This window comes from Labeo rohita, chromosome 6 (genome assembly GCF_022985175.1).
Source record: "Labeo rohita strain BAU-BD-2019 chromosome 6, IGBB_LRoh.1.0, whole genome shotgun sequence".
In the NCBI taxonomy this organism is placed as follows: Eukaryota; Metazoa; Chordata; class Actinopteri; order Cypriniformes; family Cyprinidae; genus Labeo; species Labeo rohita.
In genome coordinates, this window is record NC_066874.1 from 23,444,618 (window position 1) to 23,588,796 (window position 144,179).

Genomic DNA, 144,179 nt, shown 5'->3' on the forward strand with positions numbered 1-144,179 from the left:
TTTTGTCTGAGAAGCTTTCCGGACATGTGACCAGATACACGTATACACGAGATAGTCCCCGGGTGTCACATTTCTCTTGGGGTTATTCACAGAGACTATTTACTAATCTCGTTCTTACTCTCTAGCCATACACACTGGCCAAAAAACTGTCACGCAGGACTATGACCAAAACACCATTTAGAGACATTAACCTCACAGACCTTAACTGGAAATTGTATGACTTTATCTGAGAAATAACATTCACATGACCTTCACTGATTTCTGCTGTATTCTAGGTGAACAAAAGATGTTCAGTCTGTTTGCTTGAAGCCTTGTGACGACTGTTAAAATTCATTAAATGCATTCGATGAAATTGCTGTAGAAAAACAGCTGCACGTCTGTCTGCTGTCCTGAGTATTGATAGAGTTTCATCAAAACCGTCTTTCTTAACAAACCATAGAGGATTTAAAAGCAAGTAAATAACATTATTGTATAAATGCAAGTCAAGTGTGCTGTAAAAACTAAGATTTAATTTAAAAACATGAGTTTCTGAGGTTGTTAGTAGAGTAAGAGTAAGAGTGTCTATTTTTTGCTGAAATAAGGAGGTGTTTCCTGGAAAACTCCACTGCACCTCTAGAGGCCAGTTTATCAACACCTGGCAGATGTCTGAGCACTGTCAGAGTGCCAAATCATGACTGAGGAAATGTAATGAAACTTTTTACTTCACTTGCCAACTGCCACCGCAGTGATTTGACAAAACAAACAATCAAAATAAACAAGAAAACTTTAACTGCATGGTAAATTCACAACAACCATGCTTTATCATGCCAAAATAACAATAAACATTTTAAGGTAAAACGTAGTGCTAGAATTAAAAATGCTGTTATTTATGTGTCAAGAAAGTATCTGTCACAGGATGAACGAGACGAGAGGCGAGCGGATCCATATGCAAGCTTTTTATTGGGCGAGACAAAGACATGGTCGTACAGGCAAGGTCGAGACGGGAGCAAACAGGAATAACACAGGCAGTAGGAAAGAATAGTCCAGGAAACGAGAGCGATAATCCACAAGGCAGGCGGCTAGACAGACGTAAACGAAAATGCAGGCGAGAAGTCAAAAACCACGGGAACTAGGAACTTGGAAACAGGAAAACGCTAGCAAACAACAATACAACAATCCGTGGTTAGCACGGCGAAATACAGGGGCTTTTATAGCGCCGCTGATTGGTCGTGGGTCAAGTGTAATGGCTGATGGGAAATGTAGTCCGGGGTGTGGTGCAACAGTCTGTGTGTGAAAGGGCGAGAGTGACATCTGGTGGTGAGCGGACAGCGGGACACCGACCAGATTCGTGACATAGCCCCCCCCAAGGAGCGGCTTCCAGACGCTCCAACAGAGTAACAGTCCAGGGAGCGGTGGGGCGGGAGTGAGACAGGGCGAGGGCTGGAGGACCAGGTCCCTGCGGAGGACCCGGTGATTGAGGCAGAACCGACAGAGCAGGTACCCTCCAGGGAGGGGCTGGAGGCGGAGCAGGAAGCGCAGGAGCCCTCCAGGGCGGAGCAGGAGGCGCAGGAGCCCTCCAGGGCGGAGCCGGAGGCAGAGCAGGAGGCGCAGGAGCCCTCCAGGGCGGAGCCGGAGGCAGAGCAGGAGGCAGAGCAGAAGGCGCAGGAGCCCTCCAGGGCGGAGCCGGAGGCAGAGCAGGGGTGCAGGAGCCCTCCAGGGCGGAGCCGGAGGCGCAGGAGCCCTCCAGGGCGGAGCCGGAGGGAGAGCAGGAGGCGCAGGAGCCCTCCAGGGCGGAACCGGAGGCGGGACAGGCGACGCCCGAGCCCTCCGAGGTGGAACAGGAGGCGGGCGATCCTCCAGGGCGGAACAGGAGGCAGAGCAGCCCTCCGGGGGCGGAACAGGAGGCGGCCGCCCTCCGGGGGCGGAACAGGAGGCGGAGCCGCCCTCCGGGCGGAACAGGAGGCGGAGCGGCCCTCCGGGCGGAACAGGAGGCGGAGCGGGCCCTCCGGGGCGGAACAGGAGGCGGAGCGGCCCCCTCCGGGGCGGAACAGGACCCCGCTTTACGATCTGGGACCTGGGGAAAGCAGAGACAGAGGAGACAAACAGAGAAGGGAGAGAAGCAGAGAGCTTGTAGGGGGACGCCACCTCCAAGGGAGGATCCACAGCCATGGCTGACACCTCTGGAGGTATTGGCGCAGCTTCTCCGACCAAGTGGCACTCTGGAACAGGCTTGTGACCAGGCGAAAACTCTGGGGCTGGCTTGTGACTAGGCGGGAGCTCTGGAGCAGGCTTGTGACCAGACGGGAGCTCTGGAACAGGCTTGTGACCAGGCGAGCACTCTGGAGCTGGCTTGTGACCCAGCGGGAGCTCTGGAGCAGGCTTGTGACCGGACGGGAGCTCTGGAGCAGGCTTGTGACCGGACGGGAGCTCTGGAACAGGCTTGTGACCGGACGGGAGCTCTGGAACAGGCTTGTGACCGGACGGGAGCTCTGGAACAGGCTTGTGACCGGACGGGAGCTCTGGAACAGGCTTGTGACCAGACGGGAGCTGGGGCGGAGCAGGAAACCGCGTTATGGCCTGGGACCTGGAAACAGCAGAGACAGAGGAGGTAGAGAGAATATGGGGAGAGGCAGAGAGTCTGTAGGGGACGCCGCCTCCACGGGAGGATCCACAGCCGACTGACACCTCAGGAGGCATTGGCGCGGCCTCTCCAACTGGCGGGGGCTCTGGAGTAGGCTTGTGCTTGGACAGGAGTTCTGGAGCAGGCTTGGGAGCAGACGTGACCCCAGAAGCACAATGTGCAGCCCACACACACCAGATGGCAATAGCCATTAAGGGTAGAGCAGCAGCGGGAGGTTGTGGTGGGTCCAGGGCGCTGGCTATCCCGATAGGCTGTGGTCTTGGGATGTCAGACGAGATGTGACTTGACTTGGGGTCTGGTGTGACTTGACTTGGGGACTGGGCATGACCTGACTCTGGGCCGTCAGACGGGTCATGGTAAGGCTCTGGGTGGCCAGACGAGACGTGGCTTGAGTCTGGGCCGTCAGGCGGGGCGTGGCTTGAGTCTGGGCCGTCAGGCGGGGCGTGGCTTGAGTCTGGGCCGTCAGGCGGGGCGTGGCGGGGCGTTGACTCTGGGCCGTCAGGCGGGGCGTGGCTTGACTCTGGAACAGCCGCCTTGACATTGCTCGACTTGGAAGCTTGACTGGACTTGGAAGCTTGACTGGACTTGGAACTTGGCTTGACTGGACTTGGAAGCTTGACTGGACGCTGAAGCTTGACTGGACGCTGAAGCTTGACTGGGCGCTGAAGCTTGACGGGACTTGGAAGCTTGACGGGACTTGGAAGCTTGACTGGGCGCTGAAGCTTGACTGGGCGCTGAAGCTTGACTGGGCGCTGAAGCTTGACTGGAGACGGAAGCTGCATTATGACAGGACCTGACAACTAGGCTTGACTCACGAGGATCTGCAGAGGCCTGGCTTGCTTCAGGAATAACAGCTGTAACGTGACTTGGCTCAGGGACGACAGCTGTGACGTGACTTAACTCATGAGGAACAGCTGTGACTTGGCTTGACTCGTGGAGAACAAGAGCTTTGGTTTGACTTGACTCTGTTGTTTGACCGGACTTGGAAGCTTGACTTGACCCTGGGGTAGCAGCCGCGACGTGAAGGAGCGCCATTTTAGCTGCCCGTACAGCCATCAGGGGTGAATCCAGCACATGTGCCATCATGATAGGCCGCGATCTTGGGATGTCAGGCGGGGCGTGACTTGACTCAGGAACCACGGCTGTGACTTTGCTTGACTCGGGAACCGCTTCAGGAAGGCCGGCCCTGATGGGTGCAGACTCAGGAGCAGAAAACACAACGTGAACAGGCTGTGGCTTGACTGAGATGGCCTGAGCAGGCTGTGGCTTGGCTGACATGGCGTTAGCTGGCACTGGCTTGGCAGCCATCTTGTGCAGTGGCTCTGGCGTGGCAGCCATCTTGTGCAGTAGCTCTGGCGTGGCAGCCATCTTGTGCAGTGGCTCTGATGTGGCAGCCATCTTGTGCAGTGGCTCTGACGTGGCAGCCATCTTGTGCTGTGGCTCTGGCGTGGCGGCCATCTTGTGCAGTGGCTCTGGCGTGGCGGCCATCTTGACAGTGCTTGGCTCGGGAATGATGGCTGTAACTTGACTTGACACAGGAACCACAGTAGTAGCTTGACTTGACATAACAACTTGACTTGACTCGGGGAAAACAGCTGCAGCTTGACTTAACTTGGAGACTTGACTTGACTCAGGAAACACAGCTGCAACTTGACTCGACTTGGAAACTTGACTTGACTCGGGAAACACAGCTGCAACTTGACTTGACTCAGGAAAGGCAGCTGTGAAATGACGGAGCTCCGTTATCGCCGCCATCTGGTGAGCGCGCACTGGCGCCGCCGCCATCTTGCGAACGGGCATCGCAGTCGCCGCCATTTTGCGCACGGGCTCCGTTGTCGCCGCCAGGGTATGAACGCGCTCCGGCGCGGCCGCCATCTTGTGAACGGGCGCCGGCGCTGGCGCGATATCGCGTTGCTTCTCCGCAACATCCACAGTAAGTGAAGAACCGCTAATATGTAGTGCAATGTTTAGATATTGGCTTATAGTCCAATGGGGCTGATGTGTTGGCATTAAGGAGACGAACGGTTCAGAGAGCCCTCCACGGAAAAAGATCATTAAACACAGATCACTCATAGAAGTCTGGTGTGTTAATGTATGAAAGTCCATAACGTACTCCTCAACCGATCGCTCACCTTGCTTGAGGAGCATGATCTGTATCGCAGGGTCCTGAGCCGCTGGATCCTTGTTGACGGATTGTTCTGTCACAGGATGAACGAGACGAGAGGCGAGCGGATCCATATGCAAGCTTTTTATTGGGCGAGACAAAGACATGGTCGTACAGGCAAGGTCGAGACGGGAGCAAACAGGAATAACACAGGCAGTAGGAAAGAATAGTCCAGGAAACGAGAGCGATAATCCACAAGGCAGGCGGCTAGACAGACGTAAACGAAAATGCAGGCGAGAAGTCAAAAACCACGGGAACTAGGAACTTGGAAACAGGAAAACGCTAGCAAACAACAATACAACAATCCGTGGTTAGCACGGCGAAATACAGGGGCTTTTATAGCGCCGCTGATTGGTCGTGGGTCAAGTGTAATGGCTGATGGGAAATGTAGTCCGGGGTGTGGTGCAACAGTCTGTGTGTGAAAGGGCGAGAGTGACATCTGGTGGTGAGCGGACAGCGGGACACCGACCAGATTCGTGACAGTATCTTTCAGCATCTAGCTTTCAGATGTCAGGCCTTAATTTATCACTTTTTAATTCATGACTAATCATGGCAGATTCACTTAATCTCCGTTTACTGTCATTGAGGTCATATTATTTATTTAATAGATATGCTGGATGTCTCCAGAGAGATACATTCGGAACAAACAACTTCTAAAAAAAGCACATGAAATTAAATAAACACTGCATAAAATGAACAGCAAGGTTTTTATAGCCTTAAGAACCACAATGTAGTTTGAGTGGGTTGTGATCTATAAAATACAAATGTAATCTTCTGACCCCAAAAAAATTGTTTGGTTAAAATCATTCGTTTATTCATTTGTTTGCTTGTTTGTTCATTCATTCGTTTCCTGTGGCTAATAGTGCTACAGAAATAACCAGATGTTCCTCTGTTGCTATGGTTACTTTGCTGAGATAGCTTGCTCTGAAGGCCACTTGTAAGCTTTGAAAGTGGAAGTTGGGAAAAACTAAAAACCTTAATCATAACCTCTAAAAAATCTGTATACTGTTATATGTAAATGTAATCATTTATTATAAAATATATACACATATAAATAAAAGTCATTAAGGGCACAAAATAAAGTTTGTGTAGAAATCATGAATAAGTTATTAATAGTTAATTGAACCTGTGGACTCTTCATCAATGTGTAACAGTGATTCATGTCAGTCTGTCTGAATTATAAATGTAAGTGCATTAGAGGCACACTGCAATTTGGAGTCAGTGGAGCTCAAATAAAGATGTGGAATACAATGGAAAAACTAAAATAAAGAAAGAATGATGTTAATTTTACAAGCACCCTTTTAATTAATTAAATTAGTTGTAATATACACAGGTAATATACACATTAAAAAAAAAAAAAAACATTTCAGTTTACTGTTTGGGATTTTGCAGAAGCGTGACAGGGCGCTGAGTTTTTTTTTTTTCTCGTCACCGTGAGCTGAAGAATGTTCAACTGTCATTTTTTAATCAGCCGTCCAATCACAGTGGAGGAGGGGTGGGACAAATTCTACACCAACCAACCGCCACATCCTACATCGGGGTGTCAAACTCAGTTCCTGGAGGGCCGCAGCCCTGCAGAGTTTTGTTCCAACCTTGCTTCAACACACATACTATGCAGCCTGAAGGACTTGATTAGTTTGGATCAGGTGTGTTTAATTAGAGTTCCTTTTAAACTCTGCAGTTTGACATCCCTGTCCTACATGTACAATAGTAACAGACGACCAGGAACACAACAACAGAACAAAATTGTTTAAAACAAATGGCCAGAGAAAGTACTTTATTTTGTAACAACATTTTTATATTCATAAATAATCTGATCAGATACTATTAACACTGATTATATGTGTCATAGCCAAAGCGGCTTAACTGAACAATACACTGCGCCTCAGAACTGCTCTCAAATATGGAAGCCTGTGTCTGCAACTGAATAAAAAATAAAAAAGGTAACTGCAACTTTTTATATCTTTATATCTCATATCTGAGTTTATATCTCACAATTCTGACTTTTTTTCTCATAATTCCGAGTTTACAACTTGTAATTCTGACTTTTTTCTCAGAATTGTGAGATATAAACTCGCAAATGACCCTCGAAAACCAGCTTGATTGACAGGCGATCTTACCAATCATAATGCCGAATTCACCATTCTGTCGAGAAACAAATCTGACTGGAGAGTAGATTAACTTTGGTGGACTTAAACTTGAAAATTTGTGTGTATTGATGTCTTTCCACAAAAAGACAAATGGTTCACATGTCCATTGATCTAATAAGGCAATACAGTGATCTGTGATCTGAACATTTTAAAGCTGAGACCTTGTTTCATACCAGAAGTAACCTGCTCTCTCTTGTCTGATGATGTGCTGTCAGGTTCCATGATGTATTTTTCACTGCGTGAAAAAATGATAAGTAGTGTGAGAGCGGCTGTCGGACATAGCAACAGTAATTAAGGAGAGTGGGTTTTTGCGAAGGGTCAGTTACAAGCTGTAATTGTGAGATATAAATTGGCAAGTTATAAAGTCAGAACCATGTGATATATACTTGCAACTGCGAGTTAAGTCAGAATTGTGAGATATAAACTCACTACAGTCTTTAGTGAGTACTGGGCAGAGAGAGGGAAACGGAATTGGCAAGGGACCTCAAGATGCAAGCTGTGCTATATGTCGGCGCATTAACAACAAGGCTATTGGTGCTGACACAATAACCCTTTTTAAAAATGTATTGAGTTGCAGAAACGGCTTCCAAACTCAAGCACTTACAATTGGGCTGCCTAAAAATGCCTTAAATAAATTAAGAGATCAAATATAACTTTAAAACAGAGAATCAAGAGTATCAGTTATTCTACCACTGGGATGTGCATTGATTTTTTTAAAACCAGTATTAAATACATGTCCACAGCATCATGTATCATGTGGCAACCAGAATGACCAGCAGCAAGGTTTCTTTATGTCACTGCAGAAGCAGGAACAATGAACCAGCCGTGGCCATTTAATTAGGCTGTCAGATCTGTTCAAAGTCAATTTAGTGTCCATATGTGAATCTCAGCTCGAACAAAAAGATCCATGAATCTAATATAGGCTGGTTTCTGGATCTAAGTGGATCTGTTCAGGTCTTTACAGAATATAAACAATAGCACCTGTTCAGGAGTACCACCACCTTCAGATTACTTTCACTTAAATCATGCAGCTCGATGCATGATCAATAATTGCCCTGACATTTTTTAAATGCAATAGAGCAATATGTCACAAGGTTGAACTCAAAGCACAGAGATCAAAAGTTAATCTAAAAATCATTTACTGGTTATGCCACCAATAATTCTATTAGATATAGGATGATGCATGATGCAATACAGAGAAGAAAAAAGCAATACACATCTCTTCAGATGTCAGCTGTTTTCAAAAGAAAGCTGTTGTATAGACCCTTAGAAGTGAACTGAATCCAAATGAGTCAGTATATAGATGTCTAGACTCATCATATGCAACTGAAAGTCCAGAGCATTACAAGAAAAGACTCACTGGAAAAATGGCTGAGGTCCACCAGGGTCTGAACGCAAGCCATCTTCCCAATCTAACTTGCATTAAATCCTGGCAGGTTATCAAAATTACTCTAATCGAGGCGGAACTCGGTCATTTGCATCTAAGAGCCACGAATCAACTGCATACCGATTTAGCAGGCAGACTGGGTTTTGGCATTGGTTTTGTTTCATTATACCCTGTATTATATAAATACTGTCACAATAATTATCACTTAAGATGTTTAAAAAGACCATATGGTTTGTTAATTGCTGATTATTCAGACCAGTTGGTAGTTGTCACACACGTATCTGCATTTTACAAAATCCAGCAGTGATTATGCTTCCTCTCCAGCTCTAGAGACAGATTGAGCTGATGTTACCAGGAGCTCAGGGCTCTGCATAAATAAATTAGTGCTTGAGGAAACCTTCAGGATCCACCGTTGATGGCCTTCACTGCAACAGAAGCGATCACAGAATAATTTATATAAATGTTATAGTAGCAGGATGAGCCACAAATTCACCAGATGGTTGAAGTAATGTTGAACTCGAGTGCGACAAGTGTTATTTAGCAAACTAATAGGATAAACAGTCATATTTCTAACATTACGCAAGGGTCCAGTACTACGCCGTCAGTATGAATATTCAAAGTGCCATATTAAACATCACTTTTACAAAACATCATAACTGCATAAGAGATGGAACCCACTGTGTCTGAAAAGGCTGATGTGTAATGGGCAGAAAATATAGCGCTGGCCATAATTGAATCGAACATAATCACAATGAAACAAACAGTAGTCCAATATGATTGCAGCGAGCTGCTCGTGCTGCTATCGAGCTGTTTAGATCCAGTCTGCTGACTTCATAAATAATTCATTAGGACATTCAGCACAAATTAATCTACTGAGATTTAAATAGAAAGACATAAGCTCGATTTAAAACACAGTCCCTCAGTAGAAGATTATGTACTCTTATTTAGCCCACTCACTTGGAGAAATCATCTTGAAATAACTTTATGACAGTTTGATTATCTGTGTTTATTCTTTTGCTAAAACAGTCTATTGCAGTGTTTATATAACTAACATATGACATTTTATTTGTGTATATTGTAGATTTTTTTGGGAAGTGTTGTGAAACAATTAGAAAAAAAGAGTGAAAAAGTGCTGTTGTTTAACGCCTTCACTCTTACCATATTTGGTTGACAAAAACTTCTGTGACAGAATACTCTGGCTCTGCTAACACACATCGTCATCTGTTTATTTTCAGCAGAGCAGTTTATTAATAGCGTGATATCTAGACACCATAAGTATTTATTGTTAGCTGTATCTCATTCAGATTCTGTTATAGGCCTGTCAAAGCCCTGATGTCTAAGTAAGATTAGTATTCACAGCCTGGTTTATTAAGAGATATAAGACTAGTGAGCTTGTCAGAAGAACTGTTCTCAAGAGAAAGTCTTCATCTTTGCAGAGTGTCAAAATTAATTTAATCTCATCTTTCATCAGATGCAGTCAATACTGCTTCCTTATTATTTTTTTATTACTAGGAAAATGTTTTTCTCTCACCCCACATTTTCTCACACAGTCGAAAACATAGATGTGTATATATGTATGTCTGTATATATGCAGTGCCTTTCAAAAGTATTCATACACCTTTTTTTAAGTTGCAGCCATAGGTTAAACTGCTTTAAACATTTGCAAAATTTGCAAATTTATTAAAAATAAAACACTGAAATAAGTACATTGCATAAGTAGTCTAAGTGGTACTTAGTTAAGCACCTTTACAGCCTCAAGTCTTTTTGGTATGATGCGACAAGCTTTGCAAATCTGCAATTATCTGCCATTCTTCTTCTCACCTCTTCACCTATCAAGCTCTGTCAGCTTGGATGGAGGATGGCAGACATTTTCAGGTTTCTCCAGAAATGTTTGATTGGGTTTAAGCCCAGGCTGTGGCTGGGCCACTCAAGGACATTCACAGAGTTGTCTATAAGCCACTCTTGCTGTGAGCTTAGAGTCACTGTCCTGTTGGAAGGTGAACCTTCTGCCCAATCTGAGGTTCTGAATGCTCCGGACTAAGACTATCTCTATATTTTGCTTTGTTGAGCTTTTCTTCTACTCTGACGAGAACCTCAGTCCCTGCCACTGAAAAACAGCCCCACAGCATGAGGCTACTACCACCACACTTTACTGTTAGGATGATACTGTACAGGTGATGATCAGTGCCTGCTTTTTTCCATACACGTTGCTTGGAATTGAGGTTCATCAGACCAGAGAATCTTGTTTCTCACAATCTGAGAATTCTTTAGGTGCTTTGTTGCAAATTCTAAGCGTGTTTTCATGTGACTTCACTGAGGAAAGGATTGAGTTTGGACACAATGCCATAAAGACCAGATTGGTGGAGTGTTGCAGTGATGTTCGTCCTTCTGTAAGTTTCTCCCTTCTGCATATATGATCATGGAACTCAAAAAGAGTGACCATCAGCTTCTTGGTCACCAGTCTAACCAAGACCCTTCTACATCAATTGCTCAGACTAGGAGGCCAGCTCTAGGAGGAGTCCTAGTTGCTCCAAACTTCTTCCATTATAGGTAATAGAGGCTACATGCTTCTGTGAACCTTCAATACAGCAGAGTTTTTTTCTGAACTCTTCCAGATCTGTGCCTTGACGCAATTCTGTCTCTCAGCTCCACAGGCAGTTTTTTTTACCTTTTTTACCTCCTTTTATTGAGAGGTGTGTGCCTTTCCAAATCATACTCATTCAAATGAATTTGCCACTGTTTAATTCCACTCAAAATCTAGTAAAATCTACAAGCAATATGAGTGCTCCCGAGCTAAATTTTAAGTGTCCCAGAAAAGGGTATGAATACTTATGCAATGCACTTTCAGTTTTTTAATTCTAATAAATTTGCAAAGTTGTTACAAACCTTTTTTTTTTTTTGCTTTGTCCTTATGGTGTATGGAGTGTAAACTGTTATTTAAAGCAGTAACAACGTAACAAAACATGAAAAACATGAAAGGGTATGAACACTTTCGCAAGGCCCTGTACGTGTATGTTGGTTTGGATCAGATAAAGACAAACCTTTTTAAAGCATATTGTACATTTTTTTAATACTGCTCCTTTGTGGGTTACATTTAAAAAAAAGAGAGCCTGTGTAAGCTTCAGGTTGCTTACAGTGACTGTTTGAGGATCCTGCTGAAAAAGCTGTTGTAGAAATGTATTGGTCGGTTGGATGATTTACAGAATGCTATTATTGCTGGCAAAATCTTACTGTGATGCGATACCAGTCACTTATAAGAAAATATTGATATAATTTTTGTATTGTCTATTTTAAGGATTTGCTAATGGACCTTGAGTCTGGAAATAAAGCTGAATGAATGAATTTTTGTCTCCTTTGTGATAATGTTTTCATGTGTGGGTTCATTAGTCTAACTTACAGAATGTAAGACCATATATAAACTGTGTATCATCTAAAGGTTTTACACTCAATCACTGTTTAGCTCCCATCGGTTTTGTGGTGCATTTAGACTTGTTGTCCAATAATTAACATTTGACGGATGAGCTTGCATCGATGTTTTGGATGCGGCAATTGTTTACATTTACTTTAGTCATTGTCATTGTGGTTACACGTGATGTTTGCAGCTATCGCAAGTGTAGGAAAGCAGATTCATATCAATTATTCATGCATGGAGTAGCAACTCGAATGCTGTACACAAGCTGTTTTATGAATTGGACAATACGAGAATTACATTTGTCCAAACACTTTGCAAATGTAGCATAATAATACACTAATGCTTGAGTCTCTGGAGCATTAATTGAATGGATTTTCTGGATAACATTACTAGGCCATCATCCTAAAGGCTGACTGCCAATCTCAATGTCAGTTTTTAGATGTGATAAAGGTCACAGAGAAATGCCATTAGCTGTTAGCCGATTCTACTTTAATGTGTCCTTTCTGGAAAGATACAGTAGAATTAGGCCTATATCAACTACACACATCTCAAAAAGCATTATAAGTAAAAACCTTGATAAAAGCTATAAAAATTAAAAGGAATTACTCATCCATAATTAAAATGTATTCGCTATGATCATCTACACATGCTGATGTAATATCAAACTCTTCAGTGACTTTCACTGAAGGTGAATATCATACAGCTGCCTTTTTTATTATATTGAAAAGATGGCAGAGTGATACTCTCAAGCTTTAAAAGTAAATAAAAGCACCATAAAAGTTACATAAAACTACATCTTCTATAGCCATATGATAAGTTGGTATGAAAAACAGATGAAAATCAAATGTCAGGTTTGACATCAAGGACAATGACGAATCTGACATAATGCATCATATTGGCATTTCAAATAAATCAGTTTTCATTTGTGGTATACATGATAGTTTTATTTATTCTGGACCACCACAGTGAAAGATACTTCCATAAGCAAATCCAGCAGCACTGTATAAAAGACGTTTTACATTAGAATGGCACTTGAATACACTATTATTGAAATACGGTATTTCACAGGCAGTCAAGATCTCCTTCTTAGCAATAGTTAACTGCACATTCTACTGAATTACCATATGGCCTCAAGACTGAGCTACTGAGTTATGAATAGTTCATACAGTTTCTGCAAAGCTAACAATCTTTTTATGTATTTCATCAAGTCCTTTTATTTCTCACTCTGCAGTGGAAAGTTGAATGAATGATCATCATTAATATTTATGTCTTCACTTAAAGAGGAACATTATGTATGTAATGTCCTCTAGGACAATGTATTATCTCATTTTTCCTATATCAATCAGCACTGTAATTTCTAGTATAGAAAGAAATTAGAAAAATCATATGCGTATGCTCACACAGTGTTGCTATGATGCATGGCTCCTTCTCTTGTATTGGATAAAGGGCTGAATTTAATGAAACTGCTTATGTAAACATGGATCTGTTAATGCTCATGGAAGTGACTTCAATATACGGATGTCTTTTAGAATCTAAGTTTTAAGTACCATCATGTAGCAATCCATAATGACAAAGTATCCTAGAACTGCAAAAAAACATAATTGTAATTCTATACATAACTGAGGAATGTTAAAGTGTTTCATAACTGCAAGGAACATAACTTCATAGAGAGATCTTTTACCTTTGGCTCTCATTGGCTCTTTGAGGTGAGGCTGTATCTAATCAGCTCCAGGAATAATTACACAGTGAAACCAATTACTACAAATTGGTATTTGTGTAAATCATGTCTCTAGAAAGTTTTTTTTTTTTTTTTTCATTTGCACATCACAGCACCCAGCTCTTCAAAGGTTGAGATTGTTTCCGTGGCAAATTAGTTCCTCAGCATGTATTCCAAAAAACTGTGCTTTAAAAGCTGGAACATCTGGGAATTTCACAGTAGAATTCTGCACAGATGCAGCGGAATTCAAATCCTTTCAAAACTATGTTAGAATTCATGCGAATCCACTTTCTTTGTTGTGTAAAAACGTTTTCTATTATCTCTCAGTGCACTCTGTGGCATCATTATTTCTCTCAGCTTTGGTCTTTTGAGGAAAACAGAGTATCAAAGAAATTGATTTAATGTCAGGAAGCATAGAGATCTTGATCCCTGGAATAAGTGCTGGTCAGTTTCATCCTGACGCTGTGGGAAATCATGTAGTTGATTAATGGGAATGTAAACGGTCAGATGGTCTCTCCATATTTGCTTCACAATTTCATTCAGGAGTCATTATGATGTGCTCAAAACAATTAAGCCAAAGGTAAAGTCCTCATAAAATCAAAATTGAAGTTTGTTGGCTTTTAGTATGAATATGTTACCCGTAAGGTTATCTATAAGCTAGTGTGCTCCAAAAAAAACAAAATTTGCAACTTACAGTCTCTAAATTCCAAATTTCAAATTTTGTATTTTTTCTTAAAGGAGTCATCGGATGCAAAGTTCACTTTTTCATGTTGTTTGAACATTAATGTGTGTTGGCAGTGTATGTACAAATCTACCCTATAATGATAAAAATCCATGCAGTGGTTTTTAGTTAATCTGTAAAAATAATATCTATCATGTCAGGTTTGACGTCAAGGACAATGACAAATCTGACATAATGCATCATATTGGCATTTCAAGTAAATCAGTTTTCATTTGTGGTATACATGATCGTTTTATTTATTCTGGACCACCACAGTGAAAGATACTTCCATAAGCAAATCCAGCAGCACTGTATAAAAGACGTTTTACATTAGAATAGCACACCAAAGTTCATCTGCTCTCGTTTCTGGTTTGTTTGTTTGGACACGGTGGCAGATTCTGTGTTATGATTGGTCAGATCGACTGTCAATCAAACTTTATGCAAAGGCTGGATTACAGATGGAAGAGTGTTTAATATACGTTTTCAGCTAAATTGCTCACAATTGCATTTGTGAACACTAGTAGTAGTGTACACTAGTGCAGAAATCATACAGCATTATTATGAAAGGCGAATAAAGGACAAAGTGCTTACTCTGTGTGCAGAGCAACATTTATTCCATAGTTTATGTTGCCTATATTAAGAGTTATAAATCTGTATAGGCCTATTTTATCCCCACTTGTACACTAAGATAAGAGACCCATATTATAGTGTTTTGTAAACACCTCACATTTTCACTGGCTGTTTTGACCTCTGCAGAGGTGAAATATAGGCTGAACAACCACAGCAGAGAGCTAAGCACTCCTGCGGCTGTGGTTGTAGAGTATAGTACATTAAATCTGTTTTATAAGGGCTTTAAATAACTGGCTGCGTTGGCCAGAATACTGCTCTAAAAGCATATTCAGAATTGATTAGGTTGTAGCGCTTTGCATAATTATAAAGTGGTCTGTATTGTAAAATAAATATCAGATTGCACATAAAACTGACAATGTGAGAATTCATCAAACTGAGCAGTATAAAAGCAGTATAAGATCTTAATGTTAAGTAATTTATAGGACTTCAGGTATGTTCCAATTCATTTTGAAGGGTGTATCTGTAAACCCGTCTAACATGGATCTGGGAGTCATTTCTCATCAGTTTTCTTTTGCATTGATCCATGCAAACGGGCACACCCCACCGTAATCAATTCTACATTTGTTTACTAAGCATCTGGATTGGCTCACCATATTCTCTTGCTACCACTAAATCAATTTTAAACAAATACAAATGCCAGAGAAAACTAGACTGTTTTACTTTTTCAAGATTCATCTACAGTTTTTCAAACATATACAAACAGATGATTGATTTTCACTGAGGGCAGCGTAAATGCGGTTTGTTCATTCATCATGTGCCGTCATGTTTCTTCCATCACAATTAAGCCAGTGTAATGAAATTTATTCAGTACATACTCAATAAACATTTGTCTGGAAAATAAAGTCTTGGAGGACTAATTATGGTTTTTGGTTTGTTTATTTTTTATTTTTATTTTTTTAGAAAGAGGGGAAGAAAAGTCTACATAAAAGAGGAAGATCTTTTATGTTAAGCTACTTAAGTGCATTTTCGCCTGACCTGTGGCGATGCTGTCTAAATGAGTGAAGATCCTATAACTCAGACTGGACAGCCTTTTGCTCAGGCAAATTCGCAGCATGTTGCTGAGTCAAAGTCTGTGGATAAAAGCTGCCATGATTTGGTGCTGCATGCAGCTTTTTGATTTATGACCGTGCACTGAAAGTGCTGCTTATGGGTTTCCCCTGGATACTGAGAAAGCTATTAACTTGTTTTAGAACTATCTCCAGTAATTGTACCACTGAATCTTGTACATATACAAAGGGAGTCAGAAATTGTGCCCTCAGTTCCACATGTATTATACACAAGCAAATTATACTGTGCACTCTTACTCGCAGGGGTCATATCATGAAAAATTGGATTTCCCTTAACTGATATTTTTAAAAGTGTTTAATAGTTGATGTAATGTGAAAACATACTGTAACACAGTACACACAGGGAACACACTGGGATAATACCGACAACATACACCAAAATAACACTCTCTCTCTGTCAAAAGTTTGGAATAATAAAGAATTTTTAATGTTTTTAAAGTCTTCTAAGCTCACCAAAACTGAATTTATTTGATATATATTATATTGATATAATATTTGTTATTTCATATACATTTTTTACTTGACCAAAATTTAATTAATGAATCCTGAAAAAAGGTATCATCATTTCTAGAAAAATATTAAGCACCACGACTGTTTTAAAAAGTTATTTTATTTTATTTTTTTTATTTTTTTTGAACAAACAAATTCAGCCTTGGTGAGCATAAAAGACTTCTTTAAAAAAAAAAATAATAATAAAAATTGATTATTCAAAATTTTTGACTGCCACTGTATATACAGTTGCAATCAAAGTTATTCAATGCCCTTGACCTGCTGCAGAGAACAAAATTTTGCGAAAACATTTCAACAGACATCAGTACACTATTGGAGAAACTTTATTAATACACATTTGAGTAATTCTGAGAATGTAAGTTGATGAATAATGAAAAAAAAAAAAACACATTGGCTCTAAACGATCATGTTCAAAATTATTCAAACCCAAAAATCAAATTTGGTGGAGAATCTTTTATTCTTTATAACCACCAATAAACGCTCCTTGGAAGTGCTTAGAAGCTACTGTTTGGATGTATACTTTGGGATCATTGTCCTGCAGGAAAGTCCACTGATCATTAGCTTCAGTCTTTGCACCAAAGGCATCACAATTCTTGCCAAAATGGCCTGAGACTTCAAAGAATCCATGATATCCTTCATGCACTCATGTTTTACATCTGCTGCTACGGTAAAACAACCCCATTACAGGACTGGCCCACCTCCGTGTTTGATCATGGAGATGGTGTTCTTCTGCTTATAAGCTTTGCCTTTTTGCACAAGATATACTCCTGATCCATAAGCCCAAAAAGTTCCAGTTTGGTCATATTACTCCATAAAACGTTCCTCCAGAACTCCACAGGTCTATCCAAATGAATTTTAGCATCTTCAAGTCGGCTTTTTTGTTCTTCTTGGTCAAGAGTGGTGTCTTGACTAATGCTTGTCTTGTGTTCATCTTATACTCTGCATTAAAATGTTTGTCCTCCTTTCGTCGGGTCATCTTGCAAGACTTTGGCTGTACATTGTAGGTTTTTCTCAGTTGCTCTGATCAAACATATTATGATATTGTGCTTTTTTAGTTCAACACCTTCAAAGGTTTTCTGTTACAACACACTTTAACCTAGGTAATAAGGCTGCCAGCTGTGTCTCTACAAACTTTTAATGTCTTAGAAATCTTCATGTAGCCTTAGACTTTCTAATACAGTAAAACAATTTCTTCTCTATAGCTTTTGTGAGAGCTCTATTGAGTTTACCATATTTACTACTCACCTTAAGCACATGCATGGGCTAAATGCATGTATAACACCCCAAGCTAATTCAGTTTTTTTTAAATAGAGTTTTCTAAAAGCTTAATTGTGTTCCCTACCATAAAAATAAGTGACTTAAAATGGCAATATTGAATAGAGGATGAATAATTATGACAAGTCTGTGTTATTAAAAAATCCTGTAACTCAAAAACATGACATTGTATATTGACATTTTCACTTTTAATATGCCAGTAAACTGTTGTAGATGCAATTTTTATAAAGTCCTGGATCTTCAGAAAGTTGTGAAGTATTGCAATCTCTGGGGGGTTGAATAATTTCAATAGCAACTGTATGAAATTAAATTTCAAGAAGACTGAGCCTTGAATTGTCATTTGGTAAATTAACCGTCTCATTCATTAAACACAACATGAGTTTGTGACAGGAATCCTCAGACAGAGTTAGATAATAACTAGAGAGGGTTTGCAATTATATCTCAGCGGGAACAGAGGACAATATCCTATTAAGGCTTTCAAAGAGAGGCCATTTTCACCAGATGGAGGTCAAAGGTCATTCCATATTGAGCCGGCCCAACCTCTGCTTTGTGGTGCACTGTGTGTTTTGGTCATGATGTTTTTAGGAAGCACATCAACACATCAACATTTTACCAGTGCATTACATTCCATTTTGTTTCAGCAACAAATAGAAAAACTATTATTGTTGTTGTTTTTGTGACTATTTCATTATTATCATTTGCCTTGCATCATAATCTGTACCACACCTAGTTCCACTTTCATACAGGAGAACCATAACTTTTTGGTCTTGCAAAAATGTCTACTGACATATGAATCACAGCTGGTGAAATGATTATTTGAGAGAACTCCATGTTCCACGGGAGCCCTATCTAGATGTTTGTTATGTTCTCCGACTGAGTCACCTCCTACATGGGCAGATAATAGACCACTGCCTGTCTCAGGACATGAAAGAGGCTCCATAAATTATACAGATCTCAAAAGAAAGGATCAATAACCTAAAAACATAAGGAAATAAAGGAGACATTTTGCAGCAAGCCTAATTAACAGGAAATATACAAACTAGAATTTACAGTTAGCAGACGGTGGAGAATGTAAATGTGTGTGTGTATGCGTGTGGCTGTAAATGATTATTTTAAGACCATGTCATGCATAAATGTGATGTGTCATATATTGTTATTGATAATTCTGTACAAAAATAACAGTAATACAGAATACACTGTGTTGTTTTTGTTTCTAAAATAGTGTAATCCATCTCAGAAAGAAAGAAAATATGACAAAATGCATACTCTTTATGTCTGAGTGCTATTACACAATGATAAATTTCAGCTTCTAGTGTACAGGTAAGTGGTCCATCTTCCTGCAGTGATGCATTTGACAATACTGTCCCTCACAAAGAAAAACAAAGTAATTTAGCATTCTGTTCCACTGAATAACCAGTAATCTTCATTCTAGTGTGCATCTGAGCAAAACACTGTCGAAGTGAATGCTGTTCCTGTCAGAACTAAATGTTACGTAGATGAACCTTCAGTCTGTGATTCAGCTGATGCTTCTGTGTGCTGTGTGATACAGGCGACTGATTTCTCTGTTGAACAGCACAACGTGTTCCTCCCAGAGTGAGGAATTACAGAGCTGAGTCTAGAGTGCTATTGTATTATCTTATTATTGAATAACATAATTGAGGGATTAGAAAGAAAGGTTAGCACATAAACAGAGATGAAGGTTGCATCTTTTCATTGGAAGAATAAAGGAGGATTACTATAATTACTCTGTATAGTTTTATAAGATATCAGCTTTAATGTAGTTGTAATTACGTAGTTTATGCATCCCTGATATTTCGAAGAACGCAGACGAATTGGAAAGGAACCATTTCCAGTTGGCAAGCATAACATCACAAGAGCCAAAACAATTACCTTGACTGTCTATTAGATGCTGATAATTAAAGGTTCAATGTATGCAACAGGATCTTATTGATTGTGAAGCTCTGAGCTGTTTTTGTCCATTGGAAATATAGTTTAGCATAATTTGGCAGACATGCACTTGAACACTATTTTGATTGGAGCGCTTAAAATTTAATAAAAATGAGGAAAGATTAGCTTTGACGTTGACGAGGACAAACTGAGCTGACCTGAGTAACCTTTTCCTAAAAATGTACTCAACAGCCCTAGTTTGGGTGGATCTTTTACGTTACTAGTGGCTTTGGGTGAAGTCCAAGGTAAACAAAAAAAATAGCATCTTTAAGTGATCAAAATGAACAAAGCTTATTCATAGCTATATTGCGTTTATCTGTGCGCCGTAATGGATTATGAAAAAAAGGTTATGGGAAAGAGAAAAAATTACTCATACAGGGTTTAAATAAACAGATGAACTGCAGTGAAACTAGACTGGAATAAACCTGCAACAAAAAACACTCACAAACCATACCTTTTTCCTTATATGGCCATAATTAAAATCATTTACTATTTAGACTTTTTAAAAATGTCTAATCTTTAAATCCAACTGCTTTCTTAAATCAAATGAATGGCTCAAAGTTTAACGAAGTAATTTTCCGCTCAATCTGTCTGAATGACCCTAAGGGCCAGAGCTGGAAATGAAATGGCACATCTTCACAAAGACACTCTGAGGAACAAAATGCCATCATCCAGTAATTACACACATAAAATTTCCAATATGACACAGAATACCAGCCAAAGTCACTTTTCATTATTTTGCACCTGCACCTACTAATGGAAAGAGACTGTTATTATCCATTTAAGTCAAAAGAATCTTTGTAAAACCAAAGAAAGCACAATAAATCTCTGGAGATGGAAAGGCTGTCTGTCCTGTAGTACCATGAATTTTAAATTCTCAAAGGTAAGAGCAGAAAAATTGTGACACTTCTGAGTAAAACTAAGAAAAAAAAATCTTGATTCAATCCATTGGTTGATGACTGGATGGAGACAGATCTGAATGTGTTTCAGGTGTATGCAAACTTTTGAACTTCATTTGTATAAAATCCGGTATTACATGTCCACTTCTGTTACGGAAACACTAAAAACAAAATATAACTTTTAAAATCAAAAGACTATCAAAAGTAGCCATTCCACTGAGAATACATAAAGCCTTAAAATTAACACCAAGGACGTTGTATTTGAATTTGCTGAATTACATTACATTAATTAGGATTGAAATGTGAGTAGTGACAAGGTTTTTTTTTTTTTTTCATTTTCTTTCTGTCTTTTTGTATTAAGTAATTTAGTAAATATGGCAGTGTTTTAGTGCTGTAATATTGTTAGAATATAGTCAAAATTACAAAGTCAATCATTGAGAAAATTCACTTACTCTAAAAAAAGGTCTGTGGTAGTTAACTGGCTGATTTATGAAAACAATAAAACAATTTTGGCAAAATTGTATTGTTGGCGTTTCTGAGGTTATGTTGTACGATTAGGTCGTATGATTACATGAGATGTTCATTTTATTAAGTTGTTCTGATTTTTTCCAACATGTCTTTTGATATTTATTCCTGTTTATTTCATGCTGTAATATGAATGTAACATGAATGCTGTAAAAAAATGATTGATTCATATATTGCTTGAACTGAGGCAAATACAGTGCTCTTATGCCACATTAAAGAGTGCAAAAACACATTTATTGTTTGAGCAGGGATGTAATTTAGACAAGAATATCTCCGATTGAGCGATTGAGGTGTTGTGTTGCTGGATGTAACAATGAATGTAGTGGTCGTCATTTACTCCCGACATCTGAGCCGCTGACGATGCGGTGGATTACCTTTGTTTGTGAAGGGAATGTGGCTCCCAATCTACATAAATGCGTCTATGCTCATGCAAATCATACGTGATCCAGCTTCACTTACAGCAGAAGTGAGTATAAGGGGTTTTTTTATGAATCAAGCAATCACCTTTCCTTATAACATGCTAGTTAGCAAGTTTCGCGGCTAAATGTGCTAAATGCAGCTAAAATAAACTCTCTCTCACAGCACAGCTCGTCACTCCACAGAGAGAAGAGAGGGCCGGGGCGAACAGAGCTTATTTGCATTTAAAGGAACAATCCATCAGAATGGGTTGATTTTTGCAGAGCTCATTCTGACAAGGTAAAAAGGTTGTTGTTTTACACAACCATTGAGAATTTTTAACCTAAGTATATTATAGACTTTTCATTAAGAGCCTAAAGAATCATATCAACTTGTGGAAAATGGGCATCCGATGAACCCTTTAAAAGTAACAAACACTTATTGCAATTATTCAGCCACTGGCACATTACAAACATCCTAATGAATAGACTTGAAAAGGTTAAATATTATTTCCAAGAATTTTTTATTACCATCAGTAAAACAGCTTGTGAAAAGCCATGTACTGTAACAATAAAAAGTGTTGGAGCCCACGTTAACCTATTACATTTGTATTCAGTCTACTGTATTATCAAGTTCATGTAAACATGCACTGAAGTCTTTGGATGTTGCATCACATCTTGCTAGATTTGAATCAAGACAACAACACAAGAATCATTCAGTGTATGTCTTTAATGAGTTTATTGCATTTCATTGAATATCATTTAATGTATTTTGCTAGTTCCTACTACTTTGTGTACACTTAGTGTGTATTTGATTTCTATCTACTCACAAATAAGGTTTATAGCAGGTGTTGACAGTGATTAACAACTATTACTGATGAAGGACGGGGTCGGGTGGGGTTGCTATAAACCATTAATCTCTAAAGCTCATTTGGTTAGAGAGAATAACCACCCCGCTCTCCCGTTGTCAATCACTGTGTCACACCCCCCACCACACACAACGCACTACACCACACCGGGCATTTACAACTCTACCCGGCCCCCCCTGCACACCTACAGACCACCACAGCCCGGCAGGGGGGGCAACTATACCGATTTCACGAGCTTTTTACATACCACAAAAGGGTCTGCACGTAAAGCTTAGTGTAAAGTACGACGGAGTTACAACAGAGTCAGTAATCCCGCGAGGAGAACAGGTACATAATGCGCTGAACTACAGCTTTGAACTTACCAAGAGTCATTTAGAACGCTTCTTTCCAGATCGCTTTATGACGTCATACTAAGTCGTCTCGGATGGCCGATTTTTTTTTTTTTAATAAATAGGTAATGTCTCCTGTTTTAAGGACTCACTGTCACTGCTGACATATTAGGCTATAGATACCAACATAAATACCAAGAACACTTGCACACACAGTGTTATGGGGGATGTTTTATCTATAAGAATGTGGGCTCTCCGAAATTTATTTTTAGGCTATTTAAAGTATTTTTTAAATGTTTTATGATAAACATTTTTACTACATCTTTTACCACATTTGTTACTTTTTAAATGCCATTTATGCATACTGTAGATTTTATTATTCTACACTATATAAGCCAAACTATTATTAACATTAGAAAGTTTAAAATGATGATCTAAAAAAAGGATAAAATACGTATTCTGTATTTATTATTTGAAAGTGATTTACATACATTTTTTCGAAAATGTCCTGAAGATGTGGTGTTACTGCACCACAGCTATTTGAATTTTTTTTTTTTTTTTTTTTTTTTTTTCTTCTCTGAATTATTGAGTGGCTGGCGCGCTACAAATAGTGAATAGACTTTAAAACGTTAAATATTTTTTCCAAGCACGTATACCGTCAGTAAAACAGCTTGTGAATAGTCATGTAATGTGGTTTACCTAAGGAAAAAACAACGATCTTTGGAGCCTACATTAACTGACTTGCTACGCACTAGATCCCGGCAGCTCTTAAAGGGGCAGCAGTCTAATATTCCTGCTGTCATTAAGTTAATCAAACAACAAAATAGAGAAAATCTCTCACTGCTCTTGACTAAATCAATTTCGTAACTTTAGTAAGAAGAAATTACTCATATCGTTAAAAAATGGTTGTGCAACCAATAACTGACTAAAAAAATATTTAGATACAAGCACCAACTTTCTAAACAGCATTTTATATTAAAAGAAAAATCATGCTAAGGTCATGACATTGTTAATATTCGCCCATCATTCTTGCAACAGGCTTGTGGGTGCGAATCAAGCAATATCTTCTCTTTTAGATATGTGAAAATTGGAAAACACAGCATGAAAGGAGCCTGACAAGCTCAAACATGTATTTTGATGAAGGCTAAGAACATTGGGTCACATAAGAGGTGCAACCTCAGCTCTGCTCATGTTCCAATTCATTCTATTACTAGCCTGTAATACATGCACACATTGCTTCTAAACTGTATGAACATCAAACAAGGTTCAACACAGTATATACTTATAAATAAACATTACAGAATGAACTTTACACCCCTGACCCTGACATTTTGCATGCATTATGTCTGGCTTAAATGAAAACGTCAGTTGCTCTTATACTGGAGATATATGGAGGTAGAGGTAATAGTTCTGAGCAGAACCTTTGTCACAGCATACCTTGGTTAATGGTGTTGTGCTTCCTGTGTGTACAGTTTTCTAAATGGACATCCCTTGAGTCGGCAAATAACATAAATGAGGTGTTTTTCACTGAATACAGAACAGATGTTTTGTGGAAAGATTATGGAAAACAGGCACTGAAATATATTGGCAAACAAAAAGGCATTCTGACAGATTTATACCTTGTTGAGCTTGAAATGACTCCCACTAATACGTCATTTATTAGTAAAACTGCATATAAAGGCAGAATGACTTGTCAGGAATTAAAAAATATTTGACATCCTGATTAAACATTTTTTTTTACATGAAATGTTCCTCATTATTTAGTTTCTAGCAGCGCATCCTAAAAATCTTACATTGCTCAGGAAATTAGAAGACAAAAAATTAGCCTCGTCAGGACTAGAGAAGTAATTATCATGTCATGCCCGTCAGAAATAAATTCAAGCCTGATAAATGCTGTTGAAAAATAATTACTTCTCAGTTCAAGCTGCCCTTGTAGCATTATTGATGGTGTTGTTAGATCGCCTCGTTAGATATGTCTTTTACTATTCATCTTCCAATTACATGTGTGGTGCTTGCTGACTTCAAAGTGATAACTTATAGTGAACCACCATCAAAGACGTTCAGGAAGAAGACAAAACAGAGGGGGAGATTACAAATGGCTTTTAATGGATCTGGTAGCACAGACAAAGATCAGATGATCCCTTTAGAATTGAAAACGCTCAAGCCTCTTACCAATATCTAGTATTTAAAATACAAACTGATCAATGAAGAGTGATTTGAAACATTATGAAGTGACTGTGCAGAAAATAAAGACTGATTGTGTGAACGGTGTCTTTTGTGTTGTTTGCTGAATTAACTTGAATCAGAGTTCTTATAAAAAAAAGATAAAAATCTTTATTTGCATTGTATTGAATTTCCCTTGCAGTCCTGGCTTTTTCCTGTATTAAAAGTTTTAATACTGAAGCCTGTTCGAAACCCAGCTACCTCATTAAATTATAATTACAAAAAGTAGAAACACAAAAGCAGCAAATCTCCTGTACTTTGAATGAAAAGATGGCAAATGAGTTTCTTGAGAATAGTTCTTCCCTGACAAATGCAATTCAAGTTTAACCATAACTGTCATATACCAAGGTAAATTATAAATGTGTGTCCTTGTCTCGTCCAGATGTGGCAACGCTGCTCTTGATCAAGCTTGATCAGCCTCTTACTTTTTTGGATGCTGTTTAAAAAAAAAGAAACAGGTTGTACAGCATTAGATTAATCAAATACTGAACAGAAACGTAACTCCTTCGTTTTAACATGGTAACTTAATATTTAGCTTAGTAAGATTTACAGTTGAGGTCAAAAGTTTACATACACCTTGCAGAATCTGCAAAATGGTAAGTATTTTACCAAAATAAGTGGGATCATACAAAATGCATGTTATTTTTTTTATTCAGTACTGACCTGAATAAGATATTTCACATATAAGAAGTTTACATATAGTTGAATTTATAAAAATGACCCAGTTCAAAAGTTTACATACACTTTTTTTACACACATTTGTAGTGATAGTTGTTCATGACTCCCTTGTTTGTCCTGAATAGTTAAACTGCCCACTGTTGTTCAGAAAAATCCTTCAGGTCCCAACAGAGTCTTTGGATTTCCAGCATTTTCATGTATTTGAACCCTTTCCAACAATGACTGTATGATTTTGAGGGCTTCTTTTCACACTGAGGGACTCAAATGCAACTATTACAGAAGGTTCAAATGCTCACTGATGCTCCAGAAGGAAAAGCAAGTGTATTAAGAGACGGGGTGTAAACTTTTGAACATAATGAAGATGTGGACATTTCTCTTATTTTGCCTAAATATCATATTTCCTTCATTTAGTACTGCCCTTCAGAAGCTACAGAAGATACATGTTTCCCAGAAGACAAAATAAGTTTCATTTACCCTGATATTCAAATTTAAAAAAGGTGAATTTCAGGGTATATTTAATACATATCAGGATATATTCAATACAGTCCATACAGTCATCGTTGCAAAGGGTTTAAATACACAAAAATGCCGAAAAACCAAAGAATTTGTGCGACCTGAAGGATCTCTCTGAGGAAAAGCAGGCAGTTTAACTGTTCAGGACAAACAAGAGACTCATGAACAACTATCACTAAACAACAGCTGTGGATCATTCAGGTAACATAGCATTAAGAATCAAGTGTATGTAAACTTTTGAACAGGGTCATTTTTATAAATTCAACTATTATTTTCTCTTGTGAACTAGTGGACTACATGTAAACATCTTATTCAGGTCAGTACTGATGATAAAAGTCTTAACTTTACATTGTATACAGTCAAACCATGAACAAATAAATGAAATATGAATAGTTTGTGAAGTGCTTAACATTACATAACATAACATAACATAACATAAGTAAACTTTGTCACAACAGTTGTAAATGTAGAAAAGAGCATTAGGTAATATATGATCTGAAGTTTGAAGACATTTGTTAGCATTCATAAGTACAATTAAGCTTTTAATCATTGTATAATTTCTGCTAAAATCACTTTTTAAAAGTGCATGACCATATGAACAAAGTTTAATAACATTTGTAAGCACTAATTATCCATTCAACATTATATAATATTTGTAAATGATTTAATAATGAAGTTTTTAATCATTGCAAACCATCTGTCAAAATAGTGCGTGATCATATGATTTGAAAGTTTAATGACGTTTGTAAGCGTTTATAAAAATTTGAAATTGAAATAATGACCTGTTAATCATTAGGTAATGCTTAGTAAGTACATTAGTAGACATTAACAAGCACATTATGCTCTCATATTTCTAGCTATTTGAATATATTAACTAATGATCTATTACACATTATATAATGTTTGTTAATAATTTATTACTAAAAGTTTATATATAAAACATTTGTAAGATTTGTCCTCAGTTCACTAGCTAACGCCCCAGTCTCAGCCAACTGGTTGAAACAGCACCGAGCCCCGAGAGACAGTAATCTGAATCTTACCGCAGAGAGTGGTTCAATAAATGCTGTTAACATTAGCATATTCAGCCATTTCTTTTTTTAAATGACAGCTCTTAACCTCACAAAAGTGCAGATAATTAACCTACGGTTTTCAGAAAGAATGGAGTAGACTGAAGATCTATAACTCTCAAAGGAAAACTGCGTGCCAGGACCTAATGGAATTCACCCCCTCAGAACGTATGTCATCAAATTAAAACACACCACTAATCACAAAAGCTCTTTTTGTAATGATCTCAGAGGGGTATTGAATATCAATTGGATACAAGTCATATTTTCATTTCCATTCTTTTCAGATGAGCAGCAAAGCACATCTAAACGGATCAGATATGGAACCGCTGACAGAGGAAAAGGGCTCTCACCTCAAAAACACGATCACTAGACCTTCACAATAATAGGGTGAATGGTGTAGCCATGTACAAATCTTATCAAGCTACAGCGCCGCACCTTTGCTTTCTAATAAGCATCTACTGGCACGTCTGCACCGCTGCGATACCACGCTCAAAGACTCCGACCAATACAGCGACCAGGCTTCTCAAGAGACCGTACAGCCCACAAACCCCAGGCTTTCACCTCACAAATACGTTTCTATGGGAATAATTCTCAGACTTTGACCTGAGATCATTTGTCTTTATTTCCTGGAATCGTATTTTGCAGTGCAATTTAGAGAGAGGGGAAATGGCCTGCGCTCTCAAAGATGGCTCGCTGAACATTATGGGCCGAAATGAACTCCGTGTTGACACAAGCTTAAAAAAACGCCATATTTTAGGGAATAAAATCAATTTACATGAAGATGCACCATTAAATGCATGAAAGCACCTTTGGTCCAAAAATGAGGCTCTACAAACAGAAATGCACATGATTATGTATAAATGGTTTTTAGCATTGAGATAATAACATCGTTATCATATACACATAATGCACTGGCCATCTGTAGATCTATTTGAAGCTAGTAAAACTGAAAGGGTTTGTTTGGATTGTTATGTTCACAAACATCATTCAAAAGTTCGGGGTCATTCATCTATGGAAATTAAGATATATTTGTTATGATTCTCCAAAGTTTGAAAGAACAGCGTTTATTTGAAATAAAAACCTTTGTGATATTATGAACATCTTTACTGTCATTTCTGAGCAAATTAATGCATCCTTGCTGAATAAAAGCAAAAATTGCACTCATAAAATTATACTGACCCTGAATGTATGTGTGTTTATTTATTTATTTTCAGTTGTGTTCTGAAATACTTACTGCAGCAGCGAGAGCTTGGTCAAGGTCTGCAATAATATCTTCCTCATCCTCCAGGCCCACAGACAGACGAATGAGCGTATCACTGATGCCCAGCACTTTCCTCTCATCCTCACACACTGAAGCATGAGTCATAATCGCTCTGGAAAAGAAAAGGTGCACCATGGGAAATGGAGGTGGATGAAATGTTCCCTGATTAATTTTGATTTGATTTTCAAGGATAAATCATGGTAACATCGGACAAGGTATGACATCAAAAAGACTTAGACTAAGAAATAATTCAGTGATGTTATCTGCCATTATAGAAACATAAATACCATAAAAATTATGTTTCAAAAGCCATCTGGTGTCTAACCTTAGATGTGTTTTTATATTGAAAGTTGACTAGTATAGCCTAAAGAAATGTTCTATTAATTCCTTTTTTTAAATAATCTACAATGAGGCAAACCGTTCAGACAAAAGGGTTGTTTCTGCAATTTCTTTTTAGATTTTACAGCAACATTAGAGCTCTCACGCCCTCTTGTGGCAATACAAAATAAGCATCTCAAGACTTTTAGTGGGTTAAAGGAGTTCACTTCCAGAATGAAAATTTCCTGATAATTTATTCACTCGTATGTCAAAGATGTTCATGTCTTTCTTTCTTCAGTCGCAAAGAAATTAAGGTTTTTGAGGAAAACATTCCAGGATTTTTCTCCATATAGTGGACTTCAAAGGTTGCCAATGGGTTAAAGGTCCAAATTGCAGTTTTATTGCAGCTTTAAAGGACTCTACACAATCCCAGATGAGGAATAAGCGCCTTATCTAGTAAAACGATTGGTCATTTTCTTAAAATAAATAAATAAATTTATATACTTTATATACCTTTATATGTACTTTGGTTTAAAAAGGTAAGGTAGGGTGAAAAAACATCTTAGTTTCTTTTCCAACTTCAAAATTGTCCGACGTTTTACCTGTTTTTTGTAAAGGGCATTTTTTTTGCACGCTCGCTTTGTAAACACTGGGTCGGTACTTCCACTTACATCACGTGTGCGTGATTACATAACGTGTGAGGTCGAGCTAGTGCAAGATAAGCATTTGTGGTTAAAAAGTATATAAATGTTTATTTTTAGTTTTTAGTAAATGACTAATCGTTTCACTAAATAAGAATCTTATTCCTCGGCTGGGATCGCGTAGAGCCCTTGAAGATGCATTGAAACTGCAATCTGAACCTTCAACCCATTGGCTTCCACTGAAGTCCACAAATTATCAGGAAATTTTCATTCTAAAAGCGAACTTCTTTCACATACATGCACACTTATTACATATTTAACAAACATATTTTATAAATGAAAAAAGCGATGATACTGTTTTTTTTTACTGCATGCTCTGGATTTAAAGGCATGATATGTAAGCTTTCACCACTAGAGGGTGCATACTCAAAACAAACAAGAAACAAAGGCGTAGTTTCATGATGCTGTGATTGAGTGTGGAATCATGGGAGTTGTTATCTTCATCCCAACAGCCAATGCAATCCGAACTCGGGCTGAAATGATGTTCATGGAGGAGCTAATGTATTAAAGACTTATTAAGGTCACTGTAGTATGAAGCAGGGTGGGGCTGAAAGTCGTAGAAGCAAAACAAGGATGCTGGAGTGGTTGCTAACGAGAGACGAGCGCAATAAATGGCTCGACAGTAGCGGAGCTTTTATTATGCCACAGTCCGCTTCTTCCGGTCATGCGTATGTAGGAAAAAGCAACTCTGTTTTATCATACTAGATAGATTTGAGTGTTTTGAAGTGTTGTTATAATGCTACTCTGTGCGTTCGTCACCTGTCTAATAAAATACAAAACACATTAAAATAAAAATAAAACCGGAAAAATCGAGGGTGTATGACGTCATTGGTAGGCGATGCAATCACATGGTCTGTTACACTAGTTAAAATTGCTTATTTCTCTAGATTTAAACATTCTTCAAAACATTTGGGATAATGTAAGTAAACAAGTTAGCAAACTATGTAACGCTGTTCTAGTGGTTCTTGGATATTTCATTAAAAAAATCGTACATATTGTGCCTTTAAGTCAGATTTTCCCTTAGAACAGTCACTGAATTTGAATATACTTACGGGTGCTCTGCCAGACTCTCATAACCACCAAGACTTTCAGCCAGTGCAAACAACTGAAACGCAAAACACAATATAATTTATTTAAAAATGTAAGATGTAAAAGATTTTCAAACAGTATGAGGCTTCAAAGCACCTTTAGACTGCTGAGGAAAGTTGAGGCGTGCTCCAGTTTTCCTTTGATGTAGAAAGTGATCATCCCAGGACAGCCTGTGCACTGTCTCCTAGTCAGCTCATACTGAGGGTGGGATGGAAGACCTGAGGGAAAAGAGATGCTTGAGAGTCAACCAAGTCTGACTGGAAAAACAGTTAAGTTTGCCCCATAGATGGTGTTATACCAATGAAGCACCTACACTACAATTCAAAAATCTGGGAAATGTAACTTTTATTCAGCAATGAAAGACTTTTACACTCTTTAAAAAATTTCAAAAGCATTACAGTAATATTACCAACCCTAAACTATGTTTGGTATTGTATATAAATTCACAAAATCACACCAACACAGTATTATTATCGACTCGTCTATATATTTACTATTGTATTTATTTAATGCCAAATTCACCCAACATAACTTCTATACAAACTGACAATAATATCATAGACACCTGGGAAGACGACTTTGTCCACTCTTGGATCGGCTTCCAGAAACTGTGCCGCAGCCAACGCGTTCTTAAAGTGCTGCTTCATTCTCAGGTGGAGTGTCTTCAGACCCCGATTGCACATATAACAGTCAAATGGAGAGGGCACAGCCCCAAGAGCTGAAGAAAATGGAGAAGAGGACTCCATTAAAAACCTTAACCTTAAAAGTTCTACTTCTGCTATGCAGTTGACTCATTTTTAATGTTACAATTAGGGATAAATCTGTAATCTGATATAATTGCTATAAGAAACTAACAGAAAGCACAGGGTTCAATTATCACATCAGGACTGTAACAATGTGACAGGTGGGAGGTATGGGAAGAAGTTAAAATTATAACTTTCTCAAATGACACATACAGTGATCAGTGAAACTCACAAATTAAAATGAAGGATATAGCAATAATATGCAAAGAAAGCTTCTGAGCTATGTTCCTCGAAATCCAAAGGGAGTAAAAAAAACCTTTCCTTTTTTTTTTACATTTTATATAACTGCTTAGCAACAAGACTACATGCAATAACAAAAGGGAAACACTGCCAGGAGATATTAATATAGGATATTACTTTGACCTGAAGACAAGTAACTTTCTTTTCAAGTAAATGAAGTACATTTTTCTTGTACCTTACAAAAGACCCCCTATAGTGTAGATAAAAATTCATTGTTCACAGAGTCATATCTAAATATTACACCTGGTGCTTCTCTCTGGCATGTTAAAGTACATCTTCTGCATATTTATGCATGTTATAACATTGAGATGAACCTTTAACACTCTTCGGTGATAAGCTCAGTGGCCTATGATTCTTTGGCCTTATGATTATCTGATTTAAAAAAAAATTAAAGCTTATAGTACAACATCAATTACATTTAGCACATCATAAATGGATGTTCTTATGTGCACATTATGGTTTATTAAGATTATCAGCATCATATCATATATTGGTAAAACCTGACAACAATGAAATTGATAAAGATGCATCTGTGCACATAAATATTGTCTATTGCAAATATGCATATATGCATGTGTGCCATCAGTTTTCTATTGATAAGTACTGTCTAGTAAATTGGCTTAATTTCAAATGGTCAAAAAAAAACTGATTGTGAAATACATATTACATAATCGCACAGCCCTTTTGATCTTGGGCCACAAAGTCATGCAATAAAGATAGAAGCAGTTAGAAGAAAATAAGAATATTATCAGCTAGATCTTCACAATTAAATCTTAAAGATTTCCGTTTAGATTAGCAGAGCCTTACCATTCTGCAAAAACTTCAGTCGTTCATAGAGGTCATCACGGCTGAGAGAAATCAGTCCCATCACAACATCGCTGTGTCCTGGAATTACACAGATAATATTAACTTTGAACAACAAACTTTCAGTTATATAAAAGGTTAATCTAATTTTTTTATTAGTTTTTTACCATTCATGTATTTTGTTGCAGAGTACATGCAGATGTCTGCTCCAAGTGCAAGGGGGCGCTGTTGTGGGAATAAGAAAATGGTGAAATACTTAAATCAAGATCTAGTTTCTGTATACGGAAACTCTATCCCAGCACTGGAAACTTGTGAAACAAGTCATTTGTACTCAGTGTGCGGTCTCTGGACATGGTAATGTTGCTTTATATACTCAGATTACATTCATACATTAAACACCAGCAGCACTGGGTTATGTATTCAAATAAAGTAAATGTTCGCACCTGGAAGTAGGCTGACATGAAAGTGTTGTCCACAACAACAATTATGTCCTTGTTGTACTCATGGACAATATCTGCACAGGCTTGGATGTCCACAACCTTCATTGTAGGGTTTGTGGGCGTTTCAATCCATACCATCTGTAGAAATTAAAATATTTAATAAGCCATTTTAGTTAGAGTGGTACTTCTCAAAGCTAATTAATCATGAGAGCAAATAATTACTCATCCACCCACTTTTCCCAAAGTAATTTTCTAATGCTTTTTCTGTCAGGTGTACCTTTGTATTCGGTTTTAGAGCTGCTTTGATCTCCTCTAGCTTCGTGAGGTCAGCAAAAGAGATTTCAAAGCCAACTTCCGCAGCTATTTTTCTGAAATACCGGTTAGTTCCTGGAGGGAAAAAAAAATGCCAGACTCTCAGTTAAGTCAGCTCTCTTTAAGCTCAATAGCTCAGTCGCTTTATTTATTATTAGGAGCAGTTACTCACCTCCATAAACATCATTCATGCACACAATTCCATCTCCAGCTTTAAAAAGATGTGTGATGGTCAAAGTTGCAGCCAATCCAGAGGCAAGAGCGAGACCTGTTAGCAGACAGACAGAGTTTTAGGTTTATGGCAATGTCATATAACACATAATATATAAGACTTTGTGTTGGTGATGGACTCACAGTATTTTCCACCATCCAAAGCAGCAACTGCTCTCTCAAGACAGTTTCTTGTGGGATTTCCACTCCTGCTGTACTCAAATCCCTGGAAGAGAAAATATTAGAAAGTGAAATTCAAAATGCATTACATAACTTAGGGCTGCACGATAATGACAAAAATCGTAACTGTCGATCATTACCTTGAAATTGTAATTTGCTATTATTAATTGTGATTATCACAATTTACATTGAATGATGTTTTGAATAGCTTCATACCATTGTTTGAAGCACTGCATATCACAATTTTATATATAGTTTCTTTTTTAAATATTAAAAAAAGTAAAAATTAAAAAATTAAAACAATGGGGGGGAAAAAAACAAAAAACCTTAAGATAACCTGTAGGAAAACACCCCTCCCCCCCCACACACACCCACATCTTAAGCAAGCAGAGGTGCATTTTTTTTAATAATTGCGCCTTCGAATGATTACATAATTGTGGCATCTGTGATCACGATTACAAATTCGATTAATTGTGCAGCCCTACATGAACTAGAATTGTGCAACTAAAATGTAAAATCAGTAGTAAGAAAAGAAAAAAGGATGCAAGATGTAAATCCACAAAAAAAAATAGTTTTTGGTTTAACTCCTTTACGAAGACACAGATAACATGCATTTACTTCAACCACCTGGCTGTTCTCATGACATATGTCATTAAGTAAATATACAGTCAACTTGCAACTTTTGCTGATGCAATCTGCAACCACATTTTTAAAAAGGTATCCTATATATTATTATCTTTTGACTGGTTCCAGAGGGGTTTAGGGCTGAGAGACCACTTTAACCCACATGGAAAGAACCTATATGAGGATATATGCGCATATATGAAACCTATATGCAGTATATATGCACATATATGATAATATATATGCTGCATATATGCGTATATATGCCACATATAGGCAAAATTGAGGTGCATATATGTGCATATACAGGCCATATAGGTCTCCTGTATTGCTTCTTTATATCCACAAAAAAGCCCTATACATACATACAAGATATGTCTCCTATATAGCTCATGGCAGGATCTGGTCATTTTAGCTCATATCTCACTTTGGCAACTGTCATACATGATGCCTAGCTCATATTTTCTATTATCAAGGCAATAACTAAGAACTAAAAAAAAAAAAAATGCAAAAAACTTATGTGCAAACACGTGAAATTGGTATCACATGTAATTGGCATGTTATGGAATTTACCCACACGGAAATAACCTATATAAACATATATGTTTTAATATAGGTTTTGATATAGGTTATTAATATATGTGACATATATAAAATTGGCCGTTTTCCTATATTGTATGTACATATATGTACATATATGCACATATATGTACATATAATATAGGAAAACTGCCAATTTTATATATGTCACATATATTAATAACCTATATCAAAACCTATATGAAAACATATATGTTTATATAGGTTATTTCCGTGTGGGAAATCACCTAAGACCAGCTTAAAACACCCAAAACAGCTAATTCAATTCTTTCAGCAGGACAGTTGAGCGTAATAAATAAATACTTGACCTTAACATGTGGTGTTGGTTTACACATATTTACACATTACCGAATGTAAATATACTTCACTTACTGAATTAGATATATAGGAGTGGCTTGTGTTTGAAATCTCCCCAAAAAGTCGACAGGTTCTACATAAAACACTTACTGTAAGCCAGCCTTAATAGTTTAAGTGTGTTTTTCAGCCTGGACAGCCTGAAAAGTGCCAAAGTTCCCTTAAAACCAGCCAGCAAACTGGTAAATCATTTAAAACCAGTAAGCCAGTTCAGACTGGATATTCAGCAGGATTTGAGATGCTTTGTGCTTAGTCATTGTGATATGCAATTATACAGATTAGTCATTGTGATATGCAATTATACAGATTTAACTTAAAACCTTCAAGTCTTTAAAGTAGTTTAGGTATATTAGTTGATATTTATAAATACATTTAAGGTTATATTAATATATTCCTTTCACACTGAAAGTCCTGCTATTGTCCATTTCACGTCAAATCCATTTAAACAGAAGCTGCCCAAGTTCAAATCCCACACCAATTGCTTTCATAACAACAAATCACAATTTACATACTCAAAATATCGCGCTAATATGAAACAACCATTTATATATTCTCATTATTAAGCCCATACAAAACAACTAGGAAATTACTTACCGCATGTTTTCCCGGCTCCTGTTGTTTAAAGGTTGTAGACAATGAAATAGGAGGCACTACTGCCATCGAGTTCCACTGCTCTGGCTCTGAACCAACGTGGATCGCATCTGTAGCGAATGATTTGAAGACCGGCAGGTAACCGGCTGAGCTGTCGTTCTGCATGTGTGAAGCCATGCGTACTCCGGATATGACCGACGATGAGACAGATACCAGGTCCCTGAGATTGCAGAAGAGTGAACAACTCTCTCTTGCAGTAAATGGTTTACATTGAACCAGAGGGTTGGTAGCAACAAAACCTTTCTACGCCAATCACTGTATGTGTAGTATAAGGAAATGAAGTGGATTGGTCATCACAGGGCGTGCTGAGTCATGTGATCAGCGTTAGCGTTCGACGCAATGATAGTAGCCTGATGATGCAACGATTACATGAGTGCGGGAGAAAAAAGATTAACGTTACATGAGTGCGTCTATCTATCTGACAATCAGCAATAAAGAGTAACTTAAGTTATATGGGTACCTTATTACACTGAAAAATAAAGGTTAGCCTGAAATGTTAATATCTAGATTAGTTTATTCAAGTTAGGCTATTATTTAATATCACTGAATCAACCTAAGTACATTATTGTACACCAACAAAATTTTTTTATGTGTTATATTAGGTCAAAATAGCTCTTTAAGGTAACAAGCAGGTCACTTTTTACAATGCACAAGTCTATAAAGGTGTAATTAATTTTATATTTTAATATTTATTTTGTTAAGGAAGTGTATTTAGTTACAGTTCCTAAAATTATTATTAAGTTAAATTCATTTGATTATACTCTTGCCACACTAAACCGTACAGGTCTTTGCATGCCGGCATTGTGGATTTCATTGTGGAAGTATGATCTAACAACGAACTGACGTTACTGCAGTTTGAAAGCAGTTTGCTGTACCTGTCTTCTTATCTGAGCTTCGCTTTAGACTAGGTTAAGTGTTTTGCTGTTTAGCATCACAAGTGTTGTCTCAGGACAAGGTAAGTCCTGTTCCAGGCCAGCGGATCCTTTCGCTTGTTACATACACTGCATACACACTGTAAAATGTGCAGTGTTATAGGCTCCAGGAACGTGGTTGGGAACCACTGCTGTAGGCTACACTTGTGTAATTTCAAAATTTACATTTTATCTCATACCAGTTAACTGATGATTGCGTAGTAGGAGTGATTGGGGAGCGTGCCTCTATTCCCTACGTTTAGTGGAAGCCTATGGGTCAGACTTTACAAATAGCCATGCCCACTCTTACAGGAAGAATAAGGTGGATAATAGGGTGAAAAAACTGGCCCTTGAAAACAGCCTGCTGCTGAACAAAACTTTAACAGCAACTAGCTATAAGTAGCTTGTCAGTTACAGTAATGTATGCTTTTTGCATACATCAGATAATATGTAATGTCCTGTAACGTGAACAATTCAGCAATCAGAAAATGGGACCAAGATGGAAAAAAAAAGCAACACAGATGTGGAGGTACCACGTATTTGATGATCTTTGACCTTTGTGTTGCAAATGGTGCAAACTTCATTCAAGGCCAATGCTTTTTTTTCATTGAATATCCATCTTTTTTCATACATGTGACTATATGCCAACAGAGCTGGGTAGTAACTGATTACATGTAATCTGGATTACATAATCAGATTACAAAAATTAAGTACTTGTAATTAGAGCAAGTTACATTTGAAAATACTTATAATCAGACTACAGTTACTTTTTTATTGATTACATGATTACATATTATTCACACAATAGCAATAAATTATTCATCATTTATTGATTCTCTCTAATTCTTCTTTTTTATCTTTTTAATTTTTCTTTCTAAAATAGTCTACCGCTTATATACACTCTGAAAGTCCAGTTTTGTGGACATTCAAACATCGACTCATTAGTCAGGTGGTGACAGGTGATCAATGGATTTACAAAAATCATTTCAGGTTTAAGAAGTCTTTCAAAACTGCATCAACTACTGATAAACACATTCATTTTTATTTGTATTATCACTAGGTTATTTAACCATGTATTACTATTATTAAAAAGGCTTTTGTCTTTCAAACTCAATAAAATGCACAAATTCTCATTATTTCTCATTTGCAAACATTTTCAAACCCCTTCGAACCTCTTTCACCAAATATATTTACTTTAAAGCGGTGGTCAATCAGCAATTCTGTAAAAGACAATCTCCCATCGCATTATACTTTAAGCATTGTAACTTTGCAGATGTTGTTTATGCTCAAAGAGCAACACACTAACTAAAGTTAAAAAAGTGAAATCATAATCAATGACCCCTAAAGTACCCCTGAGTTTTTAAAATAAAATGTTTTAATAATTAAGTATCACGTTTGCATGTTCACGGTTTTCCGACATTAGTTAATGGTCATATGGCTTTAAGGTAAACATAAAATATTTCATTTTTTTAGTAAGTGTATTATTTTGATTCTTATTTTAAAATGATTTATTTTAATTTTACGTTTTTATAATAAATTACTTGTTAGCCTTTCATTAAATTCACAAATCCCCCTGTAGTTCTTTTACAAACCCCAGTTTGGGAAACCTTGATGTCATACAATGTTAAATGCACTTCATGTTGTTAATCACAAAGAAAAGGAATATATTTTCTCAGTCACATCTTTATGGTACAAGAGTATCCTGTTTAAATCAATGTGATAAACGAGTTAGGTCAAAAGTAATCTAAAAGTAGTCTGATTATATTACCTAAAATGTGTAACGTAATGGATTACGTTACTGACTACAATTTTTGTCATGTAATTTGGAATCAGTAACGGGTTATAATTTGTAAGTAATCTACCCAGCGCCGTATGCCAAATATAAACAGGGAAGCTCAACAAAATATATTTTTGAAATAGAAAATTTTGTTTTCAGCCCTCATATATCAAAATATATTTCAAAATGTATGGCAAGAAAATACATTTGAAATCTTATAGTAACCTACATTTAGGCTAAATGCAAATCTGGTCAAAACTAGAGGAGTCTAAACTACATCAATCATGCTATGTTGTTTGGAAAGAACTCAAAACAATTTTTACAACTTTATCTGTTTAACCTCAGGTTAAACGGGCTGGAACAAATGTAGATGCGTAAGTGTATAAGTCATACATTCCACTATCATGTCATTATCTCTGTTATCTGTTAAGGGGTGTTGTTGAGACTGAATATAATTACAAATATATTCATAAGCCAAGAAAGAAAGACTGTATTCCACACACAAGATTTATTTAAGTACAAACTCTGAGGCACTTCATCCTGTCAATAATACAGATGTCTTTGCTCTGTGGTAACCCACACCTACTGCTTTCAGTTACCCCAACTGATCACTTAAGTGAAGTACTTAAGCTTTTGAGCTTTTAGTGTTATTACTATTTTAATATGCTGAATTGATGTGATTACGCTTCATTAGTGTTTGTTTATCTTGTTTGGTTACATGAACATGTATGTCTTCTGCTGTTGTCTGTAGTACAATAAATGAATGTAATTAAAAAATACATTAAACCAAAACATGACCACATAATATTAGAAGCCTACTGAACAGCATTTTGTGCACAGCTGTTTAAACATCCTCCACAGCTTTTACTTTTAATGATCTAAATGCAACTGTTACCAAACTCACCTATGTCAGCATATACAGAAGCCTCCTCTGACCCAGCTTTTGTCAACTTCACCCCTGCATGAAAAGAGGGCACAGTTACCATGCCAACCCATACAACTGTTCACGAAACCTGTGTCACTGAGCCAAAAAAAACAGAGAAAACCACAGAGATGCGGTATAATCCTACACTGCACATGAAATTAAAGGATTAAACTCCACTTCCATAACAACAATTTACAAATAATGTTCTCACCCCCTTCTCATCCACGATGTTCATGTCTTTCTTTCTTCAGTCGTAAAGAAATTATGTTTTTTGAGGAAAACATTTCAGCATTTTTCCCCATATAATGGACTGGTGCCCCGATTTTGAACTTCCAAAATGCAGTTTAAATGCAGCTTCAAACGATCCCAAATGCAGTTGTAAATGATTCCAGCCGAAGAAGAAGGGTCTTCTCTAGCGTAACGATCAGTTATTTACATTAAAAAAAATACTATTCAAATACTTTTTATTCTCAAACGCTTGTCTTGCCTTGCAGTCCTTGAACTCTGTGTATTCTGGCTCAAGACAGTTAGGGTATGTCGAAAAACTCAGACTGTATTTTCTCCCTCAACTTCAAAATCATTTCAAAATCATCCTACATCATTGCAGAAGTCCCGACCCAGTCTTTGCAAAGTGAACATGCAAAAAAGATCAAACAAAAAGTTAAAACAGCGATATAGAGCGATTTTGAAGTTGAGGGAGAACATACGATGGGAGTTTTTCAACATACCCTAACTGTCATGAACCGGAACAAAAACAGTCCAGGCAGAGTAGGACAAGACGAGCGATTGGCATTAAAAAGTATATAAATTGTGTTATTGCCCTTCTTCCTCAGCTTTTTGGAAATTCAAAATCGGGGCACCATAGCAGTCCATTATATGGGGAAAAATGCTGAAATGTTTTCCTCAAAAAACAATTTCTTTATGACTGAAGAAAGAAAGACATGAATATCGTGGATGACAAGGGGGTGAGTAAATTATTTGTAAATTGTTGTTTAGGAAGTGGACTTCTCCTTTAAATCAGCTTTGTACAACGCTTCAGTACACTTGCCAAGCAATTATCATGCCATGTCAAACCTTGCCATTAAATTCAACCTTGATAAATGTTTCTCAATCAAAGAATAACATTTATTTGAATTAGAAATCTCCCGTAATGTTATAAATGTATTTACTGTCACGTACTTTCCTATGTTTGACAAGCAGCTTTCCATCAGTTCCAAAAAACAGTTCCATAAGAAGAGTTGAAGCATTCCTACAAACAAACATGGATAATGGATTATTAAAGGACATATTTTTATATAAACCAATGTTAATATAGTAACCAAACACATACATATTGCAACACTGGTGAATAATATATAACATAAGATATAGAATGCAATACTTACAGGTAACACTACAACTTTTGCACCTTGTCCTGCAGCCTCCTTCACAAGTTTTTGTGCTCTTCCTAAGTTGTCCGCCTTGATCTTTGACACATGTAACTGCACCACAGCGAGACAAAACTCTAGGGGGCAGAAGATCAATAGTTAGTTTATTCACTGCTACAAGATCAATGATTCACAACTCTTTCAACTTTCAACCAGCAGTCTCCTTTACTGGATTTTGTTTTGGGACTCTCTGCACTTTTGTACTTTTGTCAAAGGAGATGCAGTTAAAACAAAAACATGTTTTTAGTTCCATTGTAGTTTTGGGTGATTGAAGTTAAATGCACAGTCAAAACATGATCTATATGAACCACATCTGCAGCCAAAACATTAAAGTATTTTTATGTTGTAAAACATCATGTAATGTATTACTGTGATGACAAAGCTTAACATTCAGCAGTCATTACTTCAGACTTCAGTGTCACAGGATCTAGTAATGGATTACAGTATTTTCATCTTATGTTCACTGTTAAGACTGGACTCAGTTCGAATATGGGCAGAGACAGTTGACTCTAGTAACATGATTTTCTCTGAAACATGTTTTGGAAAACATCTCTTTGATCATTTTATATGATACATATACAGGATTATAATGTGCTTAGAAAAGATTTTGCAAAAAAGAGGAACTGCAGTTCATATTAAATCTAAATCAAAGTACACTTGTATTCAGCTCATTAGTAAACCAAACTGCTTTGAACTTTAAGAACTTTTTAAATTCTCCAACCCTGTTACATGAAAAACATAAATCTACTCGATGCTATTCAAGCAAATGTACAACATGGTTTCTCTGTGTTTCTGAATGTCAGTGATCACCGTGAAATAGCTTATTTGATAAATTTTAAACTTGTATGAGGGTAGACCTTATTTTATATATAGACATTTTAATGAACAACATTTTTTCCACAATGTGTGAAACAGTCATTCACATATTACGGATGATGTGATGTAGAAGCAGCCTGGGAATATTTTAAATCCACCTTCTTAGCTATTAGTGATAAACATGCTCCTTTCAAGAAAATTCAGGATAAGTGGCAGAAGCAACCCTTGGTTTAATGAATCCATTTCAGCCTTTATTAGACAAAGGAATCATGCATAACTAATAAGCATAAGCAAAGAAAACAAATAGTCAGTTAGACTGCACACATTGTAGAACATTAATAAACAAATGCATAAAATAGATGACAAAATTCTAAATGAGATTATTATCTTAATTTGATAAATATAATATAATAAAAAGCACTTTTGAAAAAAAAAAAATTAGCAGATATCATTTCAGAACCTACTGCTTTGGTTTTTAATTTAAGTTTAACCTCCTGTGTTATTTCACACACTCTGGCTATTACGCTCCTGCCATTAAAGGGTGGAGACGCATCTGAATTAAATAACAATCATATACTGTTAAAAAGGGTGTAATGCAAGAGTCTATTTTAGCTCCAGTTTAATTTTCTATGTTTATAGAAGTAATACATCTGGCTAAGTTATTTTTTTATGCAGATGACAATATTACAGCTGAGGTCAAAAGTTTACATACACCTCCCAGAATCTGCAAAATGTTAATTATTTTACCAGAATAAGAGGGACCTCTTGCATGTTATTTTTTTTTTAGTACTGACCTGAATAAGATATTTCACATAAAAGACGTTTACATATAGTCCATAAGAGAAAATAACAGTTGAATTTATAAAAATGACCCCATTCAAAAGTTTACATGCACTTGATTTTTAAAACTTTGTTGTTACCTGAATGAACCACAGCTGTGTTTTTGTGTGTGTGTAGTGATTGTTGTTCATGAGTGCCTTGTTTGTTCTGAACAGTTAAACTGCCTGCTCTTCTTCAAAAAAAAAATCCTTCAGGTCCACAAATTCTTTGGTTTTTCAGCATTTTTGTGTATTTATACCCTTTCCAACAATGACTGTATGATTTTGAGATCCATATTTTCATGCTGAGGACAACTGAGGAACTCATATGCAACTATTACGGAAGGTTCAAACGCTCACTGATGCTCCAGAAGGAAAAACGATGCATTAAGAGCAGGGGGTGTAAACTTTTGAACATGTGTACATTTTTTTTCTTATTTTCTCTAAATATATATATATTTTTTTTAATTTAGTACTGCCCTTCAGAAGCTACACAAGATAATTACATGTTTCCCAAAAGACAAAATAAGTTAAATTTAGCCTGCTCTTTAAATTCAAAAAGTTTTCACCCCCGGCTCTTAATGCATTGTGTTTCCTTCTGAAGCATGAATGAGCATTTGAATCTTCTGTAATAGTTTCATATGAATCCCTCAGTTGTCCTCAGTGTCAAAAGATGGATCTCAAAAATCAATTGTTGGAAAGGGTTTAAATACACAAAAATTTGTGGTATCTGAAGGATTTTTCTGAAGAACAGTTGAACTGTTCAGGACAAACAAGGGACATGAACAATTAGCACCAAAAAAAAAAAAAAAAAAAAAAAACGCTGCTGTGGATCATTTAGGTAACAACACAGTATTAAGAATCAACCGTATGTAAACTTTTGAACAGGGTCATTTTTATAAATTCAACTATTATTTTCTCTTGTGGACTATATGTAAACATCTTTTATGTGATATATATTCAGGTCAGTACTAAATATAAAATAACATGCATTTTGTATGGTCCCTCTTATTTTGGTAAAATAATTAACATTTTGCAGATTCTGCAAGGTGTATGTAAACTTTTGACCTCAACTGTATTTATACAGTTGCACTGTTTTTGAATCAAGACAAAGAATGTCTACAGGATTCTTTTTATTCACAGCTTTCACTGTTAAAATTCAAACTGGACTTAAACAGCAAAAATGTAAATCTACATTTTTTTCTCCCAGTCGTACTAAGACATCTGTCTCTTCTATTTCTACCATATAAGGTATTAGTATAGAAAAAGTCATGTCTTACAAAGTTGGCTTCTAATGTACAAAAATTGGTAGCTTGGCCTCCCATATGAAGCCAGGAAAGATGATTGTACAAAGCTTGTTTTTGTGGGATTATCAGATTATAGTAATATGTTGTACATAAATGCACATTCATCCTTACTGAAAAAGTTTGATTGCACTATATTTTGTAACAAATGACTCCGTAGGTTGGTCCTACTTATATCAAAGAAGGAAAATGTATATGCTGTTATTTGTTGCGAAGGCACTGTTAGGCAAACTTCCTACTTACATTTCTAGTCTTTTATCATCACTCCAACAAGTAAATATTTTCTAGACCAGCTACTGTTATTCTTTTGAGTTATAGGGTTTATTCAGGGCATGCTAAAACCCTTTTTCTTTTTATGCACCCTAGTTATAGAATAATATGCAAGCTACCATTTCATTCTAATTAATTCCATGTACTACAGGCTGCACTGAAGAATCATGTTGCTGTTTTCATTAACGTTTTATATACCTAATTGTATTTGTTGTTTATATTGTGTGTTGTGTTCTTTATGTGAAACTTTATGTAGCCATCTTGACCAGGACTGCCTGGAAGAAGAGATTCTATATCTCAGTGGGACTTTCCTGGTAAAAGAAAGGATAAATAGAATAAATAAATATCACTTAGAAATAATTCTAATACGCTAATTAGCTGCTAAAAACACACATTTCTTAATATTACAAAAGTTGAAAACAGTATACTGTTTAATATTTGTAGAAACTGTGATACATTTTTTAGAATTCTTCAAAGAAAAAGAACAAGAGTTTCTTATCAAGTAAGATGAGAGAAAGTGCAACAGTGTGTTCTGAAATACTCACTGCAGCACGGAGGGCTTGGTCGAGGTCTGCGATAATATTTTCCTCATCCTCCAGGCCCACAGACAGACGAATAAGAGTATCAGTGATGCCCACCTCTTTTCTCTCATTTTCAGGCACTGAAGCATGACTCATGCTTGCACTGGAAAATGGACATGAGATGGATGAAATGTCCCCTCAAATGAAGTTTTTAACTGATTTTCCCACATAAATCATGGTATGTTGCACAAGATGTATCAAGAAGACTTAGCGAGAGATAATTCAGTGACATTATCACTGCCATTCTAGTTAATACTTGTGAACCATAAATATTGTAAAGACTCAGTGATGTTTCAAACAGACAAAAGTGTTGTTTCTGCAATTTGTTTTTACTACAACATTAAAGAAGTCCACTTCCAAAACAAAGATTCACATATAATGTTCTCACCCCCTTGTCATCCAAGATGTTTTTCTTTCTTCAGTCGTTATTGTGTTTTTTGAGGAAAATATTTCTGCATTTTTCTCCATATAATGGACTGCTATGGTGCCCCAATTTTGAACTTTCAAAATGCTGTTTAAATGCGGCTTCAAACAATTCCAAATGCAGTTGTAAAAGATTCCAGCCGAGGAAGAAGGATCTTATGTAGCGTAATGATCAGTTATTTTAATTTTAAAAAAATACAATTTAAATACTTTTTAATGTCAAATGCTCGTCTTGCCTTTCTCTCCCTGAGCTCTGTGTATTCTGACTCAAGACAGTTAGGGTATGTTGAAAAACTACAATCATATTTTCTCCCTCAATTTCAAAAATCATTTAAAAATCATCCTACATCGCTGCAGAAGTTCCGAACCAGTCTTTGCAAAGTGAACATGTAAAGAAGATCAAACATCTTTAACAAAAAAGGTAAAACAGCAATATAGGACGATTTTGAAATTAAGGGAGAACATGAGATGGGAGTTTTTCAACATACCCTAACTGTCACGAACCGGAACAAAAACAGTCCAAGCAGAATAAGACAAGATGAGCATTTGGCATTAAAAAATATATAAACTGTATTCTTTTTATTAAAATAACCAATTGTTACGCTAGATAAGACCCTTCTTCCTCAGGCTGTGATCATTTACAACCACATTTGGGATCGTTTGAAGCCGCATTTAAACTGCATTTTGGAAGTTCAAAATCAGGGCACCATATCAGTCCATTATATGGAGAAAAATGCTGAAATGTTTTCCTCAAAAAACATAATTTCTTTATGACTGAAGAAAGAAAGACATGAACATTGTGGATGACAAGGGGGTGAGTAAATTATTTGTGAATTGTTGTTCTGGAAGTGGACTTCTCCTTTAAAGCTTTCACGCCCCCTTGTGGTAATACAACATTATTTTAGGACTTACACATACACTTATTACAACCAATTATGCTTGCATAAGCATTTCACAAAAACAGAGAACATACTTTGTTTTTTGTTCTATATGCTCTAGAATTAAATAAAAACATTTCAGTGGATTTGAATATACTTACGGGTGCTCTGCTAGACTGTTAATACCACCAAGACTACCAGCAAGTGCACACAACTGAAATGTACAACACAATATACAGTTCTTTAAAAATGTAAGATGTAAAAGATTTTCAAGCAGTATGAAGCTTCAAAGCACCTTCAGATTGCTGAGGAAAGTTGCGGCATGCTCTAATTTTCCTTTGATGTAGAAAGCGATCATGCCAGGACAGCCTGTGCACTGTCTCTTAGTCAGCTCATATTGAGGGTGAGATGGAAGACCTGAAGGTAAAAAGTTGATCAAGAGTCAATCATATCTGACTGGAATATCGGGTAATTTTGAACAATTTAGTTCAAGGTTGCCCAAAGGTGGTGTTATATCAAAGAAACACCTACACTACTATTCAAAAGTTTGATATCAGTAGAATTCAACACCTAAAAACTTTATTTTTTTAATACTTTATCCACCTTATTTTTCCTGTAAGAGCAGACGCGGTCAATTGTACATTTTATGGTTCTTCCTATCTCACCCGTGCCCAGCTATTTTTAGCTGTACAAAACAGCACGCTTTGCTGTGTGATATTGCAAATTAGTGTGTCTTACCATATTATCTTAATGCATTTTCTTAATTATGAACACACTGGTTTGCAGTGCAAACAGTTTTACCGTTTACTTATTCTTCTCATTATTTTTCCTACAGCAGCTAATGAACCGGAAGTCTCACCCATAGGCTTACTTCCGCATTGAAGAATAAGGTGGATATTTTTTATACTTTAAACTTTTATTCAGCAAGCACACCTTAACCTAATCCAGTAAAGTCTTTTGTATTCTAAATTAATTTGTATATTTTAAATAAATGCTATTCTTTTGAACTTTATCAAAAAATACTGAAAACAAATGATCAAACTAAGTAATAATATCAATTAGAATAAAATCAAGGAATATGTGGTAAGAAATGTTTTGTGAGCACCAACTCATCATATTAGAATGGTGTCTAATGGATCATGTGACTGGAGTAATGGCTCCTGAATATTCTGATTTGCCATCACTAGAATAAATTGTTAATATTATATTCAGTTAGGTTATTTGAGCAACATACATTAAAATCACCCAACATTTCTATATAAAGTTATAATAATATCATAGCCACCTGGGAAGATGACTTTGTCCACTCTTGGATCAGCCTCCAGAAACTGTGCCACGGCCAACGCATTTTTAAAGTGCTGCCTCATTCTCAGGTGGAGTGTCTTCAGACCCCGGTGGCACAAATAACAGTCAAATGGAGAGGGAACATTTCCAAGAGCTGAAGAAAATGGAGAAGAAGAGAGATGAAAATAAACCTTTTACTTCTGCCAAGCAGTTGACTCATTTTCAATGTTACAATCAGGGATAAATCTGCAATGTAATATGACTGCTATAAGAACCTAACAAGAAGCACAAGGTTTAATCATCACATCAGGACTGTAACAGCGTGACAGGTGGAAGGTAGGATGAAGTTCATAAAATTATAACTTGCTCAAATTATACACACAGTGATTAGACAAAGATTTTACATACTGTAACTGCCTAGCAATGAGACTATGTGTAATAACAAAAGGAAAATATAGCCAGCAGATATTAAAACAGGATATTACTTTCACCTGTTGACAAGTAACAGGTGAAAGTAATTTTTCAGTAATTAAAAAAAAAAATACTAAATAGAGTCAAATATAACAGAACAGCGTAAAATATTAACACCAAATTAAGCAAAATTAACTCTGGAAAAACAACTCTATCAAAATAGTAAATTTTACTCTTTTCAGAGAGGAACCAAATGTTATCTGGCACAGAGTAAAATTTTCTTCAATTTGACTAAATTTTACTCAAGAAAATTTACTGTGTAGATAGACAGATAGGTTAGTAGAGCCTTACCACTCTGCAAAAACTTCAGTCGTTCATAAAGATCCTCACGGTTGACAGAAATCAGTCCCATCACGACATCACTGTGACCTGGAATTGCATGGATAATTTTAGTTTTGATCAACAAACATTCAGTTATATAAAAGATTAATCTATTTTTCATTTGTTTTTACCATTCATGTATTTTGATGCAGAGTACATGCAGATGTCTGCTCCAAGTGCAAGGGGCGCTGTTACAGGAATGATAAAATTGTGAAATATTTAAATGAAGGAAACTCTATCCCTGCAATATTATAAATTATAAAAATATTGTATTCAATGTTGTACAGTATTGTACTTTGTAATATGTACCTTTTACGTTAATTTTTTAAATATTAGTATAGTGTAAAACATTAAAACTTTGTGTTTTCAGATTATATTTGTACCTGTAGCACTGGGTTGTGTGTTATAAAATAATGTCAGTGCTCATACCTGGAAGTAGGCTGACATGAAAGTGTTGTCCACAACAACAATTATGTCCTTGTTGTACTCATGGACAATATCTGCACAGGCCTGGATGTCCACAACCTTCAGTGTAGGGTTTGTGGGTGTTTCAATCCACAACATCTGTAAAAAAAAAAAAAAAAAATTGTGTTGTAGTGGGGTTTTTTTTTTTTTTTTTTTTTTTCTAATGCTTTCTCTGCCAAGTGTACCTTTGTATTTGGTTTTAGAGCTGCTTTTAGCTTCTCCAACTTCCTGAGGTCAGCAAAAGAGATATCAAGGCAAAATTCCACTGATATTTTTGTGAAATACTCATTTGTTCCTGGTGGAAAAACAACATGATAGACTCAGTAAGACTCTAAATATCAGCTCTGTTTAATCATTTTATTTATTAGGAGCTGTAACTTACCTCCATAAACATCATTCATGCACACAATTCCATCTCCAGCCTTACAAAGATGTGTGACAGTCATAGTTGCAGCCAATACCAGAGGCAAGAGCGAGACCTATAAACCAATGGTCCCATATATTAAGTGGCCTTCACTACTATGAACTTACATCAAAAAATAAGTACAATGTACTTAATGTGGTCATATTGTATTGCAAAACACTTTGGCTGCTATTGAGGTGGGATATGGGTAAGGTTAGGGAGAGGTTTGGTGGTATGGGTAGGTTTAAGGGTGGGTTAAGGTGTAAGGGATGGTTCAACAGTGCAATTATAAATGTGATTACAGAAATTAATTACAGATGCAATTACATGTGGGTATTTGTAAATTTAAATACAATGTAAATACATGCATGTACACAATAAGTGCATTGTATCACATGATTAATTTCAATGTAAGTACATAGTAGTTAAGGCCACTTAATATAAAGTGGGACCTATCCCACAATTCTGGCTTTTTTTTTCCCCTCAGAATTGACAAACTCACTATTTTTAAGTTAAATCGAGTTATAAAGTACGAATTCTGAGATATAAACTTGCATTTGCAAGAAAAAAGTCAGAATTGTGAGATAAAAATAAAGAAATGTGATGTAAAAATGTTAATAGCAATAGATTTAAATAATCTCATGCTGTAACTGTAAGGCTAATACAAGGATTGAGATGGACTCACAGTATTTTGCACCATCTAGAGCAGCAACTGCTTTCTCAAGACAGTTTCTTGTGGGATTTCCACTCCTGCTGTACTCAAAACCCTGGCAAAGAAAATGTTAGGGAAAAAAATGGAATTCAAAATACATATGTATAAACTGTACAATCTGTGAATGACGAATTAAGAACCAAAATCACATTTAAGATGCAAAATCATAGTAAACCCATGAAAAGCAAAAGTACAGTTACTGCTGTTAGTTGTGATGTAACTTATTCATCAGGAGACTTTTTTTATTGATACCACCTGGCTGTTCTCATGACTCCTGTTATAATAATCAGTCAGCTCTCAGTCCATGCAGCATCTTTGCTGATGCAATCTGTAACCACTCTTCTGTAAAGGTATCCTATATATTATAATCTGTTGACTGGTTCCAGAAAGGTCTGGGTAACAAGTTAAACCAGCCAAAACCAGCTAGTTATAAGTTTGTAAGTAGGGAATGGAGCATTTTAATTATTTCACCCCAAATTACTGTGTTGTTTAAATGACAAATGCTATTTTGTACAGTCGTATAGTGTTTACACAAATCGGCCTGGCTTGTGGTTTGCATCTTCCACCAAAGTAAAGCCTGCTGAAAACAACAAATCACTATCTATATCAGACTAATACGATACAACAATTAATATATTCTCAATATTATGCCTTTAAAAATATCTTAAATAACTTACAGCATGTTTTCCCAGAGAGTGTCGTTTAAACATTGTAGACAATGAAATAGGAGGCACGACGGCCCTAGATTTCCACTGCTCCGGTTCTGAACCAACATGGACCGCATTTGTACCGAATGATTTGAAGACGGGCTGGTAGCCTGCTGAGTTGTCGTCCGGCATGTGTGAAGCCATGTGTGCTCCGGATATGACTGACGATGAGATACCGGGTCCCTGAAATCACAGAAAAGTGGTCGGCTCTCTCTTACACTAGTCTTCTGAACTGGACACTTGTTGCAACAAAAACGTTGTACGCCAGTCACTTTCTGTGGAGTGTAACGGAATGGACTGGATTGGCGATGACGCAAGTCAAGTGCGTACAGCGTTCACCGTGTATTTGTTGTAGTTTTGTAGTTTTTGTTTTGTTTTAGTTTTAATTCGAACAAAGGGTGTAATGATTTTTTAAATACAAGCCAAAATTCTTGTACAAGTTCACTGGAAGTATGTTACACCGTTTTAAGATCTTTCTCACAGAACCCACATGAAATCTTTTTCTAATTAAATCTTTGTTTTATCACAATATTTATTCATTCCTGCAGATTACTTTCGTCTCCTCTAAACTCAAACTTATTAAACTTTATTGAACTTTCTCTAATGTTGTATTTTCCCAATTATTACAAAAACTTCAGTGTCACATATTGGTTTTTTATCTTTGTAAAACATTACTTATTTTGGTAAAACTTTAGTTTAGGAACCAGTTCTTGCTAGTTGTCTATTAGCAAGCATGCATATTACCAGCATATTGGCTGTTTAGTAGTAGTTATAAAGCACATATTAATCCCTTATTCTGCATGACTATATTTTAGATGAAGCAAGAGTTGTAGCTAGTTAATAGTTAGAATTGGTCCCCAAGCTAATATGTAACCCTTATTTTATAACAGACCTGAATTAAATTTCCAGTAACATTTAGTGTTGATCATTGTAATGTGTCTTAAATAATCTAATACTCTTTTACCTTTGCCATGTTTAGGATTATGTATTATTAGGTCTTGCTTCATGCTTGTTAATAACTCCTTCCTCTCTATGCATTCTTGAATTGCTTTGAACAACAAATGGCTAATATGTATCATGAAAATGTTTCAGTGGTTCTAACATCTTTGCACTCCACTCCATTTATCAGTAAACTTGACATAGCCTTATTTTTCCTGTCTTCTCTTCCATATATTGCTGAAATATTAGGTATTTATTTCTCCTTCCTCTATCTCCTTTGCTTACAATCTCACAAATGCAACTTGGAATCTTTTAAAGTACATATCATTTAATTTGGATGGCAAATTGTTTATCTTCACTATTTAATTCTGCAATATCACATTATTTACTAACTTCCTGGAAAAGTCCACTAGATGGAACCATTTCTGTTTTTTTTAAACCTAGTATTTATTTATACATTTTGTATTTAGGACATACTTTGTAGTAGTTACATAATTTCAGACAGCATCAGGAATCTTTAAAAAGAAACCACATAAACCTACAATACAACCATTTTTTCATCATATATATGCAAAATGATTTTTATTTTATTTTTATGTTTTTTATTTTGGCAACTTTTTCTTTTTAGTTGTCAGAACTATTTTATTTATTTTCTTTTATTCATTTTGTTTTATTTTATTTTTAATTGTATTTTTTTTTTTTTTATTCATTCATTGTATTTTTTATTTTATTATAATTTTTGTATTTTATTTTTTTTTGTTATTTTATTCATTCATTTATTTTATTTTATTTTATTTTATTTTATTTTTATTTTATTTTATGAACCTACATTACAATCATTTTTTTCATCATATATAAAAAATGAGTATATGATCTATGTGGCACATGAGCCTTTGGTGACTTTTGAGGAGATTTAACAAGTTGTCAGATTTGTTCTGACAGTGTTTAATTGAAAATTAAACAATAAAACCATGCAAGATAATGTGAAAATGATTTTATTTTTATTATTTAATTTAATTTTGTTTTATTTTTCTTTATTTTTTTTTTATTTATTTTATTTTTTTTATTTTATTTTTCATTTTGTTTTATTATTTTTTCTATTCTATTCTATTCTATTCTTGGCAAGTGCATTTCCTAAAATCACCAGGAAGTTAAATTCATTTGACTATACTCACGCTATAGTCGAAGGTAACTAGACAGGTCTTTGCATGCAGGCAATTTGACAGGTCATTTTGGTTTTGGGCACAACCCAAAATAAAACGATCTAAAGATAATGAACTGACGCGATTTGGTTTTTATTTTATATTTATATTTTATATTTGTTTGTTTGTTTTATGTAGACAAATAACATGAATATCTTTTCAAGCAATGACAGAGACTTGGTTTGGTGTTTTGTTGCTTATCGTCACAAGTGTTTTCTCAGTACAAGGTAAGTCCTGTGGGTGTGTTTGAATTAGTTTCAGCTCAATTGACTCTCCTTATTCTAGCTTGAAACATTAGTTATGTTGTGTACACTGTAGGCTATACTTTAGATTCAAGAATTCCTTTTGATCTCTTACCATCTAGCTGATGAATGCATAGTAGGAGTGATTGGGGAGCCTGCCATCCTTCCTTGTGTTTATAATGGACTGAAAAATGTGACCTCCCTCCAAATCTCATCTGAGTGGAGAAGAGGAATGGAAATAATCCACACTGCAGACTGGATGATGGGACAAGTGGAGATGCAAAATGTGTCCCACAGTATCCGGACTGCTGTGTCAACTTTAGCCCCAAACACTGGAGATTTCTCACTGGAGTTACATGATGTGCATTTATCAGATGCACACAATTACAGTTTTCATGTTAAGCTTCATGGTCAAAATAGAAGCTCTCTGGTTTGCACTGTCTGCCTCAACATAGCAGGTAAGGATACAACATTTAATGCATCCAGACTAGCGCAGTATTCTGGTGCTTATTTTGGTTTCAAGCATTCATTTTTTTACATGCAGGTCATTTCAGTCCCCCTACTTTATTTAGAGAGAATGGAGTGGATGGTGAAGAAACCAGATTGTTTTGCAACTCTCAAGGAGGATTTCCTGCTCCTTCCGTTTACTGGCTTGTGAACCACACACAACATGCTCTAGAAACATCAGTCACAACATATATCAATACTCTACCTCAGTCTGAACTGTTCAACATCACAAGTGTCCTATCTATCAACATATCAGCAGACACCGCCATATCCTGTGTCATAGAAAACAACCTGTTGAACGAAACTTTAACAGCAACGGAGTGTGAGTATCTTGTCAGTTGCAGTAACATTGGTGGGTTTTATTTTTGCATACATCAGATAAAATGTAAAACAAGTAGATGTCCTGTAACATGATGAATACGGTAGTCAAAACTTATTAAGCTAAAAATGTACAGCAAACACATCCACACAATGATTAAAAATATGAATACTATGTATTTTTTTTGCATGTGGCAGTTGTTGTTTTGTCAAGTACATCAGAGAGACGTCTGTCAGAGTACATATGGGTCTTCAGCGCTGTTCTGTGTGTGATTGTTTTCTTTCTGGTGGCTACATCTCTGCGTTACCAGAAGAAATGGGACATAAAAGAACAAAAAAGAAAGCAACACAGATGTGGAGGTACTGAAGTCCTTTTTATTTAATGATCTAACTGTGTGAATTTATTATATGACAATCATTCCTTTGTGTTGCAGATGAAGCATGTAGCGAGGACACTGATATGATCGTGTTCGATTGGGAGAAATTGGCTTCCCTTCCTGAGAGTGATGTGTAACGTGGTTTGGAAAGGAATTCTGGGTTGATACAACTAACTTACATAATGGTTATTAACTGTGAAGTGATTCACAGTTTCATTTCAGAGGATGAATCAGCTTGAGATGATGCAAACTTTATTCAAGTGCATTGCTTTATGCCTTTCTTTCTTTGAATATCCTCCTTTTTCCATACAATCAGCTAACAAAGACCTGCAACTGAGTACAATAGAATAAAGCAGAAAGAATATGAATGTATCCATGTATTAAAAATACAGAGATAAACAACTTAAGCACTCTTTCTTATTAAGTATATAGACATACTCTTGCTGTGCCATTTTAAATTAGGTTTGGATGAAACATCTACATGTTTAGAAAATGACAATATTCACAACAAGCTGTTGTTGGGAAAGAGCTAAAAACAACTTTCATAACTCTACCTGTTTAACCTGAAGTAGTTAGACAGCCTGGAGCACAAATGCTGTATTAGTCATATATTATTACACCGTCAAGCCATTCTCTCTATTATCTGTTTAGGGGTGCTGTGGAGACTACGTTTAAATTAAAATACATTCAGCGGTGCTGAATGTGGCAGAAAGACAATTTTTAACACCACATCTTCTTATATAAACATACTTGCGTTTTAAAAGCTGAGTAATAGTTTCACTATTGTATCAAAGTCATTGTAAATAAAAGACCTAAGGGGGGGCAGAATTCAACTGTATTGTACATACAATTGTATAGAAGCACTTGTTCTTGTCAGTAATTAAAATGTCTTTGCTCTGTGGTAACCCACATTACTTCCTAATTATTCCTAATAGTTCATACTTATTAAAATAAGTTAAGCACTGGTATTCTGGAATTGTTTTCTGCTGGGAAATGTCTTATATAACATTTTGTGTATAACATACAAGTAAGGGCATCTGGAATTTTGTCGATAACGATAATTAGATGATATTTTGCTCAACAAGTTATTGTGCTGTTTTATTCATTAGTGATATTTGAAATGTTTTGGGGAAAGGGGGGGAAATACATACTGAAAATATAAACCTAAAATTACCAGTAGGTGGCGGCAAATTACTGCATGAGTGAGTCATTAGGCGCGTTTCCATTACCCAACCCTTCAAATTGCGCAAATTGAAATTGCGAATTGAAAATACGCCTAATGGAAACGCGTCAATTTCGCAAAAACTCCCATATATCGCTAATGGAAACAGCTTTTTCCGCATTTACAGGTCACATGACATATGTAAAAAGTCATATGATCATTCTTCAATGTACAATAAACTCAAAGAAGCACTTCATACGTAGCCGCTCTCAAGTATAAGGGGCGTAAGGGCTCCGACAAGGTCAACGGAGCTTGTTTATACCAGCAGCGTCGCACACGTTTCTGACGCAGCTCTCCGTGCTGCTTGTGTAAAGATACAGGCATACACCTCTTTCGATTAAATAAAGCCAAAATATGTCCCAGTCCCACCAAAATCCGTTGCCATGACTTATAGCGAGAGGAACAAATTAAGTTTTAGTCGCATAACATCGGTTAATGGAAACGTTGTCATTTCGCAATATTTTTTTATCGACATTTATATAATATCGCCAAACTTCCGCGCAAATCTGTAATGGAAACGCACCTACTGAGTCATTCAACCGATTCGTTCAAATGGCTGAATGATTCACTTGTGGCTTTGCTTTAAACTATTGACGAAGTAGAGTGTTTTGACCTCGCGTCATCAGTCGGCCATATTGGCGGCACTTAACGAAATTGATGCCACTGAACCGAACCGAATTTGAAAATTTTACTGATTGCTGCTGAAAACGGTCAATTATTATCATGTTTTGGGCTGCACTAATCGGCAGAGCCGGAAAAAACATTTTGAGTACTATAGACAGCCAAAAGTTATAAAAAAAATCAAGGTGAGAGCACACTGTCTGAGGAACAAAAGGCGTTTGTGGTTGGCCAAACTGAACTAGGATTTCCAGGGCAAGAATCTTGACAACATTTGTGTTTGTTCTTATAATTACCGGTTAGGTAGGTGAAATATTAGGCTAAAATGTTAATTAACACTGCTTGTAATATGTGTACCATCTGTTGACTTTAGTTTGTCAAAATATTTCGCCCTTTCCTGCTTACTGTGTCCTTCTCTATATGATTTAACAGTTTCCAAACATTTTTTCCCGTGGTTTAGACAGCAAAAAATTTACAGAACAGTGTATTCAGTAGTACATCAACCATGCAATCAGTGCTGTGGTTTACAATCGAGTATGGCCAATATGGCCGTGCATCCGGGTAACTTACCAAACAGTTCCATAGGCACTAACCCTCTATAGAGCAAAAACAGGAACTTGTGTCTAAAAAGTCAATATATTTTAACTTATTGTTTATTGGACTGCTTTAGAAAATCAATATCACATTTGCAACCGTACTGATATTTGGAGAAAAAGAAACTACTCTTTGTGTGATATTAACTATATCAGATGATAAATATAAAAGTAAATATGAAAGTCATTAATTTAGAGGCAATTCTAAATGTGTTTTAATAGAATTAATCACAAAGTGTAAGCATGAATTCTAAATATGCGGTGTATGCGTGCATTCTCTGGGTTTTTGTTTAGTTTTTGTGATATAGTCGATAATGTCAAATCGCATATTGTTTAAACAATTACAATATTATCGTAGGCGAAACATTGCACACCCTAATCAGCAGAAAAAACAAGAGCTACTTTATATGAAGTAAACATTTTCCAGATAATTTTTTAATCTCTTTTTTATTTAATACAATGACAATGAGAATAAAATTATTCTGATTTAGAAACCACTTATTATCAACATCTTAATATCATGCTTAATATTTTTCTCACTCTGATGCAGCACTTTACCTGCCCAGGCATAACTGTCCATTGTTCTCACCACTTCTTTTACCTATTCCAATATATAATTTCCATTGTAAGAGAATAATCAAAAAAATGCAAATTGTGAGGCACTTGTTCATAATAATTAAGCCATCTTTGTTGTGCGATACCCCACATTACACTGATGAAGACTTGTGTCTAACACAAAGTGCTGACTTAGTCTGTTTTAAATCGAGACTTAATGTCCACTGTTTAGCTCTCCTGAACACTGTTAACACTATACAGATCATTCCGTCGCTGTGTGGTGATCGGGATCTGCTGGCGCACATCAGCCAAGTACTGCAGGTCTACAAGGAGAAGAGGTAGAGGATGTTTGCATTATGCCCAACTGCCTCTATAGCTCACATTTTAAACAAATGTAAAACAATGAAATATACCTATGTCAGCATATACAACTGATTCTTCTGACCCAGCTTTGCCAATTACCTCCCCCCTGTATGGAAAAGAGGTCACAGTTATTATAGTAATCCACGCAAACGTATGCATAACCTGTCATTAATGAGACAGAAAGCACTGACCAAGGGTTAACCACCGAACTGTGACCCCAGGCCACATAGCTGGCGCTCTCATCTCTTGCTGGTGAAGCAGTGGCCACATAAACCTGATTATCTACTGCCCTGTGAAAAGGACACAAACTGTCATGGGGAACTGAATAGTTCAGTGATTTTAAGTGGTGTAGGATACTGACCTCCCCCTCTGCAGCAGCTCCCAGTGAGCTGGACCTGTGGTCATATTGAAGGCACCAGGATATACCAAAAGCTGGCAACCTACATAGATATATGAGGAAATCATTTTGAGTATACCTACATCATTACATTTTAACAAAAATCTGCATCATAATTCTTACCTTTCTTAGCGTAGATCTGTGCAAGCTCCGCAAACCTGATGTCATAACATATTCCCACACCTACTTTACAAAATGCTGCAAAGAAAGACATAAACTGTATGATTTCACATAAAGGAACAGCAAAAATATAAAGGTAACATTGGGGATGCACCAATATTTATATTCTGGTCAATTCTGATTAGGCAATAGTTATGTTCATGTTATGGTTGATAATCATATCTAGATCAATTAAAAATACAACGTTAAAAATTTAAATAAATTGTTTTAAAAGCTACAAGTGAATTTAGGCATCACAACATTACAATGTGCAATGTATGGAGAATTGATATTCAGTTTCAGTTTGCTAAAGATTTTAACAGATATTATATCATTAGTGTTTTTACAGATCGTTACCCCAGTGAAAAATAAATACACTAAAATGTTTTTTAAAATACATTTATTTCATGCTAAGCATTTATATATTATGTACTTAATAAAATACCCTACAATTGTACTTTTAGTATACTAAACTGGTATATTGAAAGTCTGCTAAATTGGAACAGCTAATTTTGTACTTAATGCATTTTAATTCTGCGGAAGTAGTGCTTAAGACCAACTAAAGATATACTTAAGTATATTTGATTGTGGTAAAGTGGAACTATTGTATTAAAGACCTATATTATGTAAAGATCATTCAATCCTCATCAATAGTGACATTAAAACATAATTTAGGCTTAATATTAAGAAATGTGCATTGTGCACAAGTAGTACTCCCAAATAAAGTTTAATTACAATTCTTATATCAGTAAGTCTCGAGCAAATACGTCAATAACTATGTTAATAGACTTGAACTATACTTAATATAAAATAAATGCATTTTAAATCTATTACTTTTTTTTTTTACTAGAGTACCAAATGTAAAAATAAAGCGAAACGTGCATGCAGAGAAAAATTGGCTAATATATACCCAACATTGATTCTGATAAAAAAAAAAAAAAAAAAAAAAAGAAACTCTAATATTGTCCAATAAGTAATATAATACTAATATACTGTGTATTCCTTGAATACATGAACAAGATTTCTATAATACACACTCACGGGTTTTAAACACAGATAAACTGTTTCCCGGACTTAGTGTTTCAGACTCCTGAAACCGTATTTTCCCCCGGTACATCAATATCAAAGAGATGAATCTGAAGGGAAATGAAGATAAAAGGGTATAAATGCAGAAATGTTTGAGTCATTTATTCTACTGTTTAAATGTTTAAAAAGTCTCATAAGTCCACCAAGGCTGTATTTATTTGATCAAAAATACAGTAAAAAACCCTAATATTATTAAAGTTACTACAACTGTTTTCAGCACCCACTACTCTAGTCTTCAGTGACACATGATACTTAGAAATCATTATAATATGTGGAGCTCAAGAGACACATTTCAATATTAAAAACAGTTTTGCTTATTAATACTTTTGTTGAAACAGTGATACATTTTTCAAAAATCTTTGATGAATTGAAAGTTGAAATCTGTGTAACAAAAAATTTCTTTACTGTCACTCACTTTCCTGTGTTTGACAAGCAGCTTTCCATCAGGTCCAAAAACTGAGCAGGTGTTATAGAACTTTCCTTCATCCTCCTCAGGAATGGAACCTACAATGAAGACAGTCATTTAAGGCACATAGAAATGAAAGGCATCAACCAAACCAACATGCTGGTTTATGTCTTAAGAGTCTCACCGCCCACTAAATAAATCCCACACTGCTTGGCTGCCTCTGACAACACCTGTGTAGACTCTCCTGGGATCTTCTCAGCATACTCAGCAAAGAACCCGGTTCCATAAGGGGAGTTGAAGCACTCCTGCAAAAAAACAAGGATTTAATAGATCATTAAATGCCATATTTTTTAAATAACATCTTAAAACAGTAGCCAAACACATACGTGACCCTGGACCACAAAGCCAGTCATAAGTGTACATTTCATTGAGCTTTCCATTGATGTATGGTTTGTTAGGAAAGGACAATATTTGGCCGAAATACAAAAATATAAATATTGAGAAAATCACCTTTAAAGTTGTCCAAATGAAGTTCATAGCAATGCATATTACTAATCAAAAATGAAGTTTTGATATATTTACGGAACATGATTTTTACTTAATATCCTAATGATTTTTGGCATAAAAGAAAAATCAATAAATTTGACCCATCTGATGTATTTTTGGCTATTGCTATAAATATGCCCGTGCAACATAAGACTTATAACCTAAAGTAGAGAATGTAATACTCACAGGCAGCACTACAACTTTTGCACCTTGTTCTGCAGCCTCCTTCACAAGTTTTTGTGCTCTTCCCAAGTTGTCTGCTTTGATCTTTGACACATGTAACTGCACTAAAGCCAAACGAAACTCTAGGGGTCAGAAGATCAATTGTTTGTTTATTAGCCCCTGCAGGATCAATGATTCACAAATCTTTTAACATTCAACCAGAAAACAAAACAAAATCTTTACTGGATTTTGTTTTGGGACTCTGTACTTTTGTCAAAGGAGATGCAGTCAAAACAAAAAACATGTTTTAGTTCTATCGTAGTTTTGGGTGATTGAAGTTAAACGCACAGTCAAAACATGATCTATATGAACCACATCTGCAGTCAAAACATTAACAAAATTATATATGTTTTTAGGTTCATACATTTCCATATTTAATTCATCCATAACATCAGTGCAAAGTGAAACCGACATGCTACGTTTAGATAATCACTAAATAAAATATATCAAATAGCACAATCCAAACATTGTACTACTCTGAATATAAAACAACATATATACTCACTCGACATTGCTTTAAGGATACCAGACATTGATAACACTGCTCAGAAAACACAGAAACAGTACAGTAACATTAATAATAATGTGGGACAATCTCCGCCCACTAAAATACATTCAAAATAAAAGTCCTCGGTCGTTTATATATATATATATTTTTTCTTTGTGGAGTGGATTATGTTTAACCATTCTACAAAGCATACATAGCTACAATTCTTCTCATTTTTCTTGTAATATTATATAAAAAAAAAAATACATGGAGTTTATGTACCTTTATGTAATACTGCATCTATCCTACCGGTGGCGCAGTTGAACAATCGTCGCTCTTAAACACAAAAGAGGAAGTCGTACCAAAACATGCATGTTTAAACTGAAATGCAGAGTTAGCTGTACAGTAAAATAAATGTATTTCTTGCAAATTTCGTTCTAGATGTTCTTAGCGTTTCTTTTGATGAAACCGTTCAATGTTGCTTGATTTGGACGTTAATTATAGTATTGTGATCTAAACCTGAGCAAATGAATCTCAACAAGATCAGTGTCTTGGCAAACCATGTGTTTCTGTGCAGATGGAGAGAATTATGCAAAGAACATGTCCTTGGTAGGAGGTACTTGACTTTTGCTAAATGTAAACCAGTTAGATTTTCTCAATGTAGCTCAGAATTAGTTGTTACCATGTTACCAAGACAAAGCTTAAGGACTGGGGTTGCAGTTCCAGTCCTGCCAGCAAGGACCTTGTCTTTGACAGCTTCCATGTTTAAGAGTAAAAGTCAAAACACAGATAACAACCGCCTAGAGGATGAAGAAGATGAACTTGATGAGGCAGAAATAGAGGAGCTGTTCCAGCAGCAGATCCCCACAAGTATTGGTGAAGAAGAACACAAGGTCTTCATCGTTCATCCCGATGTGAAATGGGGCAGCAGAAAGCAATTTCTGACCACAGGTACACATATACACTGATTAACATATACACTGATTTATCAGTGGATAAATGTGACATATTGCATAATACAGAGTTGTTTTCTTTAACAGCGGCACTTCAGATGGAAGAAGCTGTGGGTCTGGTGAACACTTTGTACAACTGGAGTGTTGTTGATAAGATCATCCTCTCCACCAAGACACCAGAGAAGAAAAGAATTTTCGGCAAGGGAAACTTTCAGGCTCTTACAGGTATATAGCTTACTGGTTTTGAGTAAATAAGATATTTTAAACACAAATTGACATCTTTTCTCTCTTCTGATGCATTTCTAAGAAAAGGTCAGAGCTACACCTGGGGTGACAGCTGTTTTTGTGAATGTGGAACGTCTTTCACCCTCCTCGGAAGTGAGTATACAAAGCATGATATGGTGACTGCATAAATTCACATCAAGGGCTTCTAAATCTTGTGCACAAAAGACTACGAAAATCTATTTTGCTAATTATGACGCATGAGGAATATGTATACTTTAGATTCAAGAAGTTCTACTTTAAGAACTGTTGTATCTGGAGTGTTAGTAATTTGTTCTAAGAAACATGCAATGTTTTATACCTGTGTTTCAGAAAGAATTGCAGGAAGCCTGGGGAGTAAAGGTACTTGATAGATACTCGCTTGTTCTGCACATTTTCCGCTGTAACGCTAGAACAAAAGAGGCCAAACTGCAGATCTCCTTGGCAGAGATTCCCTTGCTCAGGTAAATTATGTAAGTTATACACTATCTTTATAATCTATGCTGTTTTCTGATGAACTCAGCAATCCTTTTCTAGCAATCACTTCCTTTCGAAATTTGGTCTTGATTTTTAAAAATCTTTCCATCAGAAATCATTCTAATATGATGATTTGGTACTCCTTTCTCATTTATATGTATGTATACAGTATGTATTAAAGTTCAGAAGAACAGCATTATTTGAACTAGAAATCTTTTGTAACATTATATGTGTCTTTACAGTCTTTTTTATCAATATAATGCACCCTTACCGAATAAAAGTATTAATTACTTCTGGAAAAATGATACTTCCCGAAACTTTTGAACAATGGTGTACTTGCAGCACAACGAAAAAAATGGAAGCCCATTTCTGCCACTGAATAAAAAAAAAATAAAAAATTGTAAATGTGCAGTTGCAAGTTATAAAGTCAGAACTGCGTGATAAAAACTTGTAATTCTGACTTTTTTCTCCCAGTTGCAAGTTTGTATCTTGCAATTCTAACTTTTCTCTCGCAATTAAAAGTTCTGAAAATAAAAAAGGTAATTGCAACTTTTTATCTATCTTATGAAGTCCAGTTTTGAGGGGGCAAAAGACTGATATGTTCTCAGAATTGTGAGCTTATGTCACAATTAATAACTCAGTTAATAATGACTTAATAACTTGCAATTGCATGTCAGAATCAGATATAAAGTCACAATTCTGATTAAAAAAAAAAGTCACAATTGTGTTTATAGAATTTACTTTATTTTTCAGAATTGCAAGTTTATATATTACAATTATAACTTATAATTCACAATTGCGAGTTTATATCTCATAATTCTGAGAAAAAAGTCAGAATTGTAAGTTTGTATCACACAGTTCTGAGAAAAAAGTCAGAATTGCTAGATGTAAACTTGCAATTGTGAGGAAAAAGTCAGAATTGTGAGATTATAAAGTCGCAGTTACCTTTTTTTTTTTTATTCAATTTTTTTTAATTTGACTTTTTTTTTAAAAAAAAATTTTAATTTGACTCTTATTAGTGTGGTATAATTGCTTTTACATTTTACTATTAAGTAAACACTAATTAGTGTAAAAACAGACTTACCAACATATTTTTACTCTTTTAACACGTAAGATCACGTCTGAGAAATGAAGCTGCTAAGCTAGACCAGCAAGGTGGCGGCTCAAGGTACATTATGGGCTCAGGTAATGACTAAAATTGTCTTATTGCACTTGGCACTTTTAATCCACAGTCATTTTTAACCCCATTGTTAATGTGTTTAACTAAAGCTAAAATATCTTTACAGGCGAAACCCTGTATGAAGTACAGCAGAGATTGTTGAAGGAGCGAGAGCTAAAGATCCGATCGGCCCTGGAGCGACTTAGGAGGAAGAGGCACCTTCTGCGCTCCCAGCGCAAACACAGAGACTTTCCCATCGTCTCTGTCATGGGCTACACTAACTGTGGTGAGATTTGGATAAATATTAACCTGTTAATCTGTTATGTAAGATCGTAAGAAACACATTAACAGTCTTTGTTTCTAAAGGTAAAACAACTCTGATTAAAGCGCTGACTGGAGATGCTGGTCTCCAGCCAAAAGACCAGCTCTTTGCCACCCTGGATGTTACAGTACATGCAGGACAGCTGCCAAGTCATATGACTGTATTGTATGTAGACACCATTGGCTTCTTGTCCCAACTCCCTCATCAGCTTATTGACTCTTTCTCTGCCACACTGGAGGATGTAACACATTCTGTATGTACCCAAGTCACAACATTAAAAAGCTTTTTATTTTTAGCAGCGTTATAGAAAGTTTTAACACCCTCTTCTTTTGCAGGACCTCATAATTCATGTGAGAGACATCAGTCATCCAGAAACTGTGAATCAAAAGGTCAACGTACTGAATGTACTAAAGAATCTACAGATTCCAGAAAGACTGTTGAACTCTATAATAGAGGTGCACAATAAGATTGACCTCATTGAAGGGTGAGGCATCTTTTTCCTGATTTGTGTATTAATTTAATTTATTAAAAGGACAGTTCACTCAAAAATGAAAATTACCTCATGATTTATTCACCCTCAAGCCATCCTAGGTGTATATGACTTTCTTCTTTCAGACAAACACAATCGGAGTTACATCAAAAAATGTCCTGTCTCTTCCAAGCTTTATAATGGCAGTGAATGGGTGTTGAGATTTTGAAGTCCAATAAAGTGCATCCATCCATGATAAAAGTGCTCCATGTGGCTCCACGTTCTACGTCCTCCGTCATCCGCTGGAATGCCACTCTCTCGTGAACGCACGTACAACAGTTACTGGAAACTAGAGATTAAGGTTTATAAAGTTTTAAATATGGATATTTTTCTTACACAAACGCTTTGATTTACTTCAGAAGGCCTTTATTAAAACCCAGAGCCGTGTGGAGCACTTCTTATGATGGATGAATGCACTTTATTGGACTTCTATTGAACTATTGAATTTCAACAGCCATTCACTGCCATTATTAAGCTTGTAAGAGCCAGGATATTTTTTAATATAACTCAGATTGTATTCGTCTGAAAGATGAAAGTCATAAACACCTAGGATGGCTTGAGGGTGAGTAAATCATAAAACATAACTCAAGCACCAATTTTTTTTTTTTTTAGAAAAATAAATATGTTTTATATACGCTTCATAGATATGAGGTCGGTGATGCTGAGGTTATTCCCATATCCGCTCTGAAACAGCATGGCCTGGAAGTATTAAAAGAAAAGATTGAAGAAGCTGTTGTGAAGTATACCGGCAAACAAACAATGACCCTCAAAGTGCAGCTCAACAGCTCTCAATTAGCGTAAGACTTATGTAAAAATAAAGGATTATATTATTTTATCCACAGAATTTTTTTAATATGGTGCCCATTTCCCATTACAGTTGGCTGTATAAGGAGGCGACGGTTCAGGCGGTAGATGATGTGGGAGATGACTGCACTGCCAACGTCAAGGTCATCATTAGCCAAGCTGCATATGGCCGCTACAGGAAGCTGTTTCAGGTCACCTAGTAACAAACGGCTCCTGTTTCAAAGCCAGGGCGACATTGTCCAAAATAATTCACACACTCAGTGCAATAATGTTGTTTAAATATTTATTTGCTTAATAAACAGTGCATTTCAAATATCTCAAAATCTATATTTTAATACAATAAAACCAGGCATTAAGAAACCAAGTCGATTAGTGTTAATATATAAACAGTATGGGTAGAAAATACAAATTTTAACTCTCAAAGCTTGATTCAGATTTTTAAAAGCCTGCTGAGTTCATCAAGCAGAATAACACAGTAAAAGGCACATGTAAACATACTGAGGATTAAATATTGCACAGTCTCATTTAGTCTGAATACACTTTAGAGCCCTAGAAAATGTTTTAAGTTTGTAAATCTTGGGATTGTGACTCAGATGATTCCCTAAACAACGCCTTCACATGTAACAATGGCTTCACATGTGATTGTGCTTCAACAACTCCTTAATTAAAGCAGTTTTTTGTTGAGAGCAATAACAAGTGAACAAAATGGTACAGGACCAATGAAATCCCCTGCTATTATGTTTAGACATGTGGATTCAGCTCCTGGTTTCTGATCTTCTAGCCATTCCTTCACTCGGTTCCAGTTCTCCATGGTCAGAGTTCGGAGAGATACCCGAGGGTGCGAGGTGATGAAGCATCGATCTGTCGTTAAATTCAGGCCTGCTACAAAAAACCCATCTGTGCAACAGAAATATGCTGATCAGACACCAGATATTTAAGACCTGAGGTATTTTTCCCAATTATAACCAAAGAAATGCTTTTCTCACCAGGTCGACCAAGCCGTTTCTGGCATTCGAGATAGTGGATCAGCTCTTCTGCACTAGGCTTATTGGCCCAAAGATATGGGATAGGAGGCCACAATTCCTTATGGCGTGATGCTGACTGGTCTTCATATGACAGCACCACTTGATAGCCTGATGTCCACAGGCTCCGTAAGGTCAATATGGCCTCCTTTAAGAATATGTATGACACAAAACAAACCAGAAACATATTTCAAGCCTATTGTAAATGTAAGTTCAAATGAGTGCAAACCTCATAATGTTCTCATATACACTGCTGGTCAAAAGATTGGAATAAATATAGCTGCAAGCAGCGATTACCGGGGTGCTTTAAGGCATTTAAGCAAATATGGAAAAAGTCAAAGTGTTTAGCAAGTCTGTAACCACCTAAATAAATGATTGACAAAAAGCATTTTTGGCAAATACAGGACGTTTATGACTGTTACAGCATCAGCTGTGGTCCGATCCCCTTAAAACTTTGCATGCTTGTTTAGAATCACATGCTCAGCAGGTTTTGTGAAGTTTTGAGTTTTTCTTTAGGCTTTATAGGATTTTGGGTAAATTTGGACAGGCCCCTTTTCTAAACAACTACGTTATAGCTTTCCAAAGGGTAAATTTCAACATTTTTGTGGTAATTCTTGGCCTAGAGAGTCTAGAGAATTAGTTTGTCCTTGTAGACACTTGTGGCACATTAGACCAAGACCGTGCACACCAATTTTCATGTTGAGAGGACAAATGGTAGCACAGTTATAGCCATTTTTATGTTTTTGCCCTCTTATAGTACCACCAGTTGGCCAAGCGCCACGATTCAGATTGAGCTCCTCCATAAGTGTTCTGTTTTTGGCGGAGATATCTCATTCCGTTCCGGAGTTACAGGCATTTTACTAAAAGTGGCCCTGCCCCTTTCAAATGTTTTGGCGGCTATTTGCAACGGTGAGTCAAAAGTTCAACTTTTTTTTTGATAATTATTGATATTCACTCTCCAGAGATTCTTTCTGCACTGGTTTGGTTCTGATTGGGCGAAAAATCTAGGACTAGTTCGAAAAAGTATGCATTTCAAAAAAATGCTAAATACCCAAAAATTCTGATGCATGCTTTTTGTCCGGCATGAGCCAAGGATATCAACCACATAAGACACTTGAGCCTGCAACTGACAGTTTAGGAGTTATGAGCGATTTTGTACTTTTGTTTGCTCTAGCGCCCCCGTCAGGTAGATTGGGGTCAGCCTTGGTCACATTGTAGGTGCTTGAACCCCTTATTAGATATATTTCTTATGCTCACCAAAGCTGCATTTAGTTAAACACAAACACTGTAAAAACTAACATTGTGAAAAATAATTACAATTTAAAATATCTGTAATATATGTTAAAATGTCATTTATTCCTGTGACGGTAAAGCTGAATTTTTAGCAGCCATTACTCCAGTCTTGGAGTATGGAGTATATATGTAAAATAACCAAAAATTATCCCAAACTTTTGACTGGTGGTGTATTAATGATATTAAGGAAAAATTTTAGGATGTTTAAAAATTCCAAATGGTTTCTTACGTTGTGAGGGCACAGCTTAGAGCCAAGGATTTTCTTTAGAGAATAGATGAATTCCTCATGCCGTTTAAAATCCATTCCTTCGAAGTGACTACAAGCCAGAATGATGATTTCTTTGGGATGAGATTCAAGCCATGAAGCAACTGTCTGTAGGGTTTCCTACAAAACAAAATGTTTAGAAATCATAAAATGCACAAAATTAAGAATGTCAAACTTAAATATCTAATCCATCTCGACACTGTACTTACAACGACCGTCGCATGTGTGTAAATGACATGAGTGAAGTAAAGCTCGTTGGAAGGATCGTACTGTTTGTGGGCAATTCGAAGATCAAAGTATCGAATGCCTGCTGTGAGTTGCTCCACAATGTTTTGGACCTGGTTATTACACAATAAAGGGCTTTGACTGGTAGTTGAATGGTACAAATACATTTCTCACAAGACATAAACTGACTCTATGAGAGTTATAGGAGAGAGACGGTTTGTTCTATCTCTGCTATAAAATATTAAGCATTGCAAGTAGTCAAAATAAGCATTAAGTATATGCCTGCCTGAGTAGTAGCCCATCTGTAAATAGCTGGCCGGGTGAAACAGCAGAAAACTCCATCCAATAACCTGAATGTGTCTGACTCAGATCGGAGCAGTGGAGAAGTGATATCCAGACAGTAACTCATTGCATCATGGCTACCTGAAAACAAATGAGGGTTTATTAATTGTCTGCACTGATAAGGATCTTAGCACATTCTGTGCAATAATATCTTAAATAAATAGTAAAATAATATTATAAAATTACATAACATTTACTGAATACATTTATTAGTTTTCATTAAAAAACAAAACAAAACATGTAACTGTAACATTCCCTGTGTTCCACAGGGGCTATCGAGGCTCATTTCCACTACTAAAAAGTTTTTGAACAGTACAATTTTTTTTCTGCTCAGCAAGCCTGCATTTATTTGATCTAACGTACAGCAAAAACAATACAATTTGGAAATATTTTTACAATTTAAAATAACAGCTTTCTATTTGAATATATTTCAAAATGTAATTTATTCCTGTGATTTCAAAGCTGAATTTTTAGCATCATTACTCCAGTCACATGATAGAATTTTTTCAGGTTTCTTTGATGAATAGAAAGTTCAGAAGAACAGCTTTTATCTGAAATAGAAATCTGTCCAAAAAAAATATATATATATATTAGTATATGATGTTACAAAAGCTTTTTATTTAAGATAAATGCTGATCTTTGGATATTTCTATTCATAAAAGAATCCTGAAAAACGGATCATGTGACACTGAAGACTGGAGCATAAATTCAGCTTTAATTACATAAATAAAATACATCTTAAAATATATTAAAATAGAAAACTGTTGTTTTAAATAATAAAAATATTTCGCAGTATTACTGCTGTATTTTGGATCAAATAAAGGCAGTCTTGGATGAGCAGAAGAGACTTCTTTAAAAACATTACTGTTCAAAAACTTTTGACTGGTAGTGTAAATTTAGAATTTTGTGAACAAAAGTCAGAACGGCGAATTTATAACTATAGATTCTCTAAATACTCTAAACTCTAAATTAAAAGAAAGTAGCAATTACTTTTTTTAGATTTATATTCCGTGGCGGAAATGCTTCTAAAGGTGCTCACCTGGTATTGAGAGATGAGTCAAAGGAACATCCCACAGTTTCTCTGGCAAACAAGACATCCAGTCTTCGTGATTAATGTCATCCTTTATAATGTATTCCATCAGTTCACTGGATCATATAAAAGCAGTAGCTCTTTACAGATGAATGTAAATAGCTGAAATGAGTTGATCTGCTGAAACAGTCCGCGTTTGAACGAAACAGATAACACATCATCGATTACAAGGCTCAAAGCCCAACTCTTTGTAAAGGTAAACCCACAACCTCAGCGTTTAGTCAACTCCATGTTTCACGAAATTAATAGGGTTTTAGAAGTGTTACGTGTCATTCTTACTCATTAAACTCTCATGACGTGTTACCTCGGTATTTCCGTGTTTCATGCTGCCTCAGTTTGTCACGCTTTACTGACTGCAGAACAGCCTGTTCATTCAAGTTACCGCCCCAAAAACATTGATTTTATCCCCGTCATATTTTGGATAAAATGCTGAATTCAAATGATGTGTTTCTAATTTTTTTTCATTTCTCTAATCAAAATGACAGCTATTGATAAAATTACACTACCGGTCAAAAGTTTTTGAACAGTAAGATTTTTAATGTTTTTTAAAGAAGTCTCTTCTTTAAAAACATTCACATAAAAAACTTATTTTAAATAGTAAAAATGTTTCAAAATTGTACTGTTTTTGCTGTACTTTGGATCAAATAAATGCAGGCTTGGTGAGCAAAAGAGACTTATTTAAAAAAAAAAAAAACATTAAAAACCAAAAACCTTTGACTGGTAGTGTATGTTAAAAACAATCTAAATATATCAAGTAGACACTCCACACTGTTACATTTTCCATACTGTTATTTATTTTACCATACATGATATTCCCTTTAGAAATATATGGCAACACAATAGTCGTGTTATACATGTTATTTGCTTGCCATGGTTTAGTAATCTGGTGACCTTTCATCATTTTATCATCTTTTGAGGTAGAAAGACACACAAAACTCTATTATCAAAGTTTAGCTTTGACTACAGGCGTTCAGCACACTCCATAATCAATGAACAAGCATGTTGCTTTCCATGTCAGCTAATTCTCGCTCCTTGCTTTTGTTTGTGTGCCAAAGACATTTTTAATAACTCAAAACACAATTGAATTAAGATTGTTAGCAGTTTTGTTTATTGGAAATCTGCAGATATTAAATGTGAATATTTGATATGCCATTCAGCTGTTATTTGTGTTAGCATAAGCATATTTGTTAGTAATGCAAACTGATAATCTTGATTAAATTGCATGCAACTATGGCAGAGAACATGTGCAACCACAGAAATACTCCAGTGTCTTTTCATGCTTTTGATTGTGCACCATGCAAACATGTACTTATTAGAATCATATTCCCATTGCCATTCCACGCAGTAGAAACTTGAAAGGAGTATATCATAGAGAAAGAACAATCCTGAGTGTTTGGTAATCATATATATTTGTGCAGGCTTGCATTGAGTAGACTTCAGCAATTCTCATGCAAACTCACAGGGGAACGTATTGTGTCCTGTAATGTGCTTGTGTTTGGAGTTGTACTGTACATAAAGTTGACATCCATTTGGAACCAAGTCCTTAAAAATGATCAACATTTTTGCAAAATCAGAGGTATATATTGAAGTCTGGATAAATAAGCTTAAGACAGTAAGTTCAAGTCATAAAAGTCAGTGCATTACAATATTCTACCCATAAATCAAAATGATCTATCATCATCAGGATGCTTGCACACTAGAAACCGCTCTCTGTTGGAAGCGTTTGGTGAACAGGAATGTGTAGGATCTGTTTTAAGGGTATAGAAAGTGCTTTTGGTTGCATGGTGGTGCATCGGTTTCACAAAAACCCTTTTTTTGTTTTTTGTCTACGTCCTTGCAATGCACCATCCCTACAGAAATGAATGGAGCTGACGCAGCATAAACTCTAGTGTGTAAGCACCCTCATAAAAAAGTGCAAAGTTGACTAGTATAAAAAAACCATCAGAAGAACAAGAAACGCTTCTTTCGTCAAATGTTAAATACATTGTGCAGACTAAAAGAGGCTCAGGGTTCTGGTATTATGGTCCTGTTGAGCAGATTTTCATTCAGTGCAATGACGGTTGGTATGAAACGGCTCTCTGTCACAAAGTCCCCAGCTATGATGTTGAGGGAGCCGGCATTAGAGCCAGGCTTTTGTTGCTTGACCCAGCTAAGTAACGTGGGATATGTAGACATCACCATATCCTTGAGTGATTCTGTGGGATGGGAGCATATGTACTTCAGATCTTCTGTAAGATTGATGCCAGTCACAAAGAATCCGCCTGTGGAAAATGAAACACATGAGAACTCATGTTTAATTTCAGTTTTCCAAGTAAAATAAACATAAAAAAGAAGGGTTAATATTATAGGAATATTTTCCAAAAATGATGATTGTTGTATCACGAAAATAATTAATAACATAGCTGCAAGCAGTGATTACCTGTGTTAAGCACTTTAAGGCATTTAAGCAAATATGGAAAAAGACTTGTCTACCAAGGCTGTAACTACCTAAATCAATGATTAAAAAAAATAGCAAATACAGGTAATTTGCCATAGAATATTTGATGTTTTTTTTAGCGCCAGCTGTGGTCCAATCGCCTTAAAACTTTGCATGCTTGTGTAGAATCACCTGTCGCATGCACTCAGCAGGTTTTGTGAAGTTTTGAGTTTTCCTTTAGGCTTTATAGAATTTCGGGTAAATTTGGACAGGCCCATTTTCTAAACGCCCCCTGTTATAGCTTTCCAAAGGGTAGATTTCAACATTTTTGGATAATTATTGGCCTACAAAAAGTCTAGAGAATTGTACTGCTGTGTTTTTCTCCAGATAAGTGAAAAGCTAGCGAAAAACCTAGGACTAGGTTAATCATTAATCACATCTTAATCATTTAACAAACGATTTGATTGACAGCAGTGGTTCCAGAGGCAAAGTTGTCCGAAATGAGGAGTTCTATCGTATGATACAAAAACCGTGAGTATTTGTGAAAAACCATGCAATATACAATTGTTTACGCCAGGGGTGCCCAACCCTGTTCCTTGACATCGACTTTCCCGCAGGGTTTAGTGCCAACCCTAATCAAACACACCTGTCTATAATTATCAAGTGCTCCTTGAGATCCTAATTAGCTGGTTCAGGTGTGTTTGGTCAGGGTTGGAGCTGAACCCTGCAGGAAAGTCGATTTCCAGGACCAGGGTTGAGCACCCCTGGTTTACGCCCTTGAAAAATGTGATATCGCTCCCCAGTGGCCAATTTCTTTCAAATTTCTCTCAGACCTTTGGGGCTATGAGTCAAACAGGCCCACCAAGTCTCATTTCCGATCAGCCTCCGTTAAACAGTTTCCCAAATTTGTCTGCCAATGGCGGCCATGTTTTCTGAGATGCGCAAATGTCCTTGTAGACACTATTGGCACTTCGGACCAAGACCATGCACACTGATTATTTTAATGTTGATAGTACAAAATGTGTGTTTTTTTCCCTCTTATAGCGCCACCAAGTGGCCCGCTCTGTGATTCTTTTCCCTGTGATCTCAGATTGAGCTCTTACATAAATGTTCCAGGTTTGGCAGAGATATCTCATTTTGTTCAGGAGTTATAGGCATTTTACTAAAAGTGGCCCTGCCACCGGTGAGAATCTTTCTACACTAGTTTGGTTCTGATCGGGCAAAAAACCTAGGACTAGTTAGCAAAAATAGGTTTTTAAGTGAATATAGGTGAAATACCCGAAAATTTCGCCAGGCTCACAAAGACATTTTCGGCATGAGCCAAGGATCCCAACGACATAAGACACATGAGTCTGCGGCTGATGGTTTAGGAGACGGTTTAGTGATTTCATACTTTCGATCACTTAGCGCCCGTCAGGCCGATTGGGGCGAGCCATGGTCATATTGTAGGCAGTGTGAGCACTACCATCCCTCCAAGTTTCAAGTCTCTACAACTTATGGTTTGGTCTGCACGATCAGTTTTACATGGAGATCGCCGATCCGTGACCATTCCAACAATTACAATAGGGTTTCAGCGCTACGCGCTTGAACCCCTAAAAATAAAATAATAGCTTATGAGTTACTGCCACAGGAAACATTTTCACTTTTGTAAGGATGAGGTTTTTTTTCAAGAGAATAAAATTAAATATAAAGAATTTAAATGAAATTCTGAGTTACTATTACAGAAACATTTTCCAAAGATGACAGTTTTATCAAGAAAATTAAATTAAATAAATAAAAAAAATTAAAAGCTTGTGAGTTACTGTTACAAGAACATTTTCCAAAGATGATAGTTTTATCAAGAAAATAATAAAATAAAATAATAGCTTGAGTTATTGCTACAGGAAACATTTTTACTTTTCTAAGGATGACAGTTTCATCAAAAGAATAAAATAAAAGCTTAAGAGTTACTGTTACAGGAAACATTTTCACTTTTTCAAAGATTATAGTTTTATAAAGAAAATAATTAAATAATAATAATAATATTGTATGAGTTACTGTTACATAAAACTGTTTCACTTTTCCAAGGATGGTAGTTCTATCAAAATAATAAAATTCAATAAATCTAAAAAGTTAAATTAATAGCTTGAGTTATTGTTACAGGCAACATTTTCACTTCTGATAACAGTTTTATCAAGAGAATGAAATAAAAGCTTAATAGTTACTGTTACAGGAAACATTTTCAGTTTTTCAAAGATTATAGTTATATTAAGAGAATAATTAATTTAAAAAAATAGCTTATGAGTTACTGTTACGTAAAACAGTTTAACTTTCCCGAGGATGACAGTTTTATCAAGAGCATATTAATCAAATTAAATTTAAAAAAAAAATAGCATTTTATTCCGAAAATTAAGGCATATCATTAAGGATTACCTGGTCTGCCATTTTGTTTCCTACGTTCAAATTCCTCGATCAGCGCTTCAGCCTTGCATTTGTTTGCCCACCAATAAGGTATATGGAACCACAATTCCCTGTGGCAGTTGGCAATATGGTGCTCGTATGAAACGATAACTTGATGGCCCTGGCTCCATAATTTCCGTAGCGTCACACACTCCTGACAGAAAAATCAGAAGTTTATTTTCATAATTAATTTGAATCAACAAAGTAATATATTGGAAACATATTGTTACCAATGCCACTTCCCATCATCGATTTCTAAAATTAAACAACAAAAACGGATGCGTACCATTTTGGGACACAGTTTGGAATCAAAAACACTCTTTATAGTTGAGACAAGCAGTGTGTGAAGCTCTTGATTGAGACCCAGAAAGTGGCTAAATGAGAGGATGACTACTTCCTTGGGATGAACATCCAACCACTCTCTGATCTCTTTTAATATCATCTGAAATAACACAAGAAATTGGTTAGACTCAAATATAAAGCATTCATTTATACTCTTCCAACATCAAACTCAACAGAATAGAATTACTGGACATATCAAATTACACAACAAACAGGCAAGCTGGGAAACGCTGTGCTACAATACTTTTAAATGTTTAATCAATTGTTTTCATAGTTTTGCATAGTCTTACCTCCACAGTTATAGTGGTATAAACACCATGGTAGAAGTAGAGATCATTCGATCTGTCATTAGGCCGATGTGCTATCCTCAGGTCACAGTATCGCACTCCAGAATCCAACTGCTCTCTAATGCTAGACTCCTATGGTAAATAATGTAAAGCACAATCATTAACAATGCAGGTGCAGTAAAGATAGTGCTGAACGGCTAGCTGGAGACAAACAGTGCCAGTAAAACCACTGAAAGTAAAGTAACAATTTCTGTAAAAACGTTACGCTCTATCTCACCTACAGACTTTGGAACAACGTGTTCATCCATCAGTGTTACTTTTGTCATAACTATCCCATCTAATTGTGCTTTCAGAGCTTTCACTCTAGCAAAGCCACTGAGTGTTTGATTGATTTCCTCAGGACACCAGACGGCAATTTATTCCCCCTCACGCTGATAGATTTCAGAGACTCATGCTCTACAGGAATCTGCTGATGCATGCTGACATAAATTGGTCTATAACCTCATGAGGGGTTTGATACCATAACCAGCATAACGGGATTTCTTTTAGCTTTTACGTATATGTTTATATTGGGAAGTTTTTGTCCCTAAGCTATTATTGAGCTTTTTCAAATGTGAAGTCAACACTTTTTTATATAAAGAATTTGATCATGCCTTTTCTGATATAGTATTAGTAATTTGCATTTCAATATATGAAAGACAACAAGGCTTTCAAAGAACTCAAATGGTTTACTATTTGTTCATGTAATTGGAAATGTGAATTGTGCTTGATGACAAATACATACCTGTGCTATTGCCCACTTGTATACAAATGGCCTTATGATGGGCTTCATGTACTTGTCCAGCTTTTGCAACATGTCCGGTTGAGTGAGGTCCACTGGAGAGCGGTCATTCTTATCCAGACAGTAGGTTATGGCATTATGGCTTCCTACAAACCCATTAGGACAATGACACAATGACCATAAGCACTTAGCTAAACTAAAGAAATATGTGACCATGGACCACAAAACCAGTCTTAAGTAGCACGGTTATATGGGTAACAATAGCCAAAAATGTTGTATAGGTCAAAACTATTGATTTTTCTTTTGTGCCAAAAATAATAAGGATATTAAGTAAAAATCATGTTCCATTAATATATTTTGTAAATTTCCTACTGTAAATATATCACAAAACTTAACCATTTAACTGTCACCCCCCATTTTTTTAAAATAGGCATGAAAGTGCACTATCCAAACTTAAATTTTTGTAATTCATGAACACTTTGGAATACAGAACTAAGGTTGGTCTCTTTTTAAAGAAGACAGTCAGCAGATTGTGGCAGAAGTGAAATTTAAAAAAAAAAAATTATTAATAAGTTATAGTAGTTTAAATTTACTAAAAAGAAAATGCACTGTACCATTTTTATGTAATTTTATATAAAATACATATTTTACATAACAGGTTTACCCTAAATTTGATATCAAATTGAAGCCTTATGTCTAAATAAGTTATGTTCCAAATTTGAAGTTGATATGAAAAAAATTGAGGTTCCTGTGAAAGTTTGTTTAGGGCGTTATACCACAAACAGCCACCGGGTGCCATACAAACTCTATAGAATTTTTTAAAATGCATTTTTCTGTCACAAAAGTCTCTGTCAATTTTACATTTATCACAAAATAACCACCAAATATGAAATCCTGAGACTCAGACCTTTCCAATCCAAGATTTTAAAAAGTTTGGATTCTAAAAGACCGTAATGCATTTTGTAATATGACACTTGATATCGCTGCTAAGGGGGAGGAGACCGCCAAAAGATTTTACAGTACCATTTCCATAGTAACACAATGTTCAAAATGGAATCATAGGATGATTCTTGGGCTTCTAAGCTTTCAAATGATATATAATTTATGATGATTACTAAAACATTTGATCGAGAAAAAGGACAACGAAAAAAGAGCGCCAAGCGTCCCACAGGTGGGACGGTGACAGTTAAAGGGTTAATTTTTGATTAGTAATATGCATTGCTAAGAACTTCATTTGAACAATTTTAAGGTGATTTTCTCAATATTTAAATTTTTTTGCACCCTCAGATTACAGATTTTCAATTTTTTTCAAAAAAATAAATTATTAATAAGTTATAGTAGTTTAAATTTACTAAAAAGAAAATGCACTGTACCATTTTTATGTAATTTTATATAAAATACATATTTTACATAACAGGTTTTACCCTAAATTTGATATCAAATTGAAGCCTTATGTCTAAATAAGTTATGTTCCAAATTTGAAGTTGATATGAAAAAAATTGAGGTTCCTGTAAAAGTTTGTTTAAGGCGTTATACCACAAACATTCTCGGCCAAATATCGTCCTATCCTAACAAGCCATACATCAATGGATGTATAAAACTCACCCTTATGACTGGTTTTGTGGTTCCGGGTCACAAATAAGCAGAATGTAGAAATAAAGACACCCTCCTAATATAACAATATCCACACTTTCTGTACATAAATGTGATTAATATTAAATTTAAATCATATAAAGACTGGAACTGTGGGTACTCACTGAAAACACAGAAAAAAGCCATAGTCCTATAGTGCCACGGTTTGTATAATTGAATGGATAAATACAAATGTGAGGTTAAATACCTGGAATGGCCATGTAACAGAGAGGTGTATCCCACAGTGCACTGGGAAGATGGGCCATCCAGTTTTCCATGGGAAGCTCACTCAATGACACTTGGCTGACCTCCGATGTCATCTTGGACTTCTGTCAAAATGTAAAAGGAAGGCAAATGCATATGTATGTCTTTTTAATAAACATAATAAACAGAAAGAATCTAAACACCAGCATCTAAATAAGGCCAAGTAGCTTCATTAAAAGACCATGTTGCAAGTCAACAATATGGCTACGCTGGTCCATCATCCAGACCAACACTACACCAGCTTGGACCAGCATGGAAATTCACGTAAGTTTATTTACCAGGGAAAAGACTAGCCTATGCAAATATAGGATTTCATTCAAATTAAATGAATTGTTCATAGTTATAAAATATCAGGATTTACCAGGCTTTAAATGTGGTTTCTTAGTCCAGGAAGAATATTTCAGCAAAGGTGTTTTAAACAATTTTAATTCGTTACACCTGACACGTGAACAGGTTAAACCGGCTTCAACAGACTCCGATGCTGAAGGACTCGGATGCTAAAAGGACACGAGATATTCGTCCACTTCACTGATTCCCGAAGCACCATGGTGGTCGTGTAAAAGTGAGATGGATGTTGAGCGATGCTGAACTTGTCATTGGCGGCACAAGGTTGAACCGGGCTGGGTATCCACAACAAAATCCCGCGCTGATAACCGAAATAGTCCGGAAGAAACTCTCTCTCCTCTCCGTGTAATGGTGAGATTAAACTTGTTTCAGAGTTTCCTTTTCATTTCAATCATCAAACAAATCAAGGTGCTACTGGACGTTTCAAAAATTCCTCTTTTGGAGCGATATTATAGAAAAGAAACGGCGGTAGAACCGGCGCACTTCTCCACTGCATTCTCCACCCGGTCAGTATCTGACAGTTTTAGAACGTACTACGGTAAAGGCTTGGAACATAAATATTAATGACGTAACGAGACGCTCTCCCAGTAGGGCGAAATGATTCGCTGAAAGGCAAACGTTGGCTCATGAATATTAATTAAGCGAATTGGCTGGAAGCGTCGACAGGATTGCCTAATTAATATTCATAAACCTTCCTCATAGTAGGAGTCGTATTTTCCCGTGCGGGTGAGGGAGGGAGGGGTTTAGTATTTTTTAGGCAGATGCTAGTATACTTTATGACGAGACAATTAAGATGAATTACTGTCAACATCATTTTTTAGTACAGAATACATCTGGTTAAGCAAGTTTAATTTTCTCCATTGTTTTCTTTTGATGGGACTGGTGATGCAGCTCCTCTCTGCTGCTGTGAGGGAGGCAGAATGCTAAACTGCTGACCTCAGTATTGTTAGAGAAACAGTGTTTCGCGATGACACGGGACTTTTCTCTAATACCTCACAGCATCACTATAGTACACAGAAGAGGCATCTCTGTAATGCCGATTAATTTAACCCATCATCTTAAGAAAAAAAAAATGGGAGAATCAAGAAGTAATGGAACCTATTCATTCCATCTGAGCAGTTCTGTTGTTTTCAATCTGACAAAGCCAATTTAATCCAGTTCACTATAGCCTAGTGACCCCAGCTGACCTTTTACTTCACCGGAATTCTATAAGACCAGCATGGAGTGGCTCCAAGGGCTTCTTTGTCATGTATTATGTCATGTGTTAAGACAAAGTTTGAAAGTACTTCGGCCATAGCACAATAGTGTTATTGCACATTATGCAAATTGTCGAACAGTGATAAGAATAGTCTAATAATCATTACATTAATACAGAACACAAGCAGATGGTTTTCTCTTTATGCTCTAAGATGCAATTCTTCCTAATGGATTTATATTTCCATCACATCAATCTAAACAGGCGAAACTCATTTCTTAGCCTACATTAAAAATTAATAGTTTTAGATAAAAACATATGTTTGGTTATCAGTCCAAAATCTGTTTGTTTTCTATTTAAAAAAAAAAAAAAAAACAGCATCCCATCCATGAATAGAACCTTAGTGTTCTACATATTTCTCTTTCCTTTGTAATTATATAATGACGCTGAGAAGAAAGAATTGTTAAATTATATTATTATAATTTTTTTGCACAACAAAAAGTATTCTAGCAGCCTCATAAAATTATGGTTGAATCACTGATGTCACATGGCCTATTTTGTCGATGTTCTTGGTACTTGTTGTACCTTGACCGTGGTAGGACCCTTGCTGTCTATGCAGGGTCAGAAAGCTCTCAGATTTCATCAGAAATATCTTAGTTTGTGTTCCAAAGACGAATAAAGGTCTTAAGGGTTTGGAACAAAATAAGGGTGAGTAATTAATGACAGAATTTTAATTTTTGAGTGAACTAACCCTTTAAGTTTCAAAGTGATTAATTATTCATGTTGCAAAAATGTTAATACTTCTTGTTTGTGACCTGACTGAAAGGTATCTTAATTGCTTTGTTTTGTCTGTTTTTCTATTCTCATGTGGACAAGTTCATCTAGTCATGGAGTGTCCAACCTTGGACACTCTTTAGAGGTCCAGCTCTATTCAAACACACCTGTTTGAACCAGCCTATGAAAGTCAGAGTTCTCTCAAATGACACACAGGTGTTCAAGAACACGTTGATCATTGCCACGTTTGGGAATTCTGATGTAGATCTTACCAATGTTAAACCAAGACTAGAAAAGTTACTTGGTGCTTTATAAAAGGAGCACTTGGCAGTAGCACTAGTGATGTTGAATAAATTACAAGTTAATATTGTTTGTAGTAGTACTAGAACTGCACCGACAATTAACATTATACTGTAATTTACATTAGCTGAACTTGCAAATAAGCAACATAATAATGCTCCGAACTATATTAAATGTTATTTCACAGCTCTCTGGAATACTTGAATTTGATCAAACAGAACATCCACTTAGCACTGAGGTCCTGTGGGACCATTATTTTGCAATAATGACTACCTGACTGTGTGTTATCCCTTACTTACCTAAGGCTGCAGAACTGGATGTTTCTTTTTTTTGCTATGATTTATATTTCTCTTTTAACAGAGTGCTAACTTTAGAGTCAAACTCAGCTTTTTCCCCAAATGATCAATAAGCCTTAGGCAGCACTGAAGTCCTGCTGTGGCAGCTAACACAGCAGCCACTCAACCAAAAGAAAATCAGTTCAGTCCAAAGATAAACTGGTTAATCTTGAAAAGAACATCAGATGACAGTGGAACTCAGCATTACCTATCCATATTAATATTTATGTGAAATGAAAATGATTCTGGGCAGCAATACTGAATGATACACTACTCAGCTTAATATTTAAAACAGTGTGGCTTTATATACACACCCACATTTGGAATCAAGCTCTTGAATTGTTTCTCTTGAATGTTCCTCTGACTAAACATCTTCAGAATGTAAATGATTCGCTTATTATCGAGTTATCTTATTGTGTTAGTTCACAGCAGGAGGCAGATACAGCCTGAGGAAACACCACAGAGTGCAGAAATGGTGGTTTCTGGAGCGGAGAAGATTAATAAAACTGTGGAGAACACTTCCACTTTGGACTAGCCAGAGGCTCTGGGAGAAGAATGAGGTTGAAGGAAAATGACAGAACACTAATTACTACTCTAGAGCTTTACAAGAACATGACCTCACGATTTAAAGTGCTGGATTTAGCACTGTTTAAATGTTTGGGGTCAAAAAGCCTCTTCTGATCACCAAGATAGAATTCATCTGATCAACAAATACTCAAAAAAAAAAAAAACTATTTTGAAATGTAATTTATTCCTGTGATGGCAAAGCTGGAATTTTAGCAACCATTATTCCATCTTCAATGTCACATGATCCTTGAGAAACCATTGTATGATGACCTGATGCTCAAAAAATGTCCATATTACTATCCACCTTTTTCTTTGACATGGAAGTAAGCCCATGGGTGAGACTTCCAGTTCATAAGCCACAGAGAGTTTGCGCTAGTACATCACGATATGGTAAGTTATGGCCAGATGCATGGGCAAATTAAAGTTAATAGGTGATAAAAGAGACGTATGCTGCGCTGACGTGTGGCGCCGTCCTGGCTCGTGGACCTTTCCCAGTCCCACCCCCTTCTCTCTCTCCCACTTCGGTTCCTGTCCACCTATACTGTCCTATCTAAATATAGGCATAAGAACGCCAAAAATTAAAGCTTTAAAAAAAAAAATATTTCACCTTCCTGACCGGAAGTGATATGAACAAACATGAATGATTCTTGCCCTGGAAATCCTGGTTCAGTTTGGCCAACCACAAATGCCTTTTGTTCCTCAGTTTTTTGCACTCTCCTCCTCGATTTGTTTTAACTTTTGGCAGTCTACTCCAAATATTTTTCCCGGTCCGACCAATTAGTACAACCCAAAACATGACAATAACTGGCCATTTTCAGCAGAAATAATCAGCAAAATATTAGTTTCATTTGGTTCAGGGGCTTTTACGTTCTGTGCCGCCAATATGGCTGTTTGATGACGCGTCATGAAAACACACTATAGTGAAAAAAGGAGAAGAATAACAATGTGCAGAAAACATTAAAACTGTTTGCACTACAAACCAGTGTGCTCATAATTATAATAATACATTAAAATAATATGGTACACCAATTTTGCAATATCAAGTTGCAAAACAAACTGTTTTGTACAGTTAAAAACATGATCTTTACTTAATATCCTAATGATTTTTGGCATTAATGAAAATCAGATCATTTTTACCCATAAAATGTATTGTTGGCTATTGCTACAAATATACCCCTGCTTATGACTAGTTTTGTGGTCCAGGGTCACAAATATGTTTTGAATTTGTCACACCACAGGGAAATGTTATTAACCACCCAGCCAAATTAAATGATAAAAAAAACACCAGAGTAAGTTATCAAAATCGTAAAAATAAGCAGTATTCTTTGCTCGCAAACACTGGGGGCGTGTCCCCTGTCGGCGCTGAAACCACGCCCACTCACGGGAAAGCTCCCGCCTCTCACAACTGTCAAACACAAATAAATTTTAATAAAGAGACCAAGCAGTTTTGTAAATTATGGCAACCATGTAATATGCATTTATGTGACAAAGTCCTAGCTAGCTAGTAAACTGCAGGCTTTAGTAATTAACAGTAATGAGACTAACTCGCTAACCACTGATACTAATGCTGCATTCACGCCATGCCGTAATTCCGAAAACACGTGACATTCTACTCTGAATTCATAATTCATTTATAATCTGAATTATGTGTTTCTATGACAATACTATCAACGCCAAAGCCCTCACGTGTTCCTGAACTCGTAATTACAACTTGTAAACAAACCAGTTACAGATGTACCACGTGACCGCCGTCAGGTTCATTTTGGCGCTGAGTCCGACAACATTAAAGGTATGAGTCACGTGTTGTTATCTGGGAATTACGGTAATTACGACATGGCTTGAAGGCAGCATAAGGCGCTCGTTATTACAGTGTTAGGGGAGGGGCCAGTGCGTCATAGAAACACGATTTCAGGTTCGCCCAAAAAATCCTGAACACAGAATTGGTGAAAAATTGTTTAAATGTCTAACTAACAATCCAGTCCTACAAAGTTCACAGCCTTTGTAACACCTTTTCAGCAGTACATTTCTAAAATTAATGTGTTAACTGTCTGAAGTGCCTTTACACAAACTTTAATATTTTAATGGATAATGCAATACATTTTTCAGGATCCTTTGATTAATAGAAAGTTTAACAGGATTTATTTGAAATAGAAATCTTTTTTTGTTTGTCACTTTTAATCAGTTTAACGTATCCCTAATTTCTTATTACTTTAAGATCTTTTAAAATCTAACTGCAATTTTTGCAACATTATAAATTTATTTTTTATTTTATTAATGTTATTTATAAATAACTTTGAGCCCAGGTTATTTGACTGACTTGGATGGACTTATAAATGTTTTTTATGCTGAAACACGTGGTATTTGTCTTGTACTAAAACACTACATCACATTAAAAATCCATCTTGCTTTATCACAGGCCATTTTTCATGGTCTTCTACAACATAACGAAAGGATCTGGTGCCAAGAAGTGACAGAAAAATGGATCCGAGAAAAAGAAAGGGAAAAAAAAAAAAAAAACAACATGCAGCATGAAATTTATTCTAAATATAAACACTAAGGTTTGTCATTTCCTTCACACTGTGAAGACACAGATGGAAGACCATTTCAGTTGCACACAAGCACACTTTCTTTTCAACTCTAGCATGCCAATTTTAACATTAGCAAAGAGGTGGAAACAAAGCAAAACGAAAAGAGACCAAAAAGATGAAGGAACAGAGAAAAAATTAGGCAAAAGAAGCAGTCCGCCAGACGTCAGCACCTCAGAACAATCAAACAAACATGATTTGTCAGATCAGAGTTCTTAAGTCTTTATTTATTTGCATAAGCATATCAGTAAGAAAGTAGGATAACGTTTCAGTACGTGGAAAGCATCTCAACGTGCTCCACATCTTAACACAAACTACTATGTACAGTCTAAAAAGTGAGGTTCCTTTTATGTACAGAAACACTGCTTCACAGCCCATAAAACCTACTGCATATGTGCTCTCGCGTACTGAGTCCAAGTGCAGCAGAAACACTATGGCTGGTTAGAAAGACACAGTGATATATATCAGTCCAACACAAAAATAGACCAATCACTTGCACTTCCGCAATCAGCCAGGGAGAATGTTTTGGCACACTGTACTAAAAACCATCGGCTGATCCTCAACAGAGGAAAACTGAATCTGGCGCTTATGATTACACCAGAGGACTACAGTAATTTGTGGCAGTGGGTTTAAGATGTTTTTAATGCTTTTGAAGATTGTCACCTTTGCACTGACGTCCTAGAGCCAAAAGACAGTTTTGTTCTGCTGGTAGACTTGACGTAGTCTCCAGCTGGTCCCCTCTGGTTTTGTCCCCTCCCTCCCTGCCGGCACTTCCCTTTAGCCTCGGGCTCAGAGTCACTGAGCTCTGCATCCGGACAGTAACCGTCACTCTCCTGGCATGATTTGCTGCCCCCTAGTGGCCGCTCGTTGGGAACCGGTTTGGAGAATCCGGAAGACTTGCGTGCGTTCTTCTCAAATGCTCTAAGATCCTCAGTCCGTACTAAACTGACAGTGGCCTCCTTGAGAGATCGACTGAAGTGTTCAAGAGACGTTTTGTGGAATCCACCTGACTGGCTTTTTCCTGAAATCTCACTGCATGTGTCTTTCTCACTGGGTGTCTGGCAGGAAGTGTCTCTTTGGAGGACGGGCTTGTCCATAATGCCGTTGGATTTTAATTGGCGGGTTTTCTCTGGTTCAGTCTTGCTTTTTCTATTGGACGACTGACCGTGGAGGGCAGCGTGCAGAGCTAAAGGTTTGCCAGATTGCTTCACGGCCAATGGGGGAGTCCCGCCGTCTCGTCGAATGTAGACGGAGGCTGGCAAGAGACCGTTGGCACGCTCTTCGATCCTTATCCGTCCGAGATGAAGTTGCGGTTTCCCTTGACCGATGCCTCCCTCACAAGTATCATATACGTTACCGCTGTTATCCGGGCACAGGGGGCCATTACCAGATTTGGAGCTGGTCTTGCCATTGCCAAGTGACACTTTGGGCATTTTGAGTTTTAGGGTTATCCTAGGAGGGTGGAACAATAGGTTCTCTAAAGAAGAGGACACTGGAAGCCCTGCCAATAGAAATAGAAGTTAGTCAATTATTCAGTGGTGCTGGAATGTCAAAATACAGATTATTTATTGTATCGTTTTTTGAGTGTTAAAGGATAGTTCACCTAAAAATGAAAATTCTGTCATTAATTACTCACCCTCATCTTCGGGAACTCAAATTTAGTTTTTTTTTTTTTTTTTAGAACTCCAAGAGATTTCTGACCCTGCATAGACAGCAATGCAACTGACATGTTCGAGACCCAGAAAGGTAGTAAGGACATCGTTAAAATAGTCCATGTGACATCAGTGGTTTAACTGTAATGTTATGAAGTTGCAAGAATATGTAGCTTCATTGGCTCCTGCATCAGCAACACTACATGCATGTGTTGTGGTATTCTCATAAACTAAAAAGACTGACACGGAAGAGATGAAATTGCTGAATAAAGTCATTATTTTTGTTTTATTTGCACACAAAAAAAGTATTCTTGTAGCTTCATAAAATTACGGTTGAGCCACTGATATCACATGGACTATTTCAACAATGTCCTTACTACCTTTCTGGGCCTTGAACGTAGTAGTTGCATTGCAGTTTATGCAGGGTTAAAAAACTCTGATTTCAAAAATATCTTAATTTGTGTTTCAAAGATGAACGAAAGTCTTACAGGGTTGGAACCACATGAGGGTGAGTAATTAATGACAGAATTTTCATGTTTGGGTGAACTATCCCTTTAACTAAAATAAGTGTAGAGTTTAAAGTTAAAAATGCAAAGTTAATTTAACTACTTTTGAAATATAAAATATTTCATTTAATAAAATGTATATAAATATATAAAAATAATTTAAAACATATTTTTATAAAAAAAAAAAAAAAAAGAAGAAAAAAATCTAAATAAAAGTTCATTTAAAATAAAAGCTACAACCCCCTACAAATTAATAATAATAATAATAATAATAATAATAATAATAATAATAATAAAAAAGAAAAGAAAATAAATAAATAAATAAATACTAAAATAAAAAAATATATAGTTAATTACCTGCAGATAACTCTTGGTTGATGAGTTTGACATGTAGATTGAAAATCTGCTCCTGAGCTTTACTCTGGGACAACTTCAGTTTCTCTCTTCGACTCACCATGTAACACAAGTTTCTCACCTGACAAAACAACACAAACATAAGGATCATAACATCAAAAGGCTTGCATTTACACTATTTTTCAAAAGTTTGATTTACATTTTTTTGTAAAGCATGCATTCAATTAATCACAAGTAAACAGTAAATCCATTTATAGTGTAACAAAACATTTAAATTTCAAAGAAATGCTGTCTTTTTTTTTACTTTCTATTAACCAAGAATCCTAAAAAAAATTGTTTAAAAATTATTTAACAAAAATCGCTGTTTTTACTGTGTTTTTGATCAAATAAATTCAGTCTTGGTGGGCATAAGAGACTGCTTACAAAAACATTAAAGGGTTAGTTCACCCAAAAATGTAAATTCTGTCATTAATTACTCACCCTCATGTCATTCCAAACCCGTTAAGACCTTCATTCGTCTTCGAAACACAAATTAAGATATTTTTGATAAAATCCGAGAGCTTTCTGGCCTTGCATAGAGGGTCCTATCACGTTCAAGGGCCAGAAAGGTACCAAGAACGTCAACAAAAGAACAATTGTTGAGTAAAGTTCTAAAATTTCAGTTTTTTGAGCAAGAAGAAGTATTCTTGTAGTTTATGAGAGGGTAAGAGAGCTCTCAGATTTCATCCAAAATATCTTAATTCGTGTTCCAAAGACGAATGAAGGTCTAACATGTTTGAAACAACATAAGGGTGAGTAATTAATAAAAGAATTTTCATTTTTGAGGGAACTATGCCTTTAATAAGAGACTTCAATATAGATTCCTATAGAGATTTGAATGGTAATATACATAAACCAGCTGAACTGGGAATGCAGGAAAATTGCTCACAGCAAAAAAAAAAAAAAAGTTGTTGGACAACTAGCTGAACATTCTGATCTATGTCTTAAAAAAAAAACCTCAGCCATGATGACGGGAGTACCCACCCTCTCCAAGTCCTGCCGCAGGTGCATGAACATGCGCATTCGTGTGTGGATGCTGTCCTCCTGTGGCTGCAACAACAGGTTCTCTTCATCTTCTTTAGGTGGCAGCAGGGCCTTGTTAAAGTTGCTTTTCCTCTTCATCTTCCAGTACTGAAAGATAAAATCCAGCAGGCTGATTGGCAGTCCAAGGTCTCGGGCCACTTCCTCAGGATGAACGAGTGTATAGAACTCCTCCTCCAGCTCCTGAAGCTTCTGTGCCCTCAAGCCCAGTTTCTCAGTCTCAGTTGGAGGTTTGTGACAGGCCGGACTCAAGCCCGCTTCTCCTGCTTTGGGTTTGCTATGCTTCAGACAGTAGGATTTGAACTTGACCTCGTCACCTTCATCCAGGATGGTCTTCATCTCCAGACTGTGTTCGAAAGCACAAGTGACGTGGAAAGGGATGGTGCAGTTCTTAACCGAACACTGGAAGATGAGAGACAGTGTTAAAAACATGTCTGGAAGACAATTTTTTTCAGTTTTTATATTCAACTAATAACTCATTTTCAAACTGACATTATTATTACTTAGTTATTGTTGCAACCCAGTTATGCGCTATACAGAATTACCTGTATACAGGCTCCAGTCTTGAGTTTACAGAGACTGCAGATGAGCGACCAGCGACTGGGAGGAATATGAGACACTTTGGTGATGGGTTCCATCCTCTCCGGGCAAGCAATGCTCACCTAAAGACACATAAAAAAAATTCTCTTAAAACACCCATGAACTCAAAAGTGGAGTTTTGTGGCTTTTAGTCCATCTCTGGTACTCTTAAATAAATCTAACAAATATGCTGGCATAGAAAAGAAAGTTTGATTTTGTAATATTATTAATGAAACATTAACAACATTCAACCATAACAATAACGCAGGTGTAATTCCATCCTTATGACACACAACTCACCTCTGGTATCCAGAGCGCACAGCTTACGTGAGCCCATTTAGTGCCCGCCCTGGTGGCCTTCATTGCACCCCCTCTTTTAGGACACAGAAGGCACTGGGGATTGATGCCAAGCACACAAGTCCTGCACAACCAGTTCCCATCTGGCACTTTCACAATGCCATAGCAGGCCTGCAACAGAATATGTGTGTGATGAGTTTTAGGATAATGTTATCTTCTTCTAGCTTACAATACTTACTACAATAAACGTATTTTAAATCCAGTTTTAATCATTTTTATTCCTTGCTGTTATAGAGCCCTATGATTTCAGCGAAAAACGCAGACGGAGTCGCAGAATCCAGTCACAAGAATGGAATTTATGGTATAAAACGGAATTTGCCAAATCTTGGATGAATAAATCAAAAATAGGTCAGTACACTTAAATCAAAATGCATGACTGTGAATATTAAACTGCAAAAATACTATTTAAATATGAATACTGCATTTTTTGTTAAATGTATTAGCATATATAGCCGTACTAATGACAAAAATAAATAAATAAAAATAATAATAAATGAATATATAAATACAACTAAACCTTACAAAATTACAGTAACAACTACACTATCATTCAAACGTCTGATGTTGATAAATACAGTAAAAACAATAATATTACAATTTAAATCAACTGTTTCTATTTTAATACATTTTAAAATGTAATTATTCCATAGCGGAATTTGTAAAAACCCTTAAAAAAAAAAAATCTGAATTTTTTGAGGAATTCAACAGAATTATTTTTTAAAACAGAACATTTTCATAACCTTACAAATATCTTTTGTCACTTTTGATACATTTAAATCATCCTTGCTGAAATTTAAGTATTAATTTCTTATATAAGGCCTATATAAAAGATCATAAGTAAATATATGTTTATGTATATGTGACCCTGGAACATACACTTAGCACAGGTATATTTGTAGCAAGTGATGTGTCAAAATGATTGATCTTTCTTTTTATGTCAGGATATTTAGGATATTAAGTAAAGATCATGTTCCATGAAGATATTTTGTAAGTTTTCCACCTTAAAAATATCAAAACGTAAAAAATATGCTTTGCTAAGAACTTCATTTGGACAACTTTAAAGGTGATTTTCTCAATATTTAGATTTTTTTTGCACTCTCAGATTCCAGATTTTCAAATAGTTGTGTCTCAGCCAAACATTGTCTTATAATAACAAACAAACATCAATGGAAAGCTTATTTATTCAGCTTTCAGATAATGTATAAATCTCAGTTTAAAAAAAAAAAAAAAAAAAAAAAGTGACCCTTATGACTGGTTTTGTGGTCATATATATTAGCTCTGCAATATTACAAGATCATATGTAGGATACTTAGACACACACACACACACACACACACGTTTGTTTTTGTGAATTGTGGGGACTTTCCATAGACTTCTATAGTTTTTATACTGACCGAACGATATTGTCTATCCCCTAACCCAACCCTAAACCTAGCCCTCACAGAAAACATGTTTGTATCGTTACACTTTCAGATAAACACCATTTACTATTTTTAATAATTTTTTAACATTGTGGGGACCACAGGCCGGTCCCCACAATGTCAAAAATTTCAGGTTTTACTATCCTTGTGGGGACATTTGGTCCCCACAATGTAGCAAAAACAAGTACACACATGCACAAAAAAAGTTGAATTTTTGCTAAATATATTTACTGACAGTAAGATCTCACCTGGTGCACACAAATGTTACACTTGTCACAAAAGACCATGTCATTGCCCTCCTCGCTGTCAGGTGAGCGACATACATCACAGATGACATCCTCATCGTACTCAATTCCCAACCCTTCCTCAGTCTCGATGGCGTGGTTCATGTTCTCATGGCACTGTCTCTCCAGTGCCTCCATCACCCGCTCCATCGTCAGCTCATCCACCGGCCCGTCACCTGAACGTAACACACAATGCACTTTATTCCCTAAAGCATGTCATCTTACACAGAAGCATTTACAAGCATCCTCTCACTCACCCATTATCCCAAGCTCTGCATTGAGCTGCTGAAGCCAATATAGATCCATATCATCTAGGTCGTATCTACACATAGCTTCAGCCAGCTCCTTGATGTTGACGTAACCCGTCTCCGTAGAGTCCTGACTCCAGCATTGAATATATTTCCTCGGTTTGGAGAAGAGGACCTCCTTTGGCTTCTCTGCTATTATCCTACATACAAAAAACCCCCAACTGAAGTGACATGCAAGATGGTACATGTCCAAAAACCTGTTTTTATTCAGAGTGACATACCTCACAGAGGGCTGAGGGATAGTGTCTGGACTAGCGAGTACTTGTACACCCTTTTCCCATTCCTGCTTCCATGTGTCCGCCAACAAGTAATAATCGTCAGGTGAAATATGGTGAGAGTCTGCAAGCTTCATGGCACTGATCAAGTCTTTTCTGAACACCTATAATGGAGAAATAAGACCACATATTAACCTTAATGAGAAAAATGTCTTTTTTCATCGTTTGAGTTTTTAAAACAAGCATTTACCTCTGCCGGTTTCTTCTGAGCAGAGGCGGGGGTGCCTGGTTTGCTTCCATACTTGTTAGAGGAAAAGGATGTCGAGGGACCTTCATGATACAACAAAAGAGTGAGCTAGAAATAAATATCTTTGTTCTGTATAACACTTACATGTAGATTCAGAATTTTGTAAGGCTTGTTTGTACTCACTCTCATTGTCTGAACTGTCACTGCTGCTTGAAGTCCTGAGTCGTTTCATCCTGACGTATCCTGCAATAAAAACAGAAAAATACAGCTTTAATACATCTTCAACTCAACCACTTTACACTTTAAACATTTAGGTACAACACTTTCACCTATACTGAAACAAGAGTGGTTTTCACATAACAGAAGAAAAAAAACAAGTAGTAGTGGTTTGCAAGAACTATTGCAAGACATTTTGGTGGATTTCAAAGAAAATAATATACACTTTCAGTCACAAGTTTTTGAACAGTAAGATTTTTTATGTTTTTTTTTTTTTTTAAAAAAGTCTCTTCTGCTCAACATGCCCGCATTTATTTGATCCAAAGTACAGCAAAAGCAGTAAAATTTTGAAATATTTTTACTATTTAAAATACCATTTTCTATTTAAATATACTTTAAAATATACTTTATTCCTGTAGTTTCAAAGCTGAATTTTTTACTACAGTCACATGATCCTTCAGAAATCATTCTAATATTTTGATTTGCTCCTCAAAAAACATTTATGTTGAAAACAGCTAGTAAATTTTTTTTTTAGGTTTCTTTGATGAATAAAAAGTTCAGAACAGCATTCATCTGAAATAGAAATCTTCTGTAACATTCTAAATGTCTTTATCAGCACTTTTGATTAATTTAAAGCATCCTTGCTAAATAAAATTATTAATTTCAATCATTTCTTTCCCCTCCCCCCATAAAAAAAACTTGTACTGACTCCAAGCTTTTGAATCGTAAAGTGTATAATGTTACAAAAGCTTTTTATTTCAGATAAATGCTGATCTTTGGATCTTTGTACTCAGCTGTTTTAAATATTAAAAATAATAATAATAATTTTAAAAATGTTTCTTGAACAGTAAATCAGTATATTAGAATGATTTCTGAAGGATCATGTGACACTGAAGACTGTAGTAATGATGCTGAAAATTTAGCTTTGATCACAGGAATAAATTAAATTTTAAAATATATTAAAATAGAAAACTGTTAATTTAAATAGTAAAAATATTTCAGCATTTTACTGTTTTTGCTGTACTTTGGATCAAATAAATGTAGGCTTGTTTATATATTTATTATAGTACCAATTTTAACACACACATGTTAAAAATCAATACACAAGTTAAAATCAACCAATTAGCTTACATAACATCATAAAATACTAATGTAGCATTATAAATTGGATGAATTTTTACATGTCCCAAGCTAAATTAACGTACCACGTACCATCATTCAGTACCCTGAAATAGATGTGATTTCCATATAGTGCAGCTTTAATGGATTTCCTTTCACTGAGCAGTTTTTCACTCACCATAAATTCAAAGAGCATGCTACTGTTTTCCTCCGCTGTGCTGCTTCTGCCTCTCACTCATGCCTGAAAACAAAGAACAAGACATGAGTGGTGAACGCATACTGTTCACAATCTGAATGAAAATGTGGAGTAGTAAAAAAGGCAGTGGATAAGAGTAAGAATAAGAGTACTGATAGACAGCCAGCAAAGTGCAGCCTGCACTGTGATTCATTACGCTCCAATACCTGACTGAGAGGCCTCCTTAAATAAATATTAACCTAGCTCACTAGAAGCAATCGCAGCCAAACTACACATATGAAACTATGTACAGACACATCTTAAAAGAACATTTTACAAGCAAGGCAAATGATTACAAGTAATGATGTTTGGATTAATTCACTCTTTCTTAGTTAAAAGAAAAAGAAAGAATTGGTATTGAAGCCATGAAGGATTTTGGGAGATAAAATGCCTGTCCTGTAAATATGGTGCACACCCTGTTAGGCATGCAATAATTTGGACAATATTGAATATTCATGATTTGCTATTTGATCTGGATGGACTACTGTTCAAAGTTTTAAAACTTTGTCCCAACACTTTGCTAACATAATTCTAGTGCGACCCTTTACCATCAAGCTGGTATCGATCACTAGTACTGTACAAAACAAGTATTTTATAAATTAGATAAACTCTGTAATTCAACCTTTAGTTCCACGCTTATTATGATTGCCGTGCACCGTGATGTCTCCAGACTAAGTAAACAGAAAAAGCACTCAGCGTGCCTCTTCAATGCTCCATGAAGGACTTTTGACGTGGATCTAAAGCCGCATTTGTGACAGTAACAGACTGGCTTTCAAACCCATAGAGTAACATCTGCTTCTGACGCACACACTCTCCCATTCACATAATGTGAATGTTTTAAAAAGGAAGCACTAATGAGACTGAAAAGATTGGCGTGACTTGATCACCACATTCTTAATTTGGAGTTTTGGAAAATTAGTATTGTAGTATCATAGAAAACTCCACCTAGGATGCGTCTGCATTGTGTGACTGACTCCTAACTATAAATAAGACTGCAAATCAAGACCAAAATAATAATGTAAATTGTCATATTTATCTCAAATTTGCAACTGCATGTGATTAAACAGTAGACTATATAATCTGGGTGGCCTTGTTTTGTGGTGCAAAATGGCAAGACAAAATGACAGTCTTTAAACCAACCCCCACTCCGTCCTATTGCACTATGATAAAGCACAATGCTCTGCCCAGACAGACCACCCCACACCCCAACACTTACAGATCAGCGGCTGCTGAGAGCTACTTCACCCCCACACCCACCTCACACTGGCCTAGTGTGCCAAAAACCCGGCCCATTTACTGACTCTCTTAGAAATGCACTGTAGAAATCATCTTTCAAATTCAATTTCTCTTTTATGCATCTTCTTTCGTGTTGAATTGACCATTAAGAACTGTACAGATTAAAGAAGTTATGTTTTTTTGGAAGATTTTATTGTTTAATTCCATTCACTGACTTTTATTTTTCCTTCATTTCCTGCTTTCGAAAACTGACTGCACTATGAACCAATAGTCTGAGTACAGACAGAAATATTTGGTGGACCTGCTGAAAACACGTCTCTTTACTGAACGAACGGGAGCAGCACTAAACAAAATACCTTTGCATGAACGAAATTAACCAGGCCATCTTGTTTGTGAATGATATGAACAGATTGGGAGATTTTATTTGTGAATGAGAATCTGCTGACTGACCGGCCAAAACAGGACATTTCATTTGTTCATTCTGTCATTTGAGTCTCATTCACAGCATGATGATGGAATACTGAATGTGTAAAAATGACGCTACATTTTTTAAAAATAAGGGTTCTTTTTTTGTATAAGAACATGGGAGAACCATTTTGGGTTCAACATAAAATAACTATTTTTTTAATGTGCTTTCACATTATCAATTTGCATTTTACAGGCAAAAAGCTCCATTGCGTTTTATCTAAATTTAGTGATTTATTAAAGCTCATCTCACACAGAAATCCCTTTTAATTCAGGCAGCTTTCCGTTGCTCAGCGGAGTGAATCCAGTTGACCAACTTGTACCTGTTGTAAAATCAGTGTGGAGAAAACTTTCACTGGATTCATACTACAATTACTAAATTTTATCCAGAAAAAATTTGCTGAACAGTAAATGTGAACATAATTTTAGTATGTGGAAGGCAATTTAATACATCTAAAGAACCTTTTTAACCTATTAAACCACATACGCCAATAAAAAAATATTTATTAAGGCTATTATTTTGAGTTTTTTCTGTAACTTAAAAGTAAAGTTCAAAAGTTGAGAAGAAAACAGCTTTGTTGTCATTTGGTATGGAGCATTTGCATAATGACACCAATATAAATGTTCACTGAACATTCTATAAACAAATCTTTTAGTGAAATGATTCAAAAGACTCGATTCACTAAAATGAAAATCCCTTGGCTGGCCTAGTGTACCAACAAACCTTCATTCACTGACTAAAAAGCACTATAAACTGATATTAGTAAACTTCCGTAAAGTTTCTAACCCCACAAGGTGTTAACAAGTATATTAAATGTTTACATTTATTCTGTAACGTTAAATTAACCATAGGTTAAAAGCGTATAGCTTAAAGTGTGCGGCCAGGGATTTCGCGGGAAGCAGTGGGGGGAAACGGAAGCTCGAGGAGGGCATTCCCGCATTCCAACAACAGCACTTCCGCTCCAAACTTTATTGCACTGCTCGTACTGCCTCAGAATTAAAACTTTGTTTATACTGAATTCGTGTCATTTATTCATTTACTTTTTACAGCCTACATGCTATTTTGATACACTTACGCATTCTGTCGGTTGAATCATTCTTCGCGCTAATGATTTAGCATTAGTGTTTTTTACCGAACGAGGAAGACAATGCATTTCACGAGGCTCTAACATAACATAAAAGGTGTGAAACACAAGCGAATAAATTTATGAGTCATTATGCAACGACCTAAGTTAGTGCCCATTCACCAAATGCTAAGCATGGAAAGAAAAGAAACGTTTAGCGAGTTCTTGTGTTGTGACTAATGTTATTTCCCACTCAGTTATTCACACGCTGTGTGAACAGATGAACTCTGCAAGTTCACACAGCTAAATAAAGAATGGTAGGGTAAACACAGCTATGCTTCACTGTAAAGTCTCACTTACTAGCACTGCTGTGTCTGTGTGTGAGCATTAGGTGCTGGTGTCCTCCATTGCTGCACGCGCGAGGGTTTCTGACGGCCTTGGCGCCAAACTCGAGCCGCCCTACATGACGAACCCTCACCAGTCACTACTATACCTTCTACTGCTAGAATAGCACTTCCTGTGTGTATAGAACAACATTCTGTGCGTGATCGCAAACTTTAACGCAAGGATAATGTAATCGCTGCTACCAATACTTGTCTAATATAAACGTACAAAACTGCTCATAAAGGATCTGTAGGAAGCAGCAGGCCCCGCTGCCTGGATAACTGGCACACTGAGCCCTGTGTGAAGACACGAGCAGTATTGTTCGTGCTGCACCCTTACCTCACATCCAAAAATCCAGTGTTTCGGGACGATCGCACAAGGCGATTGACTCCGCAAGGCCGTCTTCAAGTCAGAAATCCAGAGGTGAGGCAAACAGCCGTTTTTTTCGTTATTTTCCCCTTTCTGTCCCACTGTCAATATCCCAAAAGCAGAAATCACCCTCTCACCACGACACAACAGCTCTATTGTACTACCCGACCACTGGGTCCTAAACTCCGCCCCGTTCGTGGCCCTACTAACTGGGAGCGCCAGTGGAAACTGGGGGTATTTAGCATACTTCTTCTCAGGAGTAGTTAAAGATTCCTTAGTTGCCACTATGGAAGGCTGTGATGTAGTTAATTATTACGTTTTTTATAGTATACGGTACCAGTCAAAAGTTTTTATTGTTTTTTTTTTTTTTTTTAAAGAAGTCTTCTGCTCACTAAGCCTGCCATTATTTGATCCAAAGCGCAGAAAAAATAAAATTTTAAAAATAGTTTTACTATTTAAAATAACTGATTTCTATTTGAATATATTTTAAAATGTAATTTATTTTTGTGATTTCAAAACTTAATTTTTAGCATCATTACTCCAGTCACACAATCCTTTAGAAATCATTCTGTTCTGATTTGCTGCTCAAAAAAACATTATTATTATGTTGAAAACAGCTGAGTATAATTTTTCAGGTTTATTTAATGAACAGAAAGTTCAGAAGAACAGCATTTTTCTGAAATAGAAATCTTTTGTAACATTATAAATGTCTTTATCATCACTTTTGATCAATTTAAAGCGTCCTTGCTAAATAGAAGTATTAATTTTTATCATTTCTTTCCCCCCAAAATTATACTGACTCCAAGATTTTAAATGGTATAGTGTATAATGTTACGAAAGCTTTGTATTTCAGATAAATGCTGATCTTTGGATCTTTCTATTCATCAAAGAATCCTAAAAAAAATGTACTTAGCTGTTTTAAATATTTATAATAATAATAATAATAATAATAATAAATGTTTCTTGAACAGCAAATCAGCATATTAGAATGATTCTGAAGGATCATGTGACACTGAAGACTGGAGTAATGATGCTAAGTGACAGTAAAGACTTTTACATTGTTTCAAATTCAAATAAATGCTGTTCTTTTGATTTTTTTTATTCATCAAAGAATCCTGAAAAAAATATATCACATTTATTTATTCATTTATACATATATTTTCTGTATGATTAAAACATGGACTGTGGTGAAGAACACATTACACAGACATATAATAGATGCAATCTCATTTTTGTTGTAGAACACCCCATAAAAATCTAAGTAATGCTCACCACATAATTAACCAAGCCAAATTAGCCTTCCAGGTTGGCTTTCAAACTGTTGTTATGGTTCTGACATTATGCAACACTGCTTAACCAGACTTTTATCCACCTTCTTACTAGAATTTGTACATTTTATGGGTCAGGCGTCCGGTCTCATCTACATCCAGCTATTTTTATCGGTACAAAACAGCTTGTTTTGCTGCTTGATATTGCAAATCTGTGTCTTACCATGTTATTTTAATGTATTATTTTAATTATGAACACTCTGGTTTGTGGTGCAAACAGTTTTACTGTTTACTGCATGTTGTTATTCTTCTCGTTATTTTAATATAGCGGCTAATGAACCGGAAGTCTCGCCCATAGGTTAAAGAATAAGGTGGACAGTAACACACAATCTCTTGTACTCAACTCACAAAACTATTTGCACCAGTTGATATTTTTAAAACATTTGTGTAGTAAGATGTAATCTATCTTTGTGTATATTTGCAGATAAAAAAAAAAAAAATATGACACACAATTTTTGGCTAAAATGAATGTATTGACAAATCACAGCTTATATTTAACTCTACAAAATTGTCTCGTACAAATAAGAACCATTTAGGAAAAAAAAAAAAAAAAAAAGTACACTGTGATTCTCTCAAACGTACAAACTTATTTTTGGTCACAGAAAAGTTGTGCTCACTAAATTGTTCCTACAAAAATAGAGCAATGTATAGGAGACAACTAAAGCTCCTTTTAGTAGTACATTCAACGTATCAGATGGAACGTTTTACATTCTTTTTAGAACAGTGTTATACTTAATGTACAGGGAGGATTAATTTGTTTACAACTGAAAAAAAGCAATACTGAAAAAAAACATAGAAAATACATTTTGGAAACGTTCTATGCTAACAAGAAAAGAAATAAAACACGGCTATGAGTACTTGTATGTGTTATATAAAAAAACCTGATTCAACAATGTTTTCTGGCATTTGACATATATATATATGTTTTTTTTTTTTTTTCACAGCTATCCAGTATACACAAACAAAACGCCTATACAATATGTAATGAAAACATGTATACAAGCAAAGGAGGATAAAACACAACTTCCAGCTATACATTTAGGGAAACGACAATTAAATAAATATCTATATAATCGGATTCATTATTTTCAGCATTAGTGATTAATTGTCCACAGCAATGTTTGATTAGACTAAAGTTCCAGTTCTTGATTTTGTTCTCTTTCTAAAGGCACTTGCCTTCATGATTGGTTCCAAATACCCTAACTGACCTTATGCCTGTTTCATTGGCATGAAAATGTAAAATTGTCAGATCACAGAGAAAAACTCTGTTAAGATAGTGGTTTTAAACCCCTTAAAAATGTTGAGATATCAGTGGCTTCGCATATTCAGTAATTCCAATTCACTGAAATGACAAAATTGACAAAACCAAACAAATATAAACCCACATTAACTTGAGGTGCTCCTTTGCGCCAGTTTCACAGTCCCATCTGCATGTCAGCAAAGTTGAAAAAGTTGTCGACATCACGCGAGGATGTATTTTTGCTCTCAGAAACAAACAGCTGCAGGAAAAGCATAAAAAGTGTTAGATAATCAGAGCAAATCCTCAATAAATGCACTTTAGAAATAACAGCTTCCTCTTATGTTTACCTTCGTCCCATTGAACATTTCATCGGCAATGGCTCGACACGCCTCCACCACGCCATCTCCATTCAGCTCGAGGGCTACCACTGGACCTGCAGGAACACAGATCAGTGTGTTATAAGAAATAATTTGATTTACAACAGGCTGTATGTTCTTCTTTGGTGTCACACAATGCATCACAGCACCTTTGGTGATCCACTCAGTGAGGCTCTCTGCATTATTCTGGAACACTCGATTCACATCCTCAGGGCGCATGGAAACCTCTTTGGTCTGAATGAGGACAAAGCCTTTGGCGGTCACCTGCATTTAAGTGGATACAGAAAAATTAATGTCACAAAATTTAGGCCTGGTTTCACAGACAGGGCTTAGACTAAGCCAGGATTAGGCCGTAATTTTTCTAAACGTGCCTTAGGCAAAAAAACATGTTGGTGTGCATCTTGAGATAAAACAAAGGCACGGATGTATTTTAAGATCTGTCAGTGCAAGTTTCTTTCTGTTGAAACAGCTCAGACTTACAGTTTAGTCTGGGACTAGGCTTAAGCATTGTCTGTGAAACCGAGGTTAAAGGTTTTTGCAAATTAGCTTTGTTATGCATTGGTGGACAGACAGGGATTTGTGCGTGGATGTGTTTTTTTTTTTTTTTAATAAAATAAAACCATTTAGAAACCACTATAAAGTGAGATCTACATGAAGTCAGTAACTAAAAGGTGAAACGCATAATGGCAAATACTTTGTCTGTTTATGTCTCATCTTAATGAATACATGCACAGCCCTTCCTGTTTAGCCCATTCTGCTTTTAGTAACAAAATACTAGAACACAGAAGGTGCCCACAAGACATTTTCAGACAGTCAGTCACTTCTTTCTGCAAGTATAAAATTAAAAATGACACTAGAACCGAAATACAGCCTTTTTTGGAGTCTAAAGGTTAAAGTTAATCATACGAAGGCAACATTTGTAGCGGAAAAAAATAGATGAAAGTTCCAAATTTAAGTGAAGTGGGAAATAGTATACATCCCCTTTTCTATTTATTTAGGTGGAGTGACTGAAGAAAGGCGATTTCATTTCCTAGTTAACACGGAAAACTTGCTGTGAACGATGTTTTTCTATTAGACAGTAAACTGAGTAATAAACAGAAAGGTCTTCTTTAGAAATGTCACATTAGGAAATGTTGACTCATTCTGATTAACTTCCAGGTTGAGAAACATCAAGCTTGTAACATGTATAAAAAGTAGCTACATGATGTCAATTTCTGAATCACATACTTTCGCATACTCACAGCCATGAATGACCAGTGTTGAGGAAAGTTACTTTTGAAAAGTAATGGATTACAATATTGTTACGCTGCATAAAAAGTAACTAATTGTGTTACTTAGTTACTTTCTGTGGTTTCACCACAGACACTTCTGTTTCTTACCTGAGCTGGGCTTGCTTATTTGTTTCTAATAACAAAAACCCCAAAAGCTATGAATAAATAGAAAAAAGTACAACAAAGTAACTTGCATTACTTACACTACCAGTCAAAAGTTTTTGAACAGTAAGATTTGTAATGTTTTTTTTTTTTTAAGTCTCTTCTACTCACCAAGCCTGCATTTATTTATTCCATAGTACAGCAGAAACAGTAACATTTTGAAATAATTTTACTATTTAAAATAGCTGTTTTCTATTTAAATACATTTTAAAATGTAATTTATTCCAGTCATTTCGAAGCTGAATTTTTAATGTCATTACTCCAGTTTTCAGTGTCACATGATCCTTCAGAAATAAATCTAATATTCTAATTTGTTGTTAAAAAAAACATTTATTATTATTATTATTATGTGGAAAACAGCTGAGTAGAATTTTTCCAGGTTCCTTTGATGAATACAAAGTTCAGAAGAACAGCATTTATCTGAAATAAAAATATTTTGTAACATAAATATATGACTCCAAGCTTTTAAATGGTATAGTGTATAATCTTACAAAACACTTTTTAATTTCAGACAAATGCTGCTCTTTGGATCTTTCTTAAAAAAAAAAATACTCAACTGTTTTAAATACTGATCATAATAATAAAAAAGTTTCCTGAACAGCATGCCAGCAAATCAGCAAACCTTTTTTAAAAAAACATTATAAATTTTACTGTTCAAAAACTTTTGACTGGTAGTGTTTTTGAAAAATGTCTTTATCAAATAAGTTCTAACCTCATCAATAAGCTTGCGGGCATTAGCAGTGGTGTAGTCTCCAGCGAAGAAAACAAACAGGCAGGACTCTTCGCTCTCTGTACGGCGTCCACCTTTGGTCAGGGGGACTATGCTCCGACTTGCTTCAGTAGAGATTCTCACAGACTTGAATTCGGACTCAGGATCTGGTAGAGGCACATACTCCAGAACAGCCGCATCTTCTGGTAGGAGACTCCAATTGGTCTCTCCAGAGACAGGTGTGAAGTCATGAATATTGCTCCAGTTGTTGTTAAAGATGCTGAGGCCCGCATCTTTAAAGTGGAAAGCCAGCTCGGGGTAGTAGTACTGGAAGCAGCCAAACTTCATGCCAGTCGAAGACTCAATGATGGGCTGGGTGGCGCAGCACAAAAAGACGTCCATTTTCTTGCAGTCTCTGGTGCGGAACTGCTGGCAGGCCACCACACACTTGATATCTTTGCAGTCTCTGAAGAACACGCTGCCTTTGATCGGACCTAACATAATACGGCAGTTCACACAGTCGTCGATGGTAATAGTCGCCGAATGGTCGAATACGTAGATGTTACAGTTTTCGCAATCCTGAATGACAAACTGCTGGCCATCGAGTTTGCCCGGCAACCGACCCACTGTCTCATTCTTGAGGCCTGTCAGCATGAAGTCTTTCGGGTCAACCTGCAAAAAAAAATGTGCAAACGTGTCAAAGAAATTGAGAAACTTTAACTTTAAAAGGCAATAAAACCACTATCAGCTATCTTTGCTCTCTGGTTCCCTTCACACTCTTGTAACAGGATGAGCCCCTTCCTCAAAATGTGTGCTTATTAGTTAGAAACATGCTTTTTGTTCAAAAAAGCAACTTTTTTTTGTAGTTAACAATACTTTAGAACAGGGGTGCCCAAACTTGGTTCTGGAGTGCCGGTGTCCTGCAGAGTTTATCTCCAACCCCAATTGGACACACCCGAACCAGCTAATCAAGCCCTTACTAGACATACTAGAAACTTCCCAGCAGGTGTGTTGAGGCAGGTTGGATCTAAACTCGGCAGGACACCGGTCCTCCAGGGCCAAGTTTGGGCACACCTGCTTTAGATTAAACCTGTAACGCCCCATTCACACGGGGCGTCAGCGTTAACACTTCACGGAGGGCGTGTCTGAAGCTTTGCACTGACCTTCCAGCGTCTGCACCAAACGGAAGTGGCTAGCGTCTGCACTAGTATATTTGCATAAGGCGATCTGATTGGCTGACGCCTGCGTTGGTACTTGAAAAGTTTAAAAAAATTTTAACTTATGCCGCGAGCAATGCCAGTGACGCGACGCAACGAACCCATGATTCAGTTCGGCAACGCTTGACGTCACTCCATTTAAAGTTAATGAGAAGCGTTAACGCCGACGCCCCGTGTGCATGGACCTCTTGTATGGGTCAAAATTATTGATTTTTCTTTCATGCCAAAAATCATTAAAGTAAAAAAAAACATCAAGTAAAGATCATGTTCCACAAAGACATTTGTGACCCTGGACCACAAAACCAGTCTTAAGTCGCTGGGGTATAATACATTGTATGGGTCAAAATTATTGATTTTTCTTTTATGCCAAAATTCATTAGGAAATTAAGTAAAAATCATGTTCCATGAAGATATTTTGTAAAGTTCCTACTGTAAATGTATGAAAACTTAATTTTTGATTAGTCATATACATCATATACAAACATTATTTGAAGAACTTTAAAGGCAATTTTCTCAATATTTTGATATTTTTGCACCCTCAGGTTCCTGATTTTCAAATAGTTGTATCTCGGCCAAATATGTCCTATCCTAACAAGCCATACATCAATGGAAAGCCTATTTATTTAGCTTTCATATGATGTATAAATTCCACTGATGTATAAATTCAAAAAATGACCCTTATGACTGGTTTTGTGATCCGGGGTCACATTTTGTAAATTTTCCTACCATATATATATATATTCTGAAATATATCAGAACTTAATTTTTTATTAGAAATGTGCATTCCCAAGAACTTAATTTGGACAACTTTAAAGGCGATTTTCTCAACTTTGCAACCTTTTTTGATTTTATATGTCAGGCGTTACAAGGTTACACTTCAAGAGGAAAATCATTCTGCATTGTTTGAAACACAAATGATACCTCAAATTATGCAGCTTGCTGCAAATCAATTGTCATCTTGTGGATGATTATTCAGAAAATGGAATCAACAACAATAGCAACAGATTTAAACTGAAGGAGGCACCTGTGCATTACCTGGGAATGAACCATTACAGGAATTAAGAGCTCTTTTGACTTGACAGCCACTTAAAACACCCTAACGGTGCTTTTCCACTACAGTGTCAAATCTGCACTCAGTGCCGCTAGCAACGCTACAACACCACTGCTTTTTAATTTTTTTTTTTATTCGCAGTGGCCGCTCTCAGCCGCTATCAATGCATTCTCCACACCGCTGGATAAATAGAAGTGGCAACATTTCTTTTCTTCTGTATTGTGATGTATGTCAGAGAGCAAAGGATTAAAGAAAAATGTAAGGCTCTGTGTATCATTTGTCGTTCTAATTAAATCTATAGCATGTATTTAGAAAATATATAGGTCAGTTCAAGCCAAAATTTAACGACACAGACCTTAATTTACTCCAAAATCTAAAACAGCTATAGAAAACTCCATAAGGAACCCATGGCTTAAAAATGCTTCTTCCCAGTTTGGTTTTAGTGCAATCACGTTAGATTTTTAGGGGTTTAAGTGTGTAGCACTGAAACCCTATTGTAATCATTACAATGGTCATGGATTAGCGATCTCCACATAAAACTGATTGTGCAGACCAAACCATAAGTCTTAGAGACTTAAAATTTGGGGGGATGGTAGTACTCACAATGCCGACAACGTGACCAAGGCTTGCCCCAATCGGCCTGACTGGGGCGCTACAGCGAAGAAAAGTACTAAATCACTAATAACTCCTAAACTGTCAGTTGCAGGTTCAAGTGTCTTAAACCTTTGGAATCACAGGATCATGGCGGACGAACGAAGTTCGATCGTGAGCCTGACGAAATTTTCGAGTATTTCGCATTTTTTGAAAAAAACTACTTTTGCGAACTAGTCCTAGACTCTTTGTCTGATCGGAACCAAACCAGTGCAAAAAGATTCTCTGGAGAGTGAATATCAATACCAAGAAAAAACTTGAACTTCCAACTCGACGTTGCAAAGGGACGCCAAAACGTTCGAAAGGGACACGGATCCTTTTAGTAAAATGCCTATAACTCCTGAACAGAAAAAAAAACTTTAGTAGCGCTATTAGAGGGGGAAAAACCAGAAAAATGGCTATAACTGCGCAACCAGTTATCCCTTTCAACATGAAAATATCGTTATCACATTTTAAAAATAACGATATCACTTTTTTCAAGGACGTAAACGATTGTATGTTGTGTGGTTTTTCACACATGCACGATACTTGTTTCATACCATAGAACTCCTCATTCTGGACAACTCTGCCTCTAGAACCACTGCTGTCAATCAAATCGTTTGTTAAAAAATTGAGATGATGTCAAAAACCTACTTTTGCGAACTAGTCCTAGGTTTTTTGCTCAATCTGGAAAAAAAAAAACACTGCAGTCTCTCTAGATCAATAAATAATTATCAAAAAAAAAATGTTGAAATTTACCCTTTGGGAGGCTATAACGGGGTCGTTTAGAAAAGGAGCCTGTCGAAATGTACCCAAAATCCTATAAAGCCAAAAAGAAAACTCAAAACTTCACAAAACCACATGCGAGGTGAGCACATGCGACAGGTGATTCTAAACAAGCATGCAAAGTTTTAGGGGGATCGGATCACAGCTGGTGCTATAACAGTCATAATCATTAAAAAAACATAATATTCCTATGGTAAATTACCTGGATTTTTCAAAAATGTTTTTTTTTTTTTTTTTTAAATCAAGCTTGCTAAATAATGGCTTTTTTTTCCATATGTGCTTAAAGGAGAAGTCCACTTCCAGAACAACAATTTACAAATAATGTACTCACCCCCTTGTCATCCAAGATGTTCATGTCTTTTTGTCTTCAGTCGTGAACAAATTATGGTTTTTGAGGAAAACATTTCAGGATTTTTCTTCATATAATGGACTTCAATTGTGCCCCCGATTTTGAACTTTCAAAAAGTAGTTTAAATGTAGCTTCAAAGGGCTCTAAACGATCCCAGCCAAGGAAGAAGGGCCTTATCTAGCGAAACGATCGACCATTTTTTTTTTTTTTTCGAAAAATAAAAATTTGTATACTTTTTAAACACAAAAGCTCAGGTGGCACAGGCTCTCAGATGCACGTCCACGGGTCGTTCTTGAACGATTCGTTCATTTGAACGAATCTTTAATGTGACTCGCAAAGAATGAGTCGTCTTGGGGAGTGATTCAACACTCCCGGACAAAGGTCCGAGTCGGTAAAATGATCCGAACTTCCCCTCACTACTACGAATCACATCTAAGTTCATCGTCTGTGTACTCCGGCTAAAAAAGGTAGAGTATGGCGATAAACTCCATCTTATTTTTTCCTACAACTTCAGAATTGTCTGACATCATTGTACCTTTGTTTGTAAACAGCGTTTGACTTACTTGCACTCCCTTAGTCTTCGCGCGTTCGCTTTGTAAACACTGGTTCTGTAGCTCCGCCTACATTCGGCGTGACCTTTAGACATGATTCAATACGTAGCGTCGTGAACGTGCATCCCAGAACCTGTGCTACACAAGCATTTGTGCTTAAAAAGTATACACATTATTATTTTTCGAAAAAAATGACCGATCGTTTCGCTAGATAAGACCCTTTTTTCTCGGCTGGGATCGTTTAGAGCCCTTTGAGGCTGCGTTTAAACGACTTTTTGGAAATTCAAAATCGGGGGCACAATTGAAGTCCATTATTTGAAGAAAAATCCTGAAATGCTTTCCTTAAAAACCATATTTTTTTTATGACTAAAAAAAAAAAAACATTAACATCTTGGATGACAAGGGGGTGAGTAAATTATTTGTTAATTGTTGTTCTAGAAGTGGACTTCTCCTTTAAATGCGTTAAATATCAATCTTGTGGGGCCATATGGAAGTTTGCTGAGGCCCCCTAGTGGGACTTGACCCCCTGGTTGAGAGCTACTAGTCTAATCCATCAGACCAGACACTGCCATTGACAGACCATAAAAGAAAACTCTGACAAACTATTGGACTTGTCTCTTGAATTCATTGCCTTTCAATCTGCAGTTGAAAGCATCGACCAGGACAACATTTAAACATAACATACTCATACTTCCGGACACTTAAAGGCTGTCAAAGCTGTAATGTAATGGGTTTGCGGTCAAAGGGGCAGACAGGCACTCCCACCCTTACTATTCACTCTCTTCCTTCCTCTGATACAGTGTCATACATGTCGATGGCGACACCACTTATGTGCTAATCCCGAACACAACGTTATCTGGGCAAGCGCCAGGCAAACAAGTTACGTGCCCTGACTTTAAGCCGATAATAAGCTCTGTCTATAATTTACCATAGCATTTTAAAACGTATAACCGCAGAGAGACTTTCATATCGATGGTTAATCAAAAGCAGCAGTGGCAAGCACTCAAAAACACTGAACAAGAGGGGTCAAACCCATCGCTAGCGTGATTACGCATGTTGTGAACTGGACATAACAGACTTAACAAGGCGAACAGAACTAACGAACATAACAATCCCTATTTCTGGTTGGGATTCATTCTGTATCATTCCTAAAGCAACTATGCAACATACTATACTGTGTAGCGCACAACGGGTTTTAATGCAGCGTCGTACCTTTTCTCGTTTGTCCCAGCTATATTGCTTTGGAGCCTCCTGGTTGCTGTTGTTGATTTCGGGGAGGTCATTTCCCGCAGCGCTCTCGTCCCCAGCGGTCAAAGCAGAGTCATTTTTTGGAGATTTTCTCCTCGATTTTTTGGAGAAGAAACACCCCATTTATGAACAATCAGTCGCGCGATATGTCAGCGCGCCCCTCCTGTTGTAAATGCCACGCGTTTCTGAAATAGTCTCGATCAGTCGCAGTAGAGCTCTCCGTTTCTCACCCTCCCCAGAAAGTAATCAAGAACACGCAACCTGTGCGCTTCCCGTTTCCTTGACCCTCGCGGCAGCCAATCACTACAGCGGACCGCGTTACTAGGGAACAGCGAATCAAAGCTAAGCCATATCTACGAAATCTATGGAAGCAGGAGGTGGGTTGTTACTAATATTTGACCCCTTATGCAAATAACGTATGTTATTTGTGCGTTGTGTAAACTCATCTTTGCATATGAATTATTAATGTGAATCCTAATGTTGGTGCACTCGGATTACACTGTTGGATATTTGGTTTGTTGCATATGCATGTGTGTATGTATGCATATATGTCAACATGTTCCATTATTGGTATAAGATGACACTCTTTTTGTGTAAGATGTTTTGCATTTACTGGAGATCTTAAAACAACAACAACAAAACAAAACAAAACAAAAACAAATATACTACCAGTCAAAGATTTTTTGAACAGCAAGATTTGTAATGTTTTTTAAACAAGTCTCTTTTCTATTTATTTGATCCGAAGTTCAGTTTAAAAACATTTAATATTATATGTTAAAAACAAACAGCTGAGTAGATTTCTTTTAGGTTTCTTTGATTAATAGAAAGTTCACAAGAACAGCATTTATCTGAAATAGAAATCGTTTGTAATATTATAAATGTCTTTATCATCACTTTTGATCAATTTAAAGCATCCTTGCTAAATAAAATTATTCATTTCTATAATATAAAAAAATTATAATGACTGTTAATGAAATGAAAGCTTTTGAATGGTGTAGATCTTTGTATCTATCTGTTCATCATAGAATCCTGAAAAAATGTACTCCACTGTTTTAAATATTGATAACAGTAATAATAAAAAAAAAATTTGAACAGCAAATCAGCATATTAGAATGATTTTTGAAGGATCATGTGACTGGAGTAATGATGCTAAAAATTCAGCTTTGAAATCACAGCAATAAATTACGTTTTAAAATATATTCAAATAGAAAACAGTTATTTTAAATAGTAAAAATATTTTAAAATTGTACTGTTTTTGCTGTACTTTGTATCAAATAAATGCAGGCATGGTGAGCAGAAGAGACTTCCGTAAAAAAAAAAAAAAATCTTACTGTTCAAAAACTTTTGACTGATAGTGTATAATATATCACTTCATTAACAACCCATTTATCAAATGTGTCAGTTTGTGTTTTTAAAATAAATAACCCTCCAGTTCACACATTCTAAACATCTTAAGGTATCGCTATGAGGTTTAACTGCATTTTTAAAAAGAAAGATAAGTAACATTGCAGCTCGCTGAGTGCATTGCAGAAATGCAGTAATAGGTATGTTTGTGTGTGTTTGTGTTCTGTATCACTTACATTGATCTATTGTACCTAACATAATTAGCACTCACCACTCACTTTTTATGTTATGTGTTGTCTGTGTGTCAAGAAAACTGAAATATGCAAGTTATTAGCTTTTATGTGAACCAATCAACTTGAAAGTTTTTTCAGGATTTCTGTGAAATGTGGTTTGACAACTAATTTTAATCTCACTTAAGAGATTAACATAAAAAGTAGCATGCTTAGCATGGTGGTTGTATGTGACTCATCATTTACATATACATTTGTATTAAATATACATGTGACACACAGAAAACACAATAGTATTGCACTTGGCTGTTCAACTGTTGTGTAACAAACTACATACGCAAAATGTTCTTTGGTAAACTACATGCATGAACTCATCTGTGCGATTGAACAGATAACACCAGATAACAAATTATAATCATTGATATCTAAATAAATATCTTCTAATAATAAATAATAAAAACAGACCTTAGAAATAATACTTTTTTTCAGGAAGCACAAAAAAGAGCTTTCAGACCAGATGCAAAAAGCGTGACAAACGTTTTCTACACTGACTTGCAAACTCTGCAGTTTAAGATTAAGTATAAACAACATTTGAATCTAAAACGTCTGATTATTTTTGGGTTTTACTGTACAAAGCATGTGGAAACGTGGTTCTCCGAACCAGAAAATGATGACTTTCCATTTTTTATATAGCAAAGTGTGATACTATGCAGAAGAGCAAAAAGGAAATCTTAAATTCCTGTTTGTTTCCATCAATGTGACAGCCAGACCTTTGAAGGTCAGTAAAACTTTGTAGGGTTTCACGTTTTTAAACAACTCACTTTTCAGTGATTTAGAAAAAAGTACTTTGTATATCCGTATCACCTCCTAAAATTGTCTGTCCACGGCCTTTAAGCTGAAAAAGAATAAGTATTTCATTAATTTAAGTGTCAATTACTACAAACCAGATTATAGTGTGTTTTCATGGTGCGTCATCATTGGTGGCACTAAATGTAAACCAAACGAAACAAGCATATTTTGAGATTTTCTGCTGAAAATGGTCAATTATTGACATGTTTTGTGCTGTACTAATCAGTCGGACCAGGAAAAACATTTAGAGTACTACAGACCGCCAAAAGTTACAACAAATCAAGGAGAAGAGTGAAAAAAACTGTCTGAGGAACAAAAGGCGTTTGTGGTTGGCTAAACTGAACTAGGATTTCCAGGGCAAGAATCTTGACATTTTGAACAAACATTCATGTTTGTTCAAAATATTGCACCCTTTTCTGCTTACTAAGTCCTTTTTTATATGATTTAGCAGCTTCCACATGTTTTTCCTGTGGTTTAGACAGCATAAATTAGCGAAACAATGTATTCAGCCAGTTTATCACCAATATGGCCACGCATCTGGGTAACTGACCAAACCGTGACATAAGTGCAAACACTCTATAGCCCATATACTGAGTTACACCCGAATGTTACATGATTTGCTTAATGTTTACTGCTAGACAACTGCAAAGTAACATTCAGGGTTTGAAACTGTATTTACATTTGCAAAATATTTAAAGCTCATACGATATTTTGACCTCCTGAGGTAAAAAAAAATCAACATTTTCCTTAGGTTAAGCACATCCTTCACTGCACATTTGTTGATTTTTTAAAAAAAAAACTTAATTCAAGAGGTTCAAGCTCTGTTTTGTATCATATTCATGGAATGTACTAGTAACAGAGGAAGAGTGGAGTATTGGTGTGCGTGTCTCTTTAAGAGCTTGAGCTGCGGTCTGCTCTGATACCCCTCATTATTGCCTCTGACTCTACCTGACGCAGCTGAGGCAGTGAGTAAGGAACCGCCACCAGCATCCTGCACCATGGAGGCGGCCACAGCACCAAAGCCATGGACGTTATATGCATTAGGAGGACACAGCTCACTGTTTCCTATTTTAATGTTCATTTTAAGCCAGTGTTGTCGGATAAGAGCAGATGACGGCGGCATGGAGGAACTTGCCACGGAGAAAGAGGCAGAGGAAAGTCACAGGCAGGACAGCGTGAATTTACTCACATTCATTTTGCTTTTGACACTCACAATCCTCACAATATGGCTCTTCAAACACAGAAGAGTTCGCTTCCTGCACGAAACCGGGCTGGCTATGATATACGGTAAGAAATGAGTCTTTTTAACATTGCGAAACGCGTTAGACATCGTCTGTCTCAAAACCGAATGAACCGCCGAGCTCGACAGCATTTTTGGCCCTTATAGTAGCGAGTCATCAGAGCTGAATCATTTTAGTCGCGTTTTTTTTGCGCATTTTCTATCTAGAGAGGGAGCTCATTAGGTATTGAGACACAGCCATCATGTAAACCCCTTGCTAAGCCTCATATGAATGAGACGTGTAGCCTGCTAGCTTGAACGAGTGCTAATACAAACCTTGTGCATCGAATGTCGTTATATTTCAGTGTGTGTTTAGATTGATGTTCTTGTATGCACCGTTGTAGCTGACACGTGTACGTTTTAATATTGCATAATATCTGATATGTGCATGACATTTTATCCCATAACTAATCTATTTAGGTTTCGTTTCTTATTTTGTTACTGCCATACCTCCTGTTGAGTTCATCATACTAGCTTTGAATAGTGTGACAGCTTTTGTATTTCAGGTTGGATGAGTCTACTAACGTGATTATGTTATGTCTAATTTTCTTCCCAAACAGCTTGTACGCTCTACTCCAAAGAAGTAGTTCACCAAAAAATTGCATTTACTCTCCTTCATGTTGCTTTAAACCTTTTTTCTGTTGTGGAACAAAACATCTTTAAGAATTATACAGGTTGCATGGACTTGCAATTAATTGCAACTCAAAAAAAGCACACTAAAGCATCAATAAAATGTTGGATCGTTCACTGTTTTCCAGGTCTTTTGAAGCCATGTGACAGCTTGGATTAAAATCTAAGTCATTATTCACTGAAAATATGGACTGAAAATTTATACTCTTTTGAATCTGAATCATAAAATGCTTATTTGAATTTAGTGCATAAATCGTAGTTGCACTGTTTAACAGATTGATGGAGGGAAAGATTATCATTGCACCACTCAAAACAATTATTTCTCTGACACTTTGATACTTTGTCAAAATGTGTTATACAGAAGAAAACATCATATTTTTGGAATGACATGAGGGCGATTAAATGATGACAGAATGTCTTTTTTATGTACTAGTTCATTAAGACGTGTGAAAATTCAAAGGCCTTTAGCAAGGTCATCAAACATCTGTGTCTTCACATGTCATGTCTTGAGTGAAAATGAGAGCTCTCTCATCAGTGGTTGCTCTGAAGTTCAAAAGCATTGTTTGTACGCCAGAAAAAGAATGGGTTGAATGTTGTTCTGACGCTGTATTGACAGCAACGCAACTGACACGTTCAAGGCCCAGAAAGGTAGTAAGGACATTGCTAAAATGTGACCCTGGACCACAAAACCAGTCATAAGGTTAATTTTTTTTAAATTTAGATTTACATATCTACATTACATATGAAATTACATATGAAAATCTGGAATCTGAGGGTGCAAAAAAATCCAAATATTGAGAAAATCACCAAGTTCTTAATAATGCGTTTTACTAAATATCTTCATGGAACATGATCTTTACTTAAGTTCCTAATGATTTTTGGCATAAAAGAAAAATAAATAATTTTAACCCAACACAATGTATTTTTGGCTATTGCTACAAATATAGTCCAGGGTCACAAATAGTCAATGTGTCACCAGTGGTTTAGCTGTAAACCTTGAATGTGGTAGTTGCATTGATGTCTATGCAGGGTCAGAAAGCTCTCAGATTTCATCCTAAATGTCTTGATTTGTGTTGCGAAGATGAATGAAGGTCTTACGGGTTTGGAAAAAAATGAGGATGAGTAAGTAATGATGGACTTTTCATTTTTGGGTGAACTAACCCATTAATTGTTGGGATTAGTTCGTCTGATGTAGTTAAATCTTCCTTTAATAGACAGTAGTGTTTTGTCTGGATTTTTAATAGGCTGCTTAAATGGATAACTAGTTTCACATATATGTAATTATTTATTATCAGTCAGTCACTCATCACTCTTATATCATCCTCTTAATACAGTTGTAGATTGTAAGCGAGCTGCAAGACATGGCCGTTCTGTATTGCTTTTTTTTCATATGATGGTTTAGATGCTTTGTTGTGCTGTTTAGTTTTACATCTTTGCAGAAAATATTGACTTTCGTTAATATGATTGACATCACTATGTTTATGAAAAATCTAAATTAATTGTTGACCCTGGGTTCTGTTTTTGGACTGAACACACATCTGTCTGACATACTGAACAACAGGTATGGTGTTATGTCTACTTGGCAATCTTGGTGAAGAACCACATTTAGCAAGTTTTTCATGCTATCAAATAACAGAGTTACAACAGGTCACAAAAAGTTTTGGGGACTTCCAATTAATTTGGTGGTACAGTTACAGTGGAACTGAATAGGGGATTTTATATTGAATATCACAGTGTTTGGTGCTCTGTGTGAAGTTTAAACAGATGTAAAAGTGCAGAACATGCACTACCATTTAGCAGTTTGAAGTCAGATTATTTTAAAATAAATTAATACTTTAATTCAGCAGGGACACATTAAATTCATATTATGACAGTGAAGACACTTATAATGTTACTAACGATTTATATTAAGTTAATGTTGCTTTTTTACTCAAATCATGATTTCCTCAAAAATCTTAAACAGCACAATTGTTTTCAACATTGATAATAAATTGCATATTAGAATGATTCTGAAGGATTTCTGAAGGTGAAACTGAAGACTGGAGTACTGATGCTGAAAATTCAGCTTTGCATCACAGGAATAAATTACATTTGAACAATATTAAAAAATACTTAACAGTACTACTAGCTCTATTGTATTTCTTATCAAATAAATAACTACAGTCTTGGTGAGCGTAAGAAACCTTTAATTTAAAAGCAATAAAAAATCTCACCAGATCCAAATGTTTAAATGGTAGTGTACAGTTTTAAAAATTTAAACTGAATCGTTTCAGGCAGTACATGTATTTCAAAGCTATTCTGTTTGTACTACAGAGTATTTTAGCAGGAAAATGCTTTTAAATCCCCTGTTTCTGAATTATATATATATTTTTTTGTTATTACACGTTATTACTTTTGACAGCCTGGCCCAAATCATGTTTTAAACTGATTTTGTATAACTGTTTAACCTGATTTTAAACTGGTCTGTCTCTTTCCACACCCTCAAAAGGGATCTTTAATATTCCTATCCATCAAATGCTCTGTCAGAGCTTTCTCTAGTGTGTAATTAGCTTTGATAGTATGCACTTCCTTCCTATTAATCTGGCCTATTCTACTGCTTTTAGGATGAATCCCACACTATCACAAGGCAGATTAGACTTCAGCTGTTGCACTGAACCAGGTTGGCTCAAGGTAGTGTTTTTTCCATGTTAAATCAAGGACAGAACAGAGATGCCTGCTCACTGGCTGGACAGATGGTTATGTTACAGTTGTCTCTACTTGGGTGTGTTTGGTTTTCTTTCTGTCTGTATTTCCAACAGCATTCTTATCGGGCTGTCAGGGGCTTTCTGCTCTCCTACCCCTCCTGGAGAACAAGAGACGCTCCATGTAAAGTGTTGTAGTTGTGTTTCGCTTTGGTGTGCTGTGACGTACTCAACAGTGCAGAGGAAGACAGACACTAAGCTGCATTAGCTATATTCTGATTGGACGGGAAATGTCCGAGGTCACTCATTGTCTTTGCCGGGTTCTAAATGTGATGCTAACCCAATTACTAATGCTCTGCACATGCTCATTTAAGCTTTGCTGCATACTGCATCTGTGTTTGTTGTTTTGTCCTTCAGTTGTTAACTCACTCTTCTGTATGTTGATTTTAGTGCTGGAAGTTGTACTTTGGCTTGTCTACATGCCAGGGGACACTGTAGATTTCGGGATTTGTATGTTGTTACGTCGGCACACACACACTGTATTACCCCTACCCTATGTGCATTCAGACCTCTCCTCTCTAATTCAGTTTTTAAGCCTAACTGCAGACATTAGGCTTGCTGTAACTCTGAAATAGGAAATGCTTTTCTTAAAGGGGTCATCGGATGCAAAGTTCACTTTTACATGTTGTTTGAACATTGTGTGTTGGCAGTGTATGTACACATCTACCCTATAATGATAAAAGTCCATGCAGTGTTTTTTAATTAATTTGTAAAACTAATATTCCCTTTTTCAAATCGAGCCATTGTCAGATGCCTCTTGCTCCCACGATAGTTGATTGACATGAGCGTCTTACCTCAGACCCGCCCTAAATCAGCTGTGACAGTAAGACCTTCATTGTTTCGATGCCAGAGCAGGGATGTAAGTTAGACAAGAATATCTCCGGTGTTGTGTTGCTGGATGTAATAATGAACATAGTGGTCGTCATTTACCCCCGACATCTGAGCCGCTGAAGATGCAGTGGATTACATTTGTTTGTGAATGAAATGCGCCTCCCGATCTACATAAATGCGTCTATGTTCACGCAAATCATTCGTGATCCAGCTTCACTTACAGCAGAAGTGAGTATAAGAGTTTTATTTATGAATCTTTGTGATCGCTTTTCCTAATAATGTGCTAGTTAGCAAGTTTAGCGGCTAAATGCGGCTAAAGTAAACAGGCTTGTCACTCCACAAAGAGAAGAGAGGGGCGGGGCAGAGCTCATTAACATTTAAAGCAACCTTGACCAGAGCAGGATGATTTTTGCAGAGCTGATTTTAGCAAGGTAAAAAAGGTGTTATTTACACTATCATTGAGAAATTTTAACCAAAGCATGTTATAGACTTTTCATGAAGACCCTAAAGAATCATATCAGCTTGTGGAAAATGGGCATCTGATGACCCCTTTAAGAAAACATGATTAATAGAACATCTTATACCATTTTTAACTACTTCTTCTCCAGTCACCTTTGAATGCCATGTAATAATTTTCAGAAACAGACACAGTTTTAACCAAAACATTTTTTTCATACTTTTGACAAAATATACAAGAATTATGACAAATAATGTCTGGCACAGAACATGCAAACTCTGCTTTAGCATGGTTTAGCACCGGACATGTGAACTCTTCACCTTGTAAGTGTGTACAGCCAAATAAAGCATTCAGGCAACAGGAAGTGGTGCAGTTCTGACAGAGCAAACATTCAACATTCAACCTTTAGCTTAATTAAACTTTATTACCTAGGTAGCAGCACTTAAAAATGTTCTGGACTAAATAAAAATAAGATTTTGTTCCTTTTATTGTTTAGCAAAGTAATGTTTTTTTTGTATCCTTGAATTGTTTGAGGGGCAGTTACAGTATCTACCAGCAGGGTTAACTGCTAAGATAACAGGTTTATGCTAACCTGCCAAATGTTGGACTCCCTGGCACTGGATCCTTGCTCTGGATTGTGTTTGTTTGCATACAGAATGTTGCAAAGGTTTCTGGATTATAGAATTGGGCACAGATTTGATTCTGCATATCGCTTGCATGTTAATTATTTGCAATTGTGGCCAATTTAATTTTGCTTTGTACCTTTTTGTTGGTTCCTGTTAACTAAATCTGACAAGGTATTAGCTTTGCCAATAAAGGGGAGCACCTTTAAAGGGGAACTATGTGTCTACACCTAAAAGGTGCATATTATTTCCTGTTTCCTAATATGTACTCTTAAAGTACAAATATGAACCTTTTAGGGGTAGATATGATGTAAAGTTATCCCTTTAAAGAATTAGTTCACTTCCAGAATACATTTTTTTTTAGATAAATTACTCACCCCTATGGCATCCAAGATGCTCATGTCTGTCTTTCTTCGGTTGAGAAGATTTAAGGTTTTTAAGGAAAACATTCCAGGATTTTTCTCCATATAGTGGTTTTCAATGGTGGCCAATGGGTTGAAGGTCCAAATTGCAGTTTCACTGCAGCTTCAAAGTGCTCTACACGATCCCAGCTGAGGAATAAGGGTCTTACCTAGCGAAACGATCTGTAATTTTCTAGAAAAATTAAAAATGTATATACTTTTTAACCACAAATGCTCGTCATGCACTAGCTCTGCGATGTGCACATGCATCTTCACCCATTGCGTAATCACACTGGGGAAAAGTCATGCGTTGTTAGTTCTTTATTTGTGTACTTTGGTTCAAAAATGTACGGTAGGGCGAAAAACTCAATCTCATTTTCTCCTCCAACTTCAAAATCACCCAACATCGTTGTTTTACCTTTTTTTGTAAGGAGTGTTTGACTTTCTTTGCACATTCGCTTTGTAAACACTGGGATGGTACTTCTGCTTACATCACACGTGCGTGATTACATAATGTGTGAGGTCAAGAAGGTAAAGTTTTTGCACATTTATAGTGGGAGTATGTGGACTGCACCACATTTAACACATTTGAATATAGAGTCTATTCAGCAGAAATCTGCAGATTTTCCCTATTAAATCAATCCTGGCTAGGCCTAGCATTGATTTTAAAGTAGTGTATTTTACCTGAATTTAGCAGGAGTTTGTGATTATAGTTTTTTTTTGCCTCTGTTCTTGTTTCTGTAACCCATGCTGTGTGTGCTGTTGACTTCCTCTGGCACTTCATTAGTATGGAAATACCCTCCAGCAGATTTGACACAGCAGGCTCTCATCTCTACTCCCTGTCATCACACAGAAACCAATCTGCTCATACTGTGTTTTTAGGGAAAGAAGTGTAATTTCTGTGCCGCAGTAAAAATTGGTTGTTTCCAAACAAGTTTCCTTTTTCACAAACTAATTTGACGTATTGAATGTATATGTGAGTGGTTTATCTTCTGTGTGTCGAACAGGTCTCCTGGTGGGTGTTATTTTGCGGTATGGCATCCCCTCCACCAGTTACCATAATAAAACGCCTCCAAGTTGCACCCTGCAGGAGGGTCCTGTCAGCACGGTGCTCCTCAACGTTAGTGGAAAGTTATTTGAGTACACACTCAAGGGGGAGATCAACCTAAGAGAAATCCACAGTGTGGAGCAGAATGACATGTTGCGCAAGGTACGTCAGCGTCACATCAATATATATTCTGACATTTGGGACTGTCCCATGTTAGTATATTTCCGTTGTCAGCCAGTTGTACGGTGTTCCCCATTTTCTCCACACTCAGCCACCGTAGCGATAACGTTTTGTATTTGGATGTAAAAGTGAACATATGAGTCTAAATCTTCTACCCACATCAGAGCCACTGAGGACGCAGTGGATTAGTTTTGTTTTTTGATGCTAACTCGCCACCAAATAGACAAAAAATGGAAGAGAGGGGCGGGGTCAGCAGTAGCTCATTATCATTTAAACAGACATGCACTGAAACGGCTCGCTGTGAACAGCTGTTTTTGACAAGGTAAAAAGGGTGTTGTTTTACACAACCATTGAGGAATTTTAACCAAAGTATGTTGCAGACATTTCACAAAGACCCTAAAGAATCATACCAACTTGTAAAAATGGGCATCTGATGTCCCCTTTAAGTTTAAGAGAATACAAAAACTCACACAGAATACAGAAGTTGTAAATTATGAATATTCCCGGCTACTGATCTGAGCAGCAGACAGATCAAAACGGAAAATTAATAATTTGAAAGCCTATCATTACGACACATCATCATCATCATCATCCTCCTAATGTTTTTCTAAAGTAAAAAAGAGAAGCCCCAACAATGTCTCACCACAACTTCCTATTTTAATATGAAATTGCAATTTTAAATGTAATTTTTTTTTTTAACAAGATTTATAGCATTTGTTTCAACAATTTACACATTTTGTCAATTATAAACATTTGTTAGTAACAAATTAGTTTTTTTGTTGCAGTTGACCTTTGACCCCGAGGTGTTCTTCAACATTCTGCTACCTCCCATCATATTCCACGCTGGATACAGCCTCAAAAAGGTACGAGTGATATTGTGAACGGCACTTACATTAACTCATGTTAGCTTTCATTTTGCTTGTTTAGCAGAGCGTTCATCTGTGAAGGTGCTTCTTTACATTATGAAACTGAGATATGGTCTAGTCTATTGCAACCTGATCTCTGTTCTCTCACCGTTAAGCTTCAGTGGAATGTTAACTGCAGGAGAGAAGTGCGATTACAGACCAGACACTCACGATCAAAAGAGTCTAAGAGCTGGTCAAACTTCACTTATATCACACTGGCACCTTTTAAATTGAGTTATAGTTAAGTTAATGTGTATTTAACATGGGAAGTCAGGTGCGACCTTTGTGTATAATTTATAAGGCCAGGTTTGGTTTTAGTGTTTACTAGCAATATTGTTCCTCATGACTTGTAATTCAGTGGCTTACTTACAGCTATTTATAAAAGAATTACAGAGCCTTTTGGCAGCAAACAGTATCGCACAAATACAGACACTTACTTAAAATCTTTTGAAGTCATAGTTCATCCAAAAAGAGATATTTTTGTTATGCTGGCCGGGTGTTTGACACCGAAGTACACGATAGTAGAACATATTGAGCACACCGTACTTGTTCTTTATTCGTTTCATTTGCGTCAAATTAGTGTCTACTCTTTCCATGTAATAAGGGCACTCTGCCATTTAAGCTGCACTGCATAATTTTACCAGTTGCCCAGAACAGTATGTAATGTAACAGATAATGTCATGTCCATACATTATTTGCTTAATTGTTAGCCATTTTTGGTTCATTTTACTGCTGTGTTTCTCAGGTGAATATCATGTTTATTACTTCTGGATTCCAGGTATTAATGTGAAGATTCAGATTGTGCTGAGTGAGCATTGAGGCCCTGAGGAAGTGAGAGGAACGGGTTTCTGCCAGCCATGTGTGTTTGACACACAAGGCTACATTGTTTCCTCTCTTTGTACCACATCTGACTTTTTCTGATGAATCTTACAGGATGGAGGAAAAGTGTGCAACTCAGAGATTGTATGAATTTTGGCAGTAATGCAAATTAAATTGTCTACTGCACCAAATTTTCACATTGAGCTGTTGTTTCGAATTGAACATCCCTTAAACAAATAGTTTGCGGAAAAGAGAAAATTGTCATCGTTTTCTCACCTTTAAATTTTTCCAGACATGGATATGACTTCTATGCAGCATAAAAGAAGATATTCTGAGAAATGCCTCCTTTTTTTCTTTTTGTCCATACAGAAGAAGTCAGTGGTAACCAAAACAGTTTGGGAAATAGCATGAGAGTGATTAATGATGACATAATGTTCATTTTTGGCTGAACTATGCCTTTAAAGCCACCACAAAATCTGTGAATCTGCGACCACTGAAAACTCCCCTGAATTTCCCAGAATTGCAATTCCTGTTTTTCATGAAATTCAACAAATCCTTTATATATGACTGGTTTCCCCCTCAAAATCAACACAAAAATGTAGAAAAGCAAATTAGTCAGTTTGTATTAGGATAGATAAACATATCTACACATTGGAATGAAGTTAAGTAACTGTCTGGGTTATGAAGCTTTATAGTATAGATGTCAACTAAAATACATAACTAATTGGCACTTGCATTAGATTTAAGACCATTTACTCTGAGGAACTCCTGTGGAAGTGTTTGTTCTCCGATCCTCTTCTTTACCTTTCTTAGTTTCATTCAGCTCACAGTACTACTGATCTTCTCTTTCGGTATGATAATGGTTTCATTTCCCTAGTATATGCCTTTATAAATGATTTCATATTTGTGTTCTCAAGCTGTTTAACTAGCTTAGGTGGCTGCAGTTTATTTCATATCAAGGTTTCATTTTATAAATTGACTTTATGTATTTGTATCTTAGTGATAACTATCAATTCCCATCTACTCATTGCACAGCCACAGAATGACCACAGTCAGAAAGAGCAGTGCAGGAGTTTATAAGAGCTGCGACAGAAGAAGCCCCTTTGACAGTGGAAGAGAGAGAGGTTTAACATCAAATTATCTTGTAGCTGCTGTGCTTTGTAGCAACACAGTGACTCAGCATATTGTGACTGATGCTCACACAGGAAAAAATGTCTGTCTTGCTCTGTAAACAAGCAAGGATGGAAAGAATAAGAATGACAGTGTGTCAGGCTGAATGTCAAGATGACGACTAATAGTCTTCTGATATTGTAAATCATGCAGAGGAAAGTCAGATTTTTGTATGTATGTACTTAACCATACTTGTTTTTGGAATCGGTACAATTTTTATTGCTTTTTTTTAAAATTGTATTATTATAATAATTATTTTATTATTTTTTTTTACAAAGAAATTAATACTTTCAGTAAGGGCACATTTAATTGACCAGAAGTTTCATATAAATTCTGTTCTGTTAGACTATATTCATCAAAATTTCCTGAAAGAAAATTCTATTACATTTTCGACAAAAATATGATGATAATCAGAAATGTTTCTTGAGCAGCATATGCGAATGATTTCTGGAGGATCATATGACACTGAAGACTGGAGTAATAATGTTGAAAATTCAGTTTTGCCATCACAGAAGTACAGGTCAAAAGTTTACATACACCTTGCAGAATCTGCAAAATGTTAATTATTTTACCACAATACAAAATGCATGTTATATTTAATTTAGTACTGACCTGAATAAGACATTTCACATAAAAGATGTTTACATAGTCCACAAGAGAAAATAATTGTTGAAGTTACAATAATGTCCCTGTTCAAAAGTTACATACAAACATACACTAGATTTTTATTACTGTGTTGTTGCCTGAAAGAGTTAAACAGCCAGCTGTTCTTCAAAAAAATCCTTCAGGTCCCACAAATCCTTCGGTGTTTCAGCATTTTTGTGTATTTGAACCCTTTCCAACACTGACTGTATGATTTTGAAATGCATCTTTTCACAACTGAGGGATTCATATACAACTATTACAGAAGGCTCGAATGCTCACTTATGTTCCAGAAGGAGAAACAATGCATTAAGAGCTGGGGGGTGAAAACTTTTTTGAATTTGAAGATCAGGGTTTAACTTATTTTGTCTTCTGGGAAACATGTAAATATCTTCTGTAGCAAAAAAAAAAAAAAAAAAAAAGATATTTAGGCAAAATAAGAAAATCTTCAATCTGTTCAAAAGTTTTCACCCCTTGCTCTTAATGCATTTTTTTTTTCCCTTCTGGAGCAACAGTGAGCGTTTGAAGGATTTTTCTGAGGAACAGCGGGCTGTTTAACTGCTCAGGACAAAAAGGGGACTCATGAACAGTTATCACTAAACAAAAGTGCTAAATAAAAAATAGCATGCATTTTGTATACGTCTTATTTTGGTAAAATAATTAACATTTTGCAGATTCTGCAAGGTGTATGCAAACTTTTGACCTCAACTATACATTATATTTTAAAGATATTAGTTATGTTGAGCTGTAATAATATTTTACAATTTTCTGTTTTGTTTAATAAAATAAATGCAGCCTTTGCTGATATTTTATTATAGAAAAATACATTCAACAGATGTTGAACTCTTTTCACAGGACAAGGATATTTTTACACCCTTTTTCTGGTTTGACATGCTGTTGACATGAGTTTAACATGCTCTTCTTTGTTCCTCCAGAGACACTTTTTCAGAAATCTAGGATCCATCATAACATATGCTTTCCTGGGTACTGCCATTTCCTGTTTCGTCATTGGGTAAGTCACTAAGGGTCATAAAATTTCCACTGACCGTGGCAATGTTTACAGACAGTGGATTAGACATGACATGCTTTAGAAACTTTCTTTTTGAGATGAAACAGAACTATACTAAGGAGTAATACAGCATGTAAATCTGTACACTTTCTAACCTATACCTAAACTATTACGTTTTTTGTGTGCTAACCAAAAACATGCAAGACCCAAGTTCAGGCATGTAGTGGAATGTATGGCACCAGTAATCCGTCACCATCAGATTCATTTCTTCATTTACTGTTGTTTGAGCTCCACTTTCATGCTTAGTATCTTGAGCATACATTTTGTCCATTCTTAATGCGAAGAGTTTTTTAGTGTTCAAAAAAAAATCAGCATCAAAAATGTTCAAAATCTAAACAGTTTAAAAGAATCAGGTTCATTTGTCACATTAGAAAATGAAAAGTAAAGTTACATTGCATTGTGAGACATTGTACACTCCACATTTTGGAAAATGTAGTTGGATACATGTGTCTTACAAGAAACATTTCAATGCCAAATAGTATGAATAGTATTGTAGTGTGCTATTATAAACAGTTTAACTTTGTTGTGGTCATACAAGCCTTAAAGGGATAGTTCACTTAAAATTATAGTTCTATTATTAATTACTCATGTTGTTCCTAACCCATAAGACCTTAATTCATCTTCAGAACACGAATTAAGATATTTTTAATGAAATCAAAAATATAGACAGCAATGCAACTACCATGTTCTTTCGTGAACGCGCGTTGAAGACTGACACGGAAGAGAAGAAATTGTGTTAATTTGTGTTCCGAAGATGAATGAAAGTCATACGGGTTTGGAACGACATGAGGGTGAGTAATGAATGACAGAATTTTCATTTTACTTATTTATTTCATGTTTTTTTTAAATTAAATAATTTTTTTGTGTTTTTCAGAAACCTCATGTATGGCGTGGTGAAACTGATGCAGGTTATGGGTCAACTCACTGACAAGTTCTACTACACCGACTGCCTCTTCTTTGGCGCCATAATATCTGCCACAGATCCAGGTACATCATCTCTCTTCCTCCATTTTTGGATCTTTGTCTTTTTGTTCCCTTCTCAGTTAAAATAAACCTTTTAATCAAATAGACTAGTAAGTGTTGCAATACCATTGAGGATTTCAATACATTATGTTGCTGATTTGTGTGTGTGTGTGTGTGTGTGTTATTTATTTATAGTCACGGTGCTTGCGATCTTTAATGAGCTCCATGCTGATGGTGACCTCTATGCACTGCTGTTTGGAGAGAGTGTCATGAACGATGCAGTTGCCATAGTCCTTTCATCGTAAGTCGCACTTTCAAACAGTATCACTTTCTTGTTCCCTTTTTGTTGCTGCAAAATAAAGGGTTAAAATCACGTGTTTTGTCTGCAGCAGCTAGCGGGATTTCCCAGGCTGCCAGCACAGAGGGGGTTCTGGGGACATTTTCACTTTAATGCTGAAAAGTAAAAAATAATGATGTTGCAACTCTAGTTGTGTTTCAGAATGGCACTCTGACTCCCCCTTTTGGACACAATGAGCTAGAGCAGATTCGGATTTACTCTTTTAGCACCACTTCCACCAGGGGTCACCAGACCCGGTCCTGGAGGGCCGGTGTCCCTGCAGAGTTTAGCTTCAACCCTAATCAAACACACCTAAACCAGCAAATCACCGTCTTACTAGGTATACATGAAACTTCCAGGAAAGTTGGAGGTAAACTCTGCAGGACACTGGCCCTCCAGGAACAAGTTTGGTGATTCCTGACTTACACAATGCAAAACTGGTGTTTAGACTCATGCATAATGTGCATTGTATTGACAGTGTGTTTACATTATGCTTCAGGTCGGATCAAAAAAGGATTTGTGTGTCAACTGTGTAATCTTTGTTCTGTTTTTTTCATTGGATGCATTTGGTGATTTGGATTGTTTTATCTTTTGGTATGTAGGTCAATTGTGGCGTATCAGCCTGCAGGAGCCAACACACATACATTCGATGCCTCTGCCTTCTTCAAATCGGTGGGCGTTTTCTTGGGCATCTTCAGTGGCTCTTTCGCTATGGGTGCAGTCACTGGTGTAGTCACCGCCCTCATATCCTTTTGCATGTTGTCATGAAATCAGTCTAAATATATTTAGGTTTATGCAAATAAGCTGCAACGATGCGCTTTTGGATTCATTGTTGGTTCTTTTACCTGTTTGCAAATTTAGTAACACTAAACAGTGGCTGATTTATGTGAAAAGTACCTAGTAAATATAGTTTGCATATACACTGCTGCTCCAATGTTTGGGATCAGTAAGATTTTGAATGGCTTTTAAGGATATTTCTTATGCTCATCAAGGCTGCGTTTATTTGATCAAAAATACAGAAAAAAACAGTAATGTTGAAAAAAGTTATTACAATATAAAATAGTGTTTTTTTTATTTTATATACTTTAAAATATAATTTATTCCTGTGCAAAGCAGAATTTTCATCAGCTGTTACTGGTCTTAAGTGTCACATGATCCTTTCAGAAATCAATCTAATATGCTGATTTATTATCAATGTTAAAAACAGTTGTGCTACTTAATGTTTTTGGAACATGTGATACTTTTTCTATGATGCTTTTATCAATAAAAGGTTAAAAAGAACAGCTCACTATTTATTTAAAATATGAAGGTTTTATAACAATATGCACTACTGTTCAACAGTTTGGGGTCAGTAAATTTTTATTCTTTCTTTTGAAAGAAATTAATATGTTTCCAACATTGATAATTCTAATAATAAATCAGCATATTAGAATGATTTCTGAAGGATTATGTGACACTTAAGACTGGAGAAACAGCTGATGAAAATTCAGCGTTGCATCACAGGAATAAATAATATTTTGAAGTATATTAAAAACTAATTTTGCAGTTTGTTTTATTAAATAAATTAAATAAATGCAGTCTTGATGAACATAAGAGACTTCTTTAAAAAAAAAAAAACAAGTCTCAAAGATCCCAAACTTTTGAGCGGTAGTGTACGTGGTTTAAAAGTTTGGTTTCATTAAGAATTCATTTTTAAAAATATTTATATTACTACTTTTTTTTTTTTTTTTTTTTTAATCGAAGTCACAGTAAGAGAATTTATAAACTTACAAAAAATATATATTTCAAATCAAATTTCAACTTTTCTATTCATCAGGGAATGCTAATTCCACAAAAAGGGGGCAGCACAACTGTTTCTGACTTTGATAATATTTCTTGAGAACTAATTCCACATATTAGAATGATTTCTGAAGGGTCATGTGACACCCGATAACTAAAGAAGTGGCTGCTGAAAATAGGTTTTTTAAATTGTTGTGTTTTTAAATTGTTGTTATTGTGTTTTTGGTCAAATAAAGCAAGCCTTGATGAGTATAAAAGACATTATTTTCCCCCCAAAGCATAAAAACCTAAACTTTTGAATGGTAGTGTATATGGTTAGTAATTTGAATCTCTTTTGATTAGGTATCTGATTATTTAATCAGATATGTGGTTGAAATTCTTAACTTTACCCACGTGACAAAATTCACCAAGCTGCACTGTTTCCCTCTGCTGGAGACGGCTCTGTTCTTCCTCATGTCTTGGAGTACTTTTCTACTTGCTGAAGCTTGTGGATTCACAGGTGGGTGTTTGTTTGGGTTAGTAATGAAAGCATAGTGGTTTATCTGTTGGGTAAGCCAGAGGTCAAACTATAATATAATATAATACAGAACTGCAGCTGCTTCCCCTTTAGGAACAGCACAACATTTTCTGCTATAGTTAAATATCAACTTGAAACATAGTTTCCTATTCTGAGGTTCAGAAAATCATCTGTTCAGGTTTAATGTGGTTTATTAGCATGAGAAAATGCCAAATCCTTTGCATACAAATGGAAATAAAATTCAAAAACGTAAAACTTCCTCCATTATGCTGTACCTGGACAGGCCAGGTTGCTGAATGTTGATGTCCTTGCATCCCATCCCCCACATAAATGGAAAAAAGGCACATATGATACTGATATCTTTTACTATTCTAGGTGTTGTCGCTGTGCTGTTTTGTGGAATCACACAGGCTCATTATACCTACAACAATCTGTCAGAGGAGTCAACCAAGCGCACTAAACAGGTAAAATATTTTAGCCTTGTTTCGGGTAAAATGCATGAACAGTTGGATTTTAGCTGCTTTCAGAGCAAAGTGAAATGAACTCTGACAAAGTTAAAAAAGTAAGGTATGTAGAAGAATGCAGCAAGAATGTTTTTTTTTTTTTTTTTTTTTTTTTGGATGGGAGCCCTGCATATTTTACTTCAAAAGATGCTTTGATGCAGGGGGGCCACAAGATCGAGGGATAGTGCTAAGTGAATTCCCAGCACCCCTGTGGTGTCGTCAGAGCAGTGCAATGTGATGAAGTGAGGTGGGGTGTATACACTAATTATGACACCCCTGTGGCACTGGATTTCTCTCCAGGGGTACGGACTCGCTATTATCAAAGCTCCTGCCTATGGAGAGAAGGGTTAGAAGTTATAGTCAAAAGAATTGAAGATATCAGCCTCAGATTTAGATCTAAGGTATGTTACAAAAGCCAGTGTAGAGTATAGAGAGGTGGGGCATTGTATTTCTAGTTCACTTGGGACTTGATTTTGAAACTATGTCATTTTGCTGTTGAGAATGTTGCTCCAACTGTTTTGTTGACCAAATGTTTTGTTGTCGAGTGCATCTGGCTTCATGTGTGGCATGTTTCTTTGCTGTTGCAGTTGTTTGAGGTGCTGCACTTCCTAGCAGAGAACTTCATCTTCTCATACATGGGCCTGGCGCTCTTCACCTTTCAGAAGCACGTCTTCAGCCCCATTTTCATATTTGGAGCCTTTGTATCCTTGTCTTTACATGAGGAGGTGGTAATGTGTAATTACCTAGCATTTAACTCATTTAGATGGTTTGAGTTTGACAGCATTTTAGAGAAGATCTGTACCTGTGAGACAAATAATTTTACGTGCTTAAAAACGTCTAGAAAAGTTAATGGCTGTTTAATCATTTTTGATTTGTCATTTATGACCACTAGGAGGCATTATGTATAGGTTTTAAAGGAGAAATCCACTTCCAGAACATACATTTACAGATAATGTACTCACCCCCTTGTCATCCAAGATGTTCATGTCTTTTTTTCTTCAGCTGTAAAGAAATTGTTTTTTTGAGTTAAACATTTCAGGATTTTTCTCCATGTAATGGACTGGTATGGTGCCCTGATTTTAAACTTCCAAAATGCAGTTTAAATGCAGCTCCAACGATCCCAAATGCGGTTGTAAATGATCCCAGATAAGATCCTTATCTAGCGGAACAATTGGTTATTTTCATCTAAAAAAAAATACAATTTAAATACTTTTTAATCTCAGATGCTCATCTTGTCTTGCTGAACTCTGTGTATTCTGCCTCAATACTCCAATCGTATTTTCTCCCTCAACTTAAAAAATCATTTCAAAATCATCCTACATCACTGCAGAAGTACAGACCCAGTCTTTGCAAAGTGAACATGCAAAGAAGATCAAACACCCTCAACAAAAAAGGTAAAACCGCAATATAGGACGATTTTGAAGTTGAGGGAGAACATGAGATGGGAATTTTTCGAAATACCATAACTGTCATGAACTGGAAAAAAAAAAATGGTTCAGGCAGAGTGAGACAAGACAAGTGTTTCACGTTAACTGGTATTATTAGTATTAAGTATTATTTTTCTGAAAATAAACAATCGTTTCGCTAGATAAGACCCTTCTTCCTTGGCTGGGATCATTTGAAGCCGCATTTAAACTGCATTTTGGAAGTTCAAAATCGGGGCACCATAGCAGTCCATTATATGGAGAAAAATCCTGAAATGTTTCCCTCAAAAAACATAATTTCTTTACGGCTGAAGAAAGAAAGACATGAACATCTTGGATGACAAGGGGGTGAGTACATTATCTGTCAATTGTTGTTCTGGAAGTGAACTTCTCCTTTAAAGCAGTGTTAATTTTAACAACAAATTTTGATTTAGTCTTAGTCTTTTGACTAAAATATTAGTCTATTTAGTTTTAGTCATATTTTAGTCATCTGAATTGTTTCAGTTTTAGTCTACAGTAGATTTAGTTGGCTAAAATCAAATGTTAGTGTAAAGCATTTAAGTATTTCTCTAAAATTTCCAAACTCATTATATAGGTTTAATAGTAAGGTTTTATCATGATAGACAGAGATTTAACTGCTGTTACATGCAACATACCTTTATATTAAAATGAAATGAAACCACTTCTCATAAAGAAACAACAACATGGTCTTCTTTTCAGTTAAATACCAGTGGTTATATAGGCTAATTATGCATTTTTATAACAACTTGTTTACCACATTTTTTCATTCTTTCAGGCATATTTATTTATATAAATAAATATAGAGCTACTAAATTTAGGGCTACTAAAGTGATTTAGTCAAGAACAGTGAGTGTTTTTGCTGTCTTTCTTTTGCTGCTTGATTAACATCAATGCCACAGACATTAGCAACTAAATTAGGCTGCACGGATGCAATGTACTAATACACTTCCGATATTCTCCCAACTGTTTGTTCAGCAAATCAACATCATTTTGCGTATATTTCTCCGTTCATGAAAGAGTATTTGTGTGGTGTGTGAGAGACGCTGCTTTGGTGTATGTGCTCAAGCCGGACCGAATTGAGTTATTTTTTGCGTCATCAAATTTATCGGTATGTCTGCTCTTCTCTTACTCCCAGATATTAAAAGTTTTATAAGACATGCAGCAAATGTATGCTAGCTTATGTCCTGCCAGATAGAACGATACAGCTCAAATATAAGTGTCTAACAACTCGGCAGATTCATTCTGAATGAATCTCTTCCCAAATCTTTCCTCCTTAACATTTTCGTCTCGTTTTTATTCGTTGATGAAAATGTCAACGGATGTTCGTTATAGTTTTTGTTTCGTTATTGTCTCGTTTTTGTTAGTAAAAAAAGTGCACAATCTACAGTATTGTTGAAAAGTTTGAAGTTAATTTTTTTGATGCTTATGCACACCAAGGCTGCATTTATCTGATCAAAAATACAGTTCAAACAGTAATATTGTGAAATATTACTACAATTAAAAAAAGTTTCTATTTAAATATATTTTTAAAATGTATTCATGTGATGGCAAAGCTGAATTTTCAGCAGCTGTCTTTAGTGTCATATGAAAATGGAAAATATTTTTTTTTATTTGCATTAATTGAATAGTAAGTTCAAATGAAATGTGTTTAATTGAAATTAAAAACTTCAGTAAAAAGTCTTTTCTGTCACTTGATTAAATATTAATGCATCCTACCTTAATAAAAAAAACCCTTTTGAGCCTTTTGAGGTATAAATTTCCATTAACTTACTTTGTAATATGAGAAGATTTTTCTTTAACATTTTGACTACTAGATAGCCATCTTTATCGGCCGGGCCTTGAACATCTATCCTCTGTCTTTCCTGATTAACCTGGGCCGAAGACACAAAATAAGGGGAAACTTTCAGCACATGATGATGTTTGCAGGTACGGTGATGAGCACACCCTCCTCTTGAGCTTACATCCTCTTCTCTGATGCTTGCATGACATTTAACTATACACACAATAAAGTAAAATCTAAATTGGTGAAAACAGTTTTGTAGCGTCCTTTAGTGTCAGACTCTTTGATGTGAACTCTCTGTAGATTTCAGCACCCTGCTAAAGCTTATCGAGATCTAAATTAAGAGTGAAATGAGGCATCAGAATCAGAACATCTCTAATAACGGATCTTGATGTGGAGCAGCTCCCTCCAGACCAGCAACACCACCCAGCTAAAAGGGCAGCAAAGTGCAGTGCCCTTAAAACACAACTGATCGAGTGTGATGGCTGTTTGCCTGCTTAAGTGCATTGCCATTCTATTTGTAGCAGGGCTGTCATTCTTACTGAAATCTATTGTGACTGCTGTGTGTGTGTTTGTGCTCTGCAGGGCTGCGAGGGGCAATGGCATTCGCTCTGGCTATCCGTGACACCGCCACATACGCCCGACAGATGATGTTCACCACGACCCTGCTCATTGTGTTCTTCACAGTTTGGGTGTTTGGAGGAGGCACCACGCCAATGCTGTCCTGGCTACATATCAGGTCAGAGTTCAAAAGACTTGATCAGTGTCCTATCTGACCCATTTTTCAAGAGATAGTTCACCCAAAAATTAAAATTCTGCCATTAAGTACTCACTCTCATGTTGTTCTGAACCCATATTACAGTTGAACCACTGATGTCACATGGACTATTTTAACAGTGTTCTTACTACCTTTTTGGCCCTTAAACGTGGTAATTACGTTGCTGTCTAAGCAGGATTTCAGATTTCATCAAAAATATCTTTATTTGTGTTCCGGGTTTGGAACGACACGAAGGTGAGTAATTAATGACAGAATTTTAATTTTTGGGTGAACTATCGCTTTAAGAGTGAGATGGTGTTAGGAACATTTTTCATGCATAGGAAGTTTTAGAATATGTTCGCAGGAACATTTTGGAATTTAGTGTTTAGTCTGTACATTTAACAGGATTTTAACTGTAAAATTAAGTTTCTCATTATATTTAACAAGACTACCTTTAATCAGTTAACAGATTTTTACTTGTAGCATTTTTTGTTTGAATATTAGATGGACTTACACAGACTGTCCAGCAGGTGGCAGAAAAGCTCACCATTAGCATGTTTGTTCATTTTATTAATCAAGCAGATTTTGACAAATGAGGTCAAGTAATTTTCCTTAGCATGACCTCTCACGACCATTTTGGGGTGTCATATAAAGGGTATATAAAAGGCATTAGGTTGAGACTGTGGCTGAATTCGCACATTGGTTGTCTATCAACTGTGTGCTCTTCCCTTTTGGTTTGTTCTGAGGTGAAATGTTCTCAGAAAATAAACCACTCAAAAGCAGATGGGAAAGGAGCTGGGGTTGTTTATGTTGCCAAGAGCCAGTGTTTGTCTGGCCGTCCTCAGCAGGGGCTGGCTGGGACGGCACCATTAATAAGTGCTGCTAGTTTGTCGGAATAAAGAGGATTATTGAGGACCAATGCTGATGGCAGCTGCTGTAGAATGAGATTGAGAAGCTCAGGTTATTATCCGCAAAACTGCTGCGCTCTCAATGAGTTGCAGATATGTGTAGGATGACCACAACGAGGTACATGAAATGAGGGCAGGAATCTAAGCAGTGTTAACAAGTGAATTTCTCTAAATGAGTTGCTTTGGTACAGTAATGCCAACAAATCAGGGCGATATGGGTTTAAATTCTTTTCAAACACCAACAAAATGGCTTTGGGTAATTGAGAGCTGATGCACTGGCCGTATGTAGGCTGACTAGAATTAAGACTGGACAGGAGTAAGAATAGATTGCGTTCATAACTGTAATTGTCTTGAGTCTCCCACTGCTACATAACACTAAGTGCTTAATGGAGGCACTTTCTTTGTTTTGTTTAGCTTGCGCTGCATCCCATGTGTCGTGATCACAATGTACTGATGGTTTTTTTTGCAGATTTTTGCATGTGCAGGAAATGGCTAGCAAGCATAATGGTAACAGATGTAGGACAGATTTAGGAGGAAGGGATAGTTCCACCTAATATTTAAATGATATCATGTACTTGCCTTCATGTTTCATGAGCATGATTAGATAGTTGTTTTTCTTGCATTGGAACCAGTGTTGTCATTGTTAACTAAAACTATTAAGAAATCAACCTATTATCAGCCTAGGCTGCGCTTCCCAAAAGTATTGTAAGCCTAAGTTGATCGTAAAACCATTGTTACCAATAGAGCTACGATCAACTTAGGTTTTAGGATGCTTTTGGGAAACGCTGCCCTGGCCGATATTAAGCACTTTTAAAGTTATCAGTCAATTTCAAAACGGATTTGCCAATTATAAAATAATTTAAAAGCATTTGAAGATTTTGTCAGAGCCTTTGTTATTCTTAAAGGGGTTGTATGATGCGATTTCATGTTTTCCTTTGTCCTTGGAGTGTTACAAGCTGTTCGTGCATATATAAGAGCTGTAAAAATGCGATGATTAAAGTCTCAGACCCAAAGAGATATTTATTATAAAAGTTAAGACTCAGCCACGCCGTTCTAAAATGGCTCATTCAAACATGCTCCCACAAACATGCTCCTACATCACTGTGTGGGAAGATTGTATACGCAAAGAAAGAAGGCGTAACTTTAATTCTCGGTGTAGCATTGTTGTCGCCAACGCCATGTAGTGGAGGCGCTGTGTGTTTCGTTGTGAAAGCAAAACTACTTTGTTTGGCCTTCCAAATGAGTACACAACTAGAAATCAGTGGTTAAGTGATATTTACAACACTATTCCAGAACAGTACAACACAAATATTCAAGTGTGTGCAGTGCTTTTTATGGAGGATTGTTTCCTGAACCTGGGAGAGTAGCCTACAGTGCCGTCTGTGATTGGCTGTTTCTATAAAGTGAGGGAATTTCAACTTTGCAAGGATGTTCTGGCGCTTCTGACTCACAGCCTGTAAGTATGTTTTCATATGTAAAGTATATGCTATTGACTATTCAAACACGAATTTGAGCAGTGTAGAGTAGTGCTTGTTTGTCGTTTCTATGATTAGGAATGCAGAAATGGTTTTATGTTTACGCGGCACAACGCGTAAAAAGGCAGTAGGCAGTGTCCCCGCTGCATGCAACAGATGCCTCATTTATAATGGGTTTTATTGTTTTTGTCTTGTTGCGCTACATGGTACCACAACATTTGGTAAGGGGCGTAACATTTCCATCACACGCTTGAGGTATTAGGCCAATCACAAAGCACTGGATAGCTGGCTAATCAGAGCACACTGCATTTTTCAGAACAATGAGCTTTGTAAAAATCGATGTGTTTCAGAAAGGCAGGGTAGAGAGGAGCAACAATAATGTACAGTATGTGAAAAATAATGTATTTTTTTTAACCTTAAACCACGTAAACAAAATAATGTTCTCTTTACCAACATCATATGACTCCTTTAAGTTTGATATTAATTTTAATTTTTACACTAGGCATATATATATTAGTTCAAAGTATCAGTTATCGGTCTACTCGACCGATTATCGGCCTAGGCTGCATTTCCCAAAAGCATCGTAAATTAAGTTGATCATAGAACCATTGTCACCAATGGAGCTACAATCAACTTAGGTTTACGATGCTTTTGGGAGACAAAGCCCAGGCTGATATTAAGCATTTTTATGGTTATCGGCCAATTTAAAAACCATTTTGCAGATTAAAATAATTTAAAAGCATTTAAAGTTTTTGTCAGAGCCCTTGTTATTCTGAATTTTGACAATTATGTTTTTTTTTTTTTTTTTTTTTTGCACTAGGCATATATATTGGTTCAGAATATTGGCCTACTTGATCTGTAATAAATGTTATCGGTATCGGCCCTGAAAAACACATATCGGTCAACCCCTATTAAGAAACACTTGATGATTGGAAAAAAAAGTTTAAAAAAAATATAAATATGAGATGGTCTGACAATTAACTGAAATAGGTTGAAATACTAATATTGCTAAAACATAACTTAAAAATAAAATAAAATAAAATAATGAATGAATGGATTTCTAGAACTTCAACTTAAAATATAAAACTTAAAATATAAAATAGAAAGTGTATGAAATAACACTGATTGGAACACCTATAGAAGATACTTTAACCAAAGTACATAGTGATAATCAGCAAAAGAAGAAAAGTGTAACATAAAAGTAGACCATATAATCTGCATCTCAAATCCCTATTTGCATTATTGCCAGAACGATTCGGATTGTGTGTTATACCAGTAAACCAAAAAATATTTAAAAAAAAAAGCACAATACCATAATTTTGAAGTGTGGTGGTTTTACATATCACAGTAGAACGATGTACTAAGTCATAATGTAACCTCAAAAAGAAAAGTTGATTTTATCAGAGTTGTGCATTACTGCCCTGTCTAATGAGGGTAAAAGCCTATTAAATTAATAATAAAGCAAGTAAAAAGTCTGTTTATGCATATTAGGTTGCTGCTACCCTGGGCTGTTGATGTTAAGTATGGTTTTGCTTTGCATATGTGTTATTGACAATGAGGCACCAAATATAGATGCGTACAGAAGCTTAAGTTTCGCTGTCCAGCCAACTGTGAAAGTGGAAGTTGTGTAAACAATCAAGCATTGTAAACTGTTCACGCTCCATTTTCAAATCCTTTCATATATATACCATAAAAACTACTGAAGTGCCCAAAACCACAATCATAACATTAACATAAACTCTGCATTTAGTGGTTCAGTGTGTACATCATGATAGCCTTGTTTGTATAAGGCTTCTACAAATTATGGAGTTAGTGATTTGAATGAACTCTTACTTTTCATGTAAATTGCAATCGGACTTACAGGATTCACTGATAATAAAATGAGTGAAAAAAATAAATAAATTCCATATATTTGCAGTGAATATATATATATATATAATATATAATACATATAATATACATTACAGCGTGCAAGTGCACGTGCAATCATATGCAAAGCAGAGAAGCAGGAGTTTCTGTGGTGGTAAAATGTAATGGATGCAGATATTGATCGTTTCCTGTTCCTTTCTGAAGGGCCTTTAATTTACCTTTGTATGCATACAGTGGGGCGATTTGTTCTACAGCTGTATAGTGGAATTAACTTTTAAATAGCATGGTTTGAGTAACAAATTTATGTTGTTAATTTGTAAGAATGTTCAGTTGTTTTGTATTGTCAATTAACATGGTTTTTACTAAGCAGCGCTACACGGATTAAATCATCCTCAATAAATTCCTTAATTTATACAATGCATGTAAGACAATAATAAGACAATACACCGGCAGATCAAAGAGACATTTGGGGTTTCTCTTATTTTAAATTCTGCACAGCAAAAGTAGCAATCCTTTGGTCACATGGTCCATTAGTGTATTAACAGTAGTGATTTTTCTGCCAGCTGTGTTTCCTGAGCATTTAGGGATTCCACCGCTGGCCTTTTGTTGTTCTACTTTTCAACTAAATTTGATGGATGTAATTCTCTCTCATTCTCCGAAGGGTTTCCATTTCCGTGAATGCACTACAGTTGACCCCTAGACTCACTCGCGCTACATTTTTCCATGTTGAGTGAGGGCTGCTCTCCAGTACTCACACATACACACTATTCTTAATTCGACTATGGTTGTCTCCTGCTCTGGGCAACTGCATGCTAATCAATGTGCAATTAAAATAAGCAATCAGATAACTCATTGAAAAAAAAAAAAAAAAGAGAAAAAAAGGCAATGCTACTGTACTTAAGTGAGGATGAGAGAAGAGGCTCATGTTGAGCTCAAAGAAAAAGATGGGGTGCTACTGCTTTTATTTGAGCTGACCAGGTCACCTGAGATTAAAGAGAGGCTTTTGCATAGAAACTGGAATCGATGGTGTACTTTCAGGCATTTGTCAATGCAATGTCGGAGTGCTGGGGGAAAAAAGACTGCATTAGAATGCAAAGCATGGCTACTTTTACATCCACATTTAGTGCTGTTTTTTATAAAGGCATTCATGTGGCCATTGTATTACTTCAGTATTGATTTATTTGAATATTTTGTGTTTTTAAAATATATTTAATTATTTAAAATGTAGTTTTTTAATTAATTGTTTTAATTATTCTTATTTGAATAAACTCCTGTCTGAACATTTTGAAAATCTTGTATGCAGTAATATGACAGTTTTGAAATGGCCTGAGAGTGGTTGGAGGCTGTCTGTTGCTCAAGAACTAAGCCAGATGATTCTCCTCAGCATTGGTTACTGCTGCTTCCTCTGTGTTGGCCAGTTCTGGCTTTTCTAGAACAGTCCCGGGAGGTTCCACTTACTCTATAAACATTGAGCTCAGTGCACAGAGAGCCAATTGAGAGCAGGAATGTGAGGCCTCAAACACACTTTATGTATCAGAAAGGGAACGTCTGTTTTGCATAAGAAGTTTAAATGTCTTTTGACCTACATAATTTGACAACTTCTGTCTCTCCTTGCAAATGCCTGGGAAAAGCATTTAACCATTACATCACTCTTTTGGAAATGCTAAATCCCTCATTTATTTTATTACTTTATGTGTTCTCATGTGTAATTATGTACCAAGAAACGCAAATAGCAATGGATAGACACAAATACCAATTTTTCCAGTCAGAGAAACTTCAGAGTTTGTAGTCTTTTTTTCAGTAGAAGCTGTCAGGATGTTTGACGTTTGCAAGCCTGGTCTCAAGAGTTCTGTGTTGTGCTCAGGGTTGGAGAGACGTCTGCGGCAGAGAAGGAGAGGCTGCATAGACTGTGGAATTACGTCAGGTGATGATGGACTTTACACTCTTGTACAGGTGGTGGTGACCTTACCTGGTAAAATGCACAATGGAAGCAGGCATTAGCGTGGGTGTTTGACACTGTCATGTCTGGGCTTCTGCTTTAATCAAGCACATATCTTTTGATTACATAAGACTCTATTGTACTCCTGTTTCTACAGTATTCCTGCAAAATGTATCTATCCTGTTTTATTTTACAGTGATGCACCAAAATGAAAATTCCAATCTGAATATGATAATTTTAGACATACTGGGCTGAAATATCTATGTAAATATCTAAACAAATGTAGCTTTTTTTTTTTTTATTTACATATTTTAACGTTTTTTTTTAATATAAATGCTGATTTTTGTCAGTGTTCCTGTTATAAATTAGCACTTTCTTTTTTTTTTTTCTTTTTCGGCCTGAAAACAAAAATAGAGGCTGGAATTTTAGTGTAAACATTCTGGAAACATTCTTCAAACATTTCTTCTCTATTTTATTCAGTGCAAATATTCTATTCTATTCTATTCCTGATACTCTTTCTTTCTCTTATATATTTTCCTGCTTATTTTATTTTATTTACCCTTTTTACAAAAAAAAAAGAAAAAAAAAAGAATTATTTATTATTTATTATTTTATAATCCAATAACAGGAACACTGACATTAAATAAAATTAAAGTAAAATTAAGTAATAAAATCAGTAGAACAATATATTATATTAAAAAGAGTAGCAGGAATATAATAGAATAGAATGTAAATTAATAGAATAGAATGTAATTAAATAGAATAGAAATAGAAATAGAACATTTGCATGGAAATTAGTCACTATTTCTATTCGATTCAGTGCAAATGTTCTGTTTTGTTCTATTCTGTTCTATCCCTGTTACTTTTTCTTAATCTAATATGTTGTTTTGCTAATTATTTTATTTTGTTTTATTTTATTTATTTAAAAAGAGTAGCAGGAATAGAATAGAATAGAATGTTTGCACTGAATAGAATATAAATAGAAATAGAACATTTGCACTGAAATTCCAGTCACTATTTCTACTCTATTTAGTGCAGACATTCTATTCTATTCTATTCTATTCTATTCTGTTCTATTCTATTCATGTTACTTTTTCTTAATCTAATATATTGTTTTGCTAATTATTAAAAAAGAGAGTAGCAGGAATAGAATAGAGTAAAATGGAATGGAATAGAATGTTAGCATTGAATAGAATAAAAATAGAATGTTTGCACTGAAATTGCAGTCGCTATTTCTATTTTATTCAGTGCAGTGCAAACATTCTATTCTATTCTAACACTTAAATCAAATATATTAGATTAAAAACAACTAGCAGGAATATAATAGAATCGAGAATATATATATATATATATATATATTTTTTTTTTTTTTTTTTTTTAAAGAATAATAAGAGAAATAGAACATTTGCACTGAAATTCCAATAAATATTTCTATTTCTATTCTATTCAGTGCAAACATTCTATTCTATTCTATTCTATTCTATTCTATTCTATTCTATTCTATTCTAACACTTAAATATATTAGATTAAAAATAGGTAGCAGGAATATAATAGAATCGAATATATTTTTTAAAGAATAATAAGAGAAATAGAACATTTGCACAAAAATTCCAGTAAATATTTCTATTTCTATTCTATTCAGTGCAAACATTCTATTCTATTCTATTCTATTCTATTCTATTCTATTCCATTCTATTCTATTCTAACACTTAAATCAAATATATTAGATTAAAAACAAGTAGCAGGAATATAATGGAATCGAATATATATTTTTTAAAGAATAATAAGAGAAATAGAACATTTGCACTGAAATTCCAGTAAATATTTCTATTTCTATTCTATTCTATTCTATTCTATTCTATTCTAACACTTAAATATATTAGATTAAAAATAGGTAGCAGGAATATAATAAATCGAATATATTTTTTAAAGAATAATAAGAGAAATAGAACATTTGCACTAAAAGTCCAGTAAATATTTCTATTTCTATTCTATTCAGTGCAAACATTTTATTTTATTCTATTCTATTCCATTCTATTCTATTCTAACACTTAAATCAAATATATTAGATTAAAAACAAGTAGCAGGAATATAATAGAATCAAATTTATTTTTTTAAAGAATAGTAAGAGAAATTTGCACTGAAATTCCAGTAAATATTTCTATTTCTATTCTATTCAGTGCAAACATTCTATTCTGTTTTCTATGCTATTGTATTTTATTCTATTCTATTCCTGCTACTCTTTCTTAATCTAATATATTGTTCTACTAATTATTTAATTAATTATTTTGTTGTTTTATTTTTACTTTTTCTAGTCTGTTCCAAATCTTTCACTGCCTCTATTAATCTATTTTACTCCTGCAAAAATCTTTGTCTACTCTGTATAAATCATTACAGCACCCCTTTGTAAGCAGTTAACTTCCTTTGCACACTCAAATGTTTGTTCTCAGTGGTTAGTCTCCATGATGTGCCAGTACATTTCTTCCAGGGCTGTATTTAAAACTGGTGGGAGTCACTTTGAAAGAATGTGAGTGTGTGTGTGTGTGTGTGTGTGTGTGTGCGCGCTTGCTGTCACATTGCTGTTTTCACGTCGGGGTGCTAAAGGAAATCTCTACACAAAGCTCACTGGCAAAGACTCGACACCTTCCTGGCTTAAGACTGCAGATGACTAATACCAAGGCATCAAAAGAAACAAGATTAGTCTCTCGAAATTAATAAGCTTCCTCCTATACCTGCATTCAAAGCAATCTGCTGCCCTTGGCTTGCTTGGTTTCAGCACATCAGCAACCGCACACACAGGTTGACAGCGAGAGCTGCTCAGTCCATCTAACAGGAAGGAAATGTTCACTATTCACCATGCTGACATGCTTTCTACACAAGCGTGTGTATGTATAAACTGTGGTTAGGAGCAAAGCTTCATACTCTTCCTCAATCTTTGCTTTGTTTTTTGGTCATAACTGGCTTCTCTGACCTCCATGTGACCTTTAATGCAGCCCACCCTCCAGCTGCAGACCTCGTCATTACAGTAGCTTGTTTATATTATTTAACTCCAAGATGTTCTTTGATTTCCTTGTATTTAATTTCCTGTTTTGTCTCTTGCTTTTCCTCCTCTGAGCCCCTCCATTTTATTCCCTTTCAACTTCAAGTTCCTTCCTTCCCCACTGTTTCCCCTTTCCCAGTGTAACTTGTATGTAAGCAAATCTTCCCTGAACTGTAACCACAGCTGTAAGTTTTGTTTGACAACTCAGGCACCCTTTAGGTAAACCACTGGGGAGGAAAACTGTCTTTTTTTTGTTTTACAGACATGGTAGAAACAACAGCAGCTTGTTAAGACACCCAGTCTGTCACCTAGAAATGAATTACGTTGGGAGAATATGTTATCTGGTAACTCCTCCTCTATTAATATCGCCCACCAAATCTTCCTTGCCAACTGTGAAAAGACAAAGACGTTCAGTAAGGGTTTAACTGCTTGTCAGTGCAAAGACGGATAATAAGTCAGCTTTTTCTGTTTTCATTGGCGCTTGTCCACTTGGGCGGCACTGGAGGCTCAGAACGCCTGAGCATCTGCTAACCCTCAAGCTCTATCTAACTTCACAATGAAGTCTCTGTTGATCCTTGAGGTTCAAAAACCAGCGGCCGCATCATATCCACTGCTTTAATTGAGACGGAGAATGAAAGATGAGCCATCGGATCAAAGATCAGTAAATGTACTTAAAGGCCAGAGTGAGTGTTTACCTAGTGTATCACTTATCTCAGCAAAATCTCACCCTCTGTGCTCTAAAGGTCTGCTGGGTTCTCCTCGTGTTTCAGCCAGTCAAGCGAATGGGAGAACATGGCTGGCTCTCCATGCAAGGTCGGTCTTTGATCCAGATCGAAGTCAGGTTCACTTTGCAGCTTATTCTGGCCAGGAACCATTCATTTACAGGAAAAGACTGTTTGTCATAAAGCGAACAACCACACGTTTTAGTGTGTTAAACTGATGTTTAACTGATTTTAAAATTAGGGCTGCCCTCGACTAAAGATTTTTCTGGTCAACTAGCAGTCATTCATTTTTATGCATGCATGCATGTTTATTAATAAACCATATAAATCATAATAATCAGCCTTTAATTGCCTACATAGCCTAATAAGCACTCAAGCGCATGCAAAAAATGGCATCGACAGATATAATAATTATGAATGTGTCTGGGAAAAACAGTAAGGCTGCATTAACAATTTAATAAATTATTGATAAACTAGTGCTTTCTTTGTTTTTGGTTTAAAGTGCTCCTATTATGCCATTTTAAAGGTTGCTAATATTGTTTTATGAGTCTCCTAAAACAGATTTACATGTATGCAAGGTCAAAAAACAGTTAATTTGACCTAAATTCTAAATGAATCGTAAACGACTTGTGTGAAACAGTTAGAAGAATTAGTCTCTCTAATCCCCTCTTTTCCGTGAGCCCTCACTGCTGTGATTGGTCAGATGGCGCAGTCCTTTATGATCGGTTCACCGCGTAAAGTGCGTGTCGGGAAAACGAAACGCCTGTTTCCATAATTGAATGACAGCCGTGGAGACTTGTCAATACATAGAAAAGATAGCATCGATTTTACCTTACCAATTCGAGTCGGAGTCTGATGATGAAACAATCGAAAAGTTAGCACGGACTACTGTGGAAAGTGCTCGCAATTTGCTTATGTAAGCGAACCGGGCACACCTCCATGTTGTAAACTTCACCATTGTATAATGCATTAAGCACAGTTGTGAATGCGCCTGTATGTATGTTTCATACAGATTACATAATCTTTATATAATATTTGTTTTCTATTTGAATTGGTTCATTTAAAAGTAGACATTTTGCTCTCTATAGATATATTTTTCATGCCTGTAAGGCAAGTATATACAGAGTTTCGTAGTTTCAGGCTCAAGTTCATAGAGACCAAGAAGGCAGAAAGCGTGTCCTGTTTGCTTTAATAATTTTACAAAAGCACAATGTTTTGTTGTTATTTTGAGTGCACACAAATAAACGTAGAGTCTTTACAGATTCGAAAGATTTAATACTTTTATCTATACGTCCAAAAATTGAGTATTTTAAGAGCAAGTGACCAAAAATGAAAATTCTGTCATTAATTACTCACCTTCATGTTGTTCCAAATCTGTAAGACCTTCGTTTATCTTCGGAACACAAATGAAGATATTTTTGATGAAATTCAAGAGCTTTCTGACCCTGTGTAGACAGCAACACAACTGACATGTTTAAGGCCCGAAAAGGTAGTAAGGACATAGTTAAAATAGTCCATGTGATATCAGTGGTGAATGCACAATGAAGACTGACACAGAAAAGAAGAAATAGTTGAATAAAGTCATTATTTCTTTGCACACAAAAGCTTTTTTTGTAGCTTCATAAAATTACGCTTGAACCACTGATGTCACATGGGCTATTTTTAACAATGTGTTTACTACCTTTCTGGGGCTTGAATGTGTCAGTTGCGTTGCTGTCTATGCAGGGTCAGAAAGCACTCAAATTTTATTAAAAATATCTTAATTTGTGTTCCAAAGATGAACGAAGGTCTGGTTTGGAACGACATGAGGGTGAGTAATTAATGACAGAATTCTTATTTTTGGGTTACCTATCCCTTTTAATAAATCAAAGTTAAATCAACATTTTGTTCATTCCTTGTTGTTTTTACATGCTGTTTCATGGTAATTTTATTTAAATTAGAAGATGTCAAAAACTCATTGTCCTAGAAGTTTAGGCCTGTGACCTGTAGACCTTATGATTTATCTCTATAACTGCTTCTCAGCGGAAACCTTGGCTTGCTGCAGTAGGCATGTTGTGTGAAATGAGATCATAACTGGATCAATATACTGTAGCTCTGCTTGAGTTTATTCCACCTGTTTATCTTTTGTTCGTGCTGCTGCTGTTTGTGGGCTTTGCTAAAAGGTCGCAGTATGTATGTGTGGCTGGATATGCATCGTGGGTTAAAAGCTCACGTCAAAAATGCACACAGGCAGACTGATGTGCAGTTTCACTCTCTTTCAGAGTTGGAGTGGACCCTGATCAGGATCTTCAACCATGTGGGGACAGCTTCCAGGTCCTTCAGGGAGTAAGTCTCAATATGTTTCTGTCCTCCTGCCAGTGAAGCTTTTACCGTCATTATATTTGAAGTACTCTCTTTTTGCTACAGACATGAGTAATGCCGCAAGCTGTAAAACAAACGAGGTGTGTGCTAGTAATTTTTAAGCATTGAAGGAAGAACTCTGCAATGTCGTACAAACCACACCACCTAGGAACATTGTGGTTTTGCACTCACAATTATCAGTAACATTTATTTCGGAAAATGTGAAAGTCTCATTCTGAATTGCTGCCACATCTTCCTGTTGCTTTTGCACTTAGGATCTTATATGAAGTTACCCAAGAAAACCACAAATTCTTTCTTCCGGTTTTTAGCATGTAAAAAAAAGGTTGCATGCCTGCCTATGTGTCATTTGTGGAGCGATCTTTTGTAAGATAACTCGGACCCCTTCAAACGCGGGCATGTAAACAACCTTGATGGCTTTTAGCTGTTGGCATGTAATGTTTGCAACCTGTGGGTGTGTTTTTGAAGACATGCGAATACATGCACCAATACAGAGAAACAAGTTGCTTTTTATATCATGAATTGTTGCTGAAATCAGAAAGGCAAAGCTAATTAGGAACGGACATCTTTGAAATGACATTCCTCCTCTGTTCATCCTGGTTTAAACTAGTTACATTATATGGCAATGATGGAAATCAGATCAGTAGAAACTGCATCTGCAAAACCACAAGCATAATCTGTCATCATATACTCACCCTCATGTTGTTTCAAACCTGTATGGGTTTCTTTCAACTAAACAGTTAATGATAGTCATTAACTTTCATAGTATTGAAAGTTTTATACTATTAAAGGCAGTGGCTACCACAACATTTTTCAAAATATCTTCTTTTGTGCTTAACGGAAGAAAGGAATTCATACAGGTTTGGAACTACGTAAGGGTGAGTAAATGATGACCAAACGTTCACTTTTGGGTGAACTATCCCTTTAAGAGTACAATGAACTCAACAGAGGACCTTTTTGTTTTCCACTGTAAATTATTTCTTAGCATTACTGTCAGATAGTAAACTGTTAAACAGACATTAGTGAGTTTCTGGGAAGTCTATATTGTCTGAAGTGAACGTGGTTAGAGGGTGAGGTGATCTGCCTGGTTTTTAAAAGGCTTTTCTGTCTGTCTTTCTCCCTTTTGACAACCCTTAGTATTACTATCTGGAACACAAACGTATGATAGAATTAAAATGATGCTAAAGTAAAAGTAAAATATGGTAGAAGCAATATGTAGTTTATGTAACTACAGGCTATCCTAACTTTAAAGGGTTACTGACAATTATAATTTTTTTTTTTTTAACAATTCACAAGTTTATTATACTGCATATTAACATTAACATACTGCATATGCAAACTAAACAATATATAGCTATTCTAAGTTAGAACAAGAAGAAAATAATAGTTTATAAGAATTTTATTCTTAAAAATTCTTAAAGGAGACCTGTCATGCCCCTTTTTACAGTATGTAATATAAATATATATAATTTTGAAAATGCCTATTTTGAGCAGGAGCAAATGAGCTGCTGCCCCTCCCCCCCTCCAGAATAGGGCTGTGCCTTTACAGCTTGTATCTCAGATACTTTGCCGAAAAAAAACATCTGTTTGGTTTTGATTATCATGTCTATTGCATTGAAATCATGCATGTTAAACCATATTAATTTAAACTTCTGATATAGGGTTTTCTGAGCGCACACATGCTTTCTCACAAGCTTGCAGAGAAAGGCTTACCAAAAAGTTTATTGGGTTGTTCTTTTTCACATCTTCTGGGTTGGTAGATGCACCAGAGACCCAATTATAGCACTTAAACACAGAAAAGGTCAGATTTCCATGATAATGTCAATGTTTCAAGATCTGTACATGCAGTTTTGCAGCGTTAATAAAAAACAACAACGTTGTTGTTGAAGAAATTTTATTGAAAGAAGAGAAAATTACGTCTATTACTCCATGCCTACATTTTAATTAGTTAATATTGATGTTAATGTTATCTTTTTAAAGTTAAGTAGTGTTTTTTACTTGGTGGTAATCACTACTGAATTTTTTGGTGTAAGACATCTCTAAATCACATGTGTACACTTTTACTTTTGTCTCATCTTATTAACAGTGGTCCTCATTATAGTGTTAAATGAGAAGTTCAGTTCCAGAACAAATATTTA

General features: G+C 36.2%; 9 protein-coding genes, 1 long non-coding RNA gene and 1 pseudogene across 13 annotated transcripts in view; 3 read left to right on the top strand and 8 right to left on the bottom strand.

The window, feature by feature from the left end:
- Positions 1 to 24,702: 24,702 nt before the first annotated feature.
- Positions 24,703 to 35,946, bottom strand: cth (cystathionase (cystathionine gamma-lyase)). Its single transcript, XM_051112185.1, has 12 exons — positions 35,629 to 35,946; positions 33,421 to 33,502; positions 33,239 to 33,334; positions 33,032 to 33,141; positions 32,758 to 32,892; positions 32,482 to 32,539; positions 32,318 to 32,395; positions 31,033 to 31,185; positions 30,564 to 30,685; positions 30,431 to 30,483; positions 28,333 to 28,471; positions 24,703 to 25,276 (listed from the first exon to the last, which is right to left on the bottom strand). Exons 1-12 carry the CDS (start codon positions 35,800 to 35,802, stop codon positions 25,262 to 25,264), a joined length of 1,215 nt encoding a protein of 404 aa, XP_050968142.1. The 5' UTR covers positions 35,803 to 35,946; the 3' UTR covers positions 24,703 to 25,261.
- Positions 35,947 to 38,630: 2,684 nt separating this feature from the next.
- LOC127166709 (uncharacterized) lies at positions 38,631 to 43,172 on the bottom strand. 2 transcript variants are annotated; one of them, XR_007827929.1, is made up of 4 exons: positions 40,684 to 43,172; positions 40,478 to 40,547; positions 39,278 to 39,331; positions 38,631 to 39,118 (listed from the first exon to the last, which is right to left on the bottom strand). It is a non-coding gene; the product is annotated as an uncharacterized LOC127166709 (long non-coding RNA). The 2 variants fall into 2 exon arrangements; XR_007827928.1 differs by having other exon boundaries at positions 38,631 to 39,331.
- Positions 43,173 to 43,477: 305 nt separating this feature from the next.
- LOC127166719 (cystathionine gamma-lyase-like) lies at positions 43,478 to 50,485 on the bottom strand (annotated as a pseudogene).
- Positions 50,486 to 52,452: 1,967 nt separating this feature from the next.
- On the top strand, positions 52,453 to 54,746 carry LOC127167037 (ICOS ligand). The gene is made up of 5 exons (XM_051112843.1): positions 52,453 to 52,546; positions 52,684 to 53,019; positions 53,106 to 53,390; positions 53,585 to 53,746; positions 53,821 to 54,746. The coding sequence occupies exons 1-5, from the start codon at positions 52,486 to 52,488 to the stop codon at positions 53,898 to 53,900; spliced, it is 924 nt and encodes a 307-aa protein (XP_050968800.1). The 5' UTR covers positions 52,453 to 52,485; the 3' UTR covers positions 53,901 to 54,746.
- Positions 54,747 to 56,622: 1,876 nt separating this feature from the next.
- Positions 56,623 to 60,532, bottom strand: nit2 (nitrilase family, member 2). The gene is given in 11 exon segments (XM_051111578.1): positions 56,623 to 57,074; positions 57,165 to 57,220; positions 57,306 to 57,404; positions 57,476 to 57,554; positions 57,635 to 57,709; positions 58,712 to 58,778; positions 58,780 to 58,806; positions 59,172 to 59,260; positions 59,347 to 59,467; positions 59,895 to 60,013; positions 60,436 to 60,532. Coding segments are annotated over 11 exon segments (855 nt in total). The 5' UTR covers positions 60,464 to 60,532; the 3' UTR covers positions 56,623 to 56,979.
- A 227-nt stretch (positions 60,533 to 60,759) lies between these two features.
- On the top strand, positions 60,760 to 65,237 carry gtpbp6 (GTP binding protein 6 (putative)). Its single transcript, XM_051113272.1, has 10 exons — positions 60,760 to 61,368; positions 61,458 to 61,595; positions 61,678 to 61,748; positions 61,965 to 62,095; positions 63,223 to 63,293; positions 63,395 to 63,553; positions 63,634 to 63,842; positions 63,925 to 64,073; positions 64,763 to 64,915; positions 64,996 to 65,237. Exons 1-10 carry the CDS (start codon positions 60,945 to 60,947, stop codon positions 65,120 to 65,122), a joined length of 1,632 nt encoding a protein of 543 aa, XP_050969229.1. The 5' UTR covers positions 60,760 to 60,944; the 3' UTR covers positions 65,123 to 65,237.
- A 336-nt stretch (positions 65,238 to 65,573) lies between these two features.
- si:dkey-66a8.7 (PI-PLC X domain-containing protein 1) lies at positions 65,574 to 69,509 on the bottom strand. The gene is made up of 6 exons (XM_051113273.1): positions 69,109 to 69,509; positions 68,014 to 68,150; positions 67,712 to 67,840; positions 67,467 to 67,622; positions 65,909 to 66,092; positions 65,574 to 65,819 (listed from the first exon to the last, which is right to left on the bottom strand). The coding sequence occupies exons 1-6, from the start codon at positions 69,206 to 69,208 to the stop codon at positions 65,587 to 65,589; spliced, it is 939 nt and encodes a 312-aa protein (XP_050969230.1). The 5' UTR covers positions 69,209 to 69,509; the 3' UTR covers positions 65,574 to 65,586.
- Positions 69,510 to 69,967: 458 nt separating this feature from the next.
- Positions 69,968 to 78,174, bottom strand: plcxd1 (phosphatidylinositol-specific phospholipase C, X domain containing 1). Its single transcript, XM_051111675.1, has 7 exons — positions 77,682 to 78,174; positions 77,265 to 77,385; positions 75,428 to 75,570; positions 74,647 to 74,775; positions 74,301 to 74,456; positions 73,988 to 74,168; positions 69,968 to 71,420 (listed from the first exon to the last, which is right to left on the bottom strand). The coding sequence occupies exons 2-7, from the start codon at positions 77,374 to 77,376 to the stop codon at positions 71,164 to 71,166; spliced, it is 978 nt and encodes a 325-aa protein (XP_050967632.1). The 5' UTR covers positions 77,377 to 77,385; positions 77,682 to 78,174; the 3' UTR covers positions 69,968 to 71,163.
- Positions 78,175 to 83,627: 5,453 nt separating this feature from the next.
- On the bottom strand, positions 83,628 to 95,721 carry jade3 (jade family PHD finger 3). Of its 2 annotated transcripts, none has more exons than XM_051113152.1 (12): positions 95,483 to 95,721; positions 91,938 to 92,000; positions 90,608 to 90,667; positions 90,428 to 90,507; positions 90,184 to 90,341; positions 89,912 to 90,102; positions 89,619 to 89,830; positions 87,893 to 88,060; positions 87,559 to 87,675; positions 86,957 to 87,415; positions 85,937 to 86,054; positions 83,628 to 84,922 (listed from the first exon to the last, which is right to left on the bottom strand). In XM_051113152.1, exons 3-12 carry the CDS (start codon positions 90,654 to 90,656, stop codon positions 84,081 to 84,083), a joined length of 2,394 nt encoding a protein of 797 aa, XP_050969109.1. In that variant the 5' UTR covers positions 90,657 to 90,667; positions 91,938 to 92,000; positions 95,483 to 95,721; the 3' UTR covers positions 83,628 to 84,080. The 2 variants fall into 2 exon arrangements, with proteins under 2 accessions (XP_050969109.1, XP_050969110.1); XM_051113153.1 differs by lacking the exon at positions 95,483 to 95,721 and adding an exon at positions 95,120 to 95,398.
- Positions 95,722 to 97,439: 1,718 nt separating this feature from the next.
- Positions 97,440 to 106,708, bottom strand: rp2 (RP2 activator of ARL3 GTPase). The gene is made up of 5 exons (XM_051113271.1): positions 106,396 to 106,708; positions 100,603 to 101,271; positions 98,607 to 98,721; positions 98,428 to 98,513; positions 97,440 to 98,339 (listed from the first exon to the last, which is right to left on the bottom strand). Exons 1-5 carry the CDS (start codon positions 106,552 to 106,554, stop codon positions 98,256 to 98,258), a joined length of 1,113 nt encoding a protein of 370 aa, XP_050969228.1. The 5' UTR covers positions 106,555 to 106,708; the 3' UTR covers positions 97,440 to 98,255.
- Positions 106,709 to 109,776: 3,068 nt separating this feature from the next.
- Positions 109,777 to 144,179, top strand: part of slc9a7 (solute carrier family 9 member 7) — a 46,973-nt gene continuing 12,570 nt past the window's right edge. Inside the window, exons 1-14 of one of the 2 annotated variants that reach the window (XM_051111576.1) lie at positions 109,777 to 110,141; positions 116,824 to 117,026; positions 117,830 to 117,907; positions 121,516 to 121,592; positions 122,524 to 122,636; positions 122,808 to 122,913; positions 123,552 to 123,693; positions 125,122 to 125,227; positions 125,621 to 125,709; positions 126,336 to 126,449; positions 129,008 to 129,119; positions 129,559 to 129,712; positions 135,847 to 135,906; positions 141,945 to 142,008. In XM_051111576.1, the coding sequence (XP_050967533.1) occupies positions 109,853 to 110,141; positions 116,824 to 117,026; positions 117,830 to 117,907; positions 121,516 to 121,592; positions 122,524 to 122,636; positions 122,808 to 122,913; positions 123,552 to 123,693; positions 125,122 to 125,227; positions 125,621 to 125,709; positions 126,336 to 126,449; positions 129,008 to 129,119; positions 129,559 to 129,712; positions 135,847 to 135,906; positions 141,945 to 142,008 (1,707 nt within the window). In that variant the 5' untranslated portion in view covers positions 109,777 to 109,852. The remainder of the gene's footprint in view (positions 110,142 to 116,823; positions 117,027 to 117,829; positions 117,908 to 121,515; positions 121,593 to 122,523; positions 122,637 to 122,807; positions 122,914 to 123,551; positions 123,694 to 125,121; positions 125,228 to 125,620; positions 125,710 to 126,335; positions 126,450 to 129,007; positions 129,120 to 129,558; positions 129,713 to 135,846; positions 135,907 to 141,944; positions 142,009 to 144,179) is intronic. The other variant, XM_051111577.1, reaches the window with a different exon arrangement.

Bases quoted from the DNA above. Each gene is read 5' to 3' on its own strand.
- LOC127167037 (XM_051112843.1), top strand. From the start codon at position 52,486: ATGACAGAGACTTGGTTTGGTGTTTTGTTGCTTATCGTCACAAGTGTT. The intron at 53,391-53,584 runs GTGAGTATCTTG...TGCATGTGGCAG, and splicing joins AACTTTAACAGCAACGGAGT to TTGTTGTTTTGTCAAGTACA. The intron at 53,747-53,820 runs GTACTGAAGTCC...TTTGTGTTGCAG, and splicing joins AAAGCAACACAGATGTGGAG to ATGAAGCATGTAGCGAGGAC.
- si:dkey-66a8.7 (XM_051113273.1), bottom strand. From the start codon at position 69,208: ATGGAATACATTATAAAGGATGACATTAATCACGAAGACTGGATGTCT. The intron at 68,151-69,108 runs GTGAGCACCTTT...ATTTGTTTTCAG, and splicing joins GACTCATCTCTCAATACCAG to GTAGCCATGATGCAATGAGT. The intron at 67,841-68,013 runs GCAGGCATATAC...TGTAATAACCAG, and splicing joins ACAGATGGGCTACTACTCAG to GTCCAAAACATTGTGGAGCA.
- rp2 (XM_051113271.1), bottom strand. From the start codon at position 106,554: ATGGGGTGTTTCTTCTCCAAAAAATCGAGGAGAAAATCTCCAAAAAAT. The intron at 101,272-106,395 runs GTACGACGCTGC...TTTTTTTTGCAG, and splicing joins GCTGGGACAAACGAGAAAAG to GTTGACCCGAAAGACTTCAT. The intron at 98,722-100,602 runs GTTAGAACTTAT...ACTTAAATGCAG, and splicing joins CCCGCAAGCTTATTGATGAG to GTGACCGCCAAAGGCTTTGT.
- jade3 (XM_051113152.1), bottom strand. From the start codon at position 90,656: ATGAAACGACTCAGGACTTCAAGCAGCAGTGACAGTTCAGACAATGAG. The intron at 90,508-90,607 runs GTGAGTACAAAC...TGTATCATGAAG, and splicing joins TGACAGTTCAGACAATGAGA to GTCCCTCGACATCCTTTTCC. The intron at 90,103-90,183 runs GTATGTCACTCT...TTTTGTATGTAG, and splicing joins ATCCCTCAGCCCTCTGTGAG to GATAATAGCAGAGAAGCCAA.
- plcxd1 (XM_051111675.1), bottom strand. From the start codon at position 77,376: ATGACATCGGAGGTCAGCCAAGTGTCATTGAGTGAGCTTCCCATGGAA. The intron at 75,571-77,264 runs GTATTTAACCTC...ATGGGTTTGTAG, and splicing joins CTGTTACATGGCCATTCCAG to GAAGCCATAATGCCATAACC. The intron at 74,457-74,646 runs GTAAGACTATGC...GTGTTATTTCAG, and splicing joins ATACCACTATAACTGTGGAG to ATGATATTAAAAGAGATCAG.
- gtpbp6 (XM_051113272.1), top strand. From the start codon at position 60,945: ATGAATCTCAACAAGATCAGTGTCTTGGCAAACCATGTGTTTCTGTGC. The intron at 63,294-63,394 runs GTAATGACTAAA...ATATCTTTACAG, and splicing joins AAGGTACATTATGGGCTCAG to GCGAAACCCTGTATGAAGTA. The intron at 64,074-64,762 runs GTGAGGCATCTT...TACGCTTCATAG, and splicing joins AAGATTGACCTCATTGAAGG to ATATGAGGTCGGTGATGCTG.
- cth (XM_051112185.1), bottom strand. From the start codon at position 35,802: ATGGCTTCACACATGCAGAACGACAGCTCAGCCGGTTACCTGCCGGTC. The intron at 32,893-33,031 runs GTACACCTGACA...TAATTTCTACAG, and splicing joins CTCTAAAACCGAATACAAAG to ATGGTATGGATTGAAACGCC. The intron at 32,540-32,757 runs GTGCGAACATTT...TTCCCACAACAG, and splicing joins TCATGTCAGCCTACTTCCAG to CGCCCCCTTGCACTTGGAGC.